This window comes from Dasypus novemcinctus, chromosome 24, assembly GCF_030445035.2.
Source record: "Dasypus novemcinctus isolate mDasNov1 chromosome 24, mDasNov1.1.hap2, whole genome shotgun sequence".
NCBI lineage: Eukaryota > Metazoa > Chordata > Mammalia > Cingulata > Dasypodidae > Dasypus > Dasypus novemcinctus.
The window spans coordinates 3,594,409-3,736,264 of NC_080696.1; the positions used below are offsets into that span (position 1 = coordinate 3,594,409).

Sequence of the window (141,856 nt, forward strand, 5' to 3'; positions counted from 1 at the left end):
TGTGCAGTGCTGATGCGCGCAAGGAGTGCCCTGCCACGCAAGGGTGTCCCCCGCGTAGGGGAGCCCCATGCGCAAGGAGTGCACCCCGTAAGGAGAGCCACCCAGTGCGAAAGAAAGTGCAGCCTGCCCAGGAATGGCGCCGCACACGGGGAGAGCTGACGCAACAAGATGACGCAACAAAAAGAAACACAGATTCCCATGCCACTGACAACAGCAGAAGCAGACAGAGAAGACACAGCAAATAGACACAGAGAACAGACAACCGGGGTGGAGGGGGTGGGGGGGAGAAGGGGAGAGAAATAAATCTTTAAAATAAAATAAAAATAAAAAATAAAAAAAATAGGAAGAAGAAATTAATAAAGAGAGGGGACGCAAGAGACAGTCAAAACCGCCACAGGTGCTGACTCACCTCCAGAGGTGAAAACACACATCTGCAGAGAAAAGGGGTCATTTTCTGGCAAAACACAAAGTTCCATTATAAACCCAAAAAGTAACAATCAGAACAAATTAGAACAAAGAGAACTGGGATCGAAGATAGACCTACCATAAAAAGTCACCCCAGCTAAACTGAACGGGTTCGCAGCCACATTGTATTTACCTCTAAAGAAGAAACAACTTCAAGGTTATTTAAATTACTTTAGAAAGAACCTAAAACTTCCCAATTTTTTTTTCTGAAACCACAATAACTTGAAAACTCAAATCTGATGTTGCAATACAAAAACAAAAATAGCTACCCATTGCACCTAGGAAGATGAATGTGAACATCCTTAAAGACTGTAGCAAAAAGAGTCAGTCGGGGGCTCGAGTAATGGACATGCATGTGTGTAAATACAGGTGGTGGGAAGACAGCTGATGCGGAGAGACAGAGGAGAGGTGGAGTAAGATACAGACATAGACATAGGTATAGGTGTAGGTAGCTATAGGTATAATGATATAGATGGAGATAGAGATTATAGATATAGATACATTGATATAGATGGAGGTAGAGGTACAGGTAGATTATAGATACAGATAGATTACAGATACAGATGTAATTATATAGATATAGAGATAGAGATACAGGTATAGATACAGGTAGGTATTTGTTTACAGGAACAGGTGAAATGCACGCATGACACGAAGAATTTTGCTAACATGGATTCCTGGAGCAGCGCAGGATGGGGCAGAGGGGGCGGGGAATGGAAGAACAGAAGCGAGCAAACAGAAAAGAAAAAAGGGAGAAAGCCCAAGGCTGCCCTGGGGCAGGGAGGCTGGCCAGGGCGGGTTGGGTTCCGGGTGCCCCCGAGCCCAAGGCACACGGCCTCACGTGGGTGGCTGCCATGTCCAGGCCATGGCTGTGGGTGGATGCCCACAGGTGGTGGGGAGCAGTCCTGCAACTGCTGGAGTGACCGGTGTGGCCGCTCTCCCAGCACCAGGCAGCGCCTGGCAGCACCTGGGCAGAGCCTGACAGCACCTGGCAGAACCTGGCAGCACCTGGACAGCACCTGGGCAGCACCTGGACAGCACCTGGGCAGTGCCTGGGCAGCACCTGGACAGCGCTTGGGCAGCACTTGGACAGCACCTGGCAGCACTTGGGCAGCACCTGGCAGTACCTGGACAGCACCTGGGCAGCACCTGGCAGCACCTAGCAGCACCTGGGCAGCACCTGGCAGCAGCTGCAGGCCTCGATGGCATTCCTAATATCCTGCAGATGGCTGGCACGGCAGCAAAAGCAGCAGCAGGGCACAGCAGAGCAGTGTGTGGGGAAGACTGCCCCGGCCTGTCCTGCTGCTCTGGGCTCCTGCGGGGCGCGGCGCACCTGCCCCCTGGGGCCCGGATGGCTGCACACCGCCCAGGCGGAACGAGCGGGCTGAGCGAGCTGGGCCCCGCGGCCCCGGGCCTGGGAGGCAGCCGGGGAGCTGGGGGCTTCGCGCCTCAGGGAGGAGGCCCCGCTGTGCCCTGCAGCAGCTGCCGCAGCTTCTCTGACTCCTGTTCAGCCTTGTGTTTGGAAGTCTGACTTCCAACACCTGCGGTCTGAGAAGACCCCGTCACCCTGCGACGCAGGCTTCCAGCGTCTTGCTGGGGATTGAGAGTCCCAGCCTCCGCTGTTTCCTGCCTCACTCATCTACAAGCTGCTGATTTGAAATCCTGTTTGTTTAGATTCAAGCTCGGGTGCCGTCACAGTTAGGGATGACTGAAATAATTCCAAAGGAGCCGCGCTAGAGTTGCTTTAGAGGAAAGCATTTGAGCTACTATTATGTAAGCCTCACTATACAATGGACATGTCACGGAGGTTCCAGAGTTTGGGTTTTTTTGGTACCAGGGCTGGGGATTGAACTCAGGACCCCTTAAGTGGAAAGCTGGCACTCAACCACTGAGCCACGTCAGCGCTCCTGAGTTGTTGTTTTTTTCATTTGTTTTGCTTGTTGTGTTTTTGCAGATGTCAAGAGAGGTTCAATTATTTGCATAAGGAAAGGACAGGACTCAGTAATAATTTTGGGAAGGAAAAGAGAATTTATTTACGACCGGCCGGGTTCAGGAGCTTTCTGCTCAAAACCCGAGCCCTGAATAAGATTTTTGAGGTCCTTTTATACCGAGGAAGAGTTAAATGGTCCTTTCTTTCACTGCTCAATAAGTTTGAATTAACACATAGCCCCCACATTCTAAGTAAGCATGAACTTCATACATTCCATGTAAGCTTTTAACACATTTGGTTTGCATTTTCCCTGAATATTTAAAGTTTATAGAGTTTACACTGTTTAACTGTTCTTCTGGGACTAGGGTTGTTGCCATGGTTACCACGGGCAGGGCTGCAGCTCTCACCATCTGACACACGCAGCTCAGGCCATCTACCAAGAGATGAACAGCCCCACCCAAAGCCTCCATCAGTTTGTTTTTGTTTTTTCAGGAGGCACTGGGAACTGAACCCAGGAACTCCTGTGTGGGAGGCGGGCACTCAACTGCTTGAGCCATCCCCACTCCCTGCAAAAGTTTTGAGTTTGGAAAATTAGTTTCTTTGACATCAAATGTATGCATTGATAATAAAATAGGATGTTAATAACTTACCATTTTCTCACAAAAAGACTGCACTAAAAGGAAATCACCATATATAGAGTCTTGTTTATGTTAAATTTTCTCTATGCATAAAAAGTTAGGGGAAAAGCAGCTCGCCAGCTTCCTGTTTGTTGGAATGCCCATGCTGCGCTGTTAAGCGAACAAAAAGCAAGCGGCTGCTGCTCTAGCTACGTGGGAGTGGACAAACACAACCCTGTCTGTGTCTATTTATGACAATGGATGTTGAACAATCGCTGGGGAAGGGACAGTCGCCGGAGGGGGGCAGTGGCTGCTGTGGGGGTGGTGGGCTCGGGGGAAAGCTCTCTCCATCTCCACGGCTTTGTACTGATGGCACGGTCGCACTGTCACAAAGCACGTGCCCAAAACACCAAGAGAGAAAAAAATCCTTAAAAAAAGAAGGCGCTCCCGCCTCCCGGGGCCCCGGGCGCCCCGCTCGCCCAGCCCGCACCGGCCTCCCCGCCGGCTGCCCACCCACGTGTGCTGACGCTGAGCGCGCTCATGGGGCCGTGGGGCCGCCGCCCACGGAAGCCCCAGGCGCTGGGCCAATTAGGGGCATGTCCGGGAGTCCGTGGAGGTCTCTGCGGACTCTGGGCCCCTCCGGCGAGGACTTGCCCGCCCGAATCGGGGGTCCCACTCACGGCGCGCACCCCTGCCCGGCGCCCGCGGCCGGTTCCTCCCGCCTGTGCCACGCGGGCCCCTGCGGCCCCAGGAAGTACGTGCTTGTGCCTGTGAGTCCCTGGTACCACCGGGGCCACCAGGACCCCTGGGCTGGGCCCCATGCCCGACCCCTTCAGCCCTCGCCGTGCCGTTCCCACCTCGAGGAGGGAAAGCGGCCCGGGTGCAGTGGCGTGGGGCTGCACCCAGGGGTGGCGTGACAGGCCCCCAGCCCCGGGCGTCCTGCTGGCCGCCGCGGTGGCCTCCCATGGCCTCCCCGCCTCCCGCTGCCCGGCGCACCCCAGATCCCGGCAGGCGAGCGGAGGCCAAGGTCTCTCAGACATGCAGCCCCGGCCCCGCCGGCCACCAGGGAGGCGCGGGCTCCCAGGACGCCGGACCGTGGAGGGGGCAGGGTGCCCCGGACGCAGCTCAGAAGGGGCTTCTGAGACCCGGCGCGGTCCCCTGTGGAGCGGGCTGACCACCGAGCCGCAGGGACAGCAGGCAGCGCGCGGCCGCAGGGACAGCTGCTGCTCTCAGTCTGTGCCAGGCAACAGGCCGGGGCCAGCAGGACCCGCCTGAAGGTCACTTCGCCTGCCCCTGGCTCGTTCCCAGGACTTCCCACACCCACGCACGCTCTTCCGAAAGGTCCTTCGGCGCTTTTGACGCTGCGCAGCCAGTGGCTTCACAGGTGCCACCAGGTGTCTGCCTCGCGGCGTCCTCACCGGGCCGCAGGGGAAGGAGAGTCCTCTCGTCTCCAGATCAGTGGCCGCAGGCCGCCGGGACCCAGGGGGCGAGGGCGGCCGCGGTGTGTTGGGGTGGGGGGGCGGGTGCTGACGGGCAGGTGCTCGAGCCGGGGCCGAGCCCCACGACCAGCTGCTGGAGACCTCGCGCGTGGGCCCGGCGCGCACGCAGCACCTTCCCCCGCAGGACGGAAACGCACACGACAGCGTCTGCACGTCCGTGTTTTTACTGGGATATACTTGGCTACAGCTTATTTTAACTTTAAGTACAATTTGAGCAAGTGCAATGTTTTATGTTAGTACTAGAGGACCGCTGTGGTGCTTCACGTTTACGCACAGTTTGTATTTGCTGCTGGCCTTACAATCTTACTGAGAAAGGAAAAGGCTTCATCTTCTTTGTAAAAAAAAATTACACATTTGTATTTATCATAGAGAATTTAAATTTTTTTAAATAGAAAACAATAATAGAATAAAAGTAACCTGTAACTTCATCTCCCAAAGATAATCATTAAAGATTTTAGACAAAATCTTCATTACTTTCTCTGAAGCCTAGATATACATAAATATGAAAGTACTTGTAATAAAATTGGAACTTGAAGGAACTTTGACTTAATGCTGGAAAAACAGGAGTCTGGTAAATAGATGCGGGTGGAACCAAATGGAAGCAAGTTCAAGGGGGGGCCAGCTCAGAAGGGCTAAAGCATTTGAACACCAACTCCCGAGCTTAGGGGAAAAAATGATCCACCAAAGCCTATCACTGAATAAACACAGACTTCCTTCTTCAGTACGAGCAGAGAGAAAACTCCTCTGTGCAAAGTTTCAATAGCCCAAAAGAAGGCTCTGTTCTGAGGACTCAGGAGAAACATTTCCCTGGGGAACAAACTTCCACGAAATGGGAAAGAAAACTTTTAAACCAAGCCCGGAGCTACAACTTGAATGGGACTTGAAAATATCTCCTAATGGAAGATGACGTTTTAATCTGAAATACAGTTTCTAATCTGAACTACGATTTTAGTCAACTCCTGGGCACTGAGCACTGCTGGCTGTGGACACAGCAACCGCCTGGGGGAGGGACATGCGGACACTTCGACAGAGTGTTGTCCTCCACGTCCTCCAGGGCAGCTGGAGCTCATCAAGGGAACAGTAAAGGACCACGCGAAAAGGGGTGCAGTCAGCTCTCCTGGAGGCACCCGCAGGACAAGCAGTGCTTCAAGAAATAGTCACAAGAAGGCGGAGCGACGGGGAGACCCCTGACGGCCAACGGCCAGCTGGGGCCTGACGCTGATCCCATTTCAAACAAACCCCTAGGAGACACGGGGGCCCTGGGCTCCGCCGAGGCATCCGGTCATGTTGGGGTGCTGTAGCTTTTTCTTTTTTTTTAATGGAGATCATACTTTTTTTTTTTTTAAGATTTTATTTTATTTATTTCTCTCCCCTTCCCCCCCACCCCGGTTGTCTGTTCTCGTCTATTTGCTGCATCTTCTTTGTCCGCGTCTGTTGTTGTCAGTGGCACAGGATCTGTGTTTCTTTTGGTTGCGTCATCTTGTTGTGTCAGCTCTCCGTGTGTGCAGCGCCATTCCTGGGCAGGCTGCACTTTCTCTCGCGCTGGGCGGCTCTCCTTACGGGGCGCACTCCTTGCGCGTGGGGCTCCCCTACACGGGGGACACCCCTGCGTGGCAGGGCACTCCTTGCGCGCATCAGCACTGCACATGGGCCAGCTGCACACGGGTCAAGGAGGCCCAGGGTTTGAACCGTGGACCTCCCGTGTGGTAGACGGACACCCTATTAGCTTTTCAAGGCCTCATGCCTGCACTGGGCTGCTCGGTGGTTGCTTTTAGTGGTAAGTGCTGAAATACTTACAGCTGAAGTAACTTGTCTGGGATTTGCTTCAAAACCATAGAGGGGACGTGGACTGGGGGGTGTAGGAAACAAAGCTGGCCAGGAATTGACCGCTAAGCCAGGGGATGGGGCACGGGTGTGGGGGGTGGTTAAGTGATTCTACTTTTGTGTTTTTTTTTAAATGATGAAAATAAATTATATAAAAACTGCCCTGGAAGCCGTGAGCAACTCTGGACACTAAGAAAACAGTATCAGGGAAGCAGACACACGGAGAGCTGACACAACAAGATGACGCAAAAAGAAACAGACTCCCAGGGCCAGTGACAAGAATACAAGTGGACACAGAAGAACACACGGCAAATGGACACAGAGAGGAGACAATGGGGAGGGGTGTAGAGAAGGGGAGAGAAATAAAATATTTTTTAAAAATTAAAAAATGAAACAGATGGTTGTCTTTGCCAGATATGAGTCCCCCATTCTTTACTCTCAGTTGCTGCCTGTTCCTGTGTAAACCAGTCTCTTGTAACCAGGGCTTCTTGTGCCTCAAGGATGGAGGAGCCGTTGTTTTTTCTTACTCCATTACAGGCTAAGACTTTAAAGAAAATTAATAAGAAGGAAGTGGACTTGGCCCAGTGGTTAGGGCGTCCGTCTACCACATGGGAGGTCCACGGTTCAAACCCCAGGCCTCCTCGACCCTTGTGGAGCTGGCCCATGTGCAGTGCTGATGTGCGCAAGGAGTGCCCTGCCACACAGGAGTGTCCCCTGCATAGGGGAGCCCCAAATGCAAGGACTGCACCCCGTAAGGAGAGCCACCCAGCGCAAAAGAAAGTGCAGCCTGCCCAGGAATGGCGCCGCCCACACGGAGAGCTGACACAACAAGATGATGCAACAAAAAGAAACACAGATTCCCGGTGCTGATGATAAGGATAGAAGCGGTCACAGAAGAACACACAGTGAATGGGCACAGAGAGCAGACAACTGGGGGGCGGGAAGGGGAGAGAAATAAATAAGTAATAAATCTTTGAAAAAAAAAAACTTACAGAACAACCCACCATGTGGCTGCTTCCAGGGGCGGGGGGGGGGGCAGTACCCCCCAGCATCAGGTAGCTTGCCCTCAGGGGGCAGCTGAGCGCTCACTTCAGAGGCCAGAGCACCAGCAGAGACAGGACAGGGCAGCTCTAAGTTTGCTCTAAATTGAAACGGCAGGGAAGCAGATGCGGCTCGACTGATTGAGCCTCCACCTGCCACATGGGAGGTCCAGGGTTCAAACCCAGGGCCCCCTGCCCCATGAGAGCTGGCCCACGCAGAGTGCTGATGCGCGCAAGGAGTGCTGTGCCACACAGGGGTGTGCCCTGCATAGAGAAGCCCCATGGGCAAGGAGTGCACCCCGCATTGAGCCGCCCCGCGCCCAAGAAGCACAACCTGCCCAGGAGTGGCGCCGCACACACGGACAGCTGACGCAGCAAGATGACTCAGCAGAAAGAGACAGATTCCCAGCGCCGCCGAGAATGCAAGTGGACACAGAAGAACACACAGCGAATGGACAGAGAGCCGAACAACGGAGGGAGAGAAATACACACATCTTTAAAAAAATAAACAAGTTGAAAATTACACCTCAGCCCCGCTGGCCGTCCTTACGCCCTGGGAGCGCTGCGGGGCTGAGCCGTGGCCAGGGGGCTGCGGAGCCGCCCTGCGCCCTTCCCCGCCGGCTGGTGGGAACGCTCGGGCGGTGTGAGCAGGGCCAAGGCCGCCCAGGACCGCCGCAGCCCCCGGGGGCACACGCGGCCCCTCTGGTCCCCCTCCCTAGGACGGCGCCTCCCTGCAATGTCACTGGTTGAGCAGACTCGCCTGCACCCAGAGCCCAGCGCCTGGCGCGCTCAGGTCCTCTGGCAGGGACCCCGAGAGCCCCCAAGCCCTTAGGCCTCCCCCAGGGACCCCCGCCCACGGCGCCAGTCAAGGTGCCAGGGCCAAAGGCACCCTCCCAGGGGCCAGGCGACATGCCACCTGAGGACGCGCTGGGTCTTCGTGAGTGTCCCTCCCCTCGGCGGGGACTTTTTGAAGCATTGTAGGCAGGAAGGCTCTGAGCGAGCACACCTCACGGTCTCTCCTGCGAAGAGGTGGCCGAGAGGGTTGGAGTCTTGCTGGAGGGGCTGTCTGGGGGGCTTGCAGGGCCGAGGGTGTGTGGACATCGACTGGGAGAGAGAGTGGCAGGGGCGGTGCTTGCTGAAGGTAGAACTGCGGCTTACGAGCACCGAGTCGGAGGCTGTGGGCTGGCAGGACCTTCCCCCTGGGGCTGGGGGCCGCGGTGTTTCCTGAGATCTGTCGGTTGTGCAGTGGCGTTCCTGGGCCCCCTGGGCCCCGGATGTGTAGTCCCCAGGTCCATGTCCCCTGACCCCCCATAGTCCACGTTCCACGGACCCACGAGTCCTGGGTCTGCAGAGTCCCGGGCCTCCCTTTCCCGAGTCCAGCGCTCCCCGAGGTCCGGGATTGCCCCAGCCCTCCAGTTTCAGACCGACTCCATGGGCTGGAGGGGTTTGGTGGGGGTGCAGGAGGGGGGCCTGGCTGGTGTGGGTTTGATTTTCTGGTGTTTCCCACCCCCCACCCCACCCCCCCCTTTTTCCTTTTCTTGCACTTGGAGGGGCATACGGGCTGGCTTGGGAGAGTCTGGGAAGAGAGGAGTGGCGAATCCGCTGAGAAAGCCCGATTCACCTAGATACCCTGCGACAGGAAACTGGGCCTGGGAGAAGGTGGAGTCAGAAAATCAAGCAGCCCTCTCACGGCTCACCTACAGGAGAGGGACTGTAGGAGCGGCTTTCCCAGCCTCCAGGAGCATACTTGGGGTTCCTGGTGAGGTGTGGGTGCTCTCTCTCTGGAAATTAAGAGTCATTGTTTTCTGTGTGGAGCTGATTCAACAAGGGCCCACTTGAATCTCCTACCAGACCCTGCAGGCAGCTTTCCTGCTGCCTGGGAGAAAAGGAAGCGAGGAGGGGAGAAAAGGGGAACGTCAGATCCCCAAGCGTTTTATTTAACTACAAATAGGATTCCTTGCTTGAAACTTCCCCTTGTATTTCGTTGGCTTTTCCTTGTTTTTCCTTCCTCTTTATCCCCCCAAGGCCCTTTTTTTCTGTTTGTTTTTTTTTTTCTCTTTTTCCTGCTTACTTCCCCACTCCCTTTTGTCCCTTTTTTTCTTTCTTTCTCTGCTTTCTTATTCTTCTTACATTAGGTGCTGCAGGGAGAGCTTCACATTTGCTGTATTTCCTCATCCCTCATTTACTCTTTTCTGTGTGTATTGATTTTGGCCACCAACACTTTTCCCTTTCTGCTACATCTTTCTATCCTCCATCATTGATTGTTTCTCTTACATTACACCTCTCTTTGTTTGCCCCATTTTTTTTGCCTTTTTATTACTAATATCTTTGTTCTATTTTCTGCCTTATATTCACTCTTTATATTATTGTCCTCTTTTCTCTTTCCCTCTCTCCTGAATAAAGGCCTTTAATTCACACTGTATCCCTCCCCATCTTCAGATTACTATCTCATTATACGTACTCTACTTTTCTTACTGTTATAACTCCACAGATCTTACATGAGTCTAATATCCGTTCTCCTATATCTCACAGGGTTCCTCTGTTAATATTTACTATCAATTCTACTATTACTCATTTTCGTTTCTTACTCCTTTTGCTTTCTCTGGCCCTAATATTATCCTTCAAGTGAACTTAGCCAACAACAAGAAAATAGAATAAGAAGAACAAAGTGACAAAGAGAAGACTTAACATGCATGCAAAAACAACTAATTAAACTTCAAACTAGACAAAGAAGCTAAGCAACTGACTAAACTCATAAGATAAAATGATGACCAGACAGCAACAAAAAACTACAAACCAAACCAATAATCAGGAAAACATACCCCAATCCAGTGAACAAACTAAAAACCAGGAAGAGGAGCAGAACATCGAACAAGTAATTAAAGATCTCAAAACATATATTAGGGACAATTTGATGAGGTGAAGGAAGAGATTAAGAATATGAAGAAAACAATTGGAGAGAATACAGAAGAAATTGCAATCATACCCAAAAATATAATGGATATGACAGTGATGATCAGCACAATTCGAGAAATAAAAAATAGTCTCAGCAAATAACAGCAGACTCGAAGAGGCAGAGGAGAGATTAAGTGATGTGGAAGACAGTACATCTGAACTCAAACAGATAGTAGAAGTGGTCGATAAAAAGACAGAAAAAATTCAGCAGGGGCTTAGGGACCTGAATGACAATGCAAAATGCACAAACATACGCATTATAGGCATCGCAGAAGGAGAAGAGAAGGGAAAGGGGACAGAAGGGGTGTTGGAGGAAATAATGACTGAAAACTTCCCAAATCTACTGAGGGAGATGGATGTACATGTCCAGGAAGCACAATGCACCCCAAACAGCATAAATTCCAACAGGACCACCCCAAGATATATACTTGTCAAATTATTCAATGCTCAAGCCAAAGAGAAAATACTAAAAGCAGCAAGAGAAAAGAGAACCATCACATACAAGGGAGACTCCATAAGATTAAGTGCGGATTTCTCATCTGAAACCATGGAGGCAAGAAGGCAGTGGTATAACATAGTCAAGATACTAAAAGAAAAGAATTTCCAACTGAGAATACTCTAGCCAGCAAAGTTAGCATTCAAAAATGATGGAGAGTTCAAAATATTCACAGATAAACAGAAATTAAAAGAGTATGCCAACAAGAATCCTGCCCTTCAAGAAATACTAAAGGGAGTTCTGCAGGAAGAAAGAAAAAAACGAGAGACAGAGTTGGAAGAGAGTGTAAGAACAACTAAAAAGACAAAAACCGAAAAGAAAATCAAACAGATTACGACAAACACAAATCCAAAAAAATATGACTAATAAAAGTAATTCCTTGACACCGAATGTCAATGGATTAAACACACCTGTCAAGAGACACAGATTGGCAGAATAGATAAGGAAATATGACCCATCTATATGCTGTCTACAAGAAACATATCTTAGACCCAGGGATTCAAGGAGGTTGAAAGTGAATGGCTAGAAAACAATCTTACAAGCAAACAATAACCAAAAAAATGCAGGAGTAGGTATATTAATATCAGACAAAATAGACTTTAAATGCAAAACAATTGTGAGAGACAAAGATGGACACTACATATTAGTGAAAGGGATAATCTTTCAAAAAGAAAGAACAATCATAAACATTTATACTCCTAACAAGGGTGCCTCCAAATATGTGAGGCAAACACTGGAAAAACTAAGTGAAGAAAAAGATGCCTCTGCAATTGTAGTGGGGGACTTTAATACACCACTATCAACTTTGGACAGGACATCTCAAAAGAGAATCAATAAAGAAACAACGGCTTTGAACAATATATTAGAGGAGCTGGACCTAATAGACATATACAGAACATTACACCCAAATACAGCAGGATATACATTCTTCTCAAGTACACATGGATCATACTCCAAGAGAGAAGACATGCTAGGCCACAGAAAAAGTCACAATGAATTCAGAAAGATAGAAATCATACAAAATAATTTCTCTGACCACAGTGGAATGAAGCTGGAAATCTGCAAGGGCCAGAGACCCAGATTTGGCACCAAGATTTGGAAGTTAAACAACACATTCTTTAAAAACACAGTGGGTCAAGGAGGAAATCACAAAAGAAATTAATAACCTTGAAACTAATGAAAATGAAACAGAACATATCCAAACTTATGGGATGCAGCAAAAGCAGTACTGAGAGGGAAATTTATAGCCATAAGTTCATACATCAAAAAAAGAAGAGCTAAAGCTGAAGAACTAAATGCACACTTGGAGGAATTAGTTAAAAAACAACAAACTAACCCCAAAGGAAGAAGAAAGAAAGAACAAAGATCAGAGCAGAACTAAATGAAATAGAAAATAAGAAAGCACTTGAAAAAATAAAACCAAGAGCTGGTTCTTTGAGAAGATCAATAAAACTGACAAACCCTTAGCTAGATTAACAAAGAAAAAGAGAGAGAAGATGCAAATACACAATATAAGAAATGAAAAAGGAGATATCACCACTGATACCACAGAAATAAAGACTATCATAAGAGGATACTTTGAAAAACTATATTCCAACAAAAATAACAATTTAGAGGAAATGGACAAATTCCTAGAAACACATAAGCACCCTACATTGATGAAAGAAGACACTGACAATCTTAACAAACCAATCACAAGTAAAGAGAATCAGTCATTAAAAACCTCCCAACTAAGAAGAGCCCTGGGCCAGACGGCTTCACAGGTGAATTCTACAAAACATTCCGGAAAGAACTAACACCAATCTTGCTTAAACTCTTCCAAAAAATTAAAACAGAAGGAACATTGCCTAACTCATTCTATGATGCCAACATTACTCTAATACCAAAGCCAAACAAAGACACCACAAGAAAGGAAAATTACAGACCAATCTCTCTAAGGAACCTAGACGTGAAAATCCTCAACAAAATACTTGCTAATTGTATTCAACAACACGTTAAACAAATTATACACCATGACCAAGTGGGGTTCATTCCGGATAAGCAAGGATGGTTCAACATAAGAAAATCAATTAATGTAATACATTACATAAACAGATTGAAGGAAAAAAATCACATGATCATATCTATAGATGCAGAAAAAGCATTTGAAAAAATACAGCACCCTTTCTTGATAAAAACACTGCAAAAGCTCGGAATAGAAGGAAACTTTCTGAACATGATAAAGAGTATATATGAAAAACCCACAGCTAACATCATTTACAATAGTGAAATCCTAAAATCCTTCCCTCTAAGATCAGGAACAAGACAAGGATGCCCACTATCACCCCTCTTATTTAACATCATCTTAGAAGTACTTGCTCAAGCACTGAGGCAAGAACCAGACATAAAAAGCATCCAGACTGGAAAGGAAGAAGTGAAAATTTCACTATTTGCAGATATGGTTCTATACATAGAAAACCCTGAGAAGTTTACAACAAAGCTTCTAGAACTAATCAATGAGTTCAGTAAAGTTGCAGGTTACAAGATCAATGTGCAAAAATCAGTAGCATTTCTGTACACCAATAATTAACAATCTGAGGAGGAAATCAGGAATCAAATACCATTCACAATAGTAAATTAAAAAATCAAATACCTCGGAATAAATTTAACTAAAGAGGTAAAAGACTTATACACAGAAAACTACACAACACTGTTCAAGGAAATCAAAGAAACTTAAATAAATGGAAGAATATTCCCTGTTGATGGATAGGAAGACTAAATATTATTAAGATGTCTATCCTACCAAAACTGATCTACAGATTCAATGCAATCCCAATAAAAATCAACACAGCATTCTTTAGTAAACTAGAGAAACTATGAAATTTATTTGGAAAGGAAAGAGGCCCCAAATAGCCAAAGACATATTGAAAAAGAAAAATGAAATTGGAGGAATCACACTACCTGACTTCAAAACATACTACAAAGCTACAGTAGTGAAAACAGCATGGTATTGGCACAAAGACAGACACACTGACCAATGGAACCAAATTGAGAGTTCTGATATAGATCCTCATACATACAGCCATATGGTATTTGACAAGGCCACCAAACCCTCTCAACTGGGAGAATGGCCTCTTCAACAAATGGTGCCTGGAGAACTGGATATCCATATGTAAAAGAATGAAAGAGGATTACCAACTCACACCTTATACAAAAATCAACTCAATATGGATCAAAGACCTAAATATAAGAGCCAAGACCATAAAGACCTTGGAAGACAATGTGGGGAAGCATCTACAGGACCTTGTAATAGGCAACAGCTTCATGAACTTTGCACCAAAAGCATGAGCAGCAAAAAAAACAGATAAATGGGACTTCCTCAAAATTAAAGCCTTCTGCACCTCAAAGGAGTTTGTCAAGAAAGTGAAAAGAGAGCCTACACAAATGGGAGAAAATATTTGGTAAACATGTATCTGATAGACGACTTACATCTTGCATATATAAAGAACTCCTATATCTTGAAAATAAAAAGAGAAACAGCCCATTTAAAAACTGGGAAAAATATTTGAACAGACACTTCTCCAAAGATGATATACAAATGGCTAAAAAACACATGAAAAAAAATGCTCAAAATTCCTATTAGGGAAATGCAAATCAAAACAACGAGATACCGTCTTACTCCCATAAGATTGGCAGCTATGAAAAAATCAGAAGACTACTATTGTTGGAGAGGATGTGGAGGAAGGGGACCACTCATCCACTGCTGGTGGGAATGCAGAAGGATCCAGCCATTCTGGAGGACAGTTTGGTGGTTTCTCAAAAAACTAGCCATAGATTTGCCATATGACCCAGCAATTCCACTGCTGGGTATATACCCAGTAGAACTGAAAACAAGGACACAAACTGTCTCAGAGAGTTAGAGACTGGATGATAAACTTTAAGGTAGTTGGAGGGTAGAGGAAGGTTGTGAGCTGACAGCTATTTGGGTGAAATTTATGATAAGCTGGAGGTAAGTATTTGTACTGGAAAGGGATAAAATGGGGGCATAGCGATAACTTTGGGTGGGGCTGCGTGGGCTTTAGGGGCACTAGGGATGGAAGGATGGGTCAGATTGTGCAAGAAATTGGGGAGAGGGTGAGGGGAACATTAGATCATGGGAGATTGTCAGGTATGTGGCTGAATTTGTGGTACAGAGAAAACTCTTTAGAGAATGTAATATGGAAGGTTGCCTGTTTGGGATGCTCAAGGTGGGGCACCTGACACAGGGCAAGCTTCTGGGGAGTGTGTGAGTGCTCGTTTTGTCATAGTGGGTTATATCACTGGGTGGAGACCCATACAATGAGAGTGAAGGTATACCCACACCCTGGGGAGGACTGGTGTTCTCAAACGGAGGGAATTGTATCTCAAGAGAATCGGTGGCTCCCAATGGGTTAGGGAAGTCAAGTATGTTAAGCCCTGAACATTTTTGCAAGTATCTCTCAATATGGTCCCTCAAGTAATGAAGATTGATTGTCATGGTGGGCCCTGAGGGTTGATACATGGAATCAGGGTAACTGTGGAGCAATGGAAGAGTTCCATAAGATCATTCCATGATGGATAGAGGTCATGTTAAATTACACCAAAAATGTATAAAAGTCTATAGGCTAAAATGTAAGCTATAATGTAAAACATAACTAAAAATTTAGAAAATTGTATAGTCTAAAATATAAACCATAATGTAAACCCAAATGGAACCATGTTTGAAAGTTATCATCTCAATATCTGTACATTAGCTGCAGCAAATATAATATGAACATGTAAAAAGATCACTGTTGGGGAAGGGATAAAGGGTTTGATGTTTGATATGTGCAAATACATATACTGTATATGTGAAATTACTGTGACCTAAAACTTATGTCAAGCGACACTTAAAAAAAAAAAAAAAAGGAGGTAGATACTGAGGAAGAAATGGAAGAATTTGCCTTGGCACTGTACATACAGGGCAACACCTGTAGCAGTGATGAAAGGCAAAATGTCAATAACAAAGCTTTTTCATTTTTCCAGATACCCCAATTTATTTCTTTTATTTTTCTAGATTTCTATGTATTCTATATTTAACCTTTAACCCCATCACTATATTCCATTTTTCTATTAATGGAACCTGGCAATATATTGGGCTTCCTTTTTGAAGAAGTTTTGGACTACAGAGGTTCAACTATGGCGGGGGAGGAGCACTTATGTGGGTGTCACTGGTGGGGGGCACACGGTTGGGAGGGAGTTCTCCAGGGCATGTATACAGGGTACATAGAAAGGTGTGGACATTTTCATAGTGATTTCAGTTGGAAACGACAGATGAGAGTGCTGAGTTCCTGACCAGGGGAGCTCTAGCACATTCCCCAATGGAACAACAACAATCCCCCAAGTGCAATGGCAAAGACCAACAAAGATGGATGGTCCAACAATGAGCCCTTGACACTGATGGCTCCAATTATGAGCCTACGTGCCTGAAATATGAACTAGGCCTATAACTGTGGGGTGCCTAAGAGTTAACCTCCTGAGAGCCTCCGTGTTGCTCAAATGTGGCCACTCTCTAAGCCAAATTCAGCATGAAGATACATTGCCTTCCCCCCTGCATGGGACATGACTCCCAGGGATGAGCCTCCTTGGCACCAAGGGATTACTACCAAGCACCAGCCGATGATGTAACTACAAAAAGACCTTGAACAAAGAGGTCAACTCAGACTGGCAGAATATCTCCGCCTACATGTAATATGAGGTGTTAAAAACTGCTTTTTGACTTTGGATAAATGGGGGAAATGGAAAGGACAAGTGAGTTTATATGGCTATGAGTATCCAAAAAAGAGTCAGGAGATCATCAGAGGGTGATGCTTATGCACGCCTCAGCAGGGTACCAGAGACAGCAGGGTACCAGAGACAGGTAGATGGAAACCCAGGTGCTGGTTCTCCTGAGGGCTGCAGAGACCCACAGGTTCTATGGTCATGGCAGATGGCTCTGGAGTTCAGGGCCATGTCAGTCGGCCCTACTTTGAAGTTTGTGTTCCTGAGTGTGATGGCGTTGGGACTCAGAAATAACCTTTCTACACACGCCTCATCTGTTACTTTTACCAGACCTGTGGCTGGCATTTGGTTTGGTGTATACTCAGGAGACCTGAATCTCTGAACTGTCCATGTGATGGCCAGGCCCTGGGTCTCAGCCGACTTGCAGCTCCTACCCTCTGGTTTCTTGGACTTACCCTGGCCAGCTGACAGGGAGGTGAAGAGGGTCAACCACCACACCAGGGAGCCAAGAGTACCTACAGCTGCAAGCAGGAAAATTGCATCCATCATCCATGTGGAATCTAAACCCCCTCTTGATGTAGAGGGGGACTGGACATAGCCATCCAGGTCCACAAGATGGAGAAACAGAGTATGGATTAGAGTGGACTTACTGGTGTTCTGCTGGGGAACCACTGTGATTTGTAAGGGAAGAAATTATAGCAGTGATGTGGAGAGGGTGGCCATGGTGGCTGCTGATGGTTGGGGGAGGGAAGAAGAGATAATGGTGTGGGGGCATTTTCAGGACTTGGAGGTGTCCTAGGTGGTGTGGGGAAGGATGCTGGACGTTGTGCGTCCTGCCGTGGCCCACTGGGTGGACTGGGGGAGAGTGTGGACTACAATGTGGACCACTGTCCATGTGGTGCAGCGGTGCTCCAGAATGTATTCACCAGGTGCACTGGATGTGCTGCAATGATCAAGAGGTTGTTGATGTGGGAGGGTTGGGGTGCGTGGGGTGGGGGGGTATATGGAGACCCCCTATTTTTTTAATGTAACATTTAAAAGAAAATAAAGAAGAAAAAAATAAGCATTGTAGTAACACGAATAACATATTTGCTACTTGGACCTCTGTGAACTGTCTGGCTCAGTGGTACTGCACTCAGTGTGTGCTACAATACCATCCCCACACAGCAGCTCTGTCCCCCAGCAGCAGCCACCTGCCATGCCTGCCTCTTGGTCCCTGGTCCCTCTAAACTACTTTCTAGCCCCTGCTTTTTCCAGATCTTCACCTAAGTGGACAGTCAGTCTCCGTCCTCTTGTGTCTGAGGATCTCCCTCAGCGCAGTGTGTTCAGGGCTCCCTAACTGCAGCCTGTGCAGAGCCCCCTCCTGTCTAAGCTGGTACCCCACTGTGGCGACTCTGCGCTCCGTTCACCTGCTGGTGGGCCAGCTTGTTTCCACCTTTCTGCTTTTGTGGCTAACGCCGGCGTGAACACTGGTGGACAAGACCCTGGCCTCCGGGGCTTCCCGGTGTGACTCTTAATAATTACAATTTTCTTAAAGACCAGCCAAAGACAGAGGGACATGGACAGCGGGGCTGCATCGAGAAGAGTTTTTATTTGTACGGAACAGTTTTAAAAATACAGAATAAAATAGCTTTATCTCTACTATTATTCACAACATCTGGTCCAAATATTACATATTTTTAAAATACTTAAACGTTTAATGAAGCCATGTTAGAAAAACAATATGAAAATTCTTTTTAAAAACTCCATAAAAGAATTACACATCTCAAAAAAAACAACAACAACGAAACAAACAACCCCACCCCACGTACCCTCGGTAAGCAAAAAAAAAAAAAAAAAACAAACAAACAGAATTGCAGAACCATGGAGAGCAAACGTCAGTCACAGAAACTCGAGGAGAACGCAGGCCCGCGCCGTCTGCAGGCCAGGCGGGAGGTCATCAGCGCGTCCCACGGGCTGTGCACACAGAAGCGGGCCGTGGACTGTGGGACGGCGACACGGCAACTCCAAGGACAACAGAGGCTACTTGTGTAGTGACCGCGAGGCTCGATGGGACACAGCCTGAAGGGACGGGAATGTCTGCGAGGCCGCGCGAGGGCCCGCAGCGCCCGCGGGCCAGGCAGGCACCACCGACTGCATCTGGAGGGTGGGTGGGGAGGGGACATATTCTCTGCGTCCAAATCGCCAGGGGACAGCAGCCCCCACGCTCGACACTGAGGACCAAGGCGGCTCTCCTGCGGGAGCGGGCAGCGCCCGGGCCCGCCTCGGCGTCCAGCACCAGCTGGGAGCGTGGCGGCCTCACGCCAGCCTCGAGTGCAGCAGCCGTGGACGTGCCTCTCCTCGGCCAGCCGGGTTCTGGAACGCGGCCGCACCGCCCCCGAGGTGTAGATATGCCTGCAGGCTGCGCTTGCCACTTTAAACCCAATTCGCTAGTACCGATATTCCAGCAGGGACATGGATTAAAGAAAGTAACCATTTAGCTATCGGTAATAAAATATATGCATGGGTAAATAAAGTATACATATATACTAGAGATTCATCAATGGAGAAATTCTATCATCACATGACATTGTCATGAAAATTATATCATTCCCTCCCTGGAAAACGGGGACTGTCATCCTGGGTAGAAATGTTACTTTGCTCTATGGAAATACTGCAGTGTTCATGCATAAACCAGCTGTCCTCGCGAAAGCCCGTTTTCTAGAGGGAAGCAGGGCCTGCGTGGGGGTCTACGGCTGTGGCGAAGGGAACCACCTGGACCGCCCCGTGATCTCCGTCAGCCGGTCCAGCCGAAGTGCCCCTAGAACGTTCTACTGACAGGCTCGAGCTGGCGGCCCCACACCTAACTGCCTCGAGAGGGGGGGCCCTTCCCTTCCCCAGGGCTGAGCCGGCCCCGCTCCGGACACGTCTTAGCCAAAGCAGGGGTGGCCCCACGGCCCCACACGGACTGTCCCGTTCTTAGAAACGCCTTCCCCATCGGCACCGCCACGGCGCACGCCTCCTGTCAGGGCCAGGACGGTGGGGAGGTGGGCGCCGTGGAGCCTGCAGGTGGAAGCCCCCTACGCGCGTTCAAGGTCAAACCACTTTACGACATTCTGTGGAAAGCAGCCCAGGGCACAGGCCGCTGCTGACCCCAGGACGGGGGAGACCTGGCCCCTCAGTTACGGGCTTTCCTTCCCCAGCCGACCCGCCCACGGCGAGCACGAGGGCACACAGCCAGAGGGACTGCGATGCGTGCGCAGGAGCCACCCACTAGCAGACACAATGAGCAGGACTTAAAGGAGACTCAATCGCTCAACTGAAGGTACGTTTCGCACACCGTGCAGAACCCACCAGACTCGGCGGGCCTCTGGCCGCTGCCCTCGGGCCTCTCTCCTGCCCTTTCCTGACTCCTCCGCCCACTTGGACAGAGGACCTGGGTGGCCAGACAGACAACCCCGGAAGGGGATGCCCTCTTTCCAGGCGGCATGGGGGCAGGGCTGCCTTCACACGTGAAAACGCGCCAACGACCAAGAGGCCCCCAGGACCCCTCCCCACAGGGCCTCCAGAAGGTGCAGTTTCTGGATGTCCGAAGCAGACCCCCAGGAGAGGAGCCCAGCCTCGGCGAAGGGCACTTGCGCCCCGTGACCTCCAGCCCTGACGCTCCCACTGGGACAGCTGGCCCTTCCGTCGCGACGGCTGGAACGCGGCCAGCCTCTGGGAAGATGAGCGGATCCCCCTCTTTCCAGAGCAGAGAAGTGGAGATGCTGAGGAAAGGGAGCAGCTCGCCTGGGGAGGGCTGTCGGCCTCGGGGATGCGGTGAGTGCCTGGGGCGGACACAGTCAGCCAGGGCGTGGAGACACGCCGGGGAAAGCAGCAAAACCCAGCGTCGGGTAGGAGCTGAGTGTTTTTAATCTGCAGTTAAGGTCTTAGCAAAACAACGCAGTGGCTCTGAGGTGCCCTTCCCATAGTAAACCTTCAGCGCCCAGCTTCTAGGGCCTGTAGTGACCTAACAGTGCTGCCAGAGGCACCCCCGAGAGGTGCCGCGGTGACCCCTGCTGTGGGAGACGGCGCCGCCCACGTGGAAGGGCCCGCGAGGTGCAGCCTCGTCAAGGGAGCGCGCTCGAGCCTCGGCTTTTCCTCGGGCTGAAGACCTCGGCGCAGGTCGAGCAGCTGTCGTTCTTCCAGTTTAGTGTTATCAGAACGCGTCACGGGGGCGCGCCAGCGGCAGGACCTCGACCAAGGCCAGCCTTCAGGGGACCCGGCTGCCCCGGGAAAAGTCGGGGTCTGGCGGGCGTGCACCCCAGCGGCCCTCGGGACCCTCGGCTGCCGAGGCCTCGGCCGGGGCCAGGGCCCGCCTGGCGCCTCCGAGCTGGCGCCCCTGCCCGCGCCCACCGCAGCTTCCCTTCCTCACGGAACACATTCACAGCGCGCCCGGCCGCGGCGCTGGGCTCTGGTCCAGGAGTCAGTTCTGATAAATAGGTTAACGTTACACTATTTACACTTCCATGGCATCAAGCAACACGAAACACAGCCACGGTCACGGTTACTGGCCTCTGCCGCCACCACGCGGCCCTGACGGCGCCCGCGGTTTACCAACCTGGTTTGCTACTCAACGGGGGGCGGGGGGACGGGACAGGACGAGTGATCAGAGCAAGAAGGTGGCACGGGCAAACCCTGATTCCAACGCCTACTGGAGTCAACGTGCAGCAGGAGTAACCTCGTCGTCCCGGACGCGCGGCGGCAACGGACGTCCACGACGGCAGAGCCGAACGCCGGAGCGCCCGCGCAGGGCTGCAGTGGGCCCGGCGCCGGCGTCACAGCTGCAGGAGGGGGGCGGGAAGGAAGGTGAGGGCGGGGCGGGATCGCGCAGGGACCCCTGCGCTGCCTCGGGGCTGCTCCCTCCCAAGCCCCCGGCGGGTTTCCAGTCCAGCGAGACCTGGAGGGACGCACGGGCAGCCAGGCCACTGTCTCCGGCCAGGTGCCGTCCTCCCACAGGTGACGGGAGCCTGCGCCCCATCTGATGCCCGCCGCGGCCCCACGAGGGCCCTGTGCCCTCGGCCGGCACAGGCGGAGGTGCAGACGCGCAGAAGCTGGACGAGGGAATGGGGCACGTGCCCGGGGGGGCCGTGCCGGGCCCAGGTCCTCGCGCCTCGCTCGCCAGGGGAGGGTGTGGGAACGAGAAGCCCGCGGGTTCAGCGTCCGCTCCGCGGGAAGGTGGGGCGTCAAGTTCAGGGGCGTCGAGTCCGCGGGGGAAGGCCGGCAGACGGGTCAAGGGCTGCGTCTATGGCAGGGAATGGGCGCCGCCATCCTCGGCACGACGGCCCGGAGCAGCTCCTGCCGCCGGCCTCGCTCCAGGTGCGGAAGGGACGTGCAGACAGACACACAGACGCGGGGTCGCTGCTCGTGGCTTGGGACTCGACGCGGGCCCCGCTGCGGCCGGGCCACAGGCCACGGGGCGCGCCCGGGGCTATACCGTGGCCTGCGAGTCCCCGTCGGCGCTGCGGCTGCGGCGCTCGCCGAGGCCCTTCCAGGCGTAGCCCGCGAATGTGGGGCTGATGGGCAGGTAGCGGAAGCAGCGGTACTTCCTCAGGACGCCCATGCCGAACGGCAGGTCGTAGGACTCCATGCCCTCGGGCAGCTTGGCGCCCTTGCCGACACCCGTCTTCCAGCGCCTGATGCCCCTCTCCTCGGGGGTACCTGCCAACACACCAAGCAGACACGGCGTCGGGCCGACTCGGGGCCCTGCGGGCCGCACCCGCGGCTCAGGCGCAGCGCGGAGCACCTGGTGGCCCGTCAGGACGCCCGGCCCCACGCCACCCAGCTCCTGCACCCCGACGCCGCTGCACGCCCGCCCCGCCCACATCCCCCGTTCTCCTGGGCCGCCGCGCCAGCCTCCTCCCTTGTGCCCGGTGTGTGGCGCCCCGGGCACTGAACCCGACTCCTCTGCCCAGAAGGGCCGGGCCCGCGGCGACACACAGGTAGCCGGGCTCAGGGCGTCCTCAGGAGGTGCGGGGGTTCCCGTACCCAGCTCCGCCCCACCAGCACCCTGGCAGAAAGCTGAGGTTAAGCTCCCGCCTGACGCTGCGCCCCAGTTCCACCTCGGCAGGGAGAGGGGTGCTGGCTGCCGACCGGCTCAACCAGCGCCTTGCGCCTTGCGCCTGTCCAGGCAGGGGCCGTCTCGCCGTAGAGGCCGCTCCCGGGCCCCTGCTCGAAGCACCATCCGCCCTCGGGAGCCTGTCCTGACACTGGACCCCGCCCGTCCAGTGCAGCATCGCCCAGGCCACGCCCAGGGAAAGCAGAGCTGTGCGCGGGCAGGGTGCTGCCTCCCCAGCCCTCATCCCCAGCCCTGGGCGGCCCTGCAGCTCCTCGGGGCTGGAGCACGGCCACGGGCGGAGCCAAGCGGGAGGAGCCAAGCTGCAGGCCGGCCCCGGCCGTGAGGGGAAGGCACAGTCACCCCACGCGGGAGCTTGCAGCCAAGAAAACCCAGTAGGTTAAAAGTAAGTGACTGACTCTTCAGAGCAGGGTGGAGCGGGGCCCAGGCCTGCTGAGAGGTCACCGCGCAGCCCTCGCCCTCCCCGCGGCCCTCGCCCTCCCCGCGGCCCCCGCCCCCCCCCCCCGCGGCCCCCCCCCCCGCGGCCCCCGCCCTCCCCGCGGCCCCCGCCCTCCCCGCCGCCCCCGCCCTCCCCGCCGCCCCCGCCCTCCCCGCGGCCCCCGCCCCCCCCCCGCGACCCCCCCCCGCGGCCCCCGCCCTCCCCGCGGCCCCCGCCCCCCCCCCGCGGCCCCCGCCCCCCCCCGCGGCGTGGGGGCCCGCGGGCGCCGCCCACCTGGGATGGTGTTGTCCAGCACGAAGGCCACGCAGCCGCCCACGAACATGGCCGTGGTGAGGAGCACGTTCAGCACCTGGTCGATCCCCGTGATGCCTGGAAACGCAAGGCGGGGGGAGGGTCACGGCACGGAACGGCCACGCGCGCAAATCCGGCGCTGCCAACTGCGTCAGAATCACGGCGGGACGCCCAGCCGTCATCAGAAGGGGTCGCCAAGGGAAGTCCTGACAGAGCTGGGTCCAGGACCGTCAGGTGGGGCGGGGCCCACCCAGAATGAACTGAAGCCGCCGCGGGCGTTTGCGGACAAAAACAACAGGCACAGGAGTACGAGAAAAAATGCCTAACTCAAGGCTGAAAAGCAAATTTCAAAATGAAAAAGAGGACGACAAAAAAACCTGTGGTCCCTGCCGTCCACGGGGACTTGTGGGAGGCCAGGTGGCTTCTCTCAGGGCTCAGCAGCTTTTAACTGACGTACCTGGATTTGTAAAGCTGTCCCCACGAGAACGTGACTTAAGAAGCAGTCGAATCTCCTTGTCACTAGGGAGCTTAAACCTTCTATGTTTAAAACATAAAGATCCCAAATTTTAGGGATCACTGCTTTCAAACTTACAAGAATACACGTTTAAAAAGTAGAGCTCCCGCCCCTGCCTCCGCGCAGCGTAACATGCGAGCAGCAGCGCCCCTGCAGCACGTCGTGCTCTGTGCATTCCTCCTGACACTGGGGACTGAACGGGCCAGGGGGCTGCAAGGGGCCCCTGCACGGGGCTGCCAGGTTGATGACGCCGTTTTGGGAATCACTCATTTTAACACCGTGTTAGCCTGAGGCACCCACAGGTTTTCAGAGGCCCCGGCGCCAGGGGCCGGCTGTGGGAGGCACAGAGCACTTCCAAACAGCTGCAGCGGGCGACCCCCAAGAGATGCACAGAAGACGGTGCACCTGCCCGGATCGGAAGTGCCAGGGCCTCTCCAGGCACCGGCAGCTGTGATCCCACGGCCGCGGCGAAAGCCCCCCGAGCCCAGGGCCCGCCCCCACACCTGTGACGAGAGGGTTCTGCTTGAGGTAACTGGGAAGGACGAGCCCAAAGAAGATGGAGAAGCCGAGCACGAAGAGGTTCCGCGACGAGTTCAGGTCGACGAACTGCAGGTTGGAGAGGCCGACGGCCGTGATCATGCCTAGGAGAGAGCAGGGAGCTCCAGGCGCCTCCGGGACGGGGCTCGCACCGCCCAGGCAGACCCCGGCAGGAGACCCTGGAGAGAGGGCAGGGCCGCGAGGAGGACTGGGGCTGCCCCTCAGCCATGGCTCCCGCAGAGCCGCACGTCCCCGAGCCCGGGCGGGCAGCCAGGACGCCCCGGGAGATGGTGCGCAAACCTCTGAGACCCACCCCGACCCCTGGGGTACGCCTGGCAGCTAGAGCCCGCCGGACCGCCCGAACAACCCTTGGTAGAAACGGGGGGTTACGCAGCCCGCTCCCAGGGGAGGATAACTGAGCGAAGGCTATTTGCAATACTGATTGGAGACCAAAATTCACTGGCTCTCCCCAGCCCGCTGTTCTGACGGTGGCTCTACCTAAATTCAGCTCGGCGAGGGATGGATGCTTTTGGAAGGCAAGTCCTTTTCTAACTTTGTAAAGCTTTACTGTATATATAATATATGCTATATAACACGCACGATACACGTAACAAAACCTGCCGCTGTAACCATCTTTAAGTGCACAATCCAGTGGCACTGAGGACAGTCAGGCTGTGCTGCCAGCTCGACGTTGCACAATCAGAACTTTCTCATCCACCCAAAGAAAACCGCCCCTTAAGCAGCAGCTGCCTCTCCCGTCAGCATTTGGAAACTCCCGTCTGGACTTTCCTGAAGGGCGTCTGCAGAGAGCGCACCCCTACGCAGCGAGCAAAGGTGGAGAGAGGAGGGCCTGGGGGCCAGGGACATGGGGGTTACCAAAGAGGGTGCAGAAGAGCGCGCCGAGCACGGGGTCCGGGAGGGACGCAAAGAGGGCGCTGAACTTGCCGACGGTGCCCAGCGCCAGCATCAGCGCCGCGCCGTACTGGATCACGCGGCGGCTGCCCACCTGCAGGGCGGAGGCAGGGGTGGCGGTCACGCGCGGCTCCCCAGGGAACCGACCGTCCTCGGGCGGCCCTGACGCTCCGTGGACAGCATCCGAGGACAGGCTCGAGCTCGGCATGTGACGGCCGTGGTCACTCAAGACGCTGCCAGCTCGCCCGTCCTCTCCCTGCTCCTCTGAAGCTCGCCCCTCCGCCCACCTGTGCTAGGGCTGACCCCGCACCCCCTGCCCTGGGGGACGCCACCAAAGCCTGCAGCTGGACCTGCCCGTGTCGTGGGCACTGGTACCCTCACACTCTCATGCCTCAGCCAGCACTGCCCCACTGCCTGCTGGGCTCTGGCACCACTGGCTACCCTGCCCCAAGGCACCTCATCTCAAACTGCACCTCCCACCCTGAACCAGGGACCCAGGCGTTTCGGGGCCCTGCCTGCCCCGGGGGGCGAGGCCTGCTCTGGGCCTCAGGACAGTCATCTCTAAGACGGACAGGCGTGAGGACTGGCGGCAAGGCCAGGCGAGAGCGCCTGCCGCTGGCCTTCCTGCGCCGTGGCTGCCGCTGTGTTGGGTGACCGCTCTAAGAGCTGCTGGGCAGGGTCAGCCCCTCCTAAAGCCCCCCCAGAGCTCAGGGAGCAAAGCCCTTGTCCACAGCACCGGGGATGGCATTACACTGCCCGCTGGAGCCACGGCCACGGTGGCTGCTGAGTCCTGGGGTGACCGGGCACCCGCACGCAGTCCCCGTTTTCCCCGCTTGAAGCCTCAGTGGCCACACGTGGGCTCAGGCGCCGTCAGCCCGGCTCTAGGTCGAGGCTCAGGACTTGGGAGCAGAGCTCGACTCGCCCTGCGTGGACAAGGACACAACGCAGCCGGAGCGCATCTCCTCCCGATGGGGGCTGCCTGTCAGCGGGGGGCGCGAGGCTCAGCGCAGGTCCCGCCTGCCTTCGGAGGAGGCTGAGCAGACAGACCGGGCTGCGTGAGAGGGGACGGGGCACCAAGGCCAGGGCTGCCACCCTGCCCCGGGCGGAGCGGCTCCCACGCCTGGGCCAAGGGCACGCAGGAGGCCAGGCAGTGCGAGAAGGTACCGGCAGGTGCCTTCCAGTGCCACAGGGCAGGGCCCCGGGAAACCGCCCGCAGGCGCAGGTGTCACCGAGCAGGTGGGCTTCCAGCGCCCTGGACCCGCAATCACAGCTGAGCAAACGGTTTGCTTCCTTTCTGTCTGGTCATCAAATCTCGCACAGCCCTGGTGGGGGGGGCTGCCCTGGCTGGGGGGGCTGCCCTGGAGTGCCGTCCCCCTAATTACAAAGGTCCAACAGGCCCAGGAGGCTTCCCGGCTCACCCCGCGTTCTCAGGACGCTGCGCTCGGGTGGGGGCTCCACGTCACAGTAGCACACGAGCACGACCCCGGCGCCCGCTGGCGGCTCCACGGCCACCAGCCCTGGCTCCCTGCTGCCCGGCACGCCAGGCCCGCTCGGATCCCGAACAAGCACGGGCGCTCAGGGAGCAGCAGGCGCCTCTGCTCAGCCCTCGGCCCCACCCAGCACCCACCCCCAGCTCTCCCCAGGGCTTCTCACTTGTTTCTGGGCTCAGGCGTTAACTGGTGCCCGTCTGTCCTGCCTGCCAGTCGGGGCTGGGGGGCTTTTCTATTCACTGACATGTCCCCAGTGTGCAGACCAGCAGCCTGGCGCGCGGCTGGGCCTTAACGAACGTCCGCATGCCTCATGGACCCCCGCCCGCGTGAGCGCCTCCTGCCCAGGCCGGCAGCAGGAGGGGGGCTTCCAAGAGGCACTAAAACCAGCAAAGCCAAGAGGAGGAGACGGGGCGCTCAGAGCCCCTTCTGCTGAGACCCCACTGTGGTCAGCCATCGGGGAGATGGACCAACGCCCGGGGCCCCCCACTTAATTAGAAGAGTTCTCATACCTTAGTGATCCCCAAGACGCCGATGTTGGGACTGGACGAAGTAGAGCCGTTGCCGGTGCCAAATATGCCGTCGAGAACACAGGAGAGCCCCTCCACGAAAATGCCCCTGCAGGGGGCGGGCGGGGAGAGCAGCAGTCGTTCATTCGCTCGTTCACTCGCACATGGGAAACGCGCTCTGAAGCTCCTGCCTCGGCATCTCGGGGCACAGCCGCGCAGCCCTGGACGTCCCCGGCCCGCACCCGCCTTAGGGCAGAAGCCCTCAGCGCTGCCGAGCCTCACGCTAGGCGCGGTGTGTTAAAACCAAGGTGGCGGCCAGAACCCCGGGTCAGTGCCTGGACAGGGCACCCAGCCCAACGCGGGAACGAAGCGGCATCCAAAACGCCGCGAGACCAGGCAGGGGCCCCCAGCCGCCGCTGGCGCCTGCACGTGGGCTCAGGGCTCCCGGGGCTCGGGGTCTCTCCCATGATGGTCACTGAGGAAGGAGGGGAGATCCTGCTGCTTAAAGGGTGGGGAAAACCAGACCCAGACCAGGTGGGGACGTGGCCAAGACAGCAGCGCGCCTGGTCCCTGCCCCGGCGGGCGGCCCCGGCCTACCTGTTGATGGCGTGGATGGGCGGCGGCGGGGCGCAGGACAGCCTGGCGCAGGCGTAGTAGTCGCCGATGGACTCGATGATGCTGGCCACGACCGCGCTGAGCATGCCGATGACGCCCGCCGCCGAGACGGTGGGCAGGCCCCACTGGACTGCGGGGAGACGCGCGTGAGGGCCCGCGGGCGGGCAAGGCGCCTCGGGGGCAAGGGGCCTGGCGCGGGGACTCCCGGGCATCTAGAGGTTTGAATCTCTGTCCTCAAGGTGCCCGGTGCCTGGGGGACACGTCAGGAGGGGACGGCAGGACGGGGCACCATCTGCACCGTTAAGGGGCTGCCTGGCGAGGCGCTGCTTCCTCTGCCCCGAGGCCACGCTCAGGACTTACTAAGTGGGGTTTAACGTGGGCCGCGGTGGGGCGGAAATCTAGGAGAGGGATTTAGAGCTCCGCTTCGTGAGCGTGGCAGAAGGTGACGTCGACCCTGCCCACAGGATGGCGTCAAATGAAAAGGCCGTAACAATCACCAGCTGCATTTAAATCCCCACAGGAAATCAGGGCACGAGGTACGGACAACCCTCTTCCTACTGTAGTATTAGCACTTCGTAAACGTACACCATATTACGGAAAATTAAAGTTTCACTTAAAGCAAAGAGAGGTCCCCATGAGTTTCACTGTATCTGGATTTACTTAGTTCTTTGGTGGGTTTGCTCTTTAAGTAACGTCTCCTTGGACATCAAAAGCCATAAGCTTAGGTAATAAAAAGAGCACGAAAAGGTTCGCTGTGAAGTACGTGAACCTTCTCCCCGTGAGGACGATACTAACACGCTGAGCCCAGAGCGGTGGGCAGCACGGCAGAGCCGCAGCGGGGCCCAGAGCAGCGCCCTAGTCAGGCCGCCGTGCGGCCCCAGCTCTGGCTCAAGGGGCCGGCACGGACAGAAAAGGAGAAGCCGGAGCCTGCGGCTCCTGGAAGAGGAGGGACGGGAGGGCCCCGGAGAGGGTGGGCAGGGGCCAGTGTGTGCAGAGGGACACACGGGCATGGGCAGCCCTGCAGGGCCGGGACTGAAGAGGGGACGCGGGCAGTGAGGGGCAGAGCCACCTGGGGGGACTGAGGCCAGAGCCGCTGGGGGAGGGGGGGCAAGGCCTCCCGTTCACTTCTCCTCTCTTTCTGTCTGGCAGCAAAGTCCGTCTTAGACCCTCTTTTGAAGAGTACAGATGCATAAACACAAAGTTATTTTAGAAAGACTGCACTTCTTAAAGCTTTTGGAAACGCAGCTGCCAACATCCCCATCACCAGTTGTTCTTGGGCCCAGTCTTAAAATTCTTGGTTTTTCCTCTTTTTCTCCTTGTTGTTATTAAATGTGTCGACAGAACCCCCAAGCTCCGGCTCCTGCTCTAACAACCCCCAGCCTGGGACCGAGCGCCCCTGGGCCAGTGCCCTTGCCTCCGGTGGGCCCCGGGCACGGGCGGGGGGTCTCACACCTCCCTGCCTAGGAGCACGCGGCTCAGGCGTAACCCAAGCGCCGTCCTCCTCCCACGGGGGTCTCCAGGCGGCAGGGCTGCCCGTCACAAGCTCACGCAAGTCCCAGCGAGCTGGAGCAGCTCTGCCCGTCGCCCCCGGGGCCCAGGCCCCGGCGCCCTGCACTTGCCTCTCCAAGCAGCTGCCTCCCACCTGCCACCCGCGCGGCCCCCGCAGGAGAGCCTGGCGCAGGCCTTCACCCCGGCGGAGCCGAGCACGGCCGGCGGGGGCCGCAGTCCTGGTGCGTGCCCGGCCCCTCTCCGCGGCCTAGTCCTCCCCAGCCTCGGGGACCAGGGGCTCCCGTCCTGGGGGTCTCCCGCCGGCGCCCAGCCCCCGCGGCAGGGGACTTACACGGGTAGGGGACCTTGAACCATGGCGCCACCAGCAGCACGCCCTGCCTGGCGTCGGTGCGCGCGTAGAAGCCATACTTGGTGCTGTCGGGGGGGAGCACGTCCGTCACCGTGAAGATGAAGCAGAGCAGCCAGGAAACGAGGATGGCCAGGATGATCTGCGGGACGGGCGGTCAGGCGGGCGGCCGGCGGGCCTCCCGGGCCGAGCAGCGCCCCGCAGAGCAGCCGCGCACCGCCGCTGGCCCCGCTCCCAGGAGGCCCTGCGCGAGCGCGGCTGGGCGAGCTCTGCTCCAGCCTCCGTGGTCTGGCCGGGTCCCGCACCCCTCCCCTGGCGCCGCCCAGAGGACGCGCTCCGGCTTGGCCCACACCGGCCAGGGCCCACTCCGGGCCCCCCTCCCCTCCGCGGGCCGCTTCACACCCGGGGGCCGGCGGCGCAGAGAGGGTGGCAACTCACCGGGAACATCTTGAAGAGCTGCAGCTTGTACGCCGTCCACCCCTTCTTGGACTTGTAAATCGGGAGAGGAAATTTAACATTTCTGGCATATTGAGAAAACAGTAATACTAGGAAAATTGTCCTAAGGAAAGAAAAGAGAAAGAAAAGAAGGGAAACAAGGTCACGACGGCGTGTCCTGCTGCTTGGCCGCCAGCCCTGGCCTGTCACCAGCGAGACGCCCCCGCGCTGGCAGCCGAGCTCCCACCAGTGGACGCAGCCCGCCCCGGTCAACCTGTCCTCGCTGTGACACGGGAGGCACAAACAGCCGGGGCGAGTCCCGCACCCCTGAACCTCTCTGTTCATGCCCTCCACACATTCCGAGGACTAGAATGTTCTGTCAAATGGCACACACCTGTGAAGAGGCCCCTGGACAAACCACCCAGCCGCGGCAATGCCGCCGTTCTCCTGTCCACTAGAGACCAGAGCGCCCACTCACCGCCTTCTGAGACCAGCGCGCCCACTCGCCGCCTTCCCAGCAGCAAAGATGGCGCGCCCTTCCACGCCTGCCACTTCCGCCACCGTAAAGGCCCGGCTTATTTACAGAACGTCCTCTCCAGGAGCGTTGGTGACAGTGACGCTGGCCAAGGGCACGGGCTCCGGCTGGGGACGGCTCCCTCAACCACAGACCGTTCCTCCTGCTTGAGGTCGACGGCTCTCGGGAGGGCGAGGTGCGCACACTGGGGAAGGCGAGCGCTGCCGTGAGCCCGGCTGTTCCCCAGGAGGCACGAATCCCAGCGCTGACTCCTCCCGCTTCAAGGCTGGGGCTGCCCTGGACGCTGTGGGAGCCTCCTGCCAGCCCGCCGCCTCCACGCGCCACAGCCCGGGCACCTCCCGCCCAGAGGGAGCAGCCCTGCACCTGCGGGCACTCCCTGTCCCAGCGGGGCCACCGCCTCCCGGCGCCCTCACCCTGCCACCACCGCGGCTGCTCCCAGCTTCTCTCGTGCCCGCCCCCCCGCCACCCTCTGCGATGCTTTTTGGTGAACTGCCCACGCCAAGCTTGTTTTTTAAACAGACGGGCTCTGAATGGGTCTGGGGGCGTCCCCCTCCTCTGAGTAAACTTCTCTTCTTTGCTGGTTAGCCTTGCCACAAGTTTGTCTAGACTTTTTCCCCAGAAGAGCCAGTGTTTGGCTTTACCCCCTCTGTGCATTGCCTATTTTCTGTATCTTTACTACCCCCTGCCCTCTAATAACTCAGTTTCACCCTGTTCAGCTCTTAGAGCTAAACCAGTCATGTTCCCTGTTTGCCTTCAAGGTGGTTCTCTTGGGAAGAGCTGACCGTCCTGTAGGCGTGGCCGGGGCCGCGGCCATCGCGGTCTGCTAAATCATCCGCACACAAAGGCTTGACTTCCTGTCCCAGAGGCACTTAAGAGAAGTGCCTCGTGAGCCTCTGCACAGCCTGGGACTTGTGCTCATCCTTCTGTTACTGGTTTCTAATTGTACTGTTCCGCGTTAGAGTCTCCCTTTGGGGAACTTCCTGCATTTCACTGAATTGACACTTGTACACGCCAGCTCCGGCACCATGCTGCTGCGGGGAGTTCTTGGCACGACTTTTGGTGAAACGGGAAACAAGAAGGCTCCCGGGTACTTCCCAGGCCTTCATTTAATCGGGAACACCACGCGGGTCACGACAGGCCACGCGGCCTTCACTGGTGCACCAGGTTCTAACACACCACGGGTCAGACCCGTCCGGCCACGTGCCCGCAGTGTGACCATGGCGAGAGCTTCGCTCCCTTGTGCCTCAGTGTTTTAGCCAGCCAAAGGGGTGCTGATGCAGAATACCAGAAATCGGTTGGTTTTTACAAAGGTATTTATTTGGGGTAGGAGCTTACAGACACCAGGCCATAAAGCATAAGTTACTTCCTTCACCAAAGTCTATTTGGAGCAAGATGGCTGCCGACGTCTGCGAGGGTCCAGGCTTCCTGGGTTCCTATGTTCCGGGGGCTCCAGCTTAAGGCTTCAGCATCAAACTCCAACATCAAAAACCCTCAACTCTGTCCTTTGCCATGCATTTTGTGAGTCCCCATCCTTGGTAGGCAGGGACTCAATGCCCTAATGACGTGGCCCAATCAAAGCCTAATTTTAACTTAATCATGCCCAGGTACAGACCAGATTACAAACATAATCCAATGTATTTTTTTGGAATTCATAACCATATGAAACTGCTACAGTTGGTGTGGTATGTTTGTCATAATTCATAAAAGAGTGTTTTTATAATTGTATTGTTAGCTAGTCCATTGTTTGCAGTAGGTTCACTGTTGTGTTGTACAGTTGTCTAGTTTTTATTCGTTTTTAGTTTTTATTTTAGTAACATACATACAACTAGAATGTCTGCTTAATCACTTTGGAATATCCAGCACTGTTCACTGCGTTCCCAGCATGCCCTGCCTTCACCACCACCCCTGACCTGACTTTTCCTTCACTCCAGATAGAAACTCTACCACAAACAAGGCCCGCGTCCTGCCGGGGTCTGCAGAGCGTGTGTGTGGACTGGTCATGTCATAGGAAAGCAGTTCCCAGACGGTTGAATTTCACAGACCAGCAAAATTTCCATAAGTAATTAAGTAATAACACAAGTGGCTTCTGTTTTGTTTTGTGAAATATTCCGTATTCAACAAACAGGCAGCCTTTATGCATCGGGGCATATGTGATACTTGCTGTGTATACTCTGAGTCAATCCCCATTTAAAAGCTGGAGAGACCAAGTGTAGCAGTTTGATATGGTTATGGATTCCAAAAATAGATATTGGATTATGTTTGTAATCTGGTCTGTACCTGGTGTGATTAAGTTATGATTGGGCCACGTTATTAGGGCGTTCAGTGCGGGTGTGGACTCACAGATAAAAGGCATGGCAGAGGACAGAGTTGGGGATTTCTGATGTTGGAGTTTGATGCTGAAGCCTTAAGCTGGAGCCCCAAGAAGTAAGCACACAGAGGAAAGAGAAGCCAGCCCCAGGAAGAGAGGAACCCTGAGCCAAGGAAGAAGCAAGCCCCAGGAACGTAGGAACCCAGGAAGCCTGGACCCTGGCAGACGTCGGCAGCCATCTTGCTCCAACACGTGAAGATGGACTTTGGTGAGGGAGGTAACTTAAGCTTCATGGCCTGGTATCTGTAAGCTCCTACCCCAAATAAACACCCTTTATGAAAACCAACCATTTTCTGGTATTCTGCATCAGCACCCCTTTGCTAATACACCGACGCCAGGTGTTAACTAGCATGGTATATGGGAATTCTGCAGTTTATGTGTGACTTTTTCATAAATTAATAACTTGTCTAGTAACGTGTAAACAGATGGAGAGCTAAATAGCCAGGTCCTGTGGCTCTGGTGACCGATCTCGTACTCCCAAGCCTGTGCCTTTATGCTAAGGAGTAAACGACACCTCTAACGCCATTGCCTCACGGCCAGGCCCCCGCAAAACAACACCCCCCACCCGTACGAGCTCGGCCTGGCCTCAGGACCCGTGCCCCTCGGTGCCGACGGGCCCTCGACACAGCTCGGGCTCCTCCTGGCCGGGCGCACCTGCGAGCCTCACCTGAAGGAGTCAGCTTCCCTGTTTCGACACGGAAGACCCTGGTACAACCTCGAAAGCCAAGAGCTGATGGCACCACATCTACCCCATTCCCAAGTTTAACAGCTGCCCCCTCCGCTCACGCCCTGCCAGGCCTTCTCCAGGACACGCCTCCCATCCCTGCCGTCCCTGCCATCCCTGCCGTCACTGCCGTCACTGCCAGGGGCTGAAACACTGTCCATGGTACCCCGGCAAGCGGCAAAGGCCGTCCCAGCACCAAGAACGCCTCGAGCAGCAGGAACGCTCCCGGGAGGCCCAGAGGCTGCGCTCAGGGGACGCGGGGCACCGAGTCACCGTGGAACCAGCAAAGGCCACCCGTGCAGCCTGTGCCCTCTTGGCTTACAACTCCCAATACACACAGGCACCCCAGCTCAACACCAACTCCTATTGAGAACAGCGCAAAGCCGGGACCTCACGACGCCGGCCCAGGCACGCGGGGGTGCCTGCCCAGGCTCTGCCCGGGGGCGGGAAAGGGCCCCAGTTCTCCCTCGGGCCGCGGCTCTGGCTGCCCATGCCTGTCGCTGCCAGGTCCTCCCCAGGCGGACGTGCCCCACGTCCGTGAGCTCCCCTGCAGCCCGCCCCCGGGGTCAGCCTTCAGCCTGGCGGGCCCCTGCCCCAGCCTGACCCCCCATCCTCCCCAGCGGCAGAGCTTCTTAAGACGGAACCCAGAGCCTCCCGCTGCCCACTCTCAAACCCCGACAGGGCGAGGAGGGGCGAGCAGCGACGCGGCCCGGGAGGCTGGGCTCGCGGCAGGGCCCCTGCGCATGGCGGGAGCCCCATGAGGGTCCTCTGCTGCTGGAAGCCAGCACCCAGGCTGCACCCGGCCCTTCCCCTGGCCTCCAGGCGCCTCCAGGAGCGTGGCCTTCGGGAGGTCGCACGCCTGCGCCTGCCCCCGCCCCCGCTCCCGCCTCTCGTGGCTCCCTGGACGCTGCCATCACCCCCCGCCCCAGGTTAGGGAATTCTGAAGGCAGGAGTCTGGGGCACAGGTCATCCACGTCTCGCAGCCAGAGACCCCGTTGGCCCCCTCGGCGGCTGGGTGCACACGGAAGGCGTGCAGTGGGCGGACGACGAGGCAGGGGATGGGCAATGAGCCGCGTGCAACCCCACCCCCGCTCCCCCATCCTCCAGCCTCCCTGCCCCAGGGCCCGGCCTGGACGCAGCCAATGGACTCCCGGCCCCCGGGCGCCACGGCCAGGCCTCCGCTGCCAAGCCCTCCGCCCACCCCGCACCACTCCGTGGCAGGCGCCTCCTGTCCACACCGCGCCGCCCCACCTCCCATCCGGTCGAGGCAGCCTGGCCGGCGCTGGCTTGGGCTCCGCTCCTGCGCCCCCAGGAGGCAGCACGGGCAGCGGGCAGCCCTAGCAGGCGGGCACTGGCCAGGGGGGCTGCCCGCATGGTGGGCAGCACCGTGTCAGAGGAGGCAGAGACCCAGTGGGGCAGGCAAGGCGTGTCCCCAACATGTGGCAGGTGCTGGCACCCAGCAGCCGGTGGACACAGGCAATGCAGGGGAGGGACAGGAGCAAGGGGTCGGGAACTGGGCAGGCCGGCCAGCACTGCCCCGCAGCTGAGGGCAGGCCTGGGCCAGGATCTTGGCAGACCCCAGCCTGACGCACGCCTGCGCCTCCGAGGGAAGCCGGGTCTCCCTGGCCAGGGAGGCTTTTCTTTCCTGCTGACCGCCCCAGTCGAGCCAGCGCAGAAGCCACTGCCCCGCGGGAGCTGCCAGGCTGACCGGCACAAACGCGAGGCGCAGTATTTACTGGCTCCCTGCGCTTCGTTTTGGAGAGTTCCGGAATGTTCCGAGGACACACACATCCCAGGTCTGGGGCCTCAAGGGGGCCGGGACTGGGCCATTCACCTGCAACCCCGAGGGCCCCGCGGCCTCACCAGCCCCCAGGCCCATGTGCAGCACAGAGCGGCAGCACTCCAGGGGCAGAGGGTGGAGGCTCTTCCAGGCCGTCTCGGGCCTTCCCTGGGTCAGCAGAGGCACTGAGGCCACGTCCCTGAGAAAGTCACGCTGTGCGCCCACGGCCCATGGTCCACGGCACTCCCTCTGCACACCCACAGCACGCCTACAACACACCTCTGACACACGGCACGCCTTCTGCACGCCTACAGCACGCCCTCCGCCTGCACGCTGCATGCCTACAGCACACCTCTGACACACACGGCATGCCCACAGCCCACGGCACGCCCTCTGCACACACACCGCACACCTACGGTGCACCTCTGCACCCCTCTGCACCCGGCACATCCTCTGCGCACTCCACACCACACCCCGCCTGGTGCCCCACACAGACCCTCCTGAGGGAAGCCCGCTGCACCAAGCACGGGAACCACCTGCACCCAGCGGCGCTCCGTCGCAGACGTGCCGGGCTCTGCGCGGCCTCACCTGCCTGTCCTGCTTCCCTCCGGGCTCCGCTTGGCCCGGCCCCTCTTCAGCTAACGGAGCAGCTGAGCGCCCAGGGGAGACGCTCCACCGCGGGGAGGGGCGGCCCACCCCCCGGCCTCCTCTGGCGCCGCTGCAAGGAAGAGCGGCGGGGGTACTCACAGCATGGCGATGCCCCAGTGCTTCCCGGCTCTCTCCCCCGCGGCCTGGAAGCCCGAGAGCCCGATGAGGGCCACGGTGGGCGTGATGGTCAGCGGCCCGATGTAGGTCAGCAGCGCCCCGGGCAGGCCGAGCAGGCCGATGGCCACTTCTATCAGGGAAGACATGATGATGGCCCCTTGGATCTGCAACGAGAGGCGGCGCAGGGTGAGAGCGGCGCAGGGTGAGCGCGGCGCAGGGTGAGCGCGGCGCAGGGTGAGCGTGGCGCAGGCCTCTTGCTCCCAGCGTCACCCGCAGCCACAGTGGGACCTCTGCAAGGCAACAGGTCATCACACGACAGGCCAGCGCGCTGGAGACCCCGGGGCATTGGCGCGCCGGCGCTGCGGAGACAAGCCTGGCCGCAGAGGCTGGACGGAAGTTTCTGCCGTGTCCCCTGGAGGGTGACCCGGGTGCAGCTCCCACTTGGGGAAACACGACCTTTCCGACCAGCCTTAGGGAACGGGACAAAGACGCTGGACGGCGAGCGCCCTCCGCAGGGCGGCTGAAGACCAGGCCGCGGGCGCGTCAACAACGTCGGGCGCAACGGGCAGGTTGTCTGTCTAGCTCTGGACTGACCTAGACGGACCTTCATGACGGGGAAGGCCCAACCAGGCCGTGAGCCGTTCTTGGCGGATGTGGGCGCACTGCCCCTCTGCCGGGGCCGCCAAGAGACAACCCCTTTCACTCCATCCACAGACCCAGCAAGCAGCAAGGCCAGAGGAGCCGCTGCGCTGCAGGACGCAGCCCTCAGTCCACGTGGCGGCGTGACGGGCCGTCCAGGGTCACAGCAGGAGGGGAGCGGAAGGCAGTGGGAGCAAGGCGCAGCACGAGCCACGCCAACGCCGCACGTTTGGGGCGTTAGCTAAATCCAGCGTAACAGTGGATATAAGCGTCGAAAGAGAAAGGAGGCGTAGGAAAAGCAAGGGTAATTCCTGGGCCGTCACCAACAGAAGCTGAGAAGAAACACGAAGAAGCTGCGCGCGCGTGCGACGCCCGTCGTTTTACCTCTCGGATCCGGGGGTACCAGATGTGCTCCGTGTGCAGCAGTTCTGCTGTCCCGTTGGCAACTGAAGTATCTTGGAAACAAAAACGAGAACAGAATTTTCCTTGGGCGACGCTGCCGTCTCCCAGGACAGCCCCTTCCCTGTTTCGAGCACGTGTCTACAAGCCCGTGCGCCCTGAGGCTCCCCACGCGGAAAGGGGGCGGCCCACCCACACCACGCCGGCCAGGGCCAGCCCAAGGCCCGGCGGGCGCAGGCTGCCTGCAAGGGCGATGGCGGTGCTAGGACCGGCCAAAAACCCAGCCCGAAACGCCCGCCACAAGGCTGCCCGCCTGAGGTTCTAAAGACAAAGGGCCTTTTCCAGTTCCCAAGTCAAATAAACGGTCACAAAATTAACTCCTGGGAGCAAGGAAGGAGATGGCATCTGGAACACTTCGCTCCCGGAACCTGGAAGTGTCACGGTATTTCGAGAGCACACGGGTCGGGCTCTGATTTTCTCAAACTGTCTTTTCCTGGCCTCAGTGGGTTACTAAGGGTCTTTGCCATCGCTAAGGGGTGGAGGACGGGGAGGAGTGGAAGCCGTTTACAGAACACAAGTAGCCAGAGCCTTAAAAGGCAAGGACGTTGCAGGGAAGGGAAGCTGAGGCAGGAGAGTGAGCACTGGTGGCTCGTAAAATCCACCGAAAGAAAGAGGCAGAAAAACAGCACAGCCATCCCGTTGGTCGTGCCCGCTCTGCTGCGTCAGCACGGAGAGGTTGTGCTGGTCAGCCGGCTCCGGGGGGGGCGAGTGGACAGGGACAGGCACTGCCGCCGGGTCCCGGGCCTCGCTCTGGAACGCGGCCTCGCTGCCGGTGCCTGCGACGAGGAGCCGCAGAGTGCCTGCAATTACCTGTGCCATTGCACTTCCACTTATCCAAGGACAGGATGGCGCGGGCAGGGGCCAAGAAGGCGAAGGCGCTGGCCTGGAACAGGGGCAACCTGAAAGAAACGAGACCACGGCGGGTCGCCGCGCTGCGGGGCCACGGGCCTCCAGGCGCAGCCGCTCACGCCCCCCACGGCTCCTCTGCGCCCGCCCCGCCACCAGCCTGCCAGCGCCGCTGTTCCCCCAGGGGACGCCGCCTGGGCTGCCCTCCTGCGCTAAGCGCACAGGCTCCATTAGACGCCACTGTATGCCTCCCCCGCCTTCCTGCTATCACAGGGGAAAGCCCTTCCTCTGCCCTACTCGCCGAGGGTAAACAAAGTCACGCCAGTGACCTCCGGCTATGGAGGAAAAGGAAGCGGTGCGTGACAGGCGGCAGAAGAAGGAAGAGACCTTCTGGTCGTCAGGAAGCACCCTCGGCCGTGTCCCACCCGGGGCGGCGTGCGTGCCCCGCCGCGCCCAGATGCCTCTGGCCAGATACAGAGGTTCTCCGCGGCCGCCGTTCAGTTACATCTCGAGTTCCCGTACGGACCTCAGGAACGCTCCGGCCACTCGCTGCAAAGACCCTGACATTTCCCAGAGACGACAGCGTTCCAGCCGCAACGCAGCACGGGGGGGCCACGAGGACCCGCCCCTGCTCTAGCCGTGGTCCTGGGGGGCTCCAAGGCTGGCGCCCCGGACTGCAGGCTGGGCCCAGATGCCGCCCCCAGAGCTGAGTCCCGCCCGGCAGACGCTGATGCAAGGCCACAGGGGCTCCAGACGCAGGACAGGCGGCGCTCTGCCAGCCCCGGCCCCATCCAGCCCTGCGCCGCACGCGCTCCCCCGGCTGCCTTCACCGCAGGCACTCAGTGCTGGCCGGGGCCCGGAAGCGGCAAAGCAGCACGCACAGGCGCTTTGCGGGCGGCCGCTGCCCGGCAGGCCCTCCACTGACCGCCCAGGGCGCCGGCCATCACAAGTGGATGGGGAGGGCACCGGGGTGCCACTGGTCTCCCCTATTCCAGGCCCCTTCGGCCAGTGGGAAGACCGACCAGCAGTCCTCTGACTCCTGAGGTCCACCCGCACCACGCACTGCCCTCCTGCTCTCCACGCCTCACCCCTCCTCCCCTGCGCCAAGCACCCCACTTCCAGCATCCAGCCCCGCACTCCCTCTTCTAACATTCACCCAGCTCCGGAGTCAGGCCAGCACCCTACCAGCAAGACCCCAAGGCTGGGGCGTACGTCTCTGGGCACTTCCACGTCCTCAGAATACACCCATCTGGGGTGGGCCAGGCAGCGAGTTCCCACTCTGCTGGGCTCAGTGTCTTCTCTGTGGGTGGCGATTCGACACACAGTTATATGAATTTTAAAGCTGGCTTTTCTTCAGCCTCTTGGATCGAGTCTTGTGTTTTAGGCTGTAGGTCACCGGCACAGTTCAAGACCAGGCCCCGGCCGGCTGCCAGGACAGCTCGGCCCGTCGACCCAGCCTCTGGTCAGCCACGCTCACTCGCTGACTTACGCCTGTTTCTCTTTTTACTGAAGAGGGGCACAGCCCACACTCCTTCGCGACATGCCTTTCCATAGCTTCTGACCTCGCTCCCTCGGTTCTCAGAGCTCGACCTCATCTTTTCCGGGGCACCCGGGCAGCTGTCTCGTGTTCGGGCGTTCAGGCTGCGCCCAATATTTTGTCAATACAAACTAAACAGCAAAATGTAATTATTTTGTAATTGTGCAGGTGAATTTCTACAAGTGGGACCTGCTGGGTCACATGGTGAGTGCACACAGTGTCATCGGACACGCGAGCATCCCCCCCGCAGGGGTGGCCCAGCGCCCACAGCCTGCCCACAGAGCCGCCGCAGAGCCGCGCTTCCGGCCAGCCAGACAGAGGCGGGAGGCGGTACCTCAGTGCAGCTTTAGTTCATTTTTCTCTCCTCCTAAGCCTGTCTGATGATCCTTTCTGCATTTAAGGACCGTCTGCAAGCCTTTTCTTCAACTGTCTATTCATGGCTTTTGACCCTTTTTCATATACAGTTTTTGTCATGTTCTTACTTAATTTTTGAGTCTTTATATATTAGAGATATCAGCTTTCTCTCTGTGCTATGTTACAAGTACTTTCTCCGATTTGTCGTTTTTCTTTGTTTATGGTATTTCTTTGCAATGCAACAGCTTTAGAAAGAAGGTTTTTAGTCCCCACGTTGCCACATGCGTCACCCTGCATTGCCTCTGGGGCCTGGGGCCTCGTTTAAAGGTCTATCCCCACACCGAATCACTAAGAAGCACCCCCCCGCCCCCCAATTTCATTCCAGCACCCGCACAGACGACTCCCTCCAGCCCAGGGCCTGCTAAGCTGAAGCCCGGGCGTGGCGGGCCCTGCGGGGCGCCGTCTGTATCTCAACCGTGGTGGGGGCCCGACAGCACACCTGGGGGAAAGCTCCTCTAGAAAGGGAGAATTCTACCGTGTAACGATTATACTTTGTATTAGTCAGACAAAGGGTGCTGATACAAAATACCAGAAATTGGTTGTTTTTTATTTGGGGTAGGAGCTTACAGATACCAGGCCATAAGGTATAAGTTCCTTCCCCCACCAAAGTCTATTTCCATGTGTTGGAGCAAGATGGCTGCCGGCGTCTGCCAGGTTCAGGCTTCCTGGGTTCCTCCCTTCCAGGGTCTTGCTTCTCTCTGGGTTCAGGGTTCCTCTCTTCCCAGGGCTGGCTTCTTCCTGGGCTCGGGGTTCTCTCTTTCTGGGGCTGGCTTCTCTTTCCCGTGAGTTCTCTTCCCAGGGCTCCAGCTTAAGGCTTGAGCATCAAACTCCAACATTAAAACTCCAACATCAAGAACCCTCAGCTCTGTCCTTGGCCGTGCCTTTTATCTGTGAGTTCCCACCCACCAAGGGGTTGGAACTCAACACCCTAATGACGTGGCCCAATCCAAGTCCTAATCATAACTTAATCATGTCCAGGTACAGCCCAGATTACAAACATAATCCAATATCTACTTTTGGAATTCATAACCCTATCAAAATGCTACGTATCTCAACAGGTAGGACCTAAACAATTACGTCTATAAAATGTCTTCCTCAAGGGTGGGATGGATTAGGGGGAAGACAACATATTCCTTAAACTACCAGAGTTACACCAAATAGTTACAAAACCCCCAAAACTAAAGAAGGAAAGAAAGCTTCCTTCCTGGTACCATCCCTGTAAAGCCTTCGCCAGGGCAGTGACTGTGCAAATGGGACAATAACGTGGGAGAAGTGGCCAAGGAGGAGGAGCAACTCAGCACGCAGGCCAGAAGTGCGGCGAGCGGCATCCACGACCAAAGAACTAAGGCTGCGGGAGCCGCGTCAGCAGACCTCCCCGCCAGGCTGCGTCCCCTGGCGCGTGAGAAGTACCAGCGGGGAAAGAAGAAACAACAGAGAAAGGCTGCAAAATGGAAGGGGCGCAGGCGCGGGGCGCGCAGCCTGCAGCATAAGAAATGAAGTCTGAAGCCTGTGACAACGGGGATGGACCTGGACGCCACTATGTGGAGGGAAGCAAGGCAGACACCAAAGGACAAGCACTGCATGACTGCGCCGCTGTGACCAAACGTACTGTGTAACATACCGCACGACTCAGAAGAAAATTTACACGCACCAGGAAAACAACACTGCGCTGGTGTGGTGCCTTGGCTACAATTCAAGAAACGATATTCTTCTACCTGAACTAACTAGAGTTCCTAGCTCACATGAGGGCTCACTGAACGACATTCAAACATACAGCTCAGAGCTGTGAGCTGCTCGCATTTCCCCCGTCTCCACCTGTTCCACGTGGCCCTGTCACCGCAGCAACACCTTGCACCAGGGACAGTCTCTCCGGCCCCCGGTTGCAGACTCTGTGAATTCACTTTTTCTGATTTTTTTCCTATCAGTGAGAGCACACGACACCTGTTCCACTGCCCTGCCATTTTAATGTACTACTCGATTGTTTTAAGTTAAAAAGGCAGGCGTTTTCTCAGTCGGGGAAAAGAGAATCCCACAGCCTGTCATCCTGCATCTGCTCCACATGCCAGAACATGGAAGGACCAGAATGCAGAAGCGTCGACATCACTGACGCGGTGATTTTGGCAAAAACATTCGCCCTGAGTTGACTGTGCCTCTGGCCCCACCTTCTGGGTTGCAGCAAGTAAGGGCAGGTGCATCTCCACAGGGACCCAATCAGACAAATCCAGCCTGGGACCCTCAACAGACGGCCAGCCTGGACCCCACAAGGTGATGAGCTGGGGAGGAAGAGGAGCAAAGGGGCGGGAGGCGGATCATCATGAGACAGCCAAGAAACATGCCTCAAGAGCAGGCTGGACCCCGGCCCGGGGGCTTCTCTAGAAGACACCTGGGGACAAGCAGGGAGGCCAGCTGTGGGCTGCGTGCTCGCTGGCGTGACAGTACGACGGCGCGTCTCCTCAGGCGTGCTCACGTCCCGAGGCACAGGAGACCCCCTCGTTCCTAGAAGGGCATTTGTGGGTGAACTGCATTGACGCCTGCAGCTTTACCTCCAAGTGGTTCAAAACGGCAAGAAAAAATTACATGGCACACATCACAGCTGAGAGACGAAAACGCAAGGGCAGTCCTGGCCGCTGCCACCAGCCGACGCAGCTTTACCAGCGGCTCAGCGAGTCCCGGGGGCTGGCTGAGAGCAGCAGGCTGCCCGGAGCAGCCCGAGGGCCCCGGGCTGGGCCCGGCCGCCTTTCCTAGCTGCCCAGCCACGCTTGGCTGGAGAGGTCAGGGGTGGCCTGGCGGAGGTCCCGGGCGGGCGCTCTCCTCCTGCCCCGGCCCCACCCTGCGCGGTCGAGCCTCCGCGGGCTGGCGCAGCACCGGGGGACAGGACGCCGCACAGGGCGGCTGAGGCTTTGTACCAAGCCCAGAACAGGACCGGAACAGGCCTGCGCGACCAACGTGTCACACCTACCTCCAGGAGGAGAGTCACCTGCCCAGAGGCTCAACGGCCAAGGTCACTCAAGGGCCTTACAGAGGACCTCGTGACAACACAGGGCAGGGGACCGAGGACAAGGAGGGGGCCGAGAGCAGAGCAGGAGGCAACCGGAGCCGTCAGAAAGTGTGTGCGCCCCGGCGCACAGGCCGGAGAAGCCCTGGACAGGGAGGAGCACGTGGCCTTCCTTCCAAAGCAGGACGGAGAGCGCCCCGGTGAGCCACGCACTGCGCTGCCCACGCCACATGGGCACCCAGCTTCCGAGAAGCGAGCCCGGAGGGCGTTTCCAAACGAGGCGCTCCACGCTTGCGCCCAGGCTGTGCGGGCTCAGGCCTGGTCCGCTTTCCCCGCCCGTCTACTGGGGTCCTTTTCAGGGGACAGCAGGTGGGGGGCTTTCGTGCAGTCGTCCCCGCTGCCTCAGAGTAAGGTCTCCAAAGGCTCGGGCCTGTGCGGGCCCTGCACCCAGCACTACGAGCACCCAGTCCTCAGGAAGGGGGAGGCGGGCGCAGGGGGAACGCGCTGCTTTGCAGCACCCCCAGGCACCAAGCGCCCCGGAAATCCCGAGGCTGAACTTGGGTCTTTTTGAGCCTGTGGCCGCAAGGCTGAGCTGCAAAGGCTTGTCACCGTTCCCGTAAACACGCAGGGCCACCCGCTGCCGCGCCCACTGGACTGGGAGAACCCCTCCTGGCTGGCCTGCCCTGCCCTCCCTCGCTGTGCCCCGTGTGCCCCCCACCCGCTTCCCTACATATCTGATCCCGCTGCAAGCGAATAAATCCCAAAGTCACTGAAACTGCCGCTCGCAGCCGACGGCGAGTTTGCATCAGCACCAGGCAGAGCTCAAAGCGCTTCCGCAGCGTCCACACCCCACGACCTCCCAACACTGACGGGAGCTCCGCAGGCACTGCGAGCCCTGTAATTACCGTCACCGCAACCCAAAGGGCCCACGGCACCCGAAGCGCCCACTCGCGCTGCTGCAGGAGGAAGTAGACCCGGAGGGCCGCAGGTGGCCGGGCAGCTCCTGGCCATGCCCCCCCCCCAGCCAGTGAGCTCCTGGTCACCAGGCCCCTCCCAGAGGTGGGGCTGCCAGCTCAGGCCTGGCCCCAGGAGTCCTCTGCCCCCGCAAGGAGCGGGCCTGGGTGTCTGGGTGTAGAGGCCTCTGCTCTCCTGACCTCTGCCCTCCCCCTTGCTCTGCTGGATGTGACAAGGGGGTGGGGCAGCGGCAGAGGGCAGCTGCCCATCCTGGGGAGGCTGAGTCCAGGGAGGTGGTTCAACCTGAGTGCAGCCCGGCCTTCCATGTATGAGAGAGGGCAGGGGGTGAGTGGGCATAGTGCGTGGGGGTCTCCCCTGGAGCCGCTGCCTCAACAGATCCTCACCGCCACCCGAGGGCCGGACCGCTGCTCCTCCACCCTGAGGAGAGCCGCTGGCATGGGGCGCCTGGCGTGCACGCACCGACACACGCGTGCCTGCTCGCCCACGTGCACCGAGGCTGCAGCGCTGCCCTGGGCCTGAGCCGTCCGTGGCGTGCCCATCACTCTCCTGTTCTCAGGGCGGCTGCCCCTCAAGAGGAGGGCAGAGGGGGCGCACCGACCAGGCTCGGGTCCCAGGCCCTCCTGCTCTGCTTCCCAGGCAGCCCGGCCGCCCACCGCACGTCTGCAGGGGTGCGCTCGCTCCCGCACACCCAGAGGCTGGGCATTCTCACCCGGGGGCCCTGCAAGCTCAGGACACGCCCACTGTTCAGAGAAACTTCAATTTCCCAGGGAAAGAGGGCCCGAGTCAGGAAACAGCTTTCCAGTCCAGCTCAGACTTGAAACAGATACCCCAATGTCCTGTCAAAGGACTAGAGACACCGACTGCCCAGTCACATCCTCCTGCGAATGTGCGGGACACGCTACCTCCAAGGTCAATGCTGCCCCAGGTCAACGCCACCTCCTAAGGTCAACGCCATCCCAAGGTCAACACTGTTTCACAAGGTCAACGCCCAACTGTGGACAAGGGTAGCCCCTCCCTGCTGAGCTGGCCACGCGCAGCCATGGAAGTTCTGGGCCAGGGGCTGACAGGCCACACAGCTCAGGCCGCACACCGTCTGTCCACATGGCTCAGGCCACACGCTGTCCATTCGCATGGCCCCTTCCACCAGCAGGCCTCGGGGAGCTGCCGACCAGGGCGGCCCCAGCACTTCCCGCTCTTCTCGCATATTCTCTTGTCCCCCAAAGTAAGAACTCTCTTGGGGTCCCCGGGAGTGCCTGCTCAGGCTGCCTTCTGCTGCTGCCCCTCACCCCACGTCCCCGCGGCGAAAGCCAAGCCCTCGCAGGCCGTCTGAGGGCAAAGGCGCGCTTCACCGCCTGCCGCCTGCGAGGACGGCCTGCCCTGTGCCTAGCGCGAGCCACCCTGCAGAGAGGGCGGCAGCAGCGCGGGGCGGGGGCGACGCGCCGGCGGGAGGCAGCCGGAAAGTGTGTCCAGTCCCTCCTCGCCACGCCAGCAAGCGGGGTGCAAGGCAAACGGGCACCGCCAGGTGTCCAGGGGGCATGACCCAATGAAGACGAAGGGCAGCCAGGAAAGCCATGTTAGGAGCGGCGCTCGGGCACAAAGGGGCGCTCGGGGAGAGGACAGTGGGGCTCCGGAGTCAGGAAGGGAAGGACAGGGGTGCTTCCAGGAGGGGGAGGCCGGCGGCAAGAGCACAAAGGCTGAGGCAGCAAGGCCCACGCGGGGGCAGGCCGGGGGGGCACAGCCGCAGGCAGGTGGCCCGAGGAGGGGCCCAGGCAGCACCGCGCGCTCAGAGCGCCACGGACAGTGGACCCTGTGTGGCCAGCAACAGGCCGAGACCTGGAGGTTCCCGGGATGGCACCAGGTGCCCCGAGCCGAGTGCTGGTGCCAGGACCGTTCTGGAACAGAACGAGAGCCCAGGGCTGAGCCAGAGGGGCAGGGGGAGGGGGCAAGAGCCGCCAACAGGACCGGCAGCCGGGGCTAGGGGCTTCCAGCTGAAAAGGGGTGAGGGGCCTTCACCAGGAGGAAGCAGGGGCGGGGCTGGCCACCAGGGCCCCACGCAGGCGGCCCCAGCTGACCGGCGCCCACACCCCGGGGGAGCCAGCGCCCACGGGCCCATCTCACCTGCACCCAAAGGTGGTCTGCAGCAGTGTCGTGATGCCCACACAGAAGAAGATGGTCCCGATGAGCTGGCTGGTGGCCCACTGGTCGAAGCCCACGCACATGGCGTCGGCCAGCAGGAAGGGCACGGCGATGGTGCCGCTGAAGCACGTCAGGTAGTGCTGCGGGGGGGAGGGGGCCCGGCGTCAGCGCCGCGGCCCCGGCCCGCCCTCCGTTTCGCTCCCCTCCCGCGCCGCCCACAGGTAGACCGTCCCCAGGGCACGCGCCTACCGCGGGCCACGCGCGGCCTGCTCTCCCAGGTCAGCGCGTCTGGCGACTACGCCTCCTCGCCTCGCCGCCCCACAAGCAGCGGCGTTCCGGGCTGGGGGGAAGGCTTAACCAGCTCACAGCAGCTGGCTCTTCCCTGCAGGCTTTGACGGTGTTTTTAGAGGGCTGGGTACCCAGGAGTTAGACACGTGAGCTCCGCAGGCAGGCGGCCGCGAGCAAGCTCGAGCGCCGTGGCTTCCTAACTCTGTGAACCTGGGCACGACTCGTAACCGCTCTGCGCGCCCGTTTCCTCACTGTAAGAGGGGCGAATACCCTGAAACACTTTTAAGGTTTAACGAATCATTACGCAGAAAAGCGCTGCACAAAGGGAGCGCTGATACGAGCACCAGGGATGGTGGACTTAAGAGTCCTCACTGGGAACGAGCTGCTCTCGTAGTCTAAACACTTTCTTAGCAGGGACTGTTAGAACAGTAACGTCCTAACAAAAAGCACGGCAGAAATATACACACACGGCCCTTCTTCTCCCTGTTAATATAAACTGTCGCGCTGAACCACTTTAGCGTTCCTGAAACAAACCCTTCTTAGTTGCACTGTGTTTTTATTCCAGGATTTGATTTGGTAATTGTTTATACAGAATTTTGCATCTATATTCCACAAACTTCTTTCTAAAAAACATTTTCAGGTGTGGGGATTAAAGTTCCACGAGCGTCACTGTGGGGAACTGTCTTTTTTCTGTGGTCTGGGATTGTTGGAAAACTGGACTCATCTGCTCCCATCAGGAAGAGTCAAGGGGACGACGCCCACTCCCTCCCGGGGGGCCTCCGCCGGCCTCTCGTGCGGCAGCTGAGACAGTGGGCACCGCTGCCCACTCCCTCCTGGGGGCTGCCCCTGCTTTCCCGCTGCCTTCCCAAGAGCTCCACTGCTCGGTGGACAAACGTGCTGCCAGCCGCCCCCAGGGCCCTGACGTCCACACCGGCGCAGAGCCGCCCACAGGTCAACGGGCAGGCACATGGCAAGAGAGTGTGGCACATGCAGGGCCGCCCGCTCTAATTGGGGCAGAGACTGTTCCAGAAGCATCGACCATGATACACGTTCCCAGAAGCAGGTTTCCTGACCCTGGCTCGGGCGCGGGAACCTGCAAGCCCTTGGCTCCTCTGGCTCCTCTGTTCCCAGCCCGTCCTGGGAGCTGAGAGGGACCGCCTGGACGCTCGGCGGGCGTCGGCACCAGCAGGTGCAGCCCACCTCCACCTGGAGCCGGCCGCACCCGGTCTGGGGCCACGGTGCTCTTCGCTGTCACCCACACTGCAGGGCAGTCGGCCGCGACGACGGGTGGGCGTCCACTACCACGTGCCCAGCCAGGGAGCAGAGCAGCTACGCGAGCGGACCGCGCCCCACTGTCTAACTCTTTCCCCACCTTTCTAACCTCTGTCCTCTGTTCACCATTTCTTCTTTTACCCTTCCTTTCCTTTCAGGTCGTTTACTCCCTGAATGTTTTCCTTCTTTCTTTCGCCCATCAACCCATTCCTCCTGTTCTTTTCCTCCTTCCACTATTAGAAAATGGAGGGGGGCCGATGAGGCTCAAGCAGATGAGCGCCCACCTCCCACACGGAGGTCGCGGGTTTGGTTCCCGGCGCCTCCTAAAACCAAAAAAAACAAACAACAAGTAAAATAAACAAAAAAAAAACCAACTCAGGAAAACTCAAAAAAACCATGTGGCTCAGGGGCTTCCCACATATGAGGTCCTCGGTTCAATCTCCGGCCCCCAGTAGCTAAAAAAAACAGGATGTTAATTCCCATTCATCATTCTTGAAAGCAACTTATAATACAGTCTCTAAAAAATAAAAATAAAAGTGGGAGTTTTCTAAAAGCCGGAGCGGCTATGACCTGAAGCCACTTACCTGCAGCCCCAGGAATATGCAAAGGTACCAGGGGGGCACGTCCTCCACAGTGTAGATCATGTCGGAGCGCTGGGCGTCCAGGCTGCCACTGCTGTCAAGGGTCTCCGCGAGGGAGCTCTGCGAGCAGGGGGCTGAGTGAGAGCTGGGCGCGGGGGGACTGGGGCGAGAGCCTTAGGAAGAGCTGGGAGCGGGGGGTGCTTAGTAAAGGCTGGGAGCGGGGGGGGGGGGGCCTTAGTAAGAGCTGGGAGCGGGTCTCAGCAAGCGCCCACGTGAAAGCCGGCCATGCTGACTACAGGGCGACGCCGTCAGGGGCTCCTCCCTGAACCCTTGCCCGGGCGGCCATGGACCCGACGCTCCGCGCACGCACTTGGTACAGGAGTCGGGTCAGGACCCCTTGGGTCAACTCATCCCCGAGCGGTCAGTGTGCTCAGAGCTTCTCCACCAGCCTGGGCCGTGCTGAGCTGGGGGCAGGTGTGGCCAGGGCCACGCTGAAGGGCTGGCATGAGCAGTCCTGCACAGGCCCCAGAGAGGAGGTGACCAGATGCTACCCACTTTCTAATGGAGAGCACGATCTGCCTTCCCCTTGCAAGGAGGAGGGGTCTTTTTAACCTAAAGGTAAAACCCCACACCTCCAACACCACTGCTCCGACAACGCTGAGCGAAGAGAGCCAAGTTCACAGTGTACAAACGTGCCTCCGCTTTCATTTAGAGGCAGGTTACAGACGGATCTCTAGTTCAGGTGACAGTCTTTCTCCTCTTCTTTCACTCCCCGCCATCAGCACAGACTCACGACTAAGGTGCAGCACGCGCTCCGAGGCCCAGGTCACCCGAGGCCAGGAGGCTCCGGCCTGCCCGGCCGCCTGCAGCTGCTGGACTCGGCTCCAGCCATACAGAAGCTTCCGGGAAACCCGAGGCCCAGCTCAGCCTCGAAGTGCTGGCTTCTAAAATCCTGTCAACAACTTGTTGTTGCATTTCCAAGAAGCCAAGACACGCATCTTTTTAGAAAATCTGTACAGCCTAACTAAGAGTCTAACAGGAAACACAATTAAAAGGAGATCCAGAAAAAAAGATAAAGAGCTGACCCTCAACCATCTCTAGTTCCATAAGCGCCTTCTCATCAATGGGTGGGGTCCACAGAAAGCCGCTAACTCCTCCCATTTGTCACTCGATTCTCAGTTTTCAATGCAAGGAGGATAGCGATTTGGAGGCCAGAGACTCTTAAACAGAAGAAGTTACCGCTTAGCCCCCTTCTAAAGCTGAAAGGTAAATGTCTGATGCGCTGACATTTGATCTAATCCAAACGTGGACTAAAGATGACCTTTCAGAGACTGTTCCTCCATTTTGACAATGGTTACTGGAGGATTTGCGCTTGCCGAATGCATTAAAATGGGTTATGTGCATCTTTTAAAAACTTGTTAGCAGGGACGGGGAGAAGCGCGGCTTGTGTGAGGAGTTAGGTAACATAGTATTTTCCTGACATGATGCAACTACAGACCCTGGGCTGGCTACGCAATGGACAGCCAGCACCACACAACTCCGTCTCAGGCCGGGGAGCACTCCTGCTCACGGTGAAACAGCCAAGGACAGCCCACGGGCGCCGCGGGGACAGAAAGGACCCCCTGACTAAGGAGGCAAATGTAACGAGCTTTACTGTAGAGCAGGTGGACAGGAATGAAGAGGCTCTGCCTCCTCCTTCGCCAGGCCAGGCTGAGACTGCACGCGCGCGCACACACACACAGCGTCCTCGGCAACGAGGGCAGTGCGACAGCTCAGCACACGAGCGAACGTGCATGTCCACGGGGGGCCTTAAAATGACCCAGGAGGAGCCACGTGGCCGAGGGGATGGCCAGCCCAGCCCCACGCACTGTGTGAACGGGAGGGCCGCCTACCATGGTTCAAAAGAGAAAGGAAGCCACGCAACAGCCAAAGCCTCCAGGAGCGGGCGTCCCGTGCAGGGCGGCCGCCCCAGAGCCGACACTGCCGTCGAGAAGATTCTTCCTCCCGCTCAGGTCGGATCCCGCCACGGCCGTGGGATCTTATAACCGGCCGCCTCTCCTCCGCGCCTACCGCTACTCTGTTTTGTAAGGAACCTACCTACTCCCAGGAGCCAGGCCGCTCCGGCGGCCGGTGGGGTGCGACTCCGCCGCCTTCCTGACCTGGCGATCCTGGAGGGCTCAGGCCAGAGTGCTCACGGCAGCCGGGGTGGGGCGGGGGGCAAGGCTCCCCGTCCTCACGAGTGCCCTGGGGCCAGCGGCGGGTGCCGGGCCCACTCAGGGCGGCTGAGGCCAAAGGACACATTTTAGCCGCCCAAGAAATGAACGGAGCAACCAGAGTAAAAGGTTTAGCCGAAATTAATGAAGAGCTAAAACCAAAACAGATAGGGATTAGAGTGCCAGAATCTTATATAAATGCTACACGCACCCAATTAGGTGGAATCGACACTAATAAAATGCGGGTGGGATCAGGAAAAAGGCAGAAAGTAGAGTAAGCTGAATGCCTGTCATCTAGAAAAGGTAGACGTCACAGGACGATATTCAAGATGACAAATCAAATAGGAGAAAGACAAGGAAAAGAAAACTGCCAGTATTTGGACCAAGATCAGATGGAGAGTAAAGAAGAGAGAGGGTTAAAAGAGGGGGGAAAACACCCCAATTCTGCCACTGTTCATGGTAGGAAATGAGAAGACAGAAATAAGTGTATTATTCCATAATTATATTTATACAGGCACCCACTAGAGTAAAAAATGCAAAACTTTTGAAACAACACAACCCTGAGACATGCTACCGCTTTGATTCTCATTTTTCGGGGGAGGAAACCGAGGCCCAGGGAGCTAAAGTCACTCCCCTGCGGCGCAGTCAGGTCTGCGCCCGCCCTGACTCACCCTCCCGCTCTGGCCCCATCCCCGGGGTCCTGGTGACACGACCCCGTAGGCTCCACCTCAACTGACTCCTCCTGGTCCATGACAGGTGAGTGCACCCCTCGGAGGGGGCGCCCGGCCTGCCAGCGAGGGGCACCGCGCCCCCACGGGGCCTGAGATGGCTGGGGGTGGGCCAAGGGGTAAGGCACGGGGGGGGGGGCGGTATACCTTCTCTGCGATGCCGTTTTCCGTCGTGTAGATGGCCATGAGCTCCGTGTCCTCAGTGTCCTGTTCCCCACTGGACGTGGCGCCCCCATTTATCACCTGGGGAGAAAAAGATAGATTTCACACCTGACAGCCCAGACTACAATAAAGTGCTCTTTACCCAGAATGTGAGCAAAAACGCAAACGTAATCTTAAAAAAAAAAAAAAAACATAACATTCAGTTGACTGAACATTACACGAGTAAGAGCGTGATGACGTTTTTAGAATACAGAGAACAGAAGCCTAAGTAGATAAAAATTTTAAATTCCAGAATGGGAAAATAAAGAGTAGTAAATGGGAAGTGATAATCTAAGAGAAAAGACAGTGCGACCTGTCCATCAACAGAGGGTCGGTATCAGTAATTCATAAAGAACACCTGCAAATTAATGATAAAAGCAATCCAAAGGAAATGGACAACAGGCAGGATACACAGCGCACCAAAAAAGTAAATAAATAACCAGTAAGCACATGGAAAGCTATTTAACCTCATTTAAAATTACAGAAATGACAAAAGTAAATTTCCTTTAAAAGAACATAACTTAGGGGGGGTCTTTAAAGACGAATCTGGCCTTGACAGGGGAGTGGGGAAGCTTCCACAGCGTTCTCCGGAGGAGCAGACGAGGAAAGGCCCTTGGGAAGGAGCATCCACCTGTGGCCCAGCAGCCTCGCCCGCCCCCCCCCAACCGCCCCGGGACCAGCCTCGCCCCAGGACCAGCCTCGCCGCCCCCCCCCCCCCCCCCCCCCCCCCCCCCCCCCCCCCGGGACCAGCCTCGCCCCGGGGACCAGCCTCTCGCCCCCCCGGGGACCAGCCTCGCCCCCCGGGGACCAGCCTCGCCCCCGGGGACCAGCCTCGCCCCCCGGGGACCAGCCACGCCCCGGGGACCAGCCTCGCCCCCGGGGACCAGCCTCGCCCCGGGGACCAGCCACGCCCCCCGGGGACCAGCCTCGCCCCGGGGACCAGCCTCGCCCCGGGGACCAGCCACGCCCCCCGGGGACCAGCCTCGCCCCGGGGACCAGCCTCGCCCCGGGGACCAGCTTCGCCCCCGGGGACCAGCCTCGCCCCGGGACCAGCCTCTCCCGAGCCAGGTGCCCCCCGGGGGCCCTGTTTGAAATGCTGAAAGCTTGGGAACAACCTAAGTGTCAGTCTATAAAAGACAAATTATCAAATTATGGTACATCCACTAGAGAATAACATTCTACCACTAAAAAGAGGAAAGCTGATGTACTGACTAGGAAAGAACTCCAAGAAACACTGTCAAAAATAAGTCAGAAAACAATGAGCCTAGGATTAGCCTGATGACCTAAGGAAGTAAAAGGTTAACCTCCCACCAGCCTAGGAGCTTGGTAAGGGCCCAGGAAAACCACACCGGGAGCAGGGGGCACCTTGCAGTTTTCATCCTCCCCCTTCTGTACCGCTTGCAGGGTCGTGGATTCTTAGCTACTGCGTTCTCAAAAGGATAATAAAGTTTGCCAAAATACGAACACTGGCTGTCTTTAATCAGTGGGTCATTTTCCCCTTCTTTTCCCTCACGTATCTTATCAGTTCTCTGTATCAGGACACAGTTTGCTGTTGCAAAAGGGAAAAACTTAAGACTACAGCCGCACAGCTTGAACTGAGGAAGTTCACAGAGAATTCCCATCCTCTTGTTTCTGAAGGTGGAGGAATCAGTCAGCGAGAAGCTGAATTTCTTACTCACGGCTGTGCAATCACCCAGGTCTGAGGCCAGTTTTAAAGGAAGCACAGAGCTCTGACTGTAGCAGAAAGTCTTCCTAAATCATGGCCCGGCCTTCCAGGTGCCGGAGAAGTACGTGCTGGAAGGACACATGCCAGCCACCTGTGGCTCGGACACTGAGCTGGAACCTTCCAGAAACAGGCCCCAAGGCCTCCGCCAGGCCTCGACCCACTGAAGAGACAGAGGTAGACCCGGGACAAATGCTCTTAGAACCACAAAGCATCCTTACCAAAGAGCCACCGAAATCCAGCACAACCCAGCCGTGCCAGCTGCCTCCCCTCACTCGCTGCGGCCCAGGCCTGGGCCCGGGAAGGCAAGCCTGGCCGGAGAGCGGCTCCACCCCTCCCGACTCGGCGCACACGCTTAGCCAGGCCCGCGGGGTGCAGACGCTCCCGACCCAGGAGAGCCTGGCACGGTCACTTGGCACAGGCTGCCCGAGCACCTGCCCTGCAGGCAGCGAGCACACCGCGGCGCCAGCGTGAGGAGCTCCGCCCAGGGCGGGAGCAGGCCCAGGACTCTGAGTCACCCAGGAGAACGGGAGCCACAAGGGAGGCACGGGGCAGAGGCACGGGGTGGAGGCACAGGCGCGAGCTCGGGAAATCGCCCCTGCTGCAGCAGGTGAGTGGAGGAGCGTGGGTGACGCGGGAGCAGCGGAGCCTCTGGCCAGGCGCAGCGGCGCTCTGCGGGAGGCACCTGCTCAGGAGAGCGGGCGCCGGGGCTCCCAGCGAGGCGGGGCTGCGGGCGGGGCCGCAGGTGCACTCCTCTGCGGGGTGGCGCCGCAGCCTGGGGCCAGCGTCTGGCACTGTCTGTTTTCTCGGCTGGGCGCCAGGTCAACAGAGACGCAGTCCCAAAGGCGAGGACATGGTGTGGGAGTGAGGCCAGGCGAGAAGACGGCTGACCGCAGCCTGGGCAGGACCCCCGCGCCTTCCCCGGGTCCCAGGGCCCACGGGGCCCACCGCTCCGTCCCCTCGGTTTCCCCAGCCCCAGGTTCTGGAGGAGCTGCCAGCCGCCCGCGGGCAAGGCCAGTGCTCCAGCGGGCGGGCAGCCAGGTGGGGGTCCAGCGGGACCGCACTGAGGGGACAGGCCTGGGCACCTGGGGGAACCACGGCCGTGAGGGCCATGAGGCTCTGGGCCTTCATCTCTGGCCTGCGTGCAAGCAGGGACCCACCTCCCTAGTACTTAACCATCAAGATTCCAGGCAAACACCCGCCCTGGTCTACTTTTAAGGGGGGAAAAAAAACAAGAAATTTAATTATAAAATCAAATGTGAAAATCAGCTCTTCCAGAAAGGCACTGAGGTTTGTTTTTCTGCTTTTGTTGTTTTTTTAAGAGGAAGAGATAAAAAATGTTGCTGGTAGTAAAAATCTTCATATTTTGTTTTTGTTTTTTTTTTTAAAGATTTATTTTTATTTATTTAATCCCCCCCCCTCCCCTGGTTGTCTGTTCTCTGTGTCTATTTGCTGCGTCTTGTTTCTTTGTCTGCTTCTGTTGTCGTCAGCGGCACGGGAAGTGTGGGCGGCGCCATTCCTGGGCAGGCTGCACTTTCTTTCGCGCTGGGCGGCTCTCCTTACGGGGCGCACTCCTTGCACATGGGGCTCCCCTATGTGGGGGACACCCCTGCGTGGCAGGGCACTCCTTGCACGCATCAGCACTGCACATGGGCCAGCTCCACACGGGTCAAGGAGGCCCGGGGTTTGAACCGCGGACCTCCCACGTGGTAGACGGACGCCCGAACCACGGGCCAAGTCCGTTTCCCAAATCTTCGTATTTTGGAACCTGCAAATATGGTAAGCCTTGGGACACTCTGTAAACTCAAGACTGATCCTCTGTGTTAGTAAGAGCATCACAGCAATGGGGGAGCGGTTGGCTGCCCTCACCTCAGGAAATTTGTCAAGTTTTTATAAAAACACCCAGCTGAGTATTTATAAACCCTTTGGAACAAGATGTCCTTTCTCCCCACAAAACTATTTGAAACTAAATTTGTGGCTTAAAATTTTTCCTTAGACTAATATTGTACAATCTCTCAATCAGCTATGAAAGCAGGTTTTCTGCACTTAAGCTGACAGCTGACACTTGCTGTTTCCAGGGTGCAGTGCTATTTCGGGGTGCAATGGGGAGTGTCTAAGGCTCAGTAAACAATACTCTCATTTCTCCTAGGCTAGGACAACAACACTAGAATCTCTGACCTTACGCAGAAATCTGGAGCTGCAATGTGTAGGAAGCCTGAGTGGCACAACCACCTGCCAGCGCCTTTGGGAGGTGAATGTGAAGTAAGCTGTGACCAACGGCATAAGTTAAAAATGAATTTTAAATAAAGACCAAGATACTGAGATTACTGCTTCCCAGCCGTTAATACAAGCCCTTTTTAACGAACATAAAAAGCTCCCACCTACCTTCAATATGATTCAATTTCAAAATTAACTGCCATAGGAAGCGGACTTGGCCCAATGGATAGGGCATCCACCTACGACATGGGAGGTCCGTGGTTCAAACCCCGTGCCTCCTTGACCCGTGTGCAGCTGGCCTATGCACAGTGCTGATGCGCGCCAGGAGTGCCGTGCCACGCAGGGGTGTCCCCGCCTAGGGGAGCCCCACATGCAAGGAGTGCGCCCCGTAAGGAGAGCCGCCCAGCGCGAAGGAAAGTTCAGCCTGCCCGGGAATGGTGCCGCACACACGGAGAGCTGACACAGCAAGATGACGCAACAAAAAGAAACACAGATTCCTGGTGCTGCTGATAAGGATAGAAGCCGTCACAGAAGAACACACAGTGAATGGACACAGAGAGCAGACAACTGGGGGTGGGGGGGGAGGGAGAGAAATTTAAAATAAATCTTTAAACAAAAAAGATACATGATTAAGTGAAAAAGGGGAAGTATGAAACAGCTAAAAGATCTTTAAAAAAAAAATTTAACTGCCATGAAAAATAAACCAATATGAACGTGACAAGGGTTTATTAGATTGTATGTCTAAACCTCCCGCCTTGGTCAGTCTTTGATTACGACACCCCGAAAGGTCGTGCCTAACACTAGCGGGCAGCAAAGCCTCTGCTGGCCTTCTGCGCCTCTCCAGGTGCGGCCGCCCCGGTGCAGGTGCCCCGGCTGAGCAGGCACCGCAGTGACCTGGGAAGCACGGCCTCCCGCTCTGCTGGGGCCAGGTCCTGGCCTGCCCCAGGGCTCGGGAGTCCTTGGAGGAGCAGAAGGCACTCCGACCGAGCACTTGGAACCCCCTGCTGCACCATGACGGTGGTGGCACCAAGGCCTGCTGGGCACACGCTCATGCCAGGGCCGGTAGAGCTTCTCCAACATCTTTCCTTCAGGTGACACTGACGAGCACGGAACTAGAGCTGTCCCTGTGTAGGCCCGACCCCGACCAGGTCCAGAGCAGGTCTGGGCGCCCAGAAGCCATGGACCCCATCATGCGGGCTCGTCTTCCAGTGTTTCCAGAGACGGGAAGCTGAATTCTCTGCTATACAAGCAACAGGGAAAGAATACAAGCCCATAAGGAAAAGGTCAAATCCCAGCAGGAAAAACATCTAAGGGAATAAAAAAGGCATCTGAAGAGATGCCCAACTTTCCTAAAGATGCAGATTCAAACTCTAATGAGAAACATCTTTCACCCGCCAAGTTGGCCGAGAGCCGCGGCTGACCACAATTCCGGGGGGACGCCTGCGTTCGTGGAAACGGGACAAACACCACGATGGGATGCAATGACCACAGGAGCGGGCAGTCTGGGATGCCCGCAACGTACAGGGACACACCCGGCAAGCCCCCTTTGGAATCTACCCTCTATCCCCACCCAGGTCACTCACTGTAGCACTATTAGCAACAGCAATTATTAGAAAGAATCCAGATGGCGCCTCAGGAGGAAGAGAAAATTAATCCATACTTGGTGGTTATAAAAAGAACAAGGGTGACTCTTCATACGCTGAGAGGAACACACAGAACATGACTTCAGATTTATTAGTAAACAGAACACGCACGCCAGCTGTGCCCACGCGTCCTGTGTAGAAGGCATAGAACGCACCTGCCGGCACACTCACAAACCACCTCGGAAGGTCGTGTGTGGGGCGCGGACCCGGGGGGCTGCAGGCAGCGACCGCTGTTCCCCGCCCCACTCTGCACTCACGAAGTTTTGAATCATATGACAGCGCTAATTTTAAAATAAATAAAATTCTGAAAATAGATTCCCCATTAGGACCAGCTACTTAAATTACGGGACGCCCACTAAGGTAACACCCGGCAAAGCCCTTTGTGCTGAGCGGGAGGGAGACCCGGGGCCTGGGTCAAGTGCAGGCCAGCGGGGCATGGAGTCCGAAGAGCCACGTTTTGAGGGAGCTTGGCACATGTGCTCTCGAGACGAGCACGCCGGGGGCCCCCACCCCACTTCCAGGCCAGCAGCGCCAGCGCCCGCCCTGCCGGTTACGGAGCTGGGGGTGGGTGGGGGCTCTGGCCGTCTGGACCCCTTGGGGCCCCCGCCTCGCCGCGCTGTCCGGCGTCTGGTCAGAGCTCCCGCCCGGCCGCCCCTACCCTCCTTCGAGCACGTGCACAGCACCAGGCGCAGTGCCAGCTCCCCCACGCGTCATTCCACTTCATCCTCCCACGCCCCAGACAGCTGCTGCTATTTTTCTTCCCATTTTTCAGACGAGGAAACTGACGCCCAGATCGCTTAGGAAACTCCCTCAGGCTCTGGTCAGATTCGCGCCCAGAGTGATGCCAGGGCCAGCTCACAGCGCGCCCGCGGGTCCCGGCGGGGGCTCCTGAGGTCCTACTCGATACCCCGAGAGCCCCGAGGGCTCACGCGGGGCCAGGCCCTGGAGGAAAGCGGGCAGCGTCAACATGGTGAGAAGCAACGGCGCTTCCCAGGGTCGGGTCCACTTCCTGCCGCGGCCCGCGGCGTTACCCCGTGGCAGGCCCCCCGCCCCGTCCCAGGCGTGCAGGCACTTGGAGAGAAGGGAGGCAGCGCCCTCCAACCACCTTCTGCGCACATGGTGCGACAGAGACCCGCATGGCCCCAGCTACTTCTCAGACGACTCTAGACACAGCCAGCTGAGGCTCCGACAGGGGCAAGGCACAGGCGTGAGGGAGCCCGGGAGGAGACGTCACCTCAGGCTCCAAGTCAATGGGCGGGCAGGAGTGGAGCAGTCTGATATTATAGATGAATTCCAAAAAGAAACACCAGATTACGTTTGTAAACTGGTCTTTTCCTCTGCGCATATGAGCTTATACTGGATTCAGAGGTTTACATGATTAAGTAATCAGTACCCGCCCCTTGGTGGGTGGGGACTCCTAGATAACAGGCAGGGCAAAGGGCAGAGTGCAGGGCTTCTGATGCTGGACTTTTGATCTTGGAATTTGATGCTGAAGCCTTAAGCTGGAGCCCCAGGAAGTCAGCTCTCAGAGGAAAGAGAAGCCAGCCCCAGGAAGAGAGGACCCTGAGCCCAGAGAGAAGCAAGCCTGTGAGAAGAGGAACCCAGGAAGCCTGAACCCTGGCAGACGCCAGCAGCCAGCTTGCTCCAAATAGACTTTGGTGAGGGAAGTAACTTATGCTTTATGGCTGGTATCTGTAAGCTCCTACCCCAAATAAATACCCTTTATAAAAACCAACCAATTTCTGGTATTTCGCATCAGCACCCCTTTGGCTGATTAATACAGGGAGCTACTGGGGAGTAAGAGGAGACGTCACCTGCAGGCTCCAAAACCCTCCAGAGCGCGTGGTGGTCCCGAGACAGGACGCTGTTCTCCAACAGCTGGGACTCAGTGAAACAGCCCACCAGGGGCTACGGTGGCAGCAGGAACAGACCCGGCTGCGTGTGCTCCAGGCTCCCTCCATCCCTCCCGCGGCTGTCGCATGCAGGGATTTCCTGTGCTGGCTCAGCGCCCAGTCGTCTGTGCACCAGCTACGACAGCTCACCTGCTCTCCTGACACAGCTCAACAGGCAAGAAGGTGGTGGGAGGAAGAACAGATAATTCTTAAATGAAAAAGTGCAAGTGGCCAAGGGACATGGGGGAGAAAAGCATTCCGTCTCCCTACACTCCGGAACTAAAGCAGTTGGACACTGGTTTTCAATGAGCAACACGGCCACCTCCAGAGCCGGCACGAGTGTTGGCGGTGCGTTTCCACACTGCCGCTGGGCACGTGAGCTGCGCAACACGGCTGGCACACACGAGGTACCGCTCGTTACAGCAGCCTCAGAAAGAGCCAAGCTGAAGGGCTCAGTGAAGCAGAGGATGCACAGGATTCCTTTGCTAATCAAAATTTTATAAAGAACACCTCAACCTTTGCTTCAAATCTCTGGAAAGAAATACAGCAAAAAATATTAATGTGTTTTTCTGGCTGATGGGATTTTAAATGATCTTACGTTTTTCTCATCATACTGTTCTTTATTTTCTAACTTTTCTGTAGTGAACCTATTTCTTTTATAAACAGAAAGTTATAAAAATAATAAAACAATGACACACATATGTGGGCTGTAAAAAAGTACAGGAAAAGAACACATCCGTTTTTCTGTTACTTCCATCTCACCCCAACATCACCTTTTGCACCTTGAAGCCCGGGGGGAAATACAGGAGCTTTAAAACCAAGTTCAAAAGGTGGGGAGAGGAAGAGGCCAGCAACCACCACCTTCCTCCTTGCGCACTTCACCAAATCCTCACAGGAAAGCAACTTCTTCTCCCACACAACGATGGGCTTTAGAGTATGGCAAAGAAATCTATCTAAAATATCTTATCTCGAACCATGAAACTCAGGAGCCTGCCTACCTGGCTCAGGTGAGTAGAGGGTCCAGGTGAATGAGGAGTTTACATACAGAGGGTTCAGCACGTGACCCAGAGGAAAAAGAAATCCTAAGAAGTCCATGAAACGCAAGAGGCTCAGGAGGAATGAAGGAGGCTGGGAAGGAGCAGGGTGGGAGGCTGTCATGTTGGCCCGGCCAAGAGACCCACGGTGACCCCGCAGAAGCAGGGGGGCAGGCAGAGGGCAACGTCTGGGGGTCGGGGAGGAGGAAGCGACTGGTGCTGCACCCCCATCTCGCCAGGCCCAGGCTGGCACACAGAGCAAGCATGTGACGAGGGCGAGCGGGCGGGAGGGCTCGCGGGAGCTGTGTGCTGTGGACACCGCCAGGCACCGACCAGAGCACATCTTTTATTTTACCCTCCTTCATACCGAACTGCATGTTCCCCACTTATTAGACAGGGCTTTGCATTACTAACACCTTCCGTTTCATTTAAAATGACCAAAACTCCATTAAAATAACTTAAAAGCAAGCTGTAAAGCCAGAGCAGAAAAAGTTAATTTTTAAGAACATCAAAACCTCCAGGAAAAAAAACCTCTAGAAAGAGGAAGGAAGGAAAACGTATAAATAACTTCACTTGCACCCCATCTTGCAGATGTTTTTATTTCAAAGCATATACTGGCTTATACCTTTGCGACAATGTGTGTTTTCCCCACTTAAACATTTTAAACAGAAAAGGCTCATCTCGGTTGTTCCACGTTGACCTGTCCAAGCCCCCCGGAATCCACTATGCCGCAAATTAAAACTTTCACAGAGGAAGAACGAGGCGGATTCCCCGCGCACTCCGGGAGGCGCCCCTTCACTCTCACACCTCGGCGCCACAGGGTGTAAGGGTTCCCACAGGAGAGAACGTTTCCAAGTCGGCTGCTCCCTGGAGCTCAGGACAACACCTCAACCCTCCGTTAGAAAGCGCTGTGCTTCCCGACAGGGCCCTCTCCAGGTCCCGCCGAGCTGTCACAGGGGCATCCCGGGCCACCGCGTCCTCTGCTGCTCCCTCCGAGGAGCACAAGGAGCTCGTGCCCACCTGCCAGCTGCGCTCAGGGCTGGGAGGAGGGGAAGCCGCCACTCAACAAGCTTCTCCTCCCACCTGCGCTCCCAGCGCTTCCTTAAGATGAGGGAGGAGGGGGCAGGAGGGGGTGACGGCAGGAAGGACACCAGCGCCCTCCCCTGCAGGTGGCCCCGCCCAGGGCCCGCTCACCACCCAGGAGACCACGAGGGCCCCAGCCCCCTGCCCGGGCTCCTGTGCACCCTGGGGGCGTCCTGACCCCCGCCTTGCCTGGAACTGCGGCTCATCACCTCATCTTCAGACTTCCTTGCACTCCCTCCCCTTCCACCGAGTACTTCACGTTTAACCTGCCCCTCCTCTGCCTGGAGGTGAAGTTCAGGGCCAGCGTCTGGTAAAAACACCCCAAAGCTCATGCGGGCAGGGAAAGCCCTGCACGCCTCCCACTTACCTCGAGGGAAACGCACGTGCTTGTTTTCAGATCACTTCCCAAACAGACCAGTTAAAAGAGAACCACCAGGAAGCGGGCTTGGCCCAGTGGTTAGGGCGTCCGTCTACCACATGGGAGGTCCACGGTTCAAACCCCAGGCCTCCTCGACCCTTGTGGAGCTGGCCCATGTGCAGTGCTGATGCGCGCAAGGAGTGCCCTGCCACGCAGGGGTGTCCCCCGCGTAGGGGAGCCCCACGCGCAAGGAGTGCGCCCGTAAGGAGAGCCGCCCAGCGCGAAAGAGCAGCCTGCCCAGGCATGGTGCCACACACATGGAGAGCTGTCACAACAAGATGATCCAACAAAAAGAGACATTCCTGGTGCTGCTGACATGAATACAAGCGGACACAGAAGAACACACGGAGAATGGACAGAGAGCAGACAATGGGGGGGGCGGAGAAGGGGAGAGAAATAAATAAAATAAATCTTAAAAAAAAAAACAAACAAGAATCCACCTCGGACGGGCTTCCCTGCGCTTTCCAGACCTCCCCGGTGGAGTGTGTATTAGCGCTCACAATCAGAGAAGGCTTTTCAAAAGTTCCTCCTACAGAGCTGAAAATGCTTTCAGCTATTCCCTATCTAAGTGTGGCTGAATTAAGGTGGCCCTGTAATTTGGCACCCAAATCCGCTCCCCTTCAACACCCCGGGGGGCCGCTGGCAGGCCCTCGCCTCTCACTGCGGCCCACTCGATGTCCTTCCTCTGTGTGCGCACTTGTCCTTTCTTTTTAAATCGCCGTCGTGGGTGTTTCGAGAGGCCGCCTCCCGCCGGAGTCCATCAGCACGACCATGTCCTGGCCGCGCTGGAGCTAAGAGCGGACATCTCCGCGGCCTGAGGCTCCTGACCGCCCTCCCCAGGGGCGCCCCGGCCTGCCCTGCTGCCCGCCCCTTGGCGCTCCAGCACACCTGAGTGGCCAGGTGAAGGCGGCTTCCGGCCTCAGAGCCAAGAGAACAGGCGCCGCAGCCCAGCTCCAGCGGGCCGCACCAGGTCGAGGGGAGCCATTTGCGAGCAGCTACGAGCGCTTGCTTAGGGCGACCGGCCGTGGACCTGAGCTTCTATCTCGTTCCATTTTACTTAAACTTAAACGGCCAGTGTGGCCAGGAGCCGCTGCACGGGCAGCCCGTACCTGGAGAAGACCGAGCGCAGAGGTGCCAGGACGGCCACTCTCCTCCAGCAGCTCTGTTTCAAAAGCCAGGACGGAAGGAGGCGCCGGCTAGCAGAGCGGCGCAGGCCGGGGCCAACTGGGCTCGTCCTCCACGCGCCCTCAGCCCCGCTCCCTTCCCACGTTCTCCACGGCAGCCAATTCCCCGCCACCCCCCTGGCCAGGGTCCCACCTGCGCACGAATCACTGCTTCCAAGCTGAGCCAGCCTCCCCACCTCCCTGCCCGTGCTCAGGGTCCCCTGCAGTCCACAGGGCCACCCCGCCCACCTGCAGCTCCTGGGGGCCGAAGGCCTGCTGCCCCCGGCGGCCCCTGGCTGCCCCCCACTGCCCCCGGCTGCCTGAGCGCGGCTTCTGCCCCTCTCCTGGCTCCTACTGCACCCCCAAACCTCCCGGGCCCCCGGCTCTCCCCGCCCTAACCCCCCAACTCCAATCACCACCCAGAGAGCCCAGGGCCTCCAGGGGGCCCCTGAAGCCCCCAAAAGCCCCTCAGCACCCACCCCGCCAGCCATGATGGTTGAACGGGCAATCCCGGCCCCACTCAGGGCCCACGACCAGCCCCAGGCGAGGAACATGCCGCCTGAGGCGTCCCGCATCGGTAAGTGACCCCGAACAGGCGTCTGCTCCAGGGCCTCCCCCGGCATCCCTGAGGCAGAGTTTATGGGCGCAGCCCGGGCAAAAGCCTGGAAGGGCTTTCTGTCGTGGAACAGAAGCAGCCAAGCCTTCCAGCCCAGCGCACGCTGGCTCCCCCAGCAGCTCCCCGCCGCCTCCACCTGCCGGGCACAAGAGGCGGCACCCACTCGGCTCATGTGGGCCCCTCCTCCGCTGGCCCCCGCTAGCAGGCTCCCACCACCTCATCCCTGCAAGGCCCCTGCCACCGCCGCGCCAGCAGCCAGCAGGGCCCAGCCTCTCCCTCCTTCCCTCCCCTCCTCCCCCCTCCTCCACCTTTCCCCTCCCCTCCTGCCCTCCTCTGCCCCCTTCTCCCCTCCAGCCACTCCTGCTCCCTCCCTGCAGTGGACTCATAGTGTACATAACAGTCCTGCCTGAAAACCAGCAGAGCTCACCCGTATTAAAGCACCCTGGAGAATCCCTTAGGAGCACCCCACAACCCAAAACACCGTTTCCCAAGGCACTAGGACCCCAAGTTGTAATTTTTTTTAAAAATCACACAGGAACTTCACAAAAGCCCCGCCCTCCACCCCCGCTCCTCGTCAACCACAGCAGCCCTGGCCCGTCCTCCCTCTGCCTCCCCAGGCCCTGCTCTCAGCCGCCTCCAGGAGCGCCCTCGTGCCCGGGAGAGCAGCACTGCGCGTGCGCCAGCCTGGCTCGAGGGCGGCTGGGAGCTCCTCGGCGGCCAGAGCCCTGCGCCGTCCACCTGACACGAGCTTCAAGCACTTGAGCACCGGCCGTTTCCGCCAAGGCCCTGCACCCCACCTTCCAGGTACCCCAGGAGGGCTGAGCCCGCCAGGAGCCTGAGGCCCGGTGTCCGCACCTCACAGGGAGCGAGGGGTGGGGCGGCCGGGGGTGGGCCCAGCAGCGGGCAGGCAGGAGGGACGGGCCACCCTGCTGCCCCCAGGCAGGGCCTCAGGGGTCCCTCATTCTGGTTTTCCCAGGGTGGCAATTTCACCAGCCATTAAGTTCTACTTTAATTACATTACTATGTATTTTCTGACAAAAAGAAATAAGATAACAACAAAGGAAAAAAATAAAGAGGAAGCACAGGGGTCCCGGGGAGGGGCGCGTTACCGGCAGAGTGAAGAAGGCCGGGGGCTTGGCGTCGTCCTCGTACTTGCCCTCGGCCGCGCTCCCGGCCTCCAGCGACTTGGACGTGGTGTTCTTGCCGATCCCCATGGTCGGGGGGCGCCGGGGGGCTGCGCGCCGTGGGGCTGGGGCGGCCGGACGGGACGGCTCTCCCCGGGCCTGGAGCACTGGGTCCTCAGGCGCAACCGCCACCCAGGAGCACCATGTCGTAGCACCTGGAAAAAGAGCACAGCCGGTCACCACGCGGCTCGACATGGCGCAGGCAGACGGGCCCCGGGGCGCAGAGACGTGCATGAGCTGCGCCCCCACCCGAGAGCTGACCCCGCGACGGCCTCCGCACTCCCACCCCACGGTGCGCAGGCGCCCGCTGGCACACGGCTCCCCGCAGGGGGCCCGCTGAGCGCAGCGTCAACGCGGAGCCCGGAGGCGGCAGCCGCAGCGAGCCCCTCGGCCGTGCCCGACGCACCGTCCGACAGAACCTTGGCGGGGAGACGCGCCCGGCCTCTGCGCTGCCCGGCGCCGCCACCGCTGCACCGCGTCCCCTGAGCACTCCGAACACGCTACCGTGACGAGGAGCTGGACTTCTCATTGTACTTCACTAATTTAAATAACCACCGTGGCGGTGGCCACCAGAACGGACAAATGCAGCAATTTACCACGACTGGAAGAATACTAAGGAATTGTGAATTCCAAACAGGTAACCGACTAAGCAGGAGAAGGCTCTCAGGAGCACAGAGAGGAGGAGATGAAAACCTAAGAAAACTGCCTTGCAGAATTCCTGGAAGGTGCAAGATAAGCTTCAAGTGGGTCAGAAGCCACAGACAAAAAAGAGCCAGAACATTCAGTATCGATCAAACGACAAGATAAACCTAAAGAAGAACCCCAACAAAACAAAAGCAAAAAAGGGGGATAAAGCGGCAAGATAAAAAGGAGTGCGGTGGGAAATCAGGACTCCTGGACTCAGGAAGGCTCTGCTTGGCTTGGGGAATCTCAGAGAAACTGACACTCCTGAAATTTAGAAGAAATTTTAAATATGAGGTTGATTAAGGAGTAACAGCTTCAAGTTATTTAATAAGGAAACAGTACAGTGCTCCAAAATAAGAGAAAAATCTAAGGAAAGGTCAAAAGTAGGAAACTACTCAAAAAAGTCCACGATGAAACAGCAGAAATTCAAAAACTCAATTCCAAAAACCAGAATTAGGATCTGGACAATAAAAGAGACCCACCCCAAGGCAACGAGCACTTAGAGAACTTCCAAACCGAGAGGCACAGAGGCTCCCTGGGACGGCTGCCACACCGACAGTAAAACGTGCCCGGGGACGCCTCAAGTTTTATAACCGAGGAAAAGCGCTGCGAGCTGGCCGGGGTGTGGAGGGCAGAACACGCACGGCCCTCAGAGCTGCGTGACGTCAGCTCGAACCACCAATCAATTCCCCACCAGGAATGCGTGGCCACCCTGCCGCCCTGCAAAGGGGAAAGACTGGCCGACGGGAAGTTTGGAGCTTCTCTTCAAAGATTTCCCCAACAGACACATTCTAGTCAACAAAAACTTTGGATGAGTCAGGGAAAAACACAAATAACAAATAAGAGAAGGGAAACAATTACACAAAACCTGATGGTTCAACAGTTAGAGGGTGGGGGAGCAGTGGAGCTCAGTGGTTGAGCGCCTGCTTCCACGCACGAGGTCCTGGGTTCAATCCCTGGTTCTTCCTTAAAAAAAGAAGGAAAAAAATAGAGGATGCAAAGGAAGAACAAAAGCACAGCCGTCGAACATCAAGATACGTTAAGGAAGCTGCACTTGGATATTTGGGCTTAAATATTCGTGTACATTGTGCGCTTTTATCCAAAACCAGTCACGTCTGTTTAAAGTCCGGTTCTCGATCAGGAGCAAGTTAGCCCCCCGCCCCGGAGAAGCCGGGTACTTGGACACGTTTTCACTGTCACGACTCTGGGAGTGCTACTGGCATCTGGGGACGCAGGCGGGGTGCCGCTACACCACTCACAGAGCACAGGGCTGCCCAGAGAGACTCACGCAGCCCAGAGCGTGGGGACGGCTGCAGCGAGGCTGAGCACCTCAGGTTTAGAGTATTTCCCTCCCCACAAAGCGGCGTCCCCGATGGGCCACGTGATCCTCAGCCCAAACCACATCCTCCCAGGGGCCCGCAGGCCAGTCTGAGAAGCAGGGACGTGACTAGCAGGTGGGAGGCACACCTAGCACACGGGAGGCACACCTAGCAGGCGGGAGGCACACCTAGCAGGCGGGAGGCACACCGAGCACGCGGGAGGCACACCGAGCACGCGGGAGGCACACCGAGCACGCGGGAGGCACACCTAGCAGGCGGGAGGCACACCTAGCAGGCGGGAGGCACACCTAGCAGGCGGGCGGCACACCTAGCAGGCGGGCGGCACACCTAGCAGGCGGGCGGCACACCTAGCAGGCGGGAGGCACACCTAGCACGCGGGAGGCACACCTAGCACGCGGGAGGTGCGGGCGGCACACCTAGCACGCAGGCGGCACACCTAGCAGGCGGGAGGCACACCTAGCACGCGGGAGGCACACCTAGCACACGGGAGGCACACCTAGCACGTGGGAGGTGCGGGCGGCACACCTAGCACACAGGAGGTACACCTAGCAGGCGGGCGGCACACCTAGCACGCGGGAGGTGCGGGCGGCACACCTAGCACGCAGGCGGCACACCTAGCAGGCGGGAGGCACACCTAGCAGGCGGGAGGCACACCTAGAAGGCGGGAGGCACACCTAGCACACGGGAGGCACACCTAGCACACGGGAGGCACACCTAGCAAGCGGGAGGTGAGGGCGGTACACCTAGCACGTGGGCGGCACACCTAGCATGCGGGAGGCCCCCCCAGCACACAGACATAGGCGAGCCCACAAGGTATGTCTACGGGACAGCCTGGCATGGCGCAGTTTGTTAAATGACCTTCCCTCTTCAAGAACAGGACATACAGAGCCTTTCTGTCCGTACCTTTTCTGCTGCTCACAGGGAAGGAGGACCCCTTTCACTGGGTGGTTTCCAACAGGTATTTATATAAGGTCGAAGGGGAGATCTCCTAGCCAGGGGGCAAGTTAAGGGCGCTGTTCAGAAATTCCTAAAGGCTCCAGCCTCAGATCCCACTGGTAAGAGCAGAAGCTGGAAGGAAGCGTGAGGTTTCCAGCACCCTGCTAAGGAAACACACACCCTCCAATGCCTGCCACCCCGGTGGGCGCCGGCCTCCGACAGCCGGCACTGCCCGCTGCGTGTCGCCCGTGCATCAGCCACCCTAAAAGCTGCCGCTCCCCAGCAACGTGGCTCCACGGAGGCCACCCCCCCTTAGCCTGCTGTTAAGCCCCCCGTGGTCATCGGAGGACCACATTCACAAGTATTTGTCTGTCCTATCAAGGTTGGAAAGCCTCTAACACAGACCCTGTGACAGATGATACGTCTTCCAGATGCTGTGACTCCTTGGTCTGTAGTCTGAGTCTGTTGGCAAGTACGGAGCCTCTTCCGTGCTTTCCCTGCTCGTGACCTTCCCCTATGTCCTCGTGTTGTCTATAGATTATCGTCTAAGGACAGGAATCCTTTCCTTTTTGTAATACTGGATGCAAGCATTTTTATCCCAGCTTATTTGTTCTTAATTTTGCAGATGCTCTTTGCACTGTCAGAACTTTCATTTTTACAAAACCAAATCCATCAATCTTCTACGCTGTGATTTAGCCACTGCCACCTGGCATCTTCCCAAGACCTGAGAGTGAAAAAATTCAGCCTGCAAATGAACACACCCCAACACAGCACCTGCCCGGGGAGCCCAAGACACCCTGGTCGTGACTACCAGAGGCTGAAGTTTTCCAGAAGACACGACGGGAGAAGACGACGGTGAGGGGCCGCTAGCACCTGCGAGGCCACCGGCCGCGTCCTCGCACCAGCCGCCCTGGTCCCAGCGGCCCCTCGCGTCAGCACCCTGGCCTGCTGACCCGCCGGCCTCCTGACTCGAGAACGACGGGACTTGGGGGGGCAGAGGCGCCTCCTTTCCGAGGCTCGACGTGTCTGTCCGGGCTCGACGTGCGCCCCCAGGAGCGGCGAGGGCGGCTTCCGGCCCCGCAGGTAAGTGGCCCCGCGCCACGCCGAGGACAGCGCCGGTCTCCCGCCCCTACAGAGCAGTGCCCTTTGGGGTCTCCTGAGGAACTGCCCCCAACGGGCTCAAGAGGGGCAGGCAGGGACGGGGGAGCCTGGGGGTCCGCTGGCAGGGAAGGCCCGTGGGAGAAAGGAGGGGCGAGGGCAGGTCGGCACAGCGGTCGGCCCACGGGGAGCCTCGAGGCCGGAGGCGCATGGCCTTGAGATCAGAAGGCCCCATCCAGGGCTGACCTCGGCGGGGAAATGCCAAGGCCCGAGGAGGAGGGCAGAAGGGGGGCGGGGGGCTGCTGAAAAGCCCCTGGCGAAGGAACCTGGCCCCCCACCTCTGCCTACCCTTAAAAAGGGCAAGTGAGAATGCCAAGGCCGCCCACTATCTTCCTTCTAGGGAGGAAAATCAGCAATTGAAAGATGTCAGAAGACCTAAAAGGAAATACTTGGCCTGCGAAGGCCCCAGCCAGGAGCTCCCCCGAGGAGGAGGCGCGGGGCAAGGGGGAGAGTGGGGCCAGGGTGCTCAGGACAGAGTCCGGCCCAGCCGCTGGCCGCTGGCCTGGCAGGCCTTGCTGCGCCCACGGCCGACCTCCGGCACACGTGGCCCGGGACCCAGGGACGTGCGCCTCGGAGCGGAGCCTGCAGATGCGGCTAGGGCGAACTGAGCACCCAGGGCCGCCCTGCTGACCCACAGGACGGCACTGCCCTGCAGGGGCGCGGCCCACTGCCCCGGCCAGCCACCTGGGCCAGAGGCCCTGCGCCACTGGGTCCTGTGATTTCTCGGGGTCTCCAAGGGGGGCAGAGGGGCTCCTAGGCTCCTTTGCCAGGCTAGAGCCCACTGTCCAAGGCTAAGGAACCCTGAAATGTGCATCCGTGCCGCCCGCAGGACCCCTGCACGGCAGCCACTGCCCCTCACGGTGGCCCCACGGCCTGCTAATGCGGCCTGCCTCCAGCCCACGGGCTCGGACGCGTCCCCCCCCCCCGCAGCTCGGTCACCCAGTGGACACCTGCATGCCGCGGCTGCGGCACTCCCTCACAGTGCGCCCCTGGGAACCCACGCCACCTCTGCTCTGGCCTCCGTCCACCCGCCTGACAGCGGTGAGGCAGGCCCGCGACTCAGCCGAGCATGACGGGGTGCAGCGAGGCGCTCCCCAGCATCCGAGGAACGAATAAGCGGTGTGTCCATGGCACCTGTGTCCCAGCAACAGCCCGACTAACCGGGGAGAGGAAATGAGCGGACAGTACCGACATTTGTCTCAGGGACAGTCAGGGACGTCGACACCCTGGCCACCAAAAGAGTGAAAGGAGAAGGTGAAATTACATCAAAGATGTGAAATCCAAGAGACTCAGTTAGACGGATGGTTACAAAACACAAGAGCTGGCTGAATCACACCACTGTTCAGCACCTTCTCCCTCCAAGTGTGAGACCAGCTTTCCCAAATGGCAGCAGAGAACTGCACAGAAACTGGCAGTCCTGCCAGCCTATTGTTGGCTGGCTGCCTGCTAAGAAGGCAGTGTAATGGGGTGTATAAAAACAAAAACAAAAGAAAGGACAACAAAAAAGACTGTGCAGGGAAGCAGCTGTGGCTCAATCAGTTGCGCTCCCGTCTACCACATGGGAGGCCCTGGGTTCACGTCCTGGGGCCTCCTGGTGAAGGCAGGCTCGCCCGCACACTGCAGAGAGCAGACTCAGCAAGGTGATGCAACAAAAAGGGAGACAAGTAAAAACACAGAAGAGCACGCAGCGAATGGACACAGAGAGCAGCCAACAAGCCACAAGGGGGGAATAAATAAATAAAAAAAGTAATAAAATACAGACACACAGAAGAACACACAGGAAATGGACGCAGAGCAGACACCAAGCAAGCTGCAAGGGGGGGGAATAAATAAAAATAAATACAGACACAGAAGAATGCATAGCGAGTGGACACAGAAAGTAGACAACAAGCAAAAAGCTGTGTGGGGGGGATAAATTTATAAAAAAAAAAAAAAAAAGACCATGCAGCAAAGACCACATGTTCTGCAAAATCTTAAATATTTACAGAAAGTCTACTGACCCCTTCAGAAAATAGGATAAAAAAATCCTATTCAAATTATAACATTAGACACTTAAGAATAAATAAGTTTAACAAAATATGTGTATGACCTTTATGAAGAAAACTATCAGTATTACTGAGAGATGTAAAAAGATGTGCATAAAGAAGTGAGTATACTCTTTACAGGGAAAACTACTGTAAGGACACTCATTTTCCCGTAACATAGTCGACTCTACGTGCCCCTAAAGTAGGGGGTGAGGGTGTTGACTTAGGGGTGCTAAAAATTCCTCTGGAAGAAAAAGCCACAATAGCCCCAAATATTTGAAAAAAGAGTAAGAAGAATGTGCTCTGTCGGATGGGAGCCCTAACGGGGAGCTGAAATGGTCAGAAGAGTCCGACACAGGCACCGAAGCTGACACCCACCACCCAACGGAAGCCTGAACTGGAGTTCCGGGGGTGATGGCAGGGCTTGCCCAAAACGGATGCCAAAGCAGCCGACACTGTGAGTAATTCCAGAAAAAGACTCGATGTCAGAAAGTTATCCAATGTAGATGGTTAAAATGGTTTTTGTCTTATGTACATCTTACCTCAATTAACAATAACTAAATGAAATAAATATTTTTAAGAAGCCAGCAGGGATGGAAGGATGGACGGATGGACAGACGGGCAGAAGGAACGAGACGGCTGCCATGGTGAAAGTTAAAGTCGGTGTGTCTGGGGACAGTCGATGCTGGAGTTCTGTGTGAGGTTTTGTTTGTTTTCTTAAAGTTCTATACTGTTTTTGCAAGTGTCCTGTGAGTTTGAAATTATTTCAAAATAAAAAGCTAAAAGAAAACCTAAGATAAAAAGATAAAAATGAAGCCACTTAAGGTAGTCTCATGCTAGGGCTTGGGGACCCCTTTCCTGGTGCACCACTGAGGTTGAAAAAAGATGACAGATTTTACAGTAGAACGTTGCTTAAACTTCTGTAAGGAGAAAAATCAAGCAAACAAAATTAAAAGGCAAATACAATAGACATAAAATGTGTTGACACATTTACTATTTGAAGACATCTTATGAATTAATAAACAGATGAAATTTTCAATATAAAAATGAGCAAAACATATGAGCATATCCCAATATGAATGGCTGAAATAAATGTTCAATCTCAAGGAAAAGCATACTAAAAAATGTACCATTTTTATCTATGTTAATTTTAATACCCTTATTTGTAAAGAGGCTGAGAAACCCACATACTCCTAATGAAAAATAAGTTTGCTAATAGGTGGGCAATTTGGTTACATGTATCAACAAATTTGAATATTCATACTTCTAATATTTGAACTAAGAATATGCTACTGCTAGGAATTTATTCTAAGGTAATAATTTGCACCAAACCTACAAAACTGTGTATCTTATTCCTAAGAAGAGCAAGTATCGGGAAATACTCTAATGCCCAACACCAGAAGCTTGAATGATAAAAAAAGAGTGCATGTGAATGGACATCTCCATCCCTGACATAAGCTTTGAACAATCAGCAGGAACTGGCAGAAAAAATCTCTCACAAAGCTCCAGAAAAGTTAAAGGGCTGCAGTCAAGATGAGTGCCACGTCAAGAAAAAGACAAAAGGAAGGAATCAACTACAGGCTCAAGGAGACTTACAATTACCCTAGCAAGGAAGATCTTGTATCATGCTATAAGGGCAGTGGCTGCCAGAGGTGCTGAGGAGAGGGAGGGAAGAACGGGGAACAGGGGGCATCTTCGGAACACTGGAATTATTCTGCAGATCACAACGACAGGTGCAGGCCATAGGACACTGTCAAAGCCCAGAACACTGCGATGCAGTGTAGCCCACACTCTGAGCTGCTGCAGCGTAGCCCACGCTCCGAGCCGGTGCAGTGTAGCCCACACTCTGAGCCGGTGCAGTGTAGCCCACACTCCAAGCTACAGGCCATGCTCACACAGTGCCTCAACACGGGTTCCTCTCTGTAACAGGTACACCACGCTCACGGGGATGCTGTTAATGGGGGAAAGAGGGGGGGTTATGGGAATCCCGTTACAAACAAAATTTAACATTCATGCAATCAAAGCTTTTCCAGAAATAATTTTTAAAACTGTGAAAAAGAAAAGCGGCAGGACCTCCTGGTGCCCTCTCCCGCCCTCCGCTGGCTGGGCTCGGACAGGCCCGAGCACCCAAGCAGCAGAGCGCCTCTTGTGCACCTACTGTGCGCGCGCATGTCTGAACCGATCTGGCAGTGGCCCGAGGGGCTCACCAGCCCAGAACGTGCCCTGCGTGTGGAGGAGGCCCACGACTCGCTTAAGGACCCTGTGGAGAGAGTCAGCGCGGGCCGCCTGGGCCACGGTGCTGCTGGTGGTAGGACACTCGACGCAGTGCCCAGGGCGTGAGGAGCCATGGAAAAGGGGGGTTCAGGGAACACGCAGGGCCACACATGCCCAAGACGTGCGTAAAGGACCGGGCGCCCCACACTCTGACCCCAGGCTATTCTCCAAGCTCCCGCGTGGACCCGCCTTGGAGAGCACAGGGCAATCTGCCAAGACTGCGGACGGTGTTTGCTTCCCTGTCATTGGGCTCCTGGCAGCAAGGAGAGCCCTGTCGTCAGCTCCAGCGGGATACGAGGTTAAGGGACGTCCGGAGGCCGCGGAGTCCACATTCCAGCAACAACACGCTAAAATACCAAAACGTCCAGGAAGCCACAAACAGATCACAAAACACACAGAAACAAAACCAAGAAACCAGGAGGCAACAGTGCAGGCAGAGGAGAAGATGAAAACATTAGAAGCCATCAACGAAGGGGCCCAGACTTGGGACATACCGAAGACTTTTTAAAAACATCCTCAAAGAGCTAAAGGAAAACATGGACTAAGAACTAAAGGAAGTCAGGAAAACAACAGATGAACGCCAAAAGAACTTCAGCAGAGAAAAGGAAACGATGAGAAGGAACCACGCACAGGTGAAGACCACAGGAACAGAAATTAGCAACGGGATCACAGCCAGCGGGACCTGGAGAACAAAGTGCCAGAACTTGAAGACACTGAAGTCTGAGGAGCAGAAAGAGGAAAGAATGAAGAAAGTGAGCAGGGCCTGAGGAGCCATGTCTGTGCCGGGGGAGTCCCAGACGGAAAAGAAGAGGGAAAGGGGCACTCGATTGTGGCGGAAACACGTAGTCTAGGAAGCTAACATTACCTGGAGGGTGATATTGGGAACGTACAGCAGTGGCCTGGCAGTAGAAGAGGACTGTGGTAATACAAACACGGGAATGTTCTACTACAGGGTGTCAAGAATGAGGAAAACAGAACAACTGTGATTTATGGACTACAGTTAACAATGTTTTTGAGGCAAAAGTAAAGTTGGTACTATATTAATTCTAAAGGTAAAAAAAAGTACGTGGTTTGGTTTTAGGAGATATGAGTACAGATTAGGCTTGTTATTCCCCTCTTCTTTTTTTCCATTAATAAGGACACCTTGACTATGCCATTTACCCAATCTGTGTTCATCTGTGTATCTTTCTGAAAACTAGAGGAATAAATGAGTTAGCAGTTGGAATCAGACGAGATAAACGTGCCTGAAGAAGAATTTTTTAGGAGTAATGTTTCCATAATTTGTTGAGCTGCCTCTTTTGCTTTTATTTTTGTGAATTTCAAATAAAGTTGTTAAATAAATAAATAAAATCAAACTGTTAATCTCATGGTTTTCTGAAAACCATGAGAGAGAACAAGGTGTCCCAAGGGATCCTCAGTAAAATTAAATGCCAGTTTCTCATTGGAAACCTCGAAGGCAAGAAGGCAGTGGGGATAACACATCTAAAATGCTGAAAGGAGGGAAGCAGACTTGGCCCAGTGGTTAGGGCGTCCGTCTACCACATGGGGGGTCCGCGGTTCAAGCCCCGGGCCTCCTTGACCCGTGTGGAGCTGGCCCATGCGCAGTGCTGACGTGCGCAAGGAGTGCCCTGCCACGCAGGGGTGTCTCCGCACAGGGGAGCCCCACGTGCATAGGGGAGCCCCACATGCAGGAGTGCGCCCCGTAAGGAGAGCTGCCCAGCGCGAAAGAAAGTGCAGCCTGCCTAAGAATGGTGCTGCCCACACGGAGAGCTGACACAGCAAGATGACGCAGCAGAAAGAAACACAGATTCCCGGTGCCGATGACAGCAACAGAAGCGGACAACGGAGAACACGCAGCAAACAGACACAGAGAACAGACAACCGGGGTGGGGGGAGAAGGGGAAATAAATAAATAAATAAATCTTTAAAAAAATAAAATAAAATGCTGAAAGGAAAAGACCGCCAACCAAGAGTTCTATATCAGCAAAACCACCTTTTAAAAATGAGAGGAGATGAAGACATTCCCAGATAAGCCAAAGCTGGGGGAGCGCGTCGCCCCTGGACCAGCCCCACTGTGGGAGCGCGTCGCCCCTGGACCAGCCCCGCTGGGGGAGCGCGTCGCCCCTGGACCAGCCCTGCTGGGGGAGCGCGTCGCCCCTGGACGGGGGAGCGCATCGCCGCTGGACCGGCCCGGCTGGGGGAGTGCATCACCCCTGGACGGGGGAACGCATCGCCCCTGGACCGGCCCCGCTGCGGGAGCGCGTCGCCGCTGGACCGGCCCCGCTGGGGGAGCGCGTCGCCCCTGGACCGGCCCCGCTGGGGGAGCGCGTCGCCCCTAGACGGGGGAGCGCATCGCTCCTGGACCGGCCCCGCTGGGGGAGCGCGTCGCCCCTAGACGGGGGAGCGCATCGCCCCTGGACCAGCCCCGCTGGGGGAGCGCATCGCCGCTGGACCGGCCCCGCTGGGGGAGCGCGTCGCCCCTGGACCGGCCCCGCTGGGGGAGCGCGTCGCCGCTGGACCGGCCCCGCTGGGGGAGCGCGTCGCCGCTGGACCGGCCGCGCTGGAGGAGCTCAGGGAGTTCTGCAGGTTGAAAGCAAAGGACTCTAGACAAGACAGGAAAGTTGCATGAAGAAATAAAGGTACAATAAGGAAAACGACATGAGTAAATATAACCGCCAATACTATTGTACCTTTGGTTTATAACTCCACTTCTTACTTCCTACAGGATCTTAAAGGCAAATGAGTAAAATGTAATGAGAAATTTTATGCTCACAGTATATATACATTTGATTTGTGAAAAGAACTACATAAAGGTGGGAGGACGAATGGGGTTTAGGGAACATAGTTTGCATATACTACTGAAATCAAGTTAGCATCAGAGCAAAGGAGATATTATTTAGGATGTTAGATTTACGTCCCGTGGCAACTACAAAGGAACTATCGAAGAACATGCAAGCTCATGGAGACAAACTAGAGTACACGTTGCTGGGGCAGTGGGCGGGGACATGGAGAGTTAGTGCATAATTGGCATAGGGCCTCTGTCTGGGGAGATGAGGAAGCTATAGTAACGGCAGGTGATGAGGATACTGTGAAACTGTAAATACGATTAAACCCACTGAATGGTACGCTTGGGACTGGCTCAAGTAAGTTTATGCTGTATATATGTTCCCACAATTTAAAAAAGAGACTAAAGAGAAAAATACAGTACATAATCCTGTACTGTATCTAATAATGAAGGAAGAAAGACCCATATGGAGATTACTGAAACATTTGAAATGCTGGAACACAGGCTCTAAGCTTTCTATCAGTGTGAAGCTCTTGAGCCAAGTGGATATGCCAGTTCTTGGGAAGCCTACGTGAAGCATTAGGTGCTCGAGGGCAGGGTGTGTACAGCCGTGTGGTTTGGGGCTGTAGGGACCCCAGCAAACCCTGTCCTTGAACTTAACCCAATCCTGTGGGTGTGTAAAGAGGATCTTTTGCTGAGGTTACTTCCGTTAAGGCGTGGCCCGGGATAGGTCTTAATCCTGTGACTAGAGTCCTTTGTAAGAGAATGAAATTCAGAGAGAGAGAGAGAGATCCCAGGAAGCTCTTCTCCCGTCACCAGCACGTAGTGCAGTCGGTCCTCGGCACACGGCGCACAGCGTGTTCCACGACAGATCCATCGGTAGGCTCCTCCTGCAGGTGGAACTCCCTGCGCCCGATGCGCCATTACGCTCCCACCTCTCAGCACGGAGCAGGTGTTCTATCAATGTTCACAAATACATACTTACTCAACTAGTTGGCGAGAATGAGTAGGACATCGGAAATACAAAGACACGGCAAATCCACACTTTCACCTGGACACACACACCTGCAGTGATCCAAACTGATAGAAGAAGAGAGAAAATAAGCGCAGGCACGTCACGTGCTTAAGACTCACTTGGGAAGCTTAAGGAAAATGCAGACTGCTCCCACACAAACACTCGCAGGCATGTCTTCGAAGCTGTTTTACTTATAACAGCCCGAAACCGGAAATGACCAACAGGTCTGTCAAGGGGTGACTGGCTAATCAAATCCTACTGGATGGAAACCAAGAACAGGACAACAATAAAAAGGAAGCAGCTGCTGCACACACGACGACTAGGATGAATCTCAGAGAGGGTGTGAGCAAAGGAACCGGACATCCAGGCCACGCACAAGTCCCTTCGCAGCACATCCACGAGGGGCTACCGGGCCCTGGGGACTCCCCGGGGAGGAGCTCTGGGCCGTGGTGACCCTTCAGGGACTCTATCTGTATGTCTGTTTACTGCCTGTTAACTGTACCCCCACCAAGTTGATTTTAAAGGAATTCTAAAACTCCTGTTTTATAAACATTGACTTAAAAGTGACCCGTCCCCAAAATCTGACTCAGGAAGCCTCCCTGAGATCTGGGCATCCGCTTTTCAAGGACCGTGGCCACATTCTGACGCTGACGGTCCTCAGAGCAGCCACACCGAGGGCAGGCCCTTGGGATAAAGCTATTTCCTCCACTTACATAAATCCAGCAGGTGAGAAGGAGGAAGAAGGGAAACTCAAAACCTCAGCTTGCCATTTGGTACTTTATGTCGCACCAAGACACAAACGCGAGCTTTCAGAGGCGGCCAGGTCCGATGATAAAGCACATTTTTAAAAGCCGATCCCCGGCTCTCTGCTTAAATCCCATCATTACAGGATTGCAGCTGAACCACGGCTGCTCCACTCAGGTCTGTGAACGCCGACACCTGACCTACATGCTCTTAATCCAAAGAGAACAAAAGATCACGGGAACAAATATCCTCAACCCGTAGAGGAACGCCCCTAAGTGAAAGGACTGAGTTACCCGATACCCCGGCCTCCCTGAGGGAGATTACGAGTCACGCCGACCCTAACTGCAAGGGGCAAGGCTCAACCGCAGGAGGGCTGTTCGTCCAACTCGTGACGCCAGCTACGCCCACAAGGCGTGACCGAGAAAACACATCACGCGGCTTTCTCCAAAACCATTTTAAAACATTGCTCTTCTTTTTCAAACTGTTAATCACGACCCACTAGTGGACCATGAAATCGACTTAGTGGGTCTCAACCAGAATTTCTAAAACAATGAAATTTAAGAGAAGAAAAAAGCTCACAAAACATCTCACAAGAAAAGGGCAACACTAAGTTTCAAGGTCAGAAGCTTTGTACTGTGAAAAAAAAAAAAACATCTAGAAGTCACTGAGCAGAGCCGGTATAGGTGAGTGGTTGAGCGCCTGCTTCACTTGTACAAGGTCCCAGGTTCAATCCCGGGGACCTACTGAAAAAAAAAAAACTAAAAATTAAAAAAAAAAAAAAAAAGTCACTGATGAGATGAAAGCTCTGCCCAGCGACAGAAAAGCTACATTCAAGTACCCCATTTAAACCAGTTTATGTGCTGAGCTTTAACTTCCCCACAGAAATAATCTGCCAAAGTACAAAAGGAATCTAAGAACAAAACATCATGAAATCCCTCTTCACCCCATGATGGAGAAACACCCAGAACTGTGGTGGCAGAGTGGCTAGTCTTTAAGAATTAATTAGTCATCTACCAGGGCCCTAAACCAAACTACCCCACAACTGCCATCGAGAAAATCGCCTCCATCACCACCGCTTGTCTCTTCTTCTTCTCAAGAAAGAGCATTTTACAGAAGCCTGGTGAGGCCTGGAAGTCGAGGGGGACCGCTCAGGGGCCGGGTACCAGCCCAGGACCCCCGCGGAGGAGCCGGGAAGGACCCTCCGGGACCGCCCACAGCGGCAGCCCTGCTCTGCAGGGGACACCAAGGGCCCCGGGCGAAGAGGCCGGAGCAGTTAGGAACCATCTAAAAACGGAGCAGGGCTGCCGGGGCCACACGGCCCGCTCTCTGGGGACAGCACTGGTGGGGGGCCTTGGGGCGGGCCTTCCTAAGTGGAAACATCTGGAGCATAAAGCGGAATCACGGCAGTGATGAGGGGAAGCAAAGACACGAAAGCACACACCTGCCTGCAGAGACCCCAGGACGGCCCAGCGTGGGGGTCCCACTGCTCTCTGCAAACGGTGAGCAGACGCCCGAGCCCCGCTACGGAGTAAGCCTGCTCCCAAAGTAAACACCAAGTCCTGAAAAGCTGCTCAAAGCAGCCCGAGACAACCTGCTGGGGACACCTCGGAGGCCTGAGCGCAGAAGTCCCGACGGCCACCACGGCCACCGCTCGCCGCCCCACGGGTCCATCCACGGCTGTCGGGGCAGCGGAGCCGTCCACGGGCAGGAGGGCGGGAAGCGCGGCCCCTGCTCCGGGGTTCCCCGAGTCCACTGCTCGGCCGCAGCGCAGTACCGCCATGGCTGCGGCCTTCTGGCAGAAGCGTCTTCCCCCAACTTCAAAGTTATAACTAGACCGTTTTTTTAAAAAAGAGTTGTGTTAACATATAACATAAAATTTCATTTTTAAGGGTACAATCCAGTGGCATTAGTTACATTCACGATGTTGTGCTGCCGTCACCACGTCCACGACAAATGTTTCCATCACCCAAAACAGAAGCTCTGTGCCCGCTAAGCCTCGGCTCCCAGAGCCCCCTGGGCTGGGGCCCCGCCAGCCATGCTGAGCCGTGCTGAGCCGGCCCCTTCTGGGCGCTCCATGTCCCTGGAAGCAGGCGTAGCTGTCCTTCCGTGCCTGCTGCTTCCCCCGGGCAGAGGGGTCCCGGGCTCAGCCGGGTGCGGGTGTCCCGGACTCCACGCCTTCCGAGGGCGGAGCAGGCTTCCCTGTGTGGAGACCCCGCTTTGCTCACCACGTACCTGCCAGCGGGCGCCCGGGCTGCTCCCACCTTTTGGCCGCCGTGGGTGCTGGGGACAACGCCTGCTTGACCCCGACTCCAATCCTCGGGGCTGACGAGGCCGTGGCTAGCCCCTCGTCTGCCCTGGGACACCCGCAGCCCACGCGCAGGAGTGCGCTCACCCCGGGAAGCACCCCTGGGCAGGCTGCCCGCGCCCGTGTTTCCGTGGAGACGCCTCCCCGGCGCTGCTCCCCTGGCAGGCCGGGCCAGGGGCCGGGGCAGGGCCTCCCCCACGCAGAGGGCATCTCGGGGGAATGTGACCATTTCTCCACGGGCCAGTTAGTCATTCACCAGAAATAAACCGAGTCCCCGTCCTCCAGCACCACGCGGGGAGCTCCCGGAGCCGGGACCTTGAGGGCCAGGCGGCAGCAGGCGGCCAGTGGGCCAGAACCACGCCAGGTGTGGGCAGGGGAACTGAGGCAGCGTCACAACGGCATTTAACACCCCACCTGCCCAGGTGACTTTTTACTTCATTGCCAGTCACGGCAGGGCACTGGAACGCTAAGTCCACGCGGAACAGTGAAGGCAAGATAAAGAGCTGCAGAACTGACTCGCTGCCTCCCACTCAGACCCGAGTAGTTCACTTAACCCTTTGGGATGCTGGGAGCGCACCCTGGTTTGTCACAGCTGAGAAAACGGGGGCACAAGAGGTTAACTTGTCCTGGGACAAAAGCGGCACCCCTCTTGCGCCTTCCAGACTGAGGGACGGAGACCGGGGGCTCACGCAGGGGTGTCACGCGGGAGGAAGCCGAGGAAATGGCTGAGATGGCAAGGAGAGGAGTGCGTCACAGCCAGGAGGGGCAGGCCGCCCTCTCTTCGCCCACTGCCCCCCGCCAGGCGGCAGCCTCGGTCCCAGGCGTGGAGGGCTCTGCCTGCCGACCCTGCCCACGCGGCCAGCCTCCCTGGGGCGCCACCTCACCCTCACCAGGGAGGCGCCGGCTCCTTGCTCACCCATCCTCTCCACAACCACTGCTTAGGCAAGACCCTTCCTCTCTGAGATGTTCCCATCCCTGCCTTCCGCCCCGAGCACCAAAGCCCAGGTTCCCTCTGCACCTGCCGAGAGGCCCAGCTCACCTGTCTACTCCTGAACTGCGCAGCACACGGGCTCAGCGTGGCCCCCGCTGGCGGAGCTCTCCAAACACTGGCTTTCTCCCACCGTCGCGGGAGGAAATTCCGCTGGCAAATCTCTCCCGCAGAGCCTTTCCTTCCCACCCACCCTGCCGCCCCACAGTCCACCCCAGAGGCTCGCGCCGCTCCCTGCCCTCTCCCAAGTAAAGGAAAAGGCATGGGTGACACGCCACCTCCCCGCTGGCGGGAAGGCTGCAGTTTGCCTGACGTGCACGGCAATCACCTGGCGCTGGGATGCCCCGGCTCGTGGTCAGTTAACACAGACGACGCGGGGATCAAAGGCGAGGGCGCAGCTGCTCCCCGACCTTCTAGAGGAGGGGTCTGGGACACTCCGGGCTGCGCGCGCGCACACACACACACGGGGTTTTTTTTGGAAAGGAGTGTGTTCCTCCTGAGAAATCCCTAAAGAGCAGAGCCCTGAACACCTGACGACAAGCCCAGAGGCCCTGCCCCAGGGCTGGATGCGCTCTCCCTTGACGGAACCCTTTGTGTTTAAATAACCCAGAAACTTAGATTCCGGAGGGCTTCCCCTAGCGTCCTTTCAGTTTGCGTGTGCTTTTCACCGAATCCCTGGATTCCACCTAACAGAAAGGAACTAGCACCCAGGGCACGCCCGCCTGCCTGCACCCAGGACCCGCGCAGGCTCCTCAGCCGTCCCACCAGGCCCGCCACCACCTCCAGGCAGCAGTGCCACCTCGGGCAGCCAGGGGCCAGGAGGGGACGGCATGGGGACGCGGGCACGTGGGGAGCGACGCAGGAGGACACACGGACACACACAGACCCACGGATGGACACAGGCACACGGACACACAGACAGCACATGGACACATACGGATGGACAGAGACACACAGACACACGGACACCAGCAGGCACGTCGAGAGGGACACAGATGGACACACGGATATCCACACGGATGGACAGTCACACAGATGGATACACAGACACATGGACACAGAGCCCCACACACGGATGGACAGACACACAGATGGAGAGAAACACGGACACACAGCCACAGACAGACACACACGGATGGACACAGAGACAGACACACAGACACTGGCAGGCACGTGGAGACAGACAAGACACACAGACACAGAGACATGGACACACAGAAAGACATATAGAGACACACGCACAGACACGCATGCACAGACCGGGCAGATACGAACACGCTCTGGGACACACAGGTCGGCCGTGGGCCCCGCACGCAGCCCCCCACGCGGCACAGCCACACACGCGGGGCGCCCACACGCACACACTGACCCGTGCACGCAGCCTCAGGGCCCTCCCCAGCAGACGACAGTCCCTCGTGGGCGCCCACGCAGCCAGGCCGAGCAGCCCCGCGCACCCTGCCGCCCGGAGACGCGCGCAGGGGCCGAGGGAATCCGGCTTTTATAGCAGCAGAGCCGCGCTGCGCACCCCCAACTGCTCTCCGCGTCACGCAGCAGCCACCACCTGGCCACGGACGGCCACTGCAGGCCGCGCCGGGCACGGCTTGGGCGGGACCACCTCCTGATGAACCCAAACAGAGCCGGGGTTGGATTTCTCAAACCCACACAAATCAGGGAAATTAAAACCCTTCCGTTCGGATAAACTAGTCCACCCAACTGCTTCCAGCTCAGTGAAAAAGGAGACTTACTTCCCCCCCGGGTCATCTTTCATTTCCCCAGGTAGGGCCAAGACAACTGTTTCAAGGCTCAAAACAGTCCCTGCGATCCAGACCTCCAGGTATGTGCTTCCTGCAGGGTGGGCAGAGCCCCCAGGCAGCCGTGACGGGAAGGGGTGACCCGCCAGAGCCCACCAAGCACGGTGTCGGGACAAAGTGCCCATGAGGCCCACAAAGGTGGACAGACGGACTAAGACCACGAAAGGCCAATACCAGGAAGGGAAGATGCCACGCCTGTGGCCAGACCAGCTCCTGCCTCATCCTGACCCAGGGCCACCTGCCAGGAAGCTGGGCAGTGGGCACCCTGTGGCATCAGGATGTGCCTTGGGAGGGCTATGCTGCCCCGTCTCCCCAAAACCAGAATCTACCCCCAAACCCAGGCAGGGACCCCACGGCTCTGAAGACAAGCAGACGGACAGAAGGGCCACAAGGAGCACGGTCTACCTCAGAAGGCGCAGTTCCTGGGACAGACGCAGGAGAGGGCCAGGAAAACCCCCGGAGAAAAGCAGCTGTGTTCTTTATTTGTGAATAATCTTCAGGAAGTCGGCAGCGAGCCTAAGAGGCTGTGTGACTGGGAGAGAAGCCCACCAGCCCAGAACACAACACCCACACTACCAGGCGGGACCCGGGGGTGAGCCCGGGGAAACCCAGCAAGGGGCCTGGGGGAAAACACTTGGTTTCTGCATCCTGAATACACACAGAAATTGTACTGAGAATATTCTATGGAAGACTAACCTCAGAGAGGATCTACTGCAGGAATCAAAAGAAAACTTTAACAGGATAGGAAACAGGATCAGACAGTCACATGAAGAAAGCAGACGGAGACCACGTGACGAAAAAGAGGGAGGGGAAGAGCTGAAAGGAAACCAAGAATGCAGAATTAACTTAGAAGGGACAGAGAGAAGTGAAACCAGAGAAAATCGAAAGAGAGGTGGAGGGCAGGCTGAGCAACTCCTCGTGACCAGAAAAAGTACAGACACGCAAAATTCTAAGAGACGAGAGCTGGGGTGGAAAAAAAGCAAGGTCCAGACATGAAGAATCGGGGCTTCCTACCTGGACTTAAAAGAATGAAGCCAGTCCCAAAAGGCCACCAAGTGTGTGATTCCATTCACATGAAAGGTCCAGAAGCACAAGTCCACGCAGACAGGAAGTCGACGAGTGGACGCCCGGGGCTGGCAGAAATGCACGCCGGGCCTGCAGGGAGGCACATGTGCCGGGACTCGTTAGGATGACGAACGTGATCTAAAATTAGACCGCGGTGACGTTTGTGCAACTCTGCAAACACACTAAAAGTCACGAATCCTGTACTTCAAAAAACTCAGACTTTTAAACATCTGACCAAATAGATTACAAGGACACACCAGGTTCAGGCAAAATCACAGAAATCTACATTGAGACTCACCAGACAAAATAATTTAACCTCAAGGATGACAAAACTGTTGAAAACATCGAGAGAGGAGAAAATGTTTGATTTCTTTAAGAGTAGCAATAATTAAGAGTAGCCCCCAGGATTTTCCAAGGCAACATGAAATGCCAGACAGAGAAAAAAGTTTTCCAAAGTTTACACCCAGGCAAGTTGCCTTCTCATGTGTAAAAAAAGCCTGAACATCCGGGATCCACTGGAGGCTACATTCCAACCACCTAAGAAGCAAAATTCAAAGAGGCCAATAACACACAAGGCTGCTAACACAGGCCAAAACCACCAAGATGGGGGAACGGGATTTGGCTCACCAGATAGAGTGTCCACCTACCACATGGGAGGTCCAGGGTTCAAACCCAGGGCCTCCTTGACCTGTGTGGAGCTTGCCCACGTTCAGTGCCCATGCGTGCAAGGAGTGCCCTGCCACGCAGGGGTGGCCCCCATGTGGGGGAGCCCCACACACAAGGAGTGCACCCCACATGAGCTGCCCAGCACAAAAAAAGCGCAGCCTGCCCAGGAGTGGCGCCACATACATGGAGAGCTGACACAGCAAGATGGTACAACAAAGAGAGACATGGATTCCGGGTGCCACTGACAATAATGCAAACGGACACAGAAGAACACACAGCGAATGGACACAGAGAGCCAACAACTTGGGGGGGAAGGGGAGAGAAATAAAGAAAAAATAAATCTGAAAAAAAAAAAAAAAAGGATTGGGACATGGTTAAATAATGAATGTACCATAAAATAAACCATAATGGAACCTTGAAAAAAAAAATGAATGTAAAGCTAGCTAAAAAACTGAATGCATTTGTTAAAATTACCTTAATAAAGACTGCAGCAAGGGAGAGGAAAAGATGCTAAAACCTTGTTCCCAAAAAGAGAAGAATCAAAAGATACCACTCACTCTTAGCCGTAAGCCTGGAAGATGTACAAGTTGGTTTGTCATTAACAGTTTTTTACTTAAGGGAAGTCACTATTAGAATTTGAAAGAGAATAGCCTAAAACACAAAGAACCCTGGATGCGGGTTAAACTCAGTTAAGGACAGGCCCGTTCAAGATGACTGAGCAAGACGCTTCAGGGGACCATTCCCCGGCAGAAGCTCCGAGCAACCCGCACAACTGCCAGCAACCTCCACCGGGCAGGCACCCAGTCAAGAAGAAGGTCCCTTAAAGCGAGGGCCCCTGGCTCCCTGGCTGGCCCTCCACGCCCCTCACCTGCTCCCGACAGGGCCTGCTGAGCTCCGCTGCGGGTCCCCGGTCCCAGCTCCAGAGGGAAAAGTCACCCCGTGCACATACCAGGACACGCAGGTCAGGCCCAATCGTCTGGCGGCGGCCTGAGGGACTGCCTTCCCAGAACATGTCCCTGCGAGTAGAGCCTGGAGCTCTGCTGCCGACAGCGAGGGAGCAGTCCAGTCATGCAGCCTGGCGGAGGGCGCGCTGGCTGTAGGACACAGTGCCCGGACAGGAAGAAAGCGTTTCCTAGGGAAGAGACGTTCCCAGGAAGAATTCCTAGGGCCAAATGCAGGGGACCCTTGTGGAGAGGGGTCCAAATCAAGGCATGCACAGAAAGGATCAGGCACCTATGCTTTGGCCTGGAGCTATGCGCTAGACTCATTGTATGGACATGCCCTGACAGAGAGCCCCACACAGGCCAATCTGCAAAGACTGGGGGAGGCTTCTTCTTTTTCCTTTTTGTTAACTCCAGGCAGTCAGTGCTAGCTGGATACAAGCTTAGGGAGCAGAAGCCTCAGAGATAAGTTCCTTACCCCTGCACCCGCCCGGGGCGCTCAGGAGGGTTCTGCTAGTTGAAAGGAAAAGACAATAGACAATAGAGAGAAGCTGCAGGAAGAAAAGAAGGTCTCTAGGAAAGATAGTGACATGGGTAAATATAAATGCCAGAACTATTGTATTTTTAGTTTGTAACTCCACTTTTTACTTCTTATAGGATCTTAACAGCAAATGCATAAAATGTAATGACAGGGGAGAAGATAAAGAACAGCTCAAGTGGTTGAGCGCCTGCTTCCCATGTACGAGGTCCTGGGTTTAATCTCCAGTACCTCCTAAATAACGATGATGATGATGATGATGATGAGAAATTAGTTTGGACTCAATGTATAAATACTTAATCTGCGACAAGAACTACTTAAAGTTGGGGGACAGACAAGTATAGGAAGTCACTGTGATTAATCCCACTTAAGAGTGGATAATGGAAAAGTTTCTATTGTATATATGTTTCCACACTTTTTTAAAAAGTAAAAAAGATGAGAGAGACCATGGCAATTAAAGGCAATACATGATCCTGGGCAGGATCTAACAAGGGAGGAGAGAAGGGTCAAAGGGATATTATTGGGACATATAAAAAAAACTGTATAAACTTACAGAGACTATAAACTTTATACCCATGTTAAACTTCTTAACTAGATAACTGCACTTAAAGTGGTTACATAGTGAATATCCTGGTTCATAGGAAATGTGCTAAGTGCTCACCAAGCATGATGTATACAACCCACACCCACATGTTCAGAAACTGGCCTGACAGACAGATGGACAGATGGATAGGAGTATTTGGCATATGTGGCAAAATGTTAAAATTGGTGGATCTAGGCATCTGGGGAGGTAGGGGATGTTGGAGTTCTGTGAATGGGGTTTGTATTATTTTTGTAACTATCCTGTAAGTTGAAAGTATTTCAAACTAAAAATTAAAACTAAACAAAAAAAAACCCTTCCCCAACAGATTTTAAACAAAAAGAAAGGAAAACAAAGCAACATTACCTACCGCAGCCTTACTGCTATTTTAATGTTAGGCAATGGAATTCATGCCAGAAAATACTAAATGGGTAAAAGAGGGTCATTTTACGTTGCTGAGGCAAAAAATCACGATACCAATACAACCTTTATGTTCTAAACATTATTTCACTGAATAATGCCCATAATTGGTAGAAATGCAGAAGAACTATCACTTCAGAAACACACGTCTCCAGATCAAGGGGGGGCTGAGGGTTGGAGGGGTGGGCACAGGCTGGCTCCCAAGTTTATTTTATTCTGTACTGATTAGAAAATCTAACCATTATAATGAATAAGGCTAACCTAACAGACGTCCAACTTCGCACCTCACAGAAAACACTTTCCTTCTTCAGTGGCTTTAAAGAGCATTTGTGGAAACTGACCATTTACCATGCCACAATGATACTTTAAAACCCCACACAGAAAAAGGAATATTTATATTTCTCACTGTCCAACCACACTGCCAAAAGAAGTAAAAATAGTTACCAAACGGACAAGTCCCACAAGGTCGAAATTTTTTAACTTTTCTCCCCCAAACTATCCTTGAGACAAAGGTGAGAATGAAACTGCAAAAATAACTTTACAATTAAACAAGAAAAAAAAAGTATTTTAAGAAGAAGTTAAAGAGAGGGAGAAAGAAAATTAGCTGGAAAAGCAGCGCTAGGACTGGCAGCGCTGAGAGCCCCTCCAGGGGACGCTTCGCTCCAGAAGCCACCCGCCCAGGCGCTTCCCGGGCCGGCATCGCGACACGCGGCAGCACAGGCACGTCGCGTGGTACCCAGGCGACTCCAAAGCCCTGGAAGAGGATGAACAGCTTGTCAAAACACTTCCAAAATCCAGCACTATCCTGATAGCAAACTTGACAGAGCACAAAGAAGAAAGCTAGCCTGATAGCTCCTGTCAAGAGGCAGGAGGAGGAAAAACTGCCACATCAACAGAAAGCAAACAGGCGTTTGATAAAACAATTTTTGAAAAGCGTTCTTAGCACATTAGTGTATTCTCCTAAAAATGTTCAATAACCAATGAGATCAGGTTAAGGACAACACTGAGGGCGGTCCGTGAAAGGCTCAAGAGTAGAGAGTCAGATTAGAACGCCATTAGATAAGACTGCTCTGGAAGGCCTAACTAATGTAAGAGAAAAAGATTTTGCAGTTCAGTTATTTGAAAAGGAGAAATTAGTTTTTAAAAAACTATGTTGTCTGAGAAAGAAAGTGGCTTTTAATTACAAAAACAGAAGAAAATACTCCAGAAAGGTTGCCAGTTACAAAATGAACATATCAAAAATATCTTCTACATTAACACTAACTCATGATTCTTCCTTTTTTTTTAGAGTATCGTATATATACATGTACAAGTATGCAAAGAAAATAGAAGGCTATATACCTAGGAGTTTACTTTGGTAATCTCTATAAACTGTGATTACAGACGTCTCTTCTAGTTTTCCGTACCCCCTGCCCATGCCCCACCCACTGTACTAGAAAAACTATTAATAACAGCTCAATTCTTAACACTTGTGTAAGGTTATTAAATTCAGGACAGAAAGTAGGGCAAAAACATAGAGGACGACACTTGGACAAATATAGGGGGAAAAGTTTAATTCTTCAAAAATATTTATGTAATCAAAATATCTAATTTGATCGGTGTAAATTCTAATTTGTTTTCCCTTTATGAACAAAATCGAAAATATTTTAAAAACCTTACATATTTGGTGATTATCTTACTTCTTTCATAAATAAATGCTATATACTGTAAAACTGAGTAAAACAGCAAAAGAAATTTAGGATTATCAGCTGGACAAAATCTACTCCAATTTTCTAATAAGACAATCTGAAAAAAAAGTAGAAGCACTGGGAACCAATGCATTAACAGCACCCTCTAGTGTTAACAGTATATTTAATTAAGAAATAAAGATTTGAAAAGCCATTTTGGAAAATTTCAGACACACAAAAGGAGAATTAAAGCGCATTCTATTTCACATCCTACTTATTTCTGTGTATCCATTGTTTCACTAAAGTGACAACTTCTATGCTCCATTAGCAGAGGTGTCGGGGACCACCAGGCGTCTCCAAGAACCCTTCTCTCTCAGTCAGTAATTCAATTAATAAAATCCTTGCTTTTAAACTGGGCAGACAAGCAACTAAATGAAGACAAAATTTCCCAGCCTCCCTCACAGCCAGATGTGGTCACATGACAAGGTTCTAACCAATGGGATGTGAGAGGAAGTGAGCAAGCCCCCCCCCCCACTGGACCCAGCAGCCATCTTGGGTGATATTAATCAATCAATACTCTAGGAATTGTGGGAAAAGGAGCCAGATTCATGAGAAAGATTTTATTTTAAGTGTGGGTATATTAGAGCAGTCAAAACTAGACCCTAAAAAAATGCATGTAGAGAGAAAATCTGAAAAGAGCACTGGCATAAAGAGTCCTATTTCAAATAATCCCAGCCACTAAATTTTCCAAAAGAACTGGATCAGTATATATTTCAAACCTGGGGGCACAGAGGGTTGCACGTTACTTTCCTGCGGAGGGACGAGGACATCTCGGTAAGATGAGTAAATCCACCGCTCCCTCGACTGTCGGGAGCTGGTGGGCTTCTCTGGCAGACACTGAAGGCCGGCCACCCATCCATCCCTCCACGCCTGATTCAGACGACATAGGCCAGGCCCTGGCTACAAGGGTACAAACGAGTGTCCGACCCCGCAGGCTGCATCCTTCCACTAGACCCCGCCAGGGTGTGGCTGAGGGGAACCATCGCCTCCCTGGGCGTCCGGAGCCTTCCTCTTAGACCCGCCCAGCGGTACGAGGGCAAGAGAGCCATCAGCCACAGGGCCTCGATGTCTTCCTCCCCAGAACAAGGGTGCTCGCCTCCACCTGTGGTGGTGCTCACGTTTCTGTTTTAGTAATGCTACCAGAATCCTCAAACAATTAAGCTTATTCAAAGCCTGAAAGGGGGAAAACACACACTCAAGTAGGTAGAAGGTGTCATTTATTTTCCAGAAAGAAAGAAAGAAAAGAAAGGGCTTGCTACTTTTCTTTCTGCTGTGTCTTCTCGCTTCATCTTGGACGGCCTGAGTTGATGGCTCTGGTGGCCTTCAACCTCTCCGTCCCTTCAGAGAGGTTGACTTTCTGCTCACATCACCCAGAAGTGCCGCATTTTTGGAATTCCGAGCTTGGAGTGTCCCTTCTCTGCACACGCCCTGTCCTCCCAGCTCTCCTGCGCCGTCCTCCCAGCTCTCCTGCGCCGTCCTCCCAGCTCTCCTGCGCCGTCCTCCCAGCTCTCCTGCGCCGTCCTCCCAGCTCTCCTGCGCCGTCCTCCCAGCTCTCCTGCGCCGTCCTCCCAGCTCTCCTGCGCCGTCCTCCCAGCTCTCCTGCGCCGTCCTCCCAGCTCTCCTGCGCCGTCCTCCCAGCTCTCCTGCGCCGTCCTCCCAGCTCTCCTGTGCTCTCCTGCAGCAGACCTTGTTCCTTAGACCCTCTGGGACTCTCTGGCTTCTCCTTTCGTGGCCCTGTTTACCTGCTGAGGACTCCGCATTTAGTAGTGTGACTGTCATCATCCCAACACCTCAACCTCCTTACTCTTTGACCTGGGTGAACCCAGAGCTTGCCAAGCTCCCTCAGTGGCTCAGTCCCACTTGAATTCTCCCGAGTCTGTATTCTGTCTGTCGAACTCTGCTGGAGAGAATCCAGACAGTGTGGTGACTTTCTCCACTACACGTTTATGGGTTCTGGGCTCAGCTGGACCCTTGATTTTGTTTTCTTTAAATGCCAGTACGTTTAGTCACCCTCTCCGTCCTCCCACAGCAGTTTCCGTCCGATCCCACACTTGGCTCCTGTACTGTCAACTGTGACCTCCACCTCTCAGCTCATTAAGAGGGTAAGTCATGACAAGCACTCCCTCCACTTCCTGCCCTCCCACCCCAGCTGTATTGTGTAATGGCAACTATCTGCATAGATCACTACCCACTTTATTCCAGAGGAGATAAGGCAATCATTTGTTGTAAAAATTCTAAATGTTTTCCTACCAAGGTTATTGGTAGGAACCGTTCATTGCAATGTGGGGTGCAGTTAGAGCACCCAGTCTCTAGATCAGGGGGTGGGTTTGCATTTTCTTCGAAGACAGGGGTGTAGATGTGGCTCCGCCGTGGCGGGGGGGGGGGGGGGGGGGGAGATGGGCTGATCTATCCCCCTCCCTGCTGGATCCATCCCCCTCCCTGCTGGAATCTCAGGAGCCTTCCTTGGCCTCTCCTTATCTTGAGGCTGTAGGACACAATCTCCAGTACCCTCCACCTTCCTAGCTCAGCTTGCGGTTTGGCTACCAAATGCTCAGCAAATCAGATTGTTCACTGCAAAAGTGATGGCCTTAAGTCACACCAAGTATCCTCCACTTCGAGTTCACACAGCTTTCTGAATATATTTGGTGCCAACATTTTGGCCAGCAAAAAAGGAAGCGTTTGCAGAGGGCAGGACATGCCGTGGGTGCAGCCAGCACCTACCAGGGCCGCACGCTGACTTCCTAACCACTGGGCTGCACAGACCTAAAACTCACCGCTCGGCTCTAAGAATGCCTAGTGTTGTCAAGACTCTGCTTTCACATGATTTCCCTATATTGCTGGTGGGAGGATAATCATGTGCAGGCTTTCTTGTTAAAAAAAAAAAAAAAAGTGAAAAATCCAAAAGGGCATAAAGTTAAAATGTATCATTTGTAATTCACTCATGAAATCATAATAATTACTACATAATTTTTAATGTCCCTTTAGCAGATAGGAGCCTTGATTTACTGCTAGGGAGAGTAATAATTGGCATAACATTTCTAGAAGGTAATTTAACAACATCAAATAAAAGCTCAAAAATATACACATCCTTTGACCCAAAAGTCTACTCTTTAAGGTAGGAATTTATCCTAACAAAATAATTTAAATAGGCTCAAGTTTTTCATTAGGAAAGTGTTCAATAAAAGTGCTTAGAGTAATCTAAAACGGAGAGAGGGGAACACATGACAACCTTAAAGTCTAAAAATAGGGGACTAGGTTAATTAAATGGTGGGCACATTCTTTTAACAGAATACCATGGGGATTTAAAAACCTTGAAAACAAAAGTACTCACTAACGTGGAAATATCGTTCCGAGTGAATCACTGAGTGGAGGGAAAGCAGATTCTCAGGCATACATTATAACCTCATTTTTAGTGGGAAAAAAAAAATAGAGGACTAACACCAAAACGTTAAGTGATTATCTCCAGATGATAGGATGATGGATGGGAGTTTTTTTGTTCTTATTATATTTTTCTACAATGCACAACAAACTAGAAAATCAAATTAAAGCATTCAAAACTAGCGCTGAAGAAACCCAGTACAGTACAGCCAACAGCCCCTGCAGGAGCAGCAGAGCCCGAAGCCCGGTCCCAGGACTTGCAGCCGCATCAGGTACCTGGAAAACGGAAAAGCTCAGGATTTCCAGCACTGCACAGCCAGGGGCCGGGCATTCCTGATTCTCCTGGATCTCCTCAGACCCTTTTATTCTCAGATTTCAACTCTTCCAAAGGTAATCGTATCTACCATTAGCTATTGCACTTCCTATTTTCCAAAGTCATCAATTCTGTATTTTTAAAATAAGTGAAGAACATTCATTGCAGCCCAACCTTAACTCGTCCAAAACTATGAACTAATATCTGTGATTTCTGAGTAAAAGAAAAAAATTACTAAAAAATATATTAAAGTGTAAATTTTTTCTTCTTCTCAAAACAAGTCATAAATGAATTAACATCTAGAAATACTGCCTATCAATACAATGTACTTGTTGAACTGGTTCAGAGCATTTTCCAGACAATGGGAAACCTCTAAATTTGAAAGGAAAATGAATGGGGAAGTTGCTAGAAACATCATTCCACTAAGAGTGCTTATCATTACACAGTCCCTGAAACGAAAGTGACTCACATTACGAAATACTAAAAAATCCAAAGCTCAGGTGCTGAAAACTTTCTATCAGATGTTGCAAACCTATTTGGCAAACAGAGCCCTGTGGGGTTAGGGCTGTGCCGCCCAGTGCTGGAGCCACCAGCTCCACATGGCAAGAGAGCACCTGAAATGTGCTAAGTGCAAAATACATACCAGAGTTAATATTTAAAAAGAAAAAAAAAAGTAAAACATTGCCATGGTAATTTCTGTATTGATTATACACTAAACATTAACGAGTTAATTTGACCTCGCTTTACTTTTTGAATGCAGCTGGCTAAGAGCATGTATGTGGCTCCCATTTGAGTCGCCTGGTGGCCCAGAGAGCATGGACCCCCGGGAGAGAGGGAAGGTCCTGCTACTGGCGAGCACACAGCCACGACAGCACTGAGCAGCCTCCGCCGGCTTCCACGCACACAAGCACATACGCACCCACGCACAGGCATGGCCTCACAGCTCAGGCCAGTCGCCAGAACGAACCTCACATGCCACCCGACACGGCCGCTGCAGCCCGCGCCGCGGTGGGGGGACAGGTGCCATGGCCTCACTTCCCACAGCTCCAGCACCGGGAGAAGGACCGGGGATGCCAGGCGTGAGAGAGGCCACAGCAGATGGCGCGTGCGGCCAGCGCCAGGGGCTCTCCCCGGAAGCCCAGAGCCAGCACAGGACATCCAGATACAACACTGGGCACGTCGAGGTGAACGCACCTCAAATCCAGAAGGCTGAGGTTCTGGTTTTGGATGGCAAACCTACAATTAAACGGATGGATTTTAAAAAAGCATCTTTAGAAGCAAAGGGGCAAAGTTATTGACGAGATCCATGCTACACAGAAAGCCAGACAATCTGCAAACAGGTGATCTTAATCTAACACTAACACACTGATTTAAAAACATGTCCAACTGCAAAGGCCAGCATTTGTCTAACCCGCTTGGAATCTCTCATAGTAACTATTACACAACTATCCCATCGTCCCTCCTGATCTTACGTAGGCTCTGTAATCACCGTGTTTACACGGGTTTTTGAAACTACCCAGTTTCTCCAGTAAATATTTAATTCTCTTGTTGCTACTGATCAAACTATAAGCAATGTAACATTTTTATATAATCCTTGGTAATCAGAGAGTAAGACCTGACGTTAAAAGCACATGGAGTCTACATAAACCCAAAACGCCAGAATTACCAGAAACCGGCTGCTGAAAAGAGAGGTATTTTTCCTCACTGCTCCAAGGCTTGGGTAGAGCTTTCACCCAAGTCCCTCAACATCTAACGCACGCCTCAATCAGAACCTGATGCCACCTGCAGCTCCAGGCATCGGCCAAGTGGTGCTCTCAGCTGGGAAAGCCAGGCAGCGACTGTCGCCTGCTGTCCTTGTTGACAGAGAAAAAGGCGCCAGAAGGCCTTCTCTTGTCAGTTTAGTAAGACCGTAATATTTTATTTTAGAATCTTTATGATGAAGCCACATACATGGAATACACCACCACCCTGCCAGCTTCCTGAACCGCCACGTGGTCTGAGCGCTGAGAGGGAAAGGGAAGGAGGAACGGAGCACGCGTCCCGCTGGAGAGGCTGGGAAAACCGGGCAAGGCGTGTTAGTGTCCAACAGGGCGCTACAGATCACGGGAATCCGGGGAGCTCAGGGAGACCAACCTCAAGGCCTGAATGGTCAGAAACGACTTCCGGGAAGTGGCACTGGGGGTCGGCCTTGAAAGGTGGAGAGGGTCCCGAGGCAGAGACCGCTACGGCGGCCCCAGTCCACCAGTCCACCCCAACACACCCCGCCGGGGTCTGAGGCACCTCGGAAGTCAAACGTGAAGCCAACACCGCTTCATCAAACCCGGCGCTGCCACGCAGGGGAGGAGAGCGGAGACTCCCCCGGAGATTGAAGGCCAAGGCGGGGGCTCCGGGGCCACGAGTCAACCCAAGCAGAAGGAAGGCCACGCGCAGAAAGCACGGACAGAGGGAGTGGCCTCGAAGGAAAACACAGACAAGCTGAAGGCGTGGTGTGGAGACCACCTCTTGAGAAGACGGGTCTCTGAGAAATAACGAAGGAAGGAAAGCGGTTGGGTGGACACGCTGAGTGGTGGCGGCATGTCCATCTGATGTGGGCCCCCGACGACCAGAGATCTGAGAGAGGAGCCTGGTGAAAGAGGTGCGCGGAGAAAGGGGCTGTGAACTGAAACACAAAGGCGGGGACGGAAACCCTGAGAGCCGGGAGCCCGTTTAATTTGCTCCCAAACCTCCGTCATTCATAAATGTTACTTTTAAGAATATAATGCAGGAAGCAAACTTGGCCCAGTGGTTGGGGCATCCGTCTACCACATGGGGGGTCCGCGGTTCAAACCCCGGGCCTCCTTGACCCGTGTGGAGCTGACCCACGTGCAGTGCTGATGCGCACAAGGAGTGCCCTGCCACACAGGGGTGTCCCCTGCGTAGGGGAGCCCCACGCGCAAGGAGTGTGCCCCATAAGGAAAGCCGCCCAGCGTGAAAGAAAGTGCAGCCTGCCCAGGAATGGTGCCGCCCACACTTCCCGTGCCACTGACGACAACAGAAGCGGACAAAGAAACAGACAACAGGGGGAGGGGGGGAATTAAATAAATAAATAAATCTTTAAAAAAGAACGTAATGCATGCAATTTGATTATGATGGCTTAAAAAAAAAACTGCATCGAAAGAATGAAAAAAAGAAAAAAAAAATCAAAAGATGTTCTTAGTATATCATTAGATGGTAGGACCAAGGAGGGTATTTTCTTCTTCCAAATTTTTGGAATTTAAGTTTTGTGTTTTTTTAAAATGACCAAGAAGCATAAACTGCTTTTATTAGAGAATGTAAGTAAAATATTTTAAAAAAGGAAAGATCCCTTCTATGTGAAAACTCTTAGAACTGTATACCTAAAGAGTAAATTTTATTGTACCTAAGTTAAAAATAAATAGGTGTAACACTGATATATTTTACACCCTGAATAAATTTTGTTTTAACATTAAATTTACAAGTTGTGTGAGAGCATGCACCAGTACCGAGTACAGAGGTTTGCAGCTTCTCTGCGGAATAATAATCTGCCATTAGTTATCAAAATTTAAGAGTCTTATGCATTTGCCCCAACAATTTTACCCCTGGGATATACTAATGACTATTCTCCTTAAAACATGTATGTGAAATTACAGTGTAGTATTTTTATAACAGCAAAAAAAAATCTTAAATAACCAAAAACACCGTCAAAAGGAGATTAGCTTTGGGGCAAGGGAGAGGGTGAGAGGAAAGAAGGGAGAGGGGAAAACCAACCAACCAACCAGGAGGAACGCTCCTCAGAAACGCACACCTACCTGCTGGGCTCATCAGCTAAACTGGTGCTTGAAAGCAGGAGGCCAGAAAAGGGTGCAGACGGGTCTCCGCCTCCTCGCCAACCCCCCGGCCCCACCCCTGCCCCACACCCACCACCCAGAGCAAGAGGTACCCAACAAGTGTCTCCTGATGGAAAAAGTGACAAAAGCACGGAAAGAAAACTGAAAATACCATGACCTCCCGCCATGTAACCAGTGCCAAAGGCAAGCCTGTGCCTGTGTATTTCCTAATTTAATCCACTTAGAGAATCCAGACCACACCGCACTCCCTGCCTTATCCTTGGCGTTAACCCAACAGTTCATAATGCTCAGGATTGCGCATTTAAACCCGTCAAGCCCCAAGGCCAAGGTCAAGCACAAGGGCGTCCTACCACTACCCAGGGCTGTTAGGACAGCTCCACGCCAAGCACATAGCTAGGAAGGTTTTGCTAAGACGCGCCTCACAGCGAGGCGCAGCCCTGGCCCGCGCCCTCCACTACAGGGAGCGTACTCCCTTGCCCTGCAGGAGGCGGGAGCCCAGGGCTGCACGGGATCCGGACAGTGGTCAAGACCTAGCTAGGGCCACACGGGTCCTAAATAAAAGAGAACCCAACACCACGTCCAGCGGGAGCCCTCTGCACACAGTCTGCTCTTTACTCCGCCCTGCCCAGTTCTAGAACGTGCTATCTTACGGCCTTCCTCTTTCGGAACAATGGGAGGCTCTGGCCCATCCCAGGCCACGCTGAGTCTGCACCCTTAGTGCCCTAAAACTCAGCTCTCCATCTGCACACAACGTTTTGTTTGAGGCATCTCGGAAGGCCATGAAGGCAGCCTTGCGCTCGGGAGGCTGCCTGCACTGGCGGCCTTCTAGGTCCACATTCCATCACGCCCATCAGACACTGCGCGAAGCACGGCGGGCACGCTATTCCACCGTCACGCCAACCCTAAGACATCGCGCCCACCTGGCCCACTCAACACAGGTATGACGACGCGAGGTCAGGGCCCAGGGCAGCGAGAGGTGATGGGCAGCCCAAGCAAGACGGTCAAGAGCGCCTTGGCGCAGGTCAGGGGCGCCCGCCGTGGCGCACTCCTCTTTGCAGCTTTAAGACAGCCACGAGTCCAGGAGGCCCTGTGGGGGTTACTTACTGGAACATCACCTGACTTTAAAGCCTCTTAAACATACCAACATGTGAGGGCCTCTGAACACACTGCGTCCTTCTAGGTGTTAGGCTGCGTAACTGATAGGTACAGAGGTCCGTGTTATTATCCAGTGACCACGGTTCACACTTTCCCACGAGGAAAGGAACCCGTGGAGCCTGGCTCGGGTGGCACCCAGCCACGACCCTGGCCCTCAACGATGAGTAACAGCACTCGAGAGGGCTGCCGCTCAGCCAGACCCCACCGCGGCTCCTGGAGGAACGCTTCATGGGGCTCTCTCTCATCTCCACCATCTGCTCCAGGGAGCGTTAGCATCTCGGCACGAGCGCTGTCAGACCTGCGCCAGCCAGGCTTGTAGAAGCCTGCAGGGAGCCCAGACTTTTAAAGGTGAAATGTCAGAAACTGAACATTGGTCTTTTGCTGTTTGGGACCAAAAAAAAAAATTATGTTGTGATTAGACTGTGTATGGAGATGATGGTTTTTTTTCTAAAACATATTTTGTATACAAAGCCAAAAAAAAGGGATTATCCAAAATTAAATCTTCAGGATCATAAACCTATTTTAAGCTAGGTTTATTAAAAATTTACAAAGTCAGAAGAAAGGCACAAAAGCAACATTGATCACTGCGAACCAGTTGAAAAGACGAATAACAGGAAGAATGTAAAAAAAAGGAAAGTAACCAAAGGAGATTTAAAAGAATGTTCTAGAGGGCAGGTGTAGCACCCGCTTCCCATGCACGAGGTCCCAGGTTCAATCCCCAGTACCTCCTTTGGAAAAAAAAAAAGTTCTACTTTATGATAAATAAATTATAATAAGATGTATTGTTCTTTGGAAAATATAGTTTTCACAATTTGTATAGTATGATCCTACTTTTATTCAAAACAATTATAAATATATCTGTGTGTCCAAAAGAACAAACCATCTTGCAATGGGGGTAAGAGGTTGCATAACTTCCACAATTTGCTTTAGACAACTCTATTCAAATTATTTTCCAGCACGTACTTGCTTCTTTTGCAAATTCTTGGGGGAAAAAAAACAGTAAGTATTAATTTAAAAGGAAAAGTTCCATGAAGGTAAAGCTGTAAATTAACAAAACGTCATTTTTATTAATAGCTTCAAATCACGGAAAATGCTGAAGGGATAAGATTTGTTTTTGCAAAGTGATTTTAAGGTGACAGAAGAGTGTCTGGAACGACGTCACCTGAGACCAACAAGGGACTGCGTCAGGAGTTAGACTAATGGGAAAACATGAATGCATTTTGAGAAAGGAGTAAAGAGAGCAGGAGGAAGGGCTCGAGGGCCGGCCGCGTCCTCCAGGCCGGCCTGGAGCAGAGGCAGGGCCAACCCGGGAAGGGGCAGCTGACCCCGAGGCCCAAGGCCACGGCCAAAGCCGCTCACAAGAGACCGCCCCCTGTATTCCTAGCCGGGGCTCATAAAGTAACAGATCCTGTGGTTTCCAGACTTTGCTTTCACAGAGAAAAACTTTGCCAAAAAACAGAGGGAGGGTAACAAAGAATTGTCACCTTCGTATTTTACCATTTCTTAACATCTACCACCAACTCTTGTCATCAGGTCCTTAAAAGGGACGTGGACGCCTCAAAAGCAGGAAGCATTCAACCCCAGGGCAAATGCCGTCCACAGGCCAGCATCTCCGAGATGCTAAATCACGATGCGTTCGGCAGATGCCAAAAAGGCTGACGGAGCACCCAGCCCAGACTTGAAGAACCTCTTCAATTACAATTAGAATTACGGGATACCACCCTAATACGGAAAGAATGTCTTCCCAAAACTGCTGACGTGTCACACTTTCGTATTTAGTTTATTTAAGGAACTCACAAAAGAAGCTCGTTACTTGAAAATTTTGATGAAATGGGCAATTTTTTAAGGAAAACAATTTTTGGGAAAAAGGAACAAATGACAAGAATGGAGAAAATTATAAAAAATAATATTTTAAAACTATCCTCAAAAAAGACGTCAGGCTTAGACAAATTCACAGGCCAGTTACTTCTTAACCTTCATTATAAGAAGTGAGGAATGGGAAAGTTTTCTAATTCTTTCTGGGAAAACTGACAGAAACTGAGAAAGCACAAAAAAAGAATAAAACTGTGTTAAAAAAAAACACGTAGGCACAGCAAATGAGTGAACTTTTACAAAGCTGAGGTGCGAAGGCTGGCGTCTGGTTTCAATTGGTCCATTTTTCTACAGTTCTTTCTTTTAGGAACTGCAAGGGCCTTTTGTCTATTTTTTCACTAGGCATTTGCTTTTTTTCCTTATTCATCTTGAAGGAGTTCCTTATAAAAAAGGACATTAACCCTTTGTCATGCTGCAAATATTTTACCCAGAAAAAAACAAATAACTGTTTTTTCATTGTTTGCGCTACTTAAAGTGTAATTAGGGGGTAAAAAGTTCAAGATTCAAAAATACATATGCAAAGTAAGTCACTAAAAGTAATTTTGCCATATGCTTACATTGCAACAATTTTCAAAAAATTAAAGAGGCCTCTCCTCCACTGAGCATTTAATTCCACGTGACACACGGAATAGTAAGAAACACACAGTTCAGGAAAAACGGGGGCCCCCGCCGTCTGTCACCTGAGGACCCGATAAGGAGCGCTCGCTCCAGGTATATTCCTGGCAAAATGACGCGGGTAGACGCACAGCCCAGCAGCAACTGTGGTGGCAACACCACGTCCCTGGCTGATAAGAACAGCCCGTTTCTTCCCTTAATAAATGGTTTCTCAGCGTCTGAACAGGCACTATCAAACTCCAACTACCTGCAAACCCCCCGCGACCCCCAGCGCTCCTAAAGCCTCTCAAGAGTGACCCCAAGTGACCACAATGACAAGTGCCCCTGCCCCGGCCCTCTGCCCCCTGCCCCCGGCCCCTGCCTCCTGTCCCTGCCCTCTGTCCCCCACCCCTGTGCCCTGCCCCCGGCCCCTGCCTCCTGTCCCTGCCCTCTGGCCCTGCCCCTTGCCCCCTGTCCTCTGCCCCCTGCCCCCTGCCCCCTGCCCCCTGCCCCCTGCCCCCTGCCCCCTGCCCTCTGCCCTCTGCCCTCTGCCCTCTGCCCCGAGCCCAGTGAGGGCAGGAGGAAGGCACAGAGAGCCGGCCCACCTCTGCTGGCTGCGGGGGCACGGGGCGAGAGAGCCGGGCCTGGCCTGGGCTCATGGCCCACTAGGGCCGGTCCAGGGAAGAGGGCCCAGCCCCTCGGCGCCTGACAGCAGCTGGGAACCACAAGCGTCATCGAATTGCCAGGAGGACCACGAGGAAGGGGCAGCACTGACCGGCCGAAGCCCAGCTAGGCGAGTGCTCGAGCCCCGGCTCGCAGAGCAGCCACGGGCGGGCGGGCCACGCGCACAGAGGAGAGCCTGGGGGCGCGCAGGCCACGGGCACAGGGGGCTGGGGCACAAGGGGCAGGAGCACAGGGGGCAAGGGCACAGGGGGGCCAGGGTAGGGGGGGCCAGGGCAGGGGCAGAGGGAGCCAAAGCAGGGGGGCCAGGGAAGAGGGGCACGGGGCAGAGGGGAGTCGGGCCAGGGCGCGTCCGCTGGCGTGCGCGGGAAGAGCAGCGGGACAAGAACTCCTCGAGGGACGCGTGTGGGCGGGGGCTGGGGGGAGCCTGAAGGAGGGGGAGCCTAACTCCTTGTGGCGAGAAATGTGCAATCATCCTCAAATCTGCAAGGAAACCGAGCCTGCGTGGGCAAGCACCACAGGGGAAGGGGCAGGCGCTACCGAGGACTTTTGTGCAATTCCAAGGTCAATGCCAAGGTGACCAGCTTTGGTCCAGTTTTTTAAAACCAGCTCTGACACTGCAATGTGGAGAAGAGACCTGTAGAGGAGGAGCTTCTTGGGGAGCGGGTGCTTCCCGCGTACGAGGTCCCGGGTTCAAGTTCTGATACAGCCTTAAAAGACGTAAAAGAAAAATAAAGAACCGCCATCACATTAAACAGTTCCCTAAGAAAAAGGACCTGGAAACCATAGAAAGGGAAACCAAAGCACAACATAATCGTTGGCGGCTCTTGAGACCCGCTACGTGAGAAACTCGGGAGACCCTGAAAAACGAGGCGGGCGGCAGGGTCTGGGGGCGGCGCGGCGACGGCTTCCCTTTCCTCCCGGGCACAGGAGGGCTGCGCCCCCGCCGGGCACCTGGGACAGATGGAAAGACCCGAGGAAAGGACGACTTCCAAGCCCGGCCGGAAGAACCCCCCGGGCACGGGGCCCCTCGGCCACCAAGCACATGCCGGAAGGAGCCGGAAGCCCCGCTGGGACACAGGTGTGAGCACAGCGCCTTCTCATCCCGCCAGGCCCGGCTTCAGCACCCCTCCAAAGCCAGGTCACGCACAAAGCCAGGCGGGCAGCAGCGGCCTTCTCCACGGGACGCTGTGCCGGGAAACGGTGTGACGAGGCAGCCTCATTCTGAACAGCAAGTATCTTATAATAAAAAGCAATGAACAGGGAAGCGGACTTGGCCCAGTGGTTAGGGCGTCCGTCTACCACATGGGAGGTCCGCGGTTCAAACCCCGGGCCTCCTTGACCGGTGTGGAGCTGGCCCACGCGCAGTGCTGATACACGCAAGGGGTACTGTGCCACGCAGGGGTGTCCCACGCACAAGGAGTGCACCCCGTAAGGAGAGCCGCCTAGCGTGAAAGAAAGTGCAGCCTGCCCAGAAATGTGCCGCACACACGGAGAGCTGACACAGCAGGATGACGCAACAAAGAGAAACACAGATTCCTGGTGCCCTCATAAGGATAGAAGCAGTCACAGAAGAACACACAGCGAATGGACACAGAAAGCAGACCACTGGGGGTGGGGGAAGAGAAATAAATAAAAAATAAATCTTTTTAAAAAAAAAGCAATGAACAAATCTTAAAAATAGAAAATTTTGAGATAGGTGAACTCTGCATAAATCTGTCCATGGACGGATCAATATTACAAAAAGGACAAGTCTCTAAAGAATAATTTATATGTTTAGTGAAGTTTCCCATGAGAAGCATTTTGAAACTAAAAACTGAAAAATACTGGGGAAAAAAGTTGAGATAAGCACTATTAGATAATAAAGCCTACCATAAAATGATTATAATGATTAAAACAGCAGGATTGTGACAAAAGAATAAAGATAAATGGAATACAACTGTCACAGCAGATCGAAGAGGACAACATATGAGGAGTTAAGAAAAGGCTGAAAAAGTTCATGAGAAAAGAAATTACTTGGGGAAAAATAATCTTTATCTCATAACACATTACAATTCAAATGTTAGACTAATTACAGTCAAACAGTAAAAAAAAAAAAAAAAACCAGAGAACTAAGAAAACGTATAAGATCTTAGAGAAGGCATAGTAAAAGACTGACAGGTTTGAATATATAATAGTATCAAATTTCAAACCACACGTAAAATTCAAAGCATAGGACAAATATTTGCAACTTAAGACAAAAAAAAAAAAAAACAGAAAATCTTGATAGCATAGTTCTCAGACGGGATGAAGCTAAGAACCAAACGACAGATCAAGTAACATCCACTTTACTCAAAGATTAAGGAGCAAAAACGTTTCCTATTAAAACAAGCACTGAGGTTTCTAGACTAAAATACAAAATTCCCATGATGTTTTAGGTAAAATAAGTCTCAGAGGTCTAATGCTCCTTATACTCCTTACATTTCAAAATGCGCTTCTTCCTCCCAGCCGCACGTGGGGGCGAGTCCGTGGAGCGGCGTCTTAAGACATGAAGACCGCTTCACAAGAAGAAAACACGACCGGGGGGTTTCCGGCACTGCTCGCCACCCCCAGCCCGCTGTAGAGCGGGGCAGCCACCGTTTCCTGGAGAGGCCCCCATGACAGCGCAGGCCATGTGGGCGCTGGAATGCGAAGGGCCGTGTCCCAATAAAACTTTACTCACAAAACAGGAGGCAGCTCCCTCATCACAGGCACAGGTCAGACACAGAAACTGACCTGCAAGCGGGATACCGCCTTAAACCCCACCTTAAACCAGGAAGGCAAAAGTCGTCGGCCCCCTGCCCGCTGATTAGCCTTGAGAGAGGCCAGGGGGCCGAGCAGAGCAACCTTGAGGCTGAATCCCAAGCAAGCAAGCAGGCGGCGCTAGGGCGTGGGGCGCTCTGCGCCAGGAGCGCATGGAGGGGCCTCCCCAGCTTCCTGTGATGGAAGCACGGTCCAGACTGGAAAAGTCGACCCAAACCTCGACGAGGTGGGTGTACACAGCCACTAGAGCAGGAGCCCCTCCCGGGAAGCGGGAGGACCAGGAAGGGGTTTGGGGTGTGTCTGCAGGGTCCCCAGAATCAGGGGGGACTGAGAGAAGAACTCGAGGCAGGACGGGCGGGGTCAGGAGTGGGCCCCAGGCCGGGGGCCGTCCAGCCCCCAGACCACCCTCCGCTCTGCTCTCCACTGCACCAGCCGTTCCCTTCCCGGACGCTGCGACCTTGCAGACAAAACTCCCACCCACATCCCGGGGCCAGGGACCCCTGCGCCCCGCGGACCCTTGCCCCATCATCTCCTCAGCCTCCAGCGCCCCTCCACGTCAGTGCACCTGCCGCTCTGCCGGGAAGGCTGGTCCCCCTTCTCCACCCCACCCCACCCACAGTCCCCAATCCCTGAAAAGCAGATGGAAGGAGGCGAGGCTCGAGGAGTCTGACTTCCAGGCTGGCAGTCGGAGGGGCCTGGGGTCAAGTCCGCCCGGCAGGACGGAGGCCTTGGCAAGGAGCGCCCCTGCCCACGCCGCAGCAGCCAAAGGCCCCACAGGGGCCAGCAGGGCATTCGCTCCCCCGAGGCCACCCCCAGCCTCCTGAGCCAGCAGGGTCCTACCCCAGACGGGGCGCACTCCCACGCGGTCCAGCTGGCGCGTTGAGACCAGGCTCCAAGCACGGGGGTCCACCTGGACAAGCCCCCCGGGCTCCAGGCCCTTCGTGGATAAAAGGCAGCCCAAGCGCCTGGCCTGGCAGGTGTGAGGACAGCAGGTGTGACACCGCGGGGGCCACGGCTGCAGCCGGGGGCCGTGGCTGACCCTGTCCCCTCTGCTGCTCGGGGGGCTCCAGAGGGCAGCATGCACCTGAGCATGCACCCTGCAGTCGGTTCAGAAGACAGGGCTCGACTGGGTGGGCTCCACGCCCCGCAGGGCAGCGGGCGGCCTCCTGTGGGTGCCCGGGATGCCCGAGGGCGCGGGGGTGGCCGGGGGCGAGGGCTGCTCCTCCGGGGCCTGAGCAGGGAAAGCCAGGGCCCAGGCAGCCCCCACCAGCTCCCGGGAAGCAGCGCTGGAGAACCGAGGCCACGGGGGGAAGTGACCAACAAGGACATCGGTCGAGGGCAGGCCGGCGGGCCCGAAGCCACCCGCCACGACAGGATGCAGCGCCTCACAACGACGCGCCCGCTCAGGCGTCCCTGCGTGGAGGGGGGCGGGGGACCCCGCACTTCCCGGGGTTTTGGGGATCCTCGGAGGGCAGTTCCGACAGACTCGGACGCCTGCCTTCTCTGCAGGCTCGACTCCAGGCCTCGACACACGACCCCACGGGGGCTGCACGTGCAGGTCAGGCACGAAAAGCCCTCACGGGGGCGGCGTCCACAGAAGGCCCGGGGGCCCAGCCCGAGGCCATGCCTGAGGCCCAGGGGCCCGGGAGGGGAACTCAGAATGAGCCACTCTGGCCCAGGGGTTAGGGCGTCCGTCTACCACATGGGGGGTCCACGGTTCAAACCCCGGCCTCCTTGACCCGTGTGGAGCTGGCCCATGTGCAGTGCTGATGCGCGCAAGGAGTGCCCTGCCTCGCAGGGGTGTCCCCGCGTAGGGGAGCCCCACGCACAAGGAGTGCACCCCGTAAGGAGAGCCACCCAGGGCGAAAGAAAGTGCAGCCTGCCCAGGAATGGTGCAGCACACACTTTTGGAGAACTGACACAACAAAAACAGACACAGATTCCCGGTCGGGCTGAAAAGGACAAAAGCGGTCACAGAAGAACACACAGCGAATGGACACAGAAAGCAGACAAAGGGCGGGGGGGAGACAAATTAAAAATAAATCTTTAAAAAAAATGTAAAAGAACGTGTTTAGTTCCTTTAAAAATATGTCTCTTTTATGGTACCAACATAAAGATTAGGATTTGTTACTCAATAGAAAATCTCTTTGGTTTTCATTAGGAATTGGACAAATTTGACGCCAAAGGGGTTATTATGTCTATTTAATAAAAAAAGAAACTCCCAGAAGACGTGCCCCTGCAGGCAGGACCCCCAAACACCCACCGCCACTTCGCGGCCCCGGCGGCACGTCCAGCTGGCACCAAGCGACGTGCGCAAGCCAGCTGCTCAGGCATCTCGGGCAGCGGTCACTTTCCTCCCGCTCAGGCCAGAAGCCTCGGCATTCCCCTCCACTCGCACCCCCACATCTGGTCCATCACCAAATCTTATCAGTGCTGCTCAGTCTCTCCCCCCACCCCCTCCCCCCTCGCCCGTCACCCTGGTGTGGCCACCGCTCCCACCTGGCTGCTTCCTCCCCTTCAGTCTCTTTGCCGGCAGCAGGAGCCCGCAGAGCGCTGCCCACGGGCCCTCCGCTGACCCTAACCCCAGTGGCCCCACCTCTCCCAGAACCAAAACACACAGGACCGGTTTGGCCTCCCACGATCTGGCCCCAGGGTCTCCCTGACCTCCGATCTGAATTCCCTCTGCCTCAGGGCCATAGCCTCTCAGTTCCCTCCAGGAATGCCCCCCTCAGGTAGCCACGTGGCTTTGCCGACCTGTCTACCTCCCCTAAAATTTCAGCTCCCACCCCACACCCACCCCCAACCCTGCCGCCTTCCTCCTCTTCACAGCACACAGGCCCCGGTCTGCCTCCCCTAAGCTCCATGTGGAGGGGGCTCTCCCCCTGGCTCCCCAGCACCAAGAACACTGCCCCGCACACAACAGGCACTCAATAAATGCACTAAGTGTGTGAAGGCCTCCAGAAAGCCTGAGCTGCAAGCAGACCTCAATTATGGGAGAGCCAACAAGAGAAACTGTGCTAGAGAGAGGCCGGGCGAGAGGCGCCCGGGGCCCAGCCGGGCAGGTTCTCCCACCAAGGGCCGAGGGGGCCTGGAGAGAGGGGGGGGGCACGGAGCGAGAAAAGGAATTAAAGAGGTAACCCACATCGGAACCGGCTGATAGGCTGCGCGAGTTTTATGCACAACGCCTGGAAACGGGTCAGGGAAGGACTGTAAAATGACTCAATTTAAAACGCCTAGAAGAGTTTTAAAAAGTTTTTTTTAAAAAGCTTTCATTTACAAGTATAAAGAACTACAAATTAATAGGGCTTGAGGGATACATGGGAACGCTGTACTTTCTACATGGTTCTGCTGTAAACCTACAATTGCTCCCCAAAAATAGAGCTTGAAACCAAAATACAAAATTTTTTAAAATCTTAATTCCCTTAATCAAAATGGGGAAATTCCACAAGCCACCAGCAGTACCAGAAATCGGTCTCCAGGTGGATCCCGGGACTTCTTCAGAGGCACTGGAGAGGAGGGCAATGTCAAGGCAGGACTCGGGCACCCCGCAAAGGAGACCCTGGCTCTCTGGGGGCAGGGGTTGGGCTTTCGCAGCAAGGATTTGTCCAGCAGTACTTGGCATCGAATGAATGGCTAGACAGACTTCGGCTACCTGCATTTGCCCCTAAGGACATAAGACCCATTTTCGCTAGACTTCGCTACGCGAGTTTCCAGAAGCCTTTGCAACCCAAACGTCATAGGCGGCGCGGCACTACCCAGCCAGGGCCTGAGACACACCCTAGCCAAGTACTTCAAAAAGCATTTTTTAAATAAACTCTGCTGACCTGACTGTGACACAGTCCAAAAACACAACTGCCACAAAGGGTCGCGGGGGGAAAAAAACTGTCGATACGAAAAGTTCCCCAAATACCTATTTTCTTAAAAAGTCACTCATCCTCCAAGCAAAGAAACCAAAAGAGAAATGACCTGGAATTCAAAGAAAGAAGTAGCTTGCCATTTTGGCAAGGGAAACAGGTCTAGAAAGCAAATGCCGCAGGCTCAGGCAGCCAGGTGAAACAGGTAGGCGGCAGGGCACCTGGATGCCTCCACAGGTGTGCCAAGAGGGCCTACGATGCTCGCCCACTGCTGGCCTTTTAAGAGACCCGGCCCCAAAACGAGTCCATTTTGGATGCGTGAAAAGAGAACGGAGTGACACGTCCACCAGAGACCCTGACTGGGTGCAGAATGCCGGATCTTTGAGCCGAGAGGGCCCTGCATAAATCGTCCCGGCGTCAGGGACCCCGGGCACCAGGCGAGCAGGTCGGCGGAGGGTGAAAGGCCGGGAGACCAGTGGCAAGGGCGAGGCTGGGGGTCCCAGCCCGCGCGCGCTGAAATGCAAGCCATCCGCACAGCACGCTCAGGCCGCCCCCGGCTCTCGCCCCCCGCTTCAGGGAGGAAGAGGCGAGCTGGGGCGGTCACATGGCCAGCAGTGACAGCTCAGAGCCGGCCGGGAACCCGCGCGCATCCCCGGCCTCCCCTGCGGAGAAGCTGAATGTCACCGGGGACAGCATCTTCCCTCCCCCCCGCGCTGCGGAAAGGAGGCCCCGACCCCAGCGCCCCCCGCGACGTCCCTCCACCTGCCGCCGCTCCCCCTGGCCCTCTGCCCCGACCGGCAGGAATTGCCCACCAGTCCCGCTTAAAGCCTTCCGGAGGCCCGAGCCCCCATTCGGGGGGCGCGGGGGCCCGAGCGAGCCCCGCGCGCTTCCAGCATCCCCCCGGGGTGTCCGTCCCCCTCACCAGAAGGCAGCGACGCAGGGGGACCGAGGCCCGGGGGTCAGGCGGCGGGGGTCGCGGCGGGCGCTCGGGGCTGGCGGGGCGCAGCCTCGCTGGAGAGGAGGGCCCCGCCCGCCGCCCCAATTTCGGGGGCGCGGGAGGCCGGCGCGCGCCCGCAGGGGCCAGGGGAGCCCGGCCGGGGAGCGCACGGCCCGCGGCGGCGCCCGCGCCCCGGGGTCCCCGCGCCACCCCCGCGCGGCCTGGGCGCCCGAGCTCGCGTCCGGGGGGCGCCCGGGGCTGGCCGGGCCCGGAAGGGCGGCGAGGGCCGGGGGTCGGGGCGGGTGCGGGCCCGGGCGGGGAGGCCCCGCGGGGCGGCGCGGGCGCTGACAGCGCGCGGGGCGGCGGCGGGAGCCCGGGGCGGGCGGCGCGGGCCTCACCTGGGGCAGCGCGGGGTCCGGGCGGCGCGCTCGGCCGCAGTGCTCGGCGCTCCCCGCTCCCCGCGCCCGCCGCCTGCAAAATGGCGCCGCGAGGGGGCGGGCCGGGGGCGGGGAAGCCGCGCCGCCCGCCCCGCGCCGCCCCGCGCCGCCCCCGGCCCGCCCCGACCCCCGCCCCGGGCGCCCGCGGGGCCCGCCCCGCGCCCCCGCACTGCGCGCCGCCCCGCTCTCCCCGCGGGGGTCCGGGCTGCGGGCTGGGCGGCCGCGGAGGTCCAGCGCCCTCGGGGGGTGGAGACAGCCCCGGGCTGTCCCACGAGGCTCGGCCCGCGTGCCCGACGCGCCCCCGACGCGCCCCCGACGCCCGCGCCCGCCGGAGGACGCCGAGCGGCCGGGAACAGGCGTTTCTGGCAAGTTCCCAAGCGGTGCTGAGCCCGGGTCGGGACGCAGCTTGAGCCGTCGGGAGCCCGCGCTCCCGGGCCCGTCCCGCCGCTCGCCTCGAGGCTACGAGGAACCGGTCCCCGTGGCGACCCCCGAGCGGCGCCGGAGGCGCGGACGGAGGCCCCCCCCCCCACCCGAGGGAGGTGAGGGTGGGGCCCGGCTCCACGCGAGGAGCAGGTCTACCCTCGGAACCCTCGGCTCGCCTTAGGCAGTTTGGGGGTCCAGGTGGTGTCGCCCGCATCCCAAGGACGGGTGGAGAGTGGCGAGGCCCACACCTGCGCCGAGTCGATAAACCGCGCGGGGGCTCCGCGTCTCAGAGCCACCGCATGCGAGCCCGACTTACTCCTGCAGTTTGTATCTTTTTAATAGAAGAGCTTGTAAAATTCGGACGCGGGGCAAGGCCACGTGCTTAGAGCCCCGGGGGGGAAAACAATGGAGGGAGATCCTGAGACCAGCCCCGAGCGCCCCCCAGGCCCGCAGCAGCGAGCCAGCCTTCTTTTATTTTTATTTTTTTTTTTTTGAGCAGTATGTGGAATCTTCTGGGAGGGCAGAGGTGACTTCCAAGGTCAAGACCTTCCGAGGTTTTAAGTCCATCCCGTCCCCATTTTTATCCCTTTAACTGTTTTGTTTGTGTGTGTTTTTGTTTTCCCGTTAACTGTTGGACCTTCTGCGTGTGGAACCCTTTTCTTGCATGATACCCCGGGCCTTGCCTCCTGCCCTGGGTTTCCCACCCCCCACCCCCCAACCGCGAGTGAGAGGGTGGGCTGCTCACGCTGGAACGCCAGGCAACCCTCACGCCTCCCTCCTCCCAGCTCTTACGTTCTGTCCTCAAACCGCCTGCCCAGGCCCGCTCCGCGCGTGGTTCACATGCCTCCCCAGACCCGGCCTTCCCTGCCCGGGGCCAGGACGCCTGCCCGCCGCGGCGTCCCCACTGCCAGCTCCCTTCTCCCCTCCGGGACGGGCTGCTCCTCTGGGTTCTCGCGTTTTAACCCCAGAGCCCCTGGAGTGGTGTGGGCCCTGCCCCTCAGCCCCAAGTCCAGCAGCTGCCTGTAGCCAGCGGGCGCCGGCAGTGGCCCCTCTCCCGTCCTCGGCCTCACCAGCTCTTCCTGGTCTCTTGGCCCCAAGAGCCATCTCCCAGGGCTGTCCCTGTGACCAGCCCCAAGCACAGGGGACCGCTTCACACCCCTCCTGAGAACTCCCCGGGACTCCCGGCCAGGAGGAACCTGGGGAGAGAGAACCGGCATAGTGTTCAAGGCCCTTCGCCGCCTGGTCTCACGCTTTTTTGCTTTTTTTCTGGACAAAGTATGACTTTTTACTGCTGGCAGACTGGAGCTGGTGTCAGGGGCCGATACCTTCCGTCTTGCAGGATTCTTGTGATACTTTCACGAGCGCATATGTATAAAGGGCCTATTCGGTGCACGCAGTACTTATAATTTGTTGATCTAGTAGATTTCAATACATGTCATTATCTTTCTATAATTATTTTTATCATCATCAATTCAGAAACTACGTGACCATTTTCCTATGATTACTACAACTGATACGGGCAGAGTTTTTTATTCTACCCTTAACTTCTCTAATGAAATCAGTAGATTATATCAAGAACGTTTTGTGACCTGGTTAATTGAGTTGCAATTTCGTCATTTCCAGGTTAATTTGATTGCAATGTCATCATTTCCAGCCTGTGTTATTTTGAAAGGCAATTGTAGCTTGGGGCTATTCCATCTTAAAACAGCGCTGGGGCTTTCCAAAATTTATTCCCAGCTGCTCTCTGGAGTCCCAGCCAGGAGTCAGGAAGTTTTTTCTGTAAAGGCCCAGAGAGTAAATCATTTAGGTTTACTGGGCCAAGAGGCAAAACAAGGCTGTTACGTATGATGTAGGTACTTATGTAACAGGTGAGAAAACAAATTTCCACAAATTTTTATCGATGGAATTCAAAACACAGTAATGGTAATCGAGTGTAATCCTTTTGTAGCACAGGTCCACTAATGAGAGTGAAAGCTTTTTTGCGGGGAGGTATACCACTTCACCTAGTCGGAGTTCAAAGCTGCGCTCCCTATCACCAGCTCAACTTGCAGTGCTCACCTGTGAAAGCCCTTCTTAGCCCGCGGATGGCACAGGAGGCGGGGCCTGTGGCCTGCCCTGCCCAGCCCCCAGCTGCCCCTCCGGGCTGCCTCCTCAGGGTAAGACAGGACCAAGGTGCCTTTTAACAGACCTTCCTGCAGAGGAAACAAAACGAGGTTTTCTCCAGGCCCCCTCGCCCAACTCTGAGAAGGCGCCTGGGGTAGCCGGTGGACCCCCAGCCCTGCCCACGCCGGCTCTGGCCTTTTCCGCACCTGTCTCCTTCCGGGGTATTCCCCGGTGTGGGGCAGCGCGGGAGGGTGCAAGTCTGGAAACCTGCCTGCGTGTTTGTGCGTTGCATGTTCAGTGATGCTCACTGCAGCAGCGCTTCAAACAGCAGACGACCGAACCCACCGCCTCACCGGGTGGGGGCGCCGGGTGGGCGGCGCAGGGAGCCCCGGCCCACGGGATCGTCGGTGATTTCAGGTACACCCAGGAGGTGGTCCAGCTCCCACCACGACCTAACTGCAGGACGTTCCCACCCCCCAGGAGTCCCCCAGCTCCGCAGGGGCTGCTCCGGCGCCCCCTCCCCCCCCGCCGCCCCCTGCATTGTCCAGAAGGTTCTCCACGGCTGTTGCTCTAGCTCCCCCCCCCCAGCTGCTGCTTTCAGGGTTCGTTCACACCACAGCCCGTGTCCGTGCGTCATTCCTTTTTATGGCCAAAGAATACTCTGTTATCTGGACGTAGTCAAAGGGCATCTGGACCACCAGGCTGACACTGGGGAGACGTGCTGCCCAGGACAGCGCTACGTGACTGTCCCCTCGGGGCGCTGATGGCTGGGGGGCGGGGGAGCCCCACGGAGGGCAGGCACGGCCGGGGGACCCCGGGCCTGGCAGGGGGTGGCCTTGGGACCATGGGCTCCAGGCAGAGCAGGCAGAGCTGGTCCAAGGCTGGAGCCGCTCCCTCGGTGGCCGATGCCTGCACCCTAAGACCATGTCTGCTCTGTCCCCCAAGAGGGCCCAAGCGGGCCTCAGTGTCACTTTCCACTGTTGTCCTGGCGAAGATGAACACCGTGTTAGTGGAGGGAAACGGACCTCTCCAGATGTGAGGGGGAGCCCCGATTTGTCTCTCTCTTCAGAGCACGATTGGCCCCATCTGTCAGCATTCTCAGGGCACACGCCCTTGTCCCAGCAACCCCAGTTCAGGGCACGAATCTGGCACCGAGACCACCCTGGAGCTCAGGAATCTGTCATCAAGGGTCTCTCGGCCTCTCGCCCGCCCTCCGCAGCCCCTGCCTCCCTCTTCCCTCTCCCTCCTCCCTCCCCCAGCCCCCTCCATCCAGCCCCCAGGGCCCCCAGCAAGACACAACGAAGCCCGAAGCCCGGGAGGGGCAGCCGCCCGCAGGCCTGCGGGGGCTTGGCCGCATCGGCTCTTCGCAGACACCCCTTGACTCCCAAAGGTCTTTGACCCCCCCCCAGTGTCCCCACTAAGCAAACAGCCTGCTTCCTGGAGACCATTTGGAGAGGTGCATCCACTCCCCACCTCCCCTTCTCCAACCTGCGGCCCCCACGGCCCCTCTCCCACCTCCCGCGGAAGACCCCCGCTCTGCATTTGCATTCGGACCCCCCTCTCCAGAGCCCGCACCCCCGCCCACCCCATGCCCCTCCCCTCCCTCCCCTCCCCTCTGAGCTCAGCTTCTGGAAAGAGCCGCCTCCGGCCCCCCCTCCTCCTCGCCCTGTCCCTTGGCAACCCGGCTCCGGCTCCCGTCCTAGGAAACTGCTCCTGCACACGGAGCTTCTCCTCCAAGCCGCCGCGCGATGGAGGCAGCCGGCCTGGCGGGAAGCCCTGAGGCCTCGGCCCGCTGGCCCCGCGCTCCCGGGGGCCTCTCCCGGCCCCGCGGCCGCCTGGCTGCGGTCCTCGTCCTGCCCCCCTGACTCCTCAGCCTGCTCTTCCTCCGCGCCGCGCCAGCACCCGAGCTGGACGGTGAGGGCCCGCGTCCACTTCTGTTCCCTGCCACAGCCCTGCGGAGCGAGGCCGCCCCCCGCGCTGCTGGCGCTCCTGGGCCCCCCGGCCGGAGCAGGTGGCCCTGGGGACCCTCCTCGCAGGGCTCAGAAGGAAAGGCCTCCCGACGTCCCCCCTCCGACAGAACCCTCGAGCCGTGTGACCGTGGCCCGGCCTCGGCGACCCGAGTGCGTTCGGTGGCTGCCGCAGCGGTGCTGAGCCAGCAGGCCTTCCAGGGTGCCGGCGTGTCCGTGTCCCCTGGGGGTGCCCGGCACGTGGGATGCCGCTGAGCGAGCAGCTCGATGACATGTGCGCTTTCTGTACGCGTAGTATAAAAAGGTTTTATTAAGTAAATGCAACAACTGGTCTTGAAGAGGAAGAAAGGCCAATGAACACGTTGATATTCAATAAATTGCGTGTTGCCTGTTTTTTTTTTAAGATTTTTAAAATTTATTTCTCTCCCCTTCCCTCCCTCCCCCCCAGTTGTCTGCTCTCTGTCCATTCGCTGTGTGTTCTTCTGTGACCACTTCTCTCCTTATCAGCGGCACCGGGAATCTGTGTCTCTCTTTGCTGCATCATCTTGTGTCAGCTCTCCGCGTGTGCGGCGCCATTCCTGGGCAGGCTGCACTTTCTTTCGCGCTGGGCAGCTCTCCTTACGGGGCGCGCTCCTTGCGCGTGGGGCTCCCCTATGCGGGCGACACCCCTGCGTGGCACAGCACTCCTTGCGCGCATCAGCCCTGCGCATGGGCCAGCTCCACACGGGTCAAGGAGGCCCGGGGTTTAAACCGTGGACCTCCCATGTGGTAGACGGACGCCCTAACCACTGGGCCAAGTCTGCTTCCCTGTTGCCTGTTTTAAAATAACTGGGGCTGGGAAGTGGATGTGGCTCAAGCAATGGAGCTCCTGCCTACCACATAGGAGGTTCCCGGGTTCAGTTCCCAGTGCCTCCTGGAGAAGACGAGCAAGACAGCGAGCTGGCACAAGAAGATGACGCCACAAGGAGACACAAAGGGGAACACAATGAGAGACTCAACAAAGCAGGGAGCAGAGCTGGCTCAAGTGACTGAGTGCCTCTCTCCCACATGGGAGGTCCCTGGTTCCTGGTGACTCCTAAAGAGAAGACGAGCAGACACAGAGAGCAGACAACAAATGGACACAGAGAGCAGAGAGTGCAAACGACAAGGAGGGAATAAGTAAATAAAATAAACCTTTAAAAAAATAAATAGCGCGGGTTTCCGGAAAGAAGCCAGCCTCTGTCCAGGGGTGGTGCAGGTCCTGGGGTGGTAGATGGGGCCCAGGGAGGAAACGGGATGTGTATACACGGCAGACATGGGGGTTCGGTTATGAATATCCTTTTAATTCCAGGATAAATGTGTTGTAGACTCAGGCAGCTTTGGAGAGAAAAGGCCCAGGGCTCCTGCCCCACCCCTGCCTTGCTGGGCGACTTGGAAAAATCATTTAACCAACGTACCTTCAAGGTTTCTAATAAACTCAAGGTAATCCTGTCTGGCCCCACTACCACCCAGGTGGGTGTGAGAGTGCATCATTGGTGTGGACGTGTTTTCTGCAAGTTTTTTTATAGTTCTCTATAGATAAAAAATATTAGTAGAAAAGGCGTACTCTGGCTATAGGGCTGAGCCCACAGTGGGCTTCCAGCCAAAATATCACACCCTCGGTCTTTCCCTGGGCTCCTCTGTCCCTATTAAATTTCATTCCCTTTGTTTTTGATAAAGTCTCCAGTTACTTGGAATTCAGGCCTTTTGTGCCCAGATTGTCATCTGGCCTAAGCTGGCATAGCCCCTCCAGGGGTCACAGGCTACCTGGCAGGCACTGGGCGAGACACCAGTGGCCACGTACTGGCTAAGAGCCCCCTGCCCACCCCTGGGCTGCACGCTGGTGAGCGGAGGGCAGAAGAGCACGGTGCATGTCGAGCCTGCTGGGGCTGCCGCTGCGCCTGGGGTGGGGCCGTGGCCAAGCACACACGCATGCACAGCATGTGCAGGAAGGCGGCCAAGGAGCAGCAGCAAAGGGGCCGCTGGGCGAAGGGCGGGGACCACTGCAGGTCAGGGCGTGGAATCCACATCCTCCTGTGAAGAGGCGCTGAGGAGGGGCTTCACTGCTGAGAGAGAAGAAGCCAGTTAAGCCAAGAGCTGGGAAAGAACATTCCAGAAGAGGGAATGGCCAGTGCAAAGGTCCTGAGGCAGGAGAGAACAGTCCTGTTTGAGGAGCGGAGAAGAGGCCAGCGGGACTGGAACGTGGAGGGTGGGAGGGAGAGTGGGGGGAGGAGTTTGCAGAAGGGTGACGGTGGGCAGGCCCTTCTCAGCTCGGTGGGCAGTGATCGGGGGGCTCTGCTGAGAAGTGAGATGGTCTCGTTCCCGTCCTCAGACCGCTCAGGCTGCTGGGGTGATGGAGTAGGGGGCTAAACACTGCCGGTGGAGCTAGAGGACTCGCAGGGTCGGAGGACTCGGCCGGGGTGAGAGCAGGGGAGGAGGGGACAGGACGTCCAGGACACGCTTGGCTGAGACGACGGGTGCCAGTGTGAAGAGTCCGCGTGGAGGATGGAGGGGAGGAGGCCCGGGGACCGCGTCTGGACTTGGAGCCTGGGCAGCCGGGTGGGGGGTTGTCACTCCAGAGTCAGGGGACAGGGGAGGGTGGGGTGGAGGGCAGCCTGGGGGACTGCTGAGATGTCTCCAGAGGAAGTTCAAGTAGGCATCTCTGCCCCCAGATTCCTTGCGGTAGGTTCCGGGGGGCCGGGCAGGAGTCATCGGCAGGACCTGATCTTCAGAGCTAAGAGACTGGATAGGACGATCTAGGGTGAGTGTAGATGGAGAGGAGTAAGAACGGAATGAGCCTGGGCTCCTCCAGCTGGGGAGACTAAGGCAGAGCCTGCGGTCGTGGGGGCAGAGCAGCCGGGACGGTGGGAACAAGGGCAGTGAGTGCCACGGAGGGTCCTGACTGACGGAACAGCACAACCCATAGAAATCAGTACTCAGCCCAGATGAAGGGAGCAGAGAAGGAAGTCATGGCGCAGAAAACACAGGGGGAGCAGGTGCAGCTCAGGGGTCGAGCACCTGCTTTTCATGTCCAGGGTCCCAGGGTCGATCACCAGTAACTCCTAAAAACAAAACAAACAAATGAAAAAACTCCCTGGGGAGTGGATGTAGCTCGGTGGTCGAGCGCCTGCTTCATATGTACAAGGTCTCTGGTTCAATCCCTGGTATCTCCAAAAACAAAAAAGTTATAAAAGATGCAGAAGGTCAGTATATATTATTAAAAGGGACAATCCACCAGGAAGCAGTAAGAGCCATAAGTATCTATGCATCTAAACAGGATGCCCCAAAATACATGAGGCAAACTCTGGAAAAAATGAAGGGAGAAATAGACATCTTGAAAATAATAGCTGGAGAATTCAATACATCAGTCACATCATTAGGAAGAACAACTAGACAGAAGCTCAACAAGGAAACAGAGAACCTAAAAGATAAGATAAATGAGATGGCTCTATCAGACATATGCAGAATGTTGCATCCCAATCAGCAGGGTTTGCATTCTTCCCAAGTGCTCATGGATCTTTCTCCAGGATAGTTGGGTCAAAACGCATGTCTCGATGAATACACAAAGCACCTTCTCAGGTCACAATAGAATGAAGCTGGAAATTGACAATAGGTGGGAAAGGATAAAAATGGCAATTTGTGGAGGCTGGACAACACACTCCTAAACAATCAGTGGGTCCAAGAAGAAATTGTAGGAGAAAGTAGTAAATATCTCCAGAAGAATGAAAACCAGAGATAGGGAAGGGGATGTGACTCAAATGATTGGGCTTCCCTCTACCATATGGGAGGACCCGGGTTCGATTCCTGGGATGTCCTGGTAAAGGTGTGCCTGCACGGTGAGTGACACAGCAAGGTGATAAGGCAACAAAAGAGAGACACAGGGAGAGTCAAGGCAAGACTCAACAGAAACCAGGAGCTGAGGTGCCGTAAGCAACAAGGAACCGCTCTCCCACATCAGAGGTCCCCAGGATCAAATCCCAGTGAAGCCTAGAGGAGAAAATAAGAAGAGAAGACAAAGAGAGACAGACACAGAAGATCACACAGCGATGGACACAGACAGCAATAAAAACAGCAGGGTGGGTGGTGGACTTGGCCCAATGGATAGGGTGTCCGTCTACCACATGGGAGGTCCACGGTTCAAACCCCGGGCCTCCTTGACCCGTGTGCAGCTGGCCCACGCGCAGTGCTGATGTGCAGAAGGAGTGCGCTGCCACGCAGGGGTGTCCCCCACGTAGGGGAGCCCCACGCGCAAGGAGTGCACCCCATAAGGAGAGCCGCCCAGAGTGAAAGAAAGTGCAGCCTGCCCAGGAATGGCTCCACATACACGGAGAGCTGACACAACAAGATGACGCAACAGAAAGAAACACAGATTCCCGTGCCACTGACAACAACAGAAGCGGACAAAGAACACACAGCAAATAAACACAGAGAAGAGACAACTGGGGCGGGGGGGAGGGGAGAGAAATAAAATAAATAAATAATCTTTTTTAAAAATTAAAAAAAAAAAGAAATTAAAGAAGACCTAAACAAATGGAAAGACATTCTGTGTTCATGGACTGGAAGACTAAATATCGTGAAGATGTCAATCCTACTTTAATTGAGTTCTCTAGGGAAACAGAATCAACATGAGTTACGTGTGTCTCTCATGCAGCCGTGGGGCTGCACAAGTCCAGGTTCTGCAGGCAGGCTGCAGCCGGGCTCTGGTGAAAGTCCAGTGAAGGTCCTCGAAGAGTTCCTGGAGATATTGGCTGTCCAAAGTCGAGCTGGGAAATTCTGAGTGCTGAAATCACGTCCCCTTTTAAGGCATTCAACTGATTAGATAAAACGTCACTAATTGCTGATGGCAATGTCCCAAGTTGATCACAGATGTAATCAGCTCTCTGTGCAGTAAACTCACTGATGAACAAAGCCCATAAATATCCTTATGTTGCAATTAGCCCAGTGCTTGCTTGACCAAAAACTGGGCACAATTACCTGGCCAAGTTGACAAATTAGCCTAACCATCACACCTACAGATTCAATGCAATAGCAGTCAAATTTCCAAGAGCCTACTTTACAGAAAGAGAAATGGCAATAAGAAAATTTATTTAGAGAGAAAAGGGCCCCTGAATAGCCAAAAACTACCCGACCTTGAAACATATTACAGGGAAGAATATGTGACCCAAGTGATTGAGCTCCTGCCTATCACATGGGATATCCCTGGTTCAGTTCCCTAAAGAAGACAGCGGGCACAGTGGGCAGGTGTGGCAAGCTGACGCAACAAGAGGCACAAGAAGAAAAATATAATGAGAGACCCAATAAAGCAGGGAGCAGAGGTTCCCAGTGCCTCCTAAAGAAGACAGCGGACTGACATGACAGGCAGGCGTGGCGAGATGATGCAACAAGGTAGTGCAACAAGAGACATGGGGAGGAAAAACATAATGACACACACAACAATGTAAGGATTGGAGGTGGCTCAAGTGATTGGGTGCCTCCCTCTTATATCAGAGGTTCTGGGTACAGCTCCCAGTGCCTCCTGAAGAAACAAGGAAGACTGACACAGCAAGTGAAAAACCACAAGGGGGTGGGAAGAAATAAAGAAAGTAAATCTTAAAAAAAAACATATTACAAAGCTACAGTGGTCAAAACAGCATGGATTGGCATAAAGATAGACACATCAATCAGTGGAATAGAATTGAGAGTCCAGATAAACACTCTCCCCTCTACAACCAACTGTTTTTTGACAAACCTACTAAGGCCACATTACTGGGATGAAACAGTCTCTTTAAGAAATGGTGCTGGGAGAAGTGGATATCCATGACCAAAAGAAGGAAGGAGGACCCTGCCTCACTCCCTATACAAGAATCAACTCAAAATGGATCAAGGACCTAAATATAAAAGCCAGGACCATAAAACTACTAGAAGAAAAGGTAGGGAAACATCTTCAAGACTTTGTGGTAGTAGCTGGTGTTTCTTGGACCTTACACCCAGAGCACAGGCAACAAAAGAAAAAAAAAGATAAATGGGATCTCCTCAAAATTAAACACTTTTGCACCTCAAAGGACTTTGTCAAAAAGATGAAAAGACAGTTGATTCAATGGGAGAAAATACGTGGAAATCAAGTATCAGATAAAGGTTTACTACCCAATATACTTAAAGAGATGACACAACTCAAAAATAAAAAAAACAAATGACCCAATTAAAAAATGGGCAGGGGAATGATGTGGCTCAAGTGATTGGGCTTCTGCCTACCACATGGGAGGTCCTGGGTTCCGTTCCTGGTGCCTCCTGGAGAGGATGAGCTGGAGCAATGGGCAGGCGCAGCAAGCTGATGCAACAAGATGACACAACAGAGACACAAAGAGGAAAGACAATGAGACACACAACAAAGCAGAGAGCTGAGGTGGCTCAAGCGGTTGAGCATCTCTCTCCCTCATGGGAGGTCCCAGGTTCGATTTCTGGTGCTTCTTAAAGAGAAGATGAGCAGACACAGCACACAGCAAATGGACACGAGAGCAGACAGAGATTGCAAAGAAGAGGAGGTGGGGGGGTAATAAATAAAATAAATATTTTTTAAAAATGGACAAAAGCCTTGAATAGACATTTGTCCAAGTAAGAAATACAAATAGCAAAAAATCATATGAAAAAATGTTCAACATCACTAGCAATTAGGGAAATGCAAATCAAAGCTACAATGAGATATCATTTCACAACTATTAGAATGGTCACTGTTAAAAAGACAGAACTACAAATGTTGGAGAGGCTGTGGAGAGATAGGAACGCTGATTCACGTTTGGTGGGATGCAGAATGGTCCAGCCACTGTGGAGGACTGTTTGGCAGTTCCTGAAGAAGTTGAATATAGACTGGCCATGGGACCCTGCAGTACCACTACTGGGCATATACCCAGAAGAACTGAGAGCAGTGACACAGACAGACATCTGCACACGACGTTCATAGTGACTTTATTCACAATTGCCAAAAGGTGGAATAACCCGGGTGTCCATCAACAGATGAATGGATAAACAAACTGTGGTGTATTCACACGATGGAATATTACGCAGCCGTAAGAAGAAATGAAGTTGCAAAGCATATGACAACATGGAATGAACCTGGAGGACATTAGGTTGAGTGACTCAAGCAAAACACCAGAAGACGAATACTGTACAATTGCACTATTACGATCTACGTATATTGTGTAAACCATGGAGTTGATAACTAGAATATAGGTCACCAGAAAATAGAATAAGCTTAGAAAATGGGAAGCTGAGGGTTAATCTATGCAGAATTGATAAAGATGCTGTTTATAAATCCTTGGAAACGAATAGTCACATCATAGAGTTTGTAACTAGCAGTGCTAATACATGGGTTTGACATGTTGAAAGTGAAAGTCTATGGTCATGTATATTAGTATAAGGAAAGGTAAAAAATACACACCGCGAATCCTCTTGTGAAATATGAGTCTGGGTAATATTGCAAATGTAAGACTGTTTTTCTTTGAAACTGAACAAATGTAATGTTACAAGATCTTAATATCAGGCAAAAATACCACCAAAGCAAAATACCAGCAGCAGTGTATAGTAATACAGTAATCGTCTTCCATTAGGGGGGAAGAAAAAGGATATGTACTAAGTGAAAGAAACTAGTCAAAGGTACTACATGTTGCTTGACTCCATCTGTACAAAATATAAACACGAATCACTTAGACAGAAAGAGAATAGCAGCTTTGAACGTCAGGACATGCATAGTGAGATGGAGAGGGGATTATCACAGGGTTGAGCTTTTTTAGTTTGTCTGTTTTTTGTTGTTTGTTATTATTATTGGAATAATGAAAATGCTCAAATAATGACTGAAGTGCTGAATGCACAACTGCTTGAGCCACATCCGCTTCCAATTCTGTATTTTTTAAGTGCTAAGCCCGGCAACCCTGTCAGAGCTAGCCCGGCTCTTGCAAATGGTGGTTTTTTTAAAAAAACGTTTTTGAGTGGATGCGTGTATGCATCTGGAGGTTTTTCTCCTTTACTAGCTCACTCCAAGTAGGTGCCCCATGAGGGAAAGCCTCCGGAGGCGTTTACACGGTGCCCTTATAAGCCCCGTGTGGGGAAGCGGCTGTGGCTCACTCAGTTGGCTCCCGGCCACCGTATGGGAGGTCCTGGGTTCGCGTCCCGGGCCTCCTTGTGAAGGCAGGCTGGCCTGTGCCCGTGGAGAGCTGGTGGCCCGTGCAACACGGACAGCTGACGCAGCAAGATGACGCAACAAAGGGAGACAAGCAGATGCAGAGAATGGACACAGAGAAGAGACAGCAAAGAATGGAACAAGCCATGGGGGGGTGGGGTATAAATAAATCCTTAAAAAATAAATAAAATAAACCCTGGGTGGGGAAGCAGATGTGGTCAGGTGACGGGGACATCGCTGGTTTGGATCCCAGTGCCTCGTAAAGAAGACACCGAAGACACCGGGCTGGAGTGATGGACAGGTGCAGCGAGCCGACACAGGAGACACAAGAAGAAGGAAAAAACATATTGAGAGACACAACAACAGCAGGGAGCGGAGGTTCCCGGTGCCTCCTAAAGAGGGTGGCGAGCTGGCGCAACAAGATAACGCAACAAGAGACACGGGAAGGGAAAACACAATGAGAGACACAACAAAGCAGGGAGCAGAGCTGGCTCAAACGATCAAGCACCTCCCTCCCACATCAGAGGTCCACGGTTCGGCTCCCAGGGCCTCCTAGAGAAACAAGGAAGACAAACAGACACAGCAAGTGAAAAACAGCAAGGGAGTGGGGAGAAAGGCATAAATAAGATAAATCTTTTAAAAAATCAAAACCCAGGATGGGGGAGTGGATGTAGCGCAGTGACTGAGCACCTGCCTCCCATGTACGAGGTCCTGGGTTCAATCCCCGGTGCCTCCTGGGCCCTGTGCGGCGGCGCATCCCTCCCCTGGGAGCCTGAGTTAATTCAGAGGCACCGTTTTCTGTCGGGGCTGGTGCTGGACAATCTGTATCTCTTTGCTCTAAAATCTGATTGTATTCTAGAATCTAAATCCAACATACAGAGGTGTGGACTCCATGTCAGAAAATGCTGAAAGATGTCTGAGAACCTGGTTTTGAAACAAACTGATTCTTTCCCAGTGTCCACAGCCTCCAATAATTTGGGGCTACTGCCCCAGGGCTCTGGGGGCGCTTGCCCTGCCGGGACAACCCTTTGTCACCACACTCTGAGACTGTCCCAAGTTGCTCGCAGCCACGTCTGCTCTTCTGTTGTGCTTTCTGTGTTGAATTTCTTTAAACAGAAAGTACCTCTGTGAATTCAGGGACTTAGTTTATTCAGTGCATAAAAATGGAGTCCAGGGAGGCGGCTGTGGCTCAAGCGATGGGGTTCCCGTCTACCACATGGGAGGTCCTGGGCTCGCTCCCCGGGCCCTCCAGTAAAGGCGTGCCCACGCAGTGACACAGCAAGGTGATGACACAACAAAAGAGAGATGCAGAGAAGAGCCAAGGCGAGAACAGCAGAAACCAGGAACTGAGGTGCTGCAAGAGACAGGGAACCTCTCTCCCACGTCCGAGGTCCTGGGATCGAATGCTGGTGAAACCTAGAGGAGAGAAAATGAGAAGACAAAGAGAAACAGGCGCAGAAGATCACACAGCAAATGGACATAGACAGCAAAAGAGTTGGGTGGGGAGAGTGGGAGGAAAAAAATGGAGTCCACAATTAAAGCTTTTAAAATACAATTTTTAAAAGATAAAATCCAGGGAAACGGCTGTGGCTCAAGCAGTTGGGCTACCGTCTACCATATGGGAGGTCCAGGGTTCGATGCCCAGGGCCTCCTGGTGAGGGCAAGCTGGCCCACGTGGAGTGCCACTCCACAGGGGAGTGCTGGCCGACGGAGAGCTGGTGCAGCAAGATGACACAACAAAAAGACACAGAGGAGAAGCAATATGATACGTAGCAGAACAGGGATCTGAGGTGATGCAAAAGAATGATCTCTTATCTCCCACTCTGGAAGGCCCCAGGATCGGTTCCCGGAGCCACCTGATGAGAAGACAAGCAGACACAGAAGAACACACAGCAAATGGACACAGAGCAGACAATGGAGGGAGGGGAGAGAAATAAATAAATAAATCTTTATAAAAAAAATAAAGTAAAATCCAAAAAAAAATTTAATCCTTTATCCTGACAAACATTGGTCATAAGAACATAAAAATTGGGAAGCAGATGTGGCTCAAGTGATAGAGTTTCCACCTAGCATATGGGAGGACCTGGGGGCTCCTGCTGAAAAAGAAGAGAAAGTGTGCCCATGGGGTGAACCAGTGCCCACGTGGCGAGCACAAGTGCCCGCAGAATGAGTCAGTGCCCGTGTGAGTGCCTGTGTGGTGAGCCAGTGCCCACGCAAGTGAGTCACGCAGTAAGATGATGACGCATCAAAAGAGAGACAAGGGGAGAGTGCAGGTGAAGAGACCAGGAACTGAGGTGGTGCAACTGACAGGGAGCCTCTCTCCCCATCAGAGGTCCCCAGGATGGAATCCTGGTGAATCCTAGAAGAGAGAGAATGAGAAGAGAAGACAAAAAGAGAAATAGATACAGAAGATGTGCACAGTAAATCGACACAGACAGCAAAAACAGCAGGGTAGGAGGAAGGGAGAGGGGGACGTAAATAAATAAATCAATCTTTAAAAAAAGAAAAAGAGGAAAGACAATGAGAGACACAGCAAAGCAGGGGGCTGAGGTGACTCAAGAGACTGAGCACCCCTCTCCCACGTGGGAGGTCCCGGGTTCGATTCCTCGTGCATCTTAAAGAGAAGAAGAGCAGACACCGAGAACACACAATGAATGGACACAGAGAGCAGACAGTAAACGCAAAACAATGAGGCGGGGGGTGGGGATTAAAAAAAGAACATAAAAATTGAAATAAGACAGCATCTCGTCGTTCTGGATGCGTACGACTCAGGCTGGTGAAGACGGGGGAAATGGAAGGCGCGCACTCTCCCGCTGAGAGTGTTAAACTGGGGCACGTTTTTGGAAACTTAGTAATTCACAAACTTTAAACAGCGCTTGCTTTGCCCTTGCCAGTCTACCTCTGGAAGGTTATCCTGTGGAGATCCTGACGGATGTTTGCAAGGATTTATGAGCAGGATGTTTACCATAGCGGGGTTTATGCTAACAGAAACTCAGACATCTAAGCACCTAATAACAGGGAGTTGTTGGATGTGTTTCAACACATTCATCAGCTAAAATATTGTGCAAGCATTGTGTTTGGTGCTGTGGAAAATTACCAGACGACACGGAGAGGTGAGCTTGAAATTGAAGCCAAAACAGATTCCAAAGTATATGACTTAGGTTGCTTTTGGCTGAAAATAACAGAGCCCTGATTCCACAGGCATAAATAAAAACGCATTCCCTCAGTTAACAAAAATCCTAGAGGTGGGGTGGGCCCATCCTCGACGGCTTCCAGGATGCAGGTTCTTTCCTCTCTCCCTCCTTTCTCCTCAGCTTAACTCCCCTCACGGGTCAAGACGGCTGCCATGGCTCCACACGTGCAGCAACACCCAGCCCAGGAAGAGGGGCTCTTCTTCCCGCGCATCTTGCTCTAAGAGCAAGCACACCGTCTCCAAATGGCGCCATCAGAGCCCCACGCCACAGCTCAACTGACCCGGGAGGGGTCGTGCGCCCACTCTAGACCCACCGCTGCCAGGGTGTGCTTGCCTGTGCTCGGCTCACAGGCGTGTCAAGATGTCGGCCCTCAGGCTTCCAGGGGCCCGGGCCTGCCAGCACCTGAGCAGCTCCTCCAGGCAGGGCAGGATGGGGAAAGGCGAGGAAGAGAGGGTCAGAGCAGGGGTGCTCGAAGGCTGATGCGGGAACCAGCTGCAGCACATGCACGGGGAACTTTCTAGAAAGGCAAATGCTTGGGTCCCTCCCGACTTTCACCATCAGACCCTGGGCATGGGGCTCGGGAAGCGCGTTTTAACAAACCTTCTGGGTGGTTCTGCTGTTTGAGAACAACTGGTGTAGATTATTCGGGATTTATCCCTGAGTTGGGAACACCTGACGGCAGAGGGGAGCTGGCACCCGGGCACGGCCGGTCCGGATGGCTCCTGAGCTGTCTTCCCGGCCCGCGGGAGCTGGAGGCGAAACCACGCCGCTGGGAGCCGAGGAGCGGCATCGGTCCCGTGGGGAGAGCACGGAGCAGGCACCTGCCCGTTACGGACGTGGCAGAGGAGAAGGGTTCGGGCAGGGCCACCCGTGGCGGTGGCTTCCTCGTGCGTGGCATCCTGGCCGTGGCAGAGACGACGGTGCCTTGCATTCCAGTTCTGCAGTTTGGTTTAGGGAGTCCCTCCCTAGTTTCTCTTAAAGGGCCGGGTAGTAGATAGGGTGCCTTAGTTGGGGTTCTCTAGGGAAACGGAACCACAGGAGGTCGTATCAATACAGTGAGATGTATTATGGGATTGGCTCAAGCGACTGTGTGGACGAGCAGGTCCAGATTCCGCAGGGCAAACCACAGTGGGGGCTCCACGAGGGTCTTTGATGAATTTCCCAGGAAAAGCGGGCAGGCTGAAGGAGAGGTGGGCAGCCTTCCTTCTCCTCTGGGTTCTGCTGGCTTCAGCACCTGGCTGTCCTTTCGTGGCTTTTTTCCCCCCGTGACCTTCCCTGTGAGACCTTTGCGATAGGACCGAGACCCGTCCTGCGCCGCGCCTTACCTGAAGTGGCCTCTCAAAGGCTTCTCCCCCACAGGACGGGATGGAGTTTAAGAACGTGCTTTGCTGGGGTCTATAACTCCAAGCCACGTGGGAGGCTGTGTTGACCGTTCATTCTGTCACAACTGCTCGACTCTGCCGAAGTCAATATGTAAATGAAGAAGCGTAGCTGCGTTCCAACAGCACTTTACTTCTGCCCGCCCCCGGCACAGAGTGTGTTTCTCCAGCCCTTCCAACGATTCTGTCAGCAAGACACACCACTTTCAAATCAACGTGCGGTAGTTTGTGCTGTCTACCATGAAGAATCCTGAACAACGAAGAATCCAGGTGGAACTGGTGCTCTGTTGACAAGGGAGAATGGGGAGCAGCCAGCATTATCCCCTACAAAAGGAAGTATGTAAAGAAAGAAATAGAAGGTGAGAGAGAAGTTTGGAAGGGGATTGCGATAGCCAACCTCCAAGATGGCCCCAACGGCCCTCTGGCATTCACACTCTGGCCCACAGTGAACAGAGCTGACCGGCGTGACTCAGTAACGTAGCAGAAATAACAGCATGTGACTTCTGAGGCACCAGGCTTGCTCTCTCTTGGATCACTCGCTTTGGAGGAAGCCAGACACCATATTATGAAGACTCTCAAGCAGACTTCTGGAGAGGCTCACGTGGTGAGGACTTAAGGCCTCCAGCCAACAGCCATGTGGATGCGCCATCTTGAAGAGGCTCCTCCAGCCTCAGTCAAACCTTCTGCTGACCACAGGTCCAGCCAGCATCTTGAACCGCTACCTTCTGAGACCCTGAGCCCGAACATCCAGCTAAGCCACTCCAGAATTCCTGACCTATAGAAAATATGTGAGATTACACAATGTTTACTGGGAGTGAATGCAACTCAAGTGGTTAAGCGCCTTCTTCCCATGTACAACGTCCCAGGTTCAATCCCCAGTACCTCCTAAGAACAAGCATACAAATAAATGAAAAAAACAACTCTCACTGGGGAGTGGCTGTAGCTCAGTGGTTGAGCGCCTGCTTCCCATGTACAAGGTCTTGGGTTCAATCCCCAGTATCTCCTTAAAAAAAAGGTTTATTGTTGTTTTAGGCCACTAACTTTTGGGATAATGTGTTGTGCAACAGCAGGACACTAATCTGAATACAATATCAGTAATATCAAGAGTCATTAGGTGGGAGGAGTGGGGTGGGGGGGTGGTATATGGGGGCCTCATATTTTTTTAATGTAACATTTAAAATAAAATAAAGAAGAAGAAAAAAGAGGAATTATCTTGGGAAGCAGATTTGGCCCAACGGATAGGGCATCTGCCTACCACATGGGAGGTCCAAGGTTCAAACCCCGGGCCTCCTTGACCCGTGTGGAGCTGGCCCATGCACAGCGCTGATGCACGCAAGGAGTGCCCTGCCACGCAGGGATGTCCCCCGTGTAGGGGAGCCCCACGCGCAAGGAGTGCGCCCTGGACGTCTGCAGGGGTGGAATCTATGATGAGCTGGCGGTAAGTATGAGCACAAAGAAGAGATAAAATGGGGGCAAAGGGTTGCCTTTGGGTGGGGTTTTGCGGGTTTGAGGGGGGCTGGGGACAGGCGGATGGGTAATATTGCCAGGAAATTGGGGGGAGGGAGAGGCAACATACGAACATAGGAGATTGTCAGGTGCTGGTTGAGAGTAAAATGTTGAGAAAACCGTATCAAAATATAATTAGGAGGGCTACCTGTTTAGGATGCTCGGAGGGGATGGTCTGACGCGGGACGGACTCCTGGGGAATGTCTGAATGCTCATTTTGCCAGGGTGGGTGGTACCATTGGGTAGAGACCCAAGTAGTGAGAGTGGGGGTGGACCCACATCCTGGGGAGGACTGATGCCATCAAATAGAGGAAACTGTATCTCTCGAGAGAAAGGGTGGCTCCCAGGGCATTAGGGCAGTTGAGCAAGTCAGGCCCTGAACACTGTTGCAAGTATCTCTGGACGTGGCTCCTTGGGAAATGGAGGTTGGCTGTTGCTGTGGGCCCCAAGGGGAGGGGAAAATGGATGTTGAACGGATGGAACCAAGGTAAATGTGGGGGCAAGAGAGGAGTTTCGCCTGAGTACACATGGATGGATATAAAACATGTAATATTACACCATAAACATATAGGGGACGACAGACTAATAATGTAAACCATAATGTAAAACATAGGGTAACTAAAAATTTAGAAAACTGTATATCCTAAAGTATGGACCACAATGTAAGCACAGAAGTCACCTTGTTTGAAAGCTATTGTCTCGGAGTCTGTACATCAGTTTTGGTAAATATGATATGAATAAGTTAAAAGATTATCACTGGGGAAGGGAAAAGGTTTTATGGTGGATGTGTGGGAGTACTGTATATTGTATATATGAATTGGGGCTCTTGCAAGGAGAAGCTCAATAATTGGGAGGAAGGAAAAGAAAAGGATAGAATGTGGAGTTTTTCCACATCAATATGTATTCTATATCTAACCTTTAAACTCTTTGCTGTATTCCATTTTACTAGTAAGGGAACCTGACATTATATTGGGCTTCACTTTTCAGGAAGTTTTGGATCACAGAGTGGTTCAACAATGGCAGTGGAGGAATGCTGGTATGGGATGTTATTGACAGGTGATATATGGTTGACAGGGAGTTGTGCAGGGCGTGTGTCCAGGGTGCATGGAGATGTTTGGATGTACTCATAGTGGAAACAGTTGGAGGCAGCAGCTGGGGGGGTACTGGGTTGCTGGCCGGGGTGCGGCTCTATCGTGGTCCCTGGGGGAGCAGCAGCGGTCTCCCAGGTGCGGCGGTAGGGACCAGGGAGGAGTGAGGGTCCAACAGTGAGCCCCTGATGCTAGTGACTGTGCTTGTGGGACTGTACACCTGAGATGAGAACAAGGCCTAGAGCAGCCTTGTGGGAGTTCCCTCCTGACAGCCTCTGTGTTACTCAAATGTGGCCAGTCTCGAAGCCAAACTCAGCATGTAAATGCAGTGCCTTCTCCCCAGCGTGGGACATGACACCCAGGGATGAGCCTCCCTGGCACCAAGGGATCACTACCAGGTACCAGCTGATGACGTAACTAGAGGATGACTTAAATTAGAGGTTCAATGCGGACCAGCAGAATATCCCTGTCTACATATAATAACAGGAGTTAAAAATGCTGTTTGACCTAAAGGAAGGGGGAAATGGAGAAGATAAATGAGTTCATATGGCTATGAGTTTCTAAAAAAAGAGTCTGGAGGTTGTCGGAAGGATTGCCCTTATGCACACCTGAGCAGAGTCTCAGAGACAGATAAAGTAGATACAACCCCAGATATTGGTCCTTTTGAGGGCTAAAGAGACCCATAGGTTCTATGGTCATGGCAGATGGGGTTCACTGCCATGCCAGTTGGCCCTTCTTTGGAGCTGGTGTTTCTGCGTGATGAAGCTGGACTCAGATGGGATCTCTTTTCACAAGACTTTCATGCTGCTTTACTGGAATTGTAGTTGGTGCTAGGGCTTAAGATATATCTGGGGGATTTGAATCTCTGGACTGACAGTATGATAGCCAGGCCCTGACCTCAACAGACTTCAGCTCCTACACTCTGATTTATTGGACTTACCCCACTCAGCTAACATGGAGTTGAAGAGTGTCAACCACCACACCATGGAGCCTAGAGTGCCTACAACTGAAAGCAGGAGGATTGCATCAAATATCCATGTGGAATCTAGACCACCTCTTGACATAGATGTGGAATGGACACAACCAAGCCGGGGTCCACAGGAAAGAGGAATACAGTAAGGATCAGAGAGGACTTAATGATATTCTATTCATGAACTGTTGTGGTTAATAGTCGAGAAAATGTGGCATTGATGTGGAAGGGGTGGCCATGGTGGCTGCTGGGTGCAGGGAATGGGAGGAGGAGAGGAAATGTGGAGGCATTCTCGGGACTTGGAGTTGTCCTGGGTGGTGCCCCAGGGCCGGTTGCCGGATGTTGTGTGTCCTCCCATGGCCCACTGGATGGAGCGTGGGAGAGTGTGGGCTATGGCGTGGAGCGTGGGACATGGGGTGCGGTGATGCCCAGAGATGTACTCTCCAGGCACGGTGGATGTGGCGTGATGGTGGGGGAGAGTGTTGCTGTGGGGGTGGGGGGGGCAAATGGGGACCTCATATTTTTTTAATGTGGTATCTTTTTAAAAAATGAATAAATTGAGTAGAATTCGGAGAAGAAGAAAAAAAGGAGTGCACCCTGCACGAAGAGCCACCCAGCGCGAAAAAAGCGCAGCCTGCCCAGGAGTGGCACCGCACACAGAGAGCTGACGCAGCAAGATGACACAACGAAAAGAGACGCAGATTCCTGGTGCCGCTGACAAGAATACAAGTGGACATGGAAGAACACACAGCGAATGGACAGAGAGAGCAGACAACTGGCGGTGGGGGGGGAGGTAAGGGAGAGAAATAAATAAAATATAAATCTTTAAAAAAAAAGAGTAATTCTCTGTGGATGGTAGGCGTACAGGGATTTCTAGACTCTTTGCTGTATTTTGCTGTTTTCTGAAGGTTCTGGAATGAACATGTCCTAGAGTCGTCATATTACATTTTTTCCTCTGGATAAATTCTTGCCATCCACCTTTGCCCAGCTCTCGAGCAAGCCCCCTGCAGCACGCCTCAAGTTTCTCAATGGGCACACACTGTGACGTCTCACTTAGTGGTTAGGTTCCTTCCTCTCCGGGCAATGCACAAGGACAACACATGCAGCGCTCACTCGCAGAAGCAGCGAGCCCTAGACCCAGAGAAGCCCGCCGAGGCTGTCCTTGGCTGTCACTCCAAGAATGTACCAAGACTCGGTGTCGTAGGTCAAGTTTCCCAAGAGTGGGCACTAAGACAACAATTTGTTTGCAAGTGGTTTTTGGAAGAGAGGTCCCAGGAGGAGCCGGGAAGGGGGCAGGACAGCAGAACAGGAAAGAGGATGCGCAGCAGAGGTGAATCAGGCAAGGCCCCTGCCCAGGCTGCCCCACAGGCCGGTTCTGGAGGGAAGGCACTTCCTCATCAGGGCGCCAGCCGCGCCAGCCAATCGCAAAGCCCTGGGCTCTCCGCACTTTTGGCAGCGCAGGTCCAGCAGCCCAAGGACGCTCTGCTAAAGGGAGCTGCAGGGGCAGGGCCCTGGAAGCAGCAGTCCCGAGGAGCCGGGGGTGGGCATGTGGAAACGGGATCAGGGGCATCGAGCGCCACCGCGGAGGCGGCTGAGATGGTCCTTAGGAAGCTCGCAATTGGTAAGGAAGGTGGCCGGAGCGGGGCAAGCGGGGGCCGATGGCAAGATGACCACTTGGAAGGTGGTGAGAAAGTCCCAGCGAGAAGTGGTGAGTTAACAGCCCCGAAAAGCCCAGCTCTGTGAGCCTGGCAGAATTCCTTCACCTCTTTGGGCACCAGATTCCTCACCTGTGTACTAATAGTGAAAAGTAGCGGTAGCAGGGACATTGACGGAGCGCTTCACTAGGATCAAGGACACGGGTCTTCCCAAGACGTTCCGACAGCGGCCCCCACGGCAGCCCAGGGAGTAGGCGCGTTTCCCGTCCCCACGTGATAGATGAAGACACGGAGGCTCAGGGAGGCTAAGGGACTTGCCTGAGGTCCCACAGCTAAGACCTTCCTCCAAAGACTGTTGAAAATAGTCAATGAAAGCCATAAATAATAATTACCATTATTGGTATTGTTGTTAGAAATGATGGGATTCAGGATCAGGAGATTCAGAGAAAAAGGCCCAAGGTGAGAACGATCTAAGCCTCCAGCCTGGCGGGCGGCTGGACGTGGCCCTCCCAGATGCTCTCGCGGCTGGAGACCCGGGAGGGAGGCTGGAGACCCGGGAGGGAGGCTGGAGACCCGGGAGGGAGGACCTGGAGTGGGGCTGCCTGGGTTGGGAGGAGGAGGTCACCGGCTGGGGGTGCCTCCTGGCCTTTAGGGAGGTGGGCGAGGGGCTCGGGGCCAGTTCAGGGCTGAGGGTAAAGACGTGCCCACCGTCTCCAGGAGTCCGCCCAGGGGAAAGCAGGGGCTGGAGGGCAGCAGGAGGGCGGGGAGGCAGCCCGGCCACGTCTGCCCAGGCCACTGGCCGCAGAGCTTCCCGCGTGGACCCGGGACGATCTCCGTGAGCTCTGCGGTCGCCCACCGGCTCCTCCGCCATCCGCCCTCGCTAAACGCGCCGGCTCCGTTCTCGTCCTGCCAGCCCTGGGCCGCACCAGCTGCCCCTTGGCCTGCCCCGCAGCCTCCTGGGAGGCTGTCTCCAAACAAGCCTCTCCCCCTTCGATTCAATGGCAATAAAGTTATTATTAATAATATAGTAGTAATAATAATCTTATCATACCTAGACGCTCCCGTTCCCTGGGGGCCGCCCTCCACTTACGCCCTGCACACGTGGGGAGGGCCAGCTCTGCGCGGGCGCTGACCCCGGGGGGACGGTCGTGACGAATCCCCCGGGGGCTCATTCCCGGGAGGGCTCTCGAGTGGCCTGAGACGGGGTGAGAGCGGCAGGGGGCCGCACTTGAGACCCCGCGGGGCCAGGTGGGGGGCGAAGGCCCGGGCACAGTGCCCAGAGCCCCAGGGCTGAGGTCCGCGGGCCCCGGGCTCCGCGGCTTGCCGTGCCCGTGTCCTCGGGGTCCTCTCCCCGGCGCGGCCCTGAGGCCCAAGGTGGCCGGCGAGGACGCGCTGCCGCCCGCCGCCCGGGCGCGCGTGTCCACGTTCTCTACCGCGACGCCGGAGGAAACGCGCCACCCGCAAAATCCGGATGGATTTTCATCCCTGTGTGCCCCCGGGGACCACCGCCCAGGCACAGACGGCCCCAGGCGCCCCGGGAAACCGCCTCCTCTTCCCCCTGGAACCGTCTCCCTTTCCACAACCACTTGCAGATTTTCCTTTTCTTTCCTGTTTTTTTGTTCCCCATCAATGAGCTTTTTTTTTTAAGATTTTATTTTATTTCTCTCCCCTCCCACCTCTGTTGTCTGCTCTCTATGTCCCCTCACTGTATGTTCTTCTGTGTCCACTTGCACCCTTGGTGGCACTGGGAAACTGCGTCTCTTTTTTGTTGCATCATCTTGCTGCATCAGCTCTCCGTGTGTGCGGCGCCACTCCTGGGTGGGCTGCGCTTTTTCTCATGGGGCGGCTCTCCTTAGGGGGCGCACTCCTTGCGTGTGGGGCTCCCCTACATGGGGAACACCCCTGTGTGCCACGGCACTCCTTGCACGCGGCAGGCCTGCACATGGGCCTGCTCACCGATGTGAGCACAGGTCAGGAAGCCCGGGGTTTGAATCCTGGATCTCCCGTGTCGTAGGCGGACGCCCTATCAGTTGAGCCACACTGCTTCCCACCCGTGAATTAGCTTTGCCACAAAAGGGAAAGCTACAGTGTATGGACAGCTTATATATGAGTGTGTATATCTATATCTTTTGTGCCTGGCTTACCTCACTCCGCATGCTGTTTCCAGGTGTAGCCAGGCCACTGCATGTATCAGTAGCTCTTCCTTTTTTACCATTGAGTCATATTCCATGGCATGCTCATTCTTGAGTCAATGGACTTTTAGGCTTATTTCTCCACTTGGCTCTTGTGACTAACTCTACTGTGAACCTTCATGTACAAGCCTTTTTGTGGTTAAATAGTTTCCTTTCTCACAACTACCCAGGAGCAGAATTTTGGGCTACAGGGTAGGTGCATATTTAACTATATTAGAAACTGCCAAACAGTTTTCCCAGGTGGTGCACCTTTTATATTCCCAGCAATGTAGGAAACTTCCAGTTGCATCACATCTTCCCCGACCTGAGGTGTTGTCAGTCTTTTAAATTTTAGCTGTTCTGATAAGTGTAAAAGAATATGCCACGGTGGCCTCGCCTTGCGTCTCCTCGGTGACAATCGCATTCAGCACATTTTCACGTGCTTGCTGGCCATCTGGGTGTATTCTTTTGTGAGTTGTTCACGTCTTTTGCCCATTTTTTAAAATCATGTCTTTTATTTTACTAATTTACAAGAGTTCTTCTACAACACAGTTGGACCTCGGGAAACAGACTTGGCCCAGTGGTTAGGGCGTCCGTCTACCACATGGGAGGTCCACGGTTCAAGCCCCGGGCTTCCTTGACCCGTGTGGAGCTGGCCATGCTCAGTGCTGATGCGCGCAAGGATTGCTGTGCCACGCAGGGGTGACCCCTGCATAGGGGAGCCCCACGCGCAAGGAGTGCGCCCGTGAGGAAAGCCGCCCAGCGCGAAAGAAAGTGCAGCCTGCCCAGGAATGGCGCCACCCACACTTCCCGTGCCGCTGACGACAACAGAAGCGGACAAAGAAACAAGACGAAGCAAATAGACACAGAGACCAGACAGCCGGGGGAGGGGGGGATTTAAATAAATAAATCTTAAAAAAAAAAACACACAGTTGGACCTTGAAAACATTCTAAGTGAAAGAAGCCAGTCACAGAAGACCACATATTGTATGTTTCCATTTACATGAAAGCCCATTTTAAGCAAATCCGTAGAGACAGATGGTAGATTAGTGGCTGCCTAGAGCTTGGGGAGAAAACGGAAAGTGACTGCCATTGCACGTGGAGTTTCTTTGGAGAGTGGTGAAAACGTTCTAATTGATTTTGGTGATAGTTACACAACTCTTGAGTATACTAAAATCCATTGCACTGTATGCTTTAAATGGGGGGATTGTATGGTATGTGAATTATATCCCAACAAAGCTGTTAATTTAAGAATTAAGGGAAGCAGATTTGGCTCAATGGATAGAGCGTCTGCCTACCACATGGGAGGTCCAGGGTTCAAACCCAGGGCCTCCTTGACCTGTATGATGAGCTGGCCCATGTGCAGTGCTGATGTGTGCAAGGAGTGCCATGCCATGAGGGGTGTCCCCTGCATAGGGGAGCCCCTTGCACAAGGAGTGCACCCCTCAAGGAGAGCTGCCCGGTGCGGAAAAAAGCACAGCCTAGGAGTGGTACCACACACACCGAGAGCTGATGCGGCAAGATGATGCAACAAAAAGAGACACAGATTCCCGGTGCTGCCGACAAGAATATAAGCAGACACAAAAAAACACACAGGGAATGAATAGAGACAGCAGACAATGGAGGGGGGTGGGAAAGGGAGAGAAATAAATAGATAAATAAATCTTTAAAAAAAAAGAATTAAGGTAACCAAGAGTAAATTTAAGATATGGAAGTTTGTGCTATGTGCCTATAGACAAGTAATAAGCAGTTTTAAATAATAGACAGCATTTCACTATGGTGAGGGAAAAAGGCATCTTCCTATGTTCTAGACCCTTTGAATATGGAGTTCTTGGTCAGGTATATGTATTGCAAGGGTTGGCCCAAGTCAAAACTGTGAAATTGAAGTTCACAGTAACATTTACAAGCTCTCCAGGTGCCAGGTGCCCTGTGCACAGGATTTCCTTCGTGGTCATACTGCAGGGAAGACATTATTTTCCTCATTTTTAACCTGAGATCCAGGATCCAGAGAGGTTCAGCAAAGTGCTCAATGAGGCACAGCTTTCAGGAAAGAGCTGGAATTCGGGGCGTGAATCTGAATTCTCTCTTGAGGAAAGCAGCTCGTGTTGGTGAGCGCCCCCTCTGATTCTGACCTCCTGTTTTCTCCACACCCCACCTTGCCCGCCCGTGCCCGCCTGGGAGCCTGCCTCGGCCCCCTCCGGCACAGCTCCGGCCAGCGGCCTTCCAGGCCCCTCAGTGTCCTCTGCCCCGGCTCTGCGAGGCCGGAGGACTGTTCATAACCTACCCCTTGGCCAGCTGGCCTCTGTTGCTGGATAGTGTCCTTCTCTGTCCCTTGAAACAGCTCCTGGCTCAAGGTGGCTCCATCTGATGGTTTTGTTGGGGTCGTGCGGTCGCGGCTGCTCCTCGTTACTAAGTGCGCGGGACCCATCCGCTCACCTTCCACCTGCTTGCCCACCTTCCACCTGCTTGCCCACCTTCCACCTGCCTGTTCACCTTCCACCTGCTTGCCCACCTTCCACCTACCTGTTCACCTTCCACCTGCCTGTTCACCTTCCACCTGCTTGCCCAGCTTCCACCTGCTTGCCCACCTTCCACCTGCTTGCCCACTTTCCACCTGCTTGCTTACCTTTCACCTGCTTGCCCATCTTCCACCTGCTTGCCCATCTTCCACCTACCTATTCACCTTCCACCTGCTTGCTCACCTTCCACCTACCTGTTCACCTTCCACCTGCTTGCTCACCTTCCACCTACCTGTTCACCTTCCACCTACCTGCTCACCTTCCACCTGCCTGCTCCCCTTCCACCTGCCTGTTCACCTTCCACCTGCTTGCCCACCTTCCACCTGCCTGTTCACCTTCCACCTGCTTGCCCACCTTCCACCTGCCTGTTCACCTTCCACCTGCTTTTGGCAGGACACCTGGGCGCTGGGCACTGCTGCCCTGAGGGTCTCGGGGTCCCGCCCTGTCGTCCACGCGGGGTCTGTGGAGCCCAGGCTTCCCGGCGTCTCCCGCTCCTGCCCGCGTCCTCGCCCGGCTGGGTCGTGCGCCACGGCCCCCCCCCCCCCCGCTGTGTCCCCTTAACAGGCCCCCAGCTGCTCTCGAGCCTGACCCCCGCTGCGTCCTCGTTCCTTCCGAGGCCAGCTCGGGGCGCCCTTCCGTGGCCATGGGGGACCGCAGGCTGCAAGCCTTCCATGGCCCCCAAAACAGGCCGCACGTCCATCCCCAGGGCCGCCCCCCACCCAAGCCCTGGACCCGAGGGCCCTCCCAGCTCCCACCGTCCTGCCGCGGGCAGCGCCGCTGGCCAAGGGCAGCCCCGGCCTCCAGAGCGCCCACGCGCCTGCCGGGGTGGGGGGTGGGGGTGCCCGCTACCCCTCCCCCTCCCCTTCCCCTCCCCTTCCCCTCCCCTCCCCCTCATCTCCCCCTCCCACTCCCCTCCCCTTCCCCTCCCCTTCCCCTCCCCTTCCCCTCCCCTTCCCGTCCCCTTCCCTTCCCCTCCCCTTCCCTTCCCCTCCCTGCCCTCCTACTTCCCTCCCCTCCCCCTCCCCTCCCTGCCCTCCTCCTCCCCCTCCCCTCCAGCCCCTCCCCACCCTCTGAGCTGGAAGATCGCCGGCTTCCGGTTTCCTCTTTTTACGCTTTTTAACCTCCCCGAGGAAGCGCACTTTAAACCCTGGGCCGGGGTGGGAGCTCGCCGGCGGGACCAGGACTTCTGCTTGTCCTGAGAAAGCAGAGTCCCGGCAGGGCCCGCGCCCAGGGTGCCCGGCCCCCGGGGGCGTCGTCTGTCTCCCCAGGCCCCGCGCCAGGGGCCCCCGCCTAGCTCCGGGGAGCCGGTCCCGGGCGGGCTGGGCCGGGGAGTCTGCATTCCGCCCGGCCCCCGGGGGGGCGCCGCCTCGAGGCCCCGCGGCCGCCCCGCCTCGCTGGGAGGGCGCGCCCGGCTGGAGGGCGGGAACGGCCGCCCCGCTTCTCCCCGCTTTGCGCCCGCGGCAGCTTCGGGTTTCCACGCGGGGCGGGGCGGGGCAGGGGCGCGGCGTGCTGGTGAGGGGCGGCGCTGCCGAGCTGCGGGGGGTCCCGCCGTCCCGGCCTGACCCCCAGCCCTGGGGCCGAGCCACAGGGGTCAAAGCAAGGGGCCTGGAGCGGCGGCCAGAGGCGCCCGCGAGCCCGAGGCCGGGGGTCAGGGCCGAGGTCAGCGGCTGCGAGCAGGCCCCCCCGGGGCCACATTCCCGCTCCCCAGGCCCATCCCCCCCGCCCCCTCCTCCATTTGACGGCGCTGCCTCACCCGTTCCCAGCCGCCCCCCACTGCTTCCCGGGGTGCCCCCCCCCGCAGCTCACTCCAGAACGGTGCATTAGGCAAAAGGGGCGCGCCCGGCGGGCAGGGGGACGCTGCGCTCCTCGACCGACCCCAGCCCCGGCCCTCCTCCCGCCTGCCCGGGAGAGCCCTTCCCCGAGCGCACCCGCGTCCCGGTACCTTGGACAGCGGTACCCCGCGACGGCTGCGGGCAGCCCCCCGCGCAGGGGCCCCTGCAGAACCAGCTTTCCTCCCGCAGGCGGGGAGACCCCGGGTATCCCCCCATCACTGGGCCCTCCGGGGGGCTGATGAGTGATCGCCGAAAACAGCCAACAGCGGGGACCCGCCCGGGCCAGGAGCAAAGGGGCAGAATAATTAATAGTCTAAAAAGGAACCACAAAAGCGAAAAACCCCTCTTCTGGCCTTCTTCGCCCCCGCTGGATCAGTCCAGCAGGCCTGGGTTTCGGGGTCCGCCCTGGCCGTCGGGGTCCACCACTCAGAGCAGTAGAAAAGGCAGGGAGTGACACTCACGGTTGTTTGTTCCCTTTTAGGAACTGCGCCAGGAGAACCAGGAACCAGGGTGGAGTCACTTACCTAGAGACCCCGACTGTGGACAGACCACAGCAACAGGGAGAGGCTCCGGCTCGCAAGAGCTGGACGCCGAAGGTTCCGCAGACAAGGCTCAGTCGCCACGGCCCGCCCGTGCCAGGGACCTCTAGGTGCCAGGTGACAACCGCCCCAGGTAGCCCCCGGGAGGCCACCTCGTGCCTCCCAGCACGCGCCCACCCCCTGCCCCGCTCTCCTTCCTTTCACACCGTTCACCGCTTTAACTCTGCTGTTCAATAAACCGTCTCGTTGCTTAGTCCTTGAATTCTTTCCTGCGATGGAACAAGAACTCTCTCCATCAACAGAATCCACCAAAACTCACAAAAAACCCTGACTCCTAATGGCTGGAATGCTAGAAGTATAGTCATTAATGACTGAAACAAGGGCGGCTTCTATCGTTACTTTCATTCAGAATTAGAAAATATTTTAAAAATAAGCAGGGGAAGCGGACGTGGCTCAAGTGATTGAGCGCCTGCCTATCGCCTGGGAGGTCTGGGCTCGGTTCCCAGTGCCTCTAAAGACAACGAGCAGGACAGAGAGCTGACACAACGGGCTGGGGCAGCGAGCTGACACAAGATGACACAACAAGAGATACAGGGAGGAAAACATAATGAGAGACACAACAAATCAGGGAGCAGAGGTGGTGCAAGTGATTAGGTGCCTCCCTCCCACTTGGGAGGTCCCAGGTTCGGTTCCTGGTGCCTCCTAAAAGAGAAGACGAGCAGACACAGAGAGCACAAGGCAGGTGGACACAGAGTGCAGACAGCGAGTGCAAACAACGAGGTGGGGGGAATAAATATAAATAAAATAAATCTTTTTAAAAAATCAGAGACTAGGCAAACTCATGGAGACAGAAAGTAGAGTGCAGCGAGGGGCAGTGGGGAGTTAATGCAAAATGAGGGGAGGTTTCTGTTTGGAGTGAAAGGAAAGTTCTAGTAACAGATGGTGGGAGGAGACTGAAGATTGTGAATGTGATTAATTGCCCTGAACAGTGTGCTTCAGAGGGGTTGGGATGAGAAGATTATGTTGTATATGTCGTCACAATTAAGAAAAAGAAAGAGAAACAAAAGAGAACGATAATTAAATGCAATTCGTGATACTGGATGGGATCTAATAATGGATGAGAAAAGGCTGAAAAGGACTTTGCCATGATATAAAAAATTGGAACAGATAAAATTACCTTTAAATTGGTGTTAAATTTCTTGAAATTGATAGCTGCAGTTAAGGTGATTACATAAATGAGTATCTTTGTTTGTGGTAAATATACTCAGAAGTACTATACGTTGAATTATGCGTGCCAACTGCTCTCAAATGTTCAGAAGATAGTAGATAGACGGAATGATAGGACGAAGGCAGCACAACGTTGAACTTGGGAGATTTTGTAGGGTTTGTATTATTTCTGCAACTGTCCTGTAAATTTGAAATTATTTCAAAATTAAAAGTTAAAGAAAAAAATAATAAATGTGACTGGGACAAGTGGTTAGCCAGATAGAAAAAAAGGCCAATTAGATTCTTAGTTCACATCACACTCAAAAGATAGATTAAAGATTTTAATATTAAAACAAAACTTTTAGAAGAACCTATTGGAGAACTGCTCCATGCGTTCTGGAGAGGGAAGAATTCTTAACCACATTCCACAAAATCGAGGGCTGGGGAGCGGTGAGCACCCAGGGACACCCGCAGTGGCTGGCGGCACTGCACGTTCACTCGGCCACTGGAGAGCAGTTTGGCAATACCCAGAACTCATGAAGGTCTAAATACGGGGCAACCGGCCAAACCCTCTTGGGTGTTTGCAGTGGGAGGATTTTCACACGCCTGCACCAGCAGACCTGCAAACAGTAATTTGGCTTTTTTCTTCTTCTGGTATTAGCAAAAATAAATGGAAACAGCCTAACTGTCCCTCAAGAGGGGAGCTAATAAATACATTTCACAATGATCAATCAAAGGAACATTATATAACCGTTGAAATGAGTGACCTTGGCCTGTGCTCGTCAGCCGGATCCATCTTTAAGACACAACACTCAGAGAGGCATGGGGCAGAACGTGTTTGCGGAAAGCTAAATGCGCGGAGCCCTGCCTTGTTCCGGGCCTTGCATTTCTCATAAAGGTGGAATCAAAATCTGGGGAAGGAAACCCTCCCTCGCAGCAGCGCGCTCCAGGCTGGAAGGGGGGAAGGCCTGGGCTGCAGGGAGCGGGGAGCGGCCTCTGGGGCTCCCCCAGGGTGGAGGGGGATGTGAGGCGCAGCCGGCAGCCGCCTCGGGCTGGACTGAGCGGAGCTGCTGAAGGTGTGCTGTCCCCTCACTCTTCCCAGGACACCGAGAGGACTTCCTAAGTCAAGCGGAGCAAGTGCTCCTTCAGCAGCGCTTCTCAGGCTCCGACGCCCCGGGACCCCCTGTTCAAACGCAGGAGCTGAGTCAGGGGTTGTCGGAGCCTGAGATTCGGCATTTCCACAAGCTCAGGTGACGGCAGCCGCTGGTTCAAGCACTCTTTGAGGAGCAGTGATCTAGAAACTCCGCCAGGCTCCCGAGGTGCAGAGCTGCTGCTGGGGGGAGAGGGGTGCGCTTTCCTATTTTAGGAGGCGAAGGGGGCTGGGAGTGTCCCAAAAACCCGCTTCCAGGCTCTCCTGCTGCCTCTGGGGAGAGGTGGAGGGACGCTTGGTTTTTATCTCCTTCCTGTCTAATCTACTCCTGACTGTTCTGTTCTTCACTTTTATCTCGTGGGTTTGGTTTCAGTTTATCTCTTTTTAAGCTTGGGTAGCCCTTCCTTCAGTGTGTTGCACCTTTTATTGTTTTATTTAATCTTAATCTTACTTTGAGGAATTTTAAGCTCTAGTCTTAAAATTTTTCTTCTTCTGTCAACTTCTGTGGCTCCCATGTAAACAATTACCATTGGATTTACTTTGTTCACCCTTCATTTTCATGGCTTCTCCAAGCTCCCCGCCACCCTCTCCTCCCCCTTCTGTCCTGCTGTACTTTGAAGGGTCCCTTATCTTCCTGGGAGCTCCCGACTCAGTCCCCTCTGTCTAGACCCTCAGTGCGTTACTGCGTCAAGTCATCGAGGCAGGAGCAGTCCCAGCAGACTGCAGGGTGTGGCCCCAGATCGCCAGCCCCACCTCTCCCGCTGGGAAGCCGCAGCCAGGAGCTGAACTCCGAGTCTTGGACCCTCGCCCTGATGGGGTTGTCGAGAGAACGGAATGTTTTTATACAGCAGGACGGTGTCCTGCTCAAAACAAGCTCTGTGCTGGCCCATGCGCAGGGCTGATGCACACAAGGAGTGCCCTGCCACGCGGGGGTGTCCCCCGCGTAGAGGAGCCCCACGCGCAAGGAGTGCGCCCCGTAAGGAGAGCCGCCCAGTGCGAAAAACGCGCAGCCTGCCCAGGAATGGCGCTGCACACACGGAGAGCTGACACAACAAGATGACACAACAAAAAGAAACACAGATTCCCGGTGCCGCTGACAACAACAGAAGTGGACAAAGAAGACGCAGCAAATAGACACAGAGAACAGACATCTGGGGTGGGGGTGGGGAAAGAAATAAATAAATAAACCTTAAAAAAAAAAAACAAGCTCCGTGTGCTCGCTGGCTCGGGTTTGTCTTCACGAAGCGCCAATTCAGCCTCACAAAAGCCCCCGCGACCCTCCCCACCTGGTTTCCGTGCCCTGTCCCCTCCCACACTGAAAGGCGGGGCTGAACCCGTGTGGCCAGCGGGGCATGCGGACCCGACGGCGATGGCGTCCGAGGGTGTGTCGTCGTAGCTCACTCCTCTGCAGGAAGCCACTGCCACGTCCTGGGCAG

General features: G+C 55.2%; 1 protein-coding gene and 1 long non-coding RNA gene across 3 annotated transcripts; one reads left to right on the top strand and one right to left on the bottom strand.

Annotated features, from left to right (window-relative positions):
• Positions 1 to 18,155: 18,155 nt before the first annotated feature.
• SLC23A2 (solute carrier family 23 member 2) lies at positions 18,156 to 108,621 on the bottom strand. Of its 2 annotated transcripts, none has more exons than XM_058287512.1 (16): positions 108,510 to 108,621; positions 64,626 to 64,855; positions 51,674 to 51,769; positions 48,589 to 48,705; positions 46,427 to 46,584; positions 38,352 to 38,440; positions 37,467 to 37,537; positions 36,426 to 36,607; positions 30,275 to 30,395; positions 29,822 to 29,978; positions 27,964 to 28,111; positions 27,370 to 27,475; positions 25,335 to 25,464; positions 24,425 to 24,562; positions 23,390 to 23,485; positions 18,156 to 22,262 (listed from the first exon to the last, which is right to left on the bottom strand). In XM_058287512.1, exons 2-16 carry the CDS (start codon positions 64,728 to 64,730, stop codon positions 22,033 to 22,035), a joined length of 1,944 nt encoding a protein of 647 aa, XP_058143495.1. In that variant the 5' UTR covers positions 64,731 to 64,855; positions 108,510 to 108,621; the 3' UTR covers positions 18,156 to 22,032. The 2 variants fall into 2 exon arrangements, with proteins under 2 accessions (XP_058143495.1, XP_058143494.1); XM_058287511.2 differs by lacking the exon at positions 108,510 to 108,621 and adding an exon at positions 83,779 to 83,913.
• Positions 53,990 to 55,774, top strand: LOC139437524 (uncharacterized). The gene is made up of 2 exons (XR_011647389.1): positions 53,990 to 54,060; positions 55,600 to 55,774. It is a non-coding gene; the product is annotated as an uncharacterized lncRNA (long non-coding RNA).
• Positions 108,622 to 141,856: the final 33,235 nt, after the last annotated feature.

Coding starts and splice junctions, on each gene's coding strand:
- SLC23A2 (XM_058287511.2), bottom strand. CDS start 83,833: ATGGAATCACACACTTGGTGGCCTTTTGGGACTGGCTTCATTCTTTTA. Junction 28,112..29,821: donor GTTCAAGGTCCCCTACCCGT/GTAAGTCCCCTG, acceptor GTCTCCCCGCAG/TCCAGTGGGGCCTGCCCACC. Junction 27,476..27,963: donor CCCATCCACGCCATCAACAG/GTAGGCCGGGGC, acceptor CGCCCCCTGCAG/GGGCATTTTCGTGGAGGGGC.